Raw genomic sequence first — 144,179 nt, forward strand, 5'->3', positions numbered from 1 at the left:
TTAGGGGAACTTTAGTGCACTTTGCACTCACTTTTCAGGGTCTTGGGGAGGGTTATTTTTCTAACTCTCACTATTTTCTAATAGTCCCAGCGACCCTCTACAAGGTCACATAGGTTTGGGGTCCATTCGTGGTTCGCATTCCACTTCTGGAGTATATGGTTTGTGTTGCCCCTATCCCTATGTTTCCCCATTGCATCCTATTGTAACTATACATTGTTTGCACTGTTTTCTAAGACTATACTGCATATTTTTGCTATTGTGTATATATATCTTGTGTATATTTCCTATCCTCTCACTGAGGGAACACTCTAAGATACTTTGGCATATTGTCATAAAAATAAAGTACCTTTATTTTTAGTATAACTGTGTATTGTGTTTTCTTATGATATTGTGCATATGACACTAAGTGGTACTGTAGTAGCTTCACACGTCTCCTAGTTCAGCCTGAGCTGCTTTGCTAAGCTGCCATTATCTATCAGCCTAAGCTGCTAGACACCCTATACACTAATAAGGGATAACTGGGCCTGGTGCAAGGTGCAAGTACCCCTTGGTACTCACTACAAGCCAGTCCAGCCTCCTACAGACAGTGATCCTCTACCTGATCTCTTCTCTTCCACAGAACAAGATGCTCTAGTAGAAGGTGTAGTTTTGGTTGATTGTCTTACTGCTGAGCAAAAAGACCATTGCATAAATCTCCTGGGTCAGTTTTCTGAACTCTTCTCTACTGTGCCAGGTACCACTTCTTGGTGTGAGCACACTATAGATACTGGAGACAGCTTGCCTGTCAAAAGTAAGATCTATAGGCAGCCTGACCATGTCAGAGACTGCATAAAGCAAGAGGTGCAGAAAATGTTAGAACTGGGAGTGGTTGAGCAAACTGAAAGTCCATGGGCTTCTCCTGTGGTACTTGTACCAAAACCTCATTCCAAAGATGGAAAGAAGGAAATGCGGTTTTGTGTTGACTACAGAGGTCTCAACCAGGTAACCAAAACTGATGCTCACCCTATACCCAGGGCAGATGAGCTCATAGATACACTGGCATCTGCCAAGTATCTAAGCACTTTTGATTTGACTGCAAGGTATTGGCAGATCAAATTATCAGAAGATGCTAAAGTTAAAACTGCATTTTCAACCATTGGAGGACATTACCAATTCACAGTAATGCCTTTTGGATTGAAAAATGCACCTGCCACTTTTCAGAGGTTGGTGAATACAGTCCTGCAAGGGCTGGAAGCTTTCAGTGCAGCATATTTGGACGATATAGCTGTCTTTAGCTCCAGCTGGGATGATCACCTGGTCCACCTATGGAAAGTTTTGGAGGTCCTGCAAAAAGCAGGCCTCACTATCAAGGCTTCAAAGTGCCAGATAGGGCAGGGGAAGGTGGTTTATCTGGGACACCTGGGTGGTGGGGAACAGATTGCACCACTTCAGGGGAAAAACCAAACAATTATTGATTGGGTTCCCCCTACTACTCAGACTCAGGTGAGAGCCTTTTTAGGCCTCACTGGGTACTACAGGAGGTTCATTAAGAACTATGGCTCCATTGCAGCCCCTCTTAATGACCTCACATCCAAGAAAATGCCTAAGAAGGTATTATGGACAGCAAACTGTCAGAAAGCTTTTGAGGAGCTGAAGCAGGCCATGTGCTCTGCACCTGTCCTGAAAAGCCCTTGTTACTCTAAAAAATTCTATGTCCAAACTGATGCATCTGAATTAGGAGTAGGGGCAGTCCTATCACAACTTAATTCTGAGGGCCAGGATCAACCTGTTGCTTTTATTAGTAGGAGGTTGACCCCTAGAGAAAAGCGTTGGTCTGCCATTGAGAGGGAGGCCTTTGCTGTGGTCTGGGCACTGAAGAAGTTGAGGCCATACCTGTTTGGCACTCACTTCATTGTTCAGACAGACCACAAACCTCTACTTTGGCTAAAACAAATGAAAGGTGAAAATCCTAAATTGTTGAGGTGGTCCATATCCCTACAGGGAATGAACTATACAGTGGAACATAGACCTGGGAGTACCCACTCCAATGCAGATGGACTCCCCAGATATTTCCACTTAGACAATGAAGACCCATCAGGGAATGACTAGTCTTATTGTCCTTCGTTTGGGGGGGGGGTTGTGTAGGAAAGTACCATCTTGCCTGGCATGTTACCCCCATTTTTCACTGTATATATGTTGTTTTTGTTGTATGTGTCACTGGGACCCTGCAAGCCAGGGCCCCAGTGCTCATAAGTGTGCCTGAATGGGTTACCTGTGTTATGACTAACTGTCTCACTGAGGCTCTGCTATCCAGAACCTCAGTGGTTATGCTCTCTCATTTCTTTCAAATTGTCACTAACAGGCTAGTGACCAATTTTACCAATTCACATTGGCATACTGGAACACCCTTATAATTCCCTAGTATATGGTACTGAGGTACCCAGGGTATTGGGGTTCCAGGAGATCCCTATGGGCTGCAGCATTTCTTTTGCCACCCATAGGGAGCTCTGACAAATACTACACAGGCCTGCCACTGCAGCCTGAGTGAAATAACGTCCACGTTATTTCACAGCCATTTACCACTGCACTTAAGTAACTTATAAGTCACCTATATGTCTAACCTTTACCTGGTAAAGGTTAGGTGCAAAGTTACTTAGTGTGAGGGCACCCTGGCACTAGCCAAGGTGCCCCCACATTGTTCAGGGCAAATTCCCCAGACTTTGTGAGTGCGGGGACACCATTACACGCGTGCACTACACATAGGTCACTACCTATGTGTAGCTTCACAATGGTAACTCCGAATATGGCCATGTAACATATCTATGATCATGGAATTGCCCCCTCTATGCCATCCTGGCATAGTTGGCACAATCCCATGATCCCAGTGGTCTGTAGCACAGACCCTGGTACTGCCAAACTGCCTTTTCAGGGGTTTCACTGCAGCTGCTGCTGCTGCCAACCCCTCAGACAGGTTTCTGCCGTCCTGGGGTCCAGCCAGGCTTGTCCCAGGATGGCAGAACAAAGGACTTCCTCTGAGAGAGGGTGTTACACCCTCTACCTTTGGAAAATGGTGTGAAGGCAGGGGAGGAGTAGCCTCCCCCAGCCTCTGGAAATGCTTTCATGGGCACAGATGGTGCCCATTTCTGCATAAGCCAGTCTACACCGGTTCAGGGACCCCTCAGCCCTGCTCTGGCGCGAAACTGGACAAAGGAAAGGGGAGTGACCACTCCCCTGACCTGCACCTCCCCTGGGAGGTGCCCAGAGCTCCTCCAGTGTGCTCCAGACCTCTGCCATCTTGGAAACAGAGGTGCTGCTGGCACACTGGACTGCTCTGAGTGGCCAGGGCCAGCAGGTGACGTCAGAGACTCCTTCTGATAGGCTCCTTCAGGTGTTGCTAGCCTATCTTCTCTCCTAAGTAGCCAAACCCTCTTCTCTGGCTATTTAGGGTCTCTGCTTTGGGGATTTCCTGAGATAATGAATGCAAGAGCTCATCAGAGTTCCTCTGCATCTCTCTCTTCACCTTCTGCCAAGCAATCGACTGCTGACCGCGCTGGAAGCCTGCAAAACTGCAACAAAGTAGCAAAGACGACTACTGCAACTCTGTAACGCTGATCCTGCCGCCTTCTCCACTGTTTTCCTGGTGGTGCATGCTGTGGGGGTAGTCTGCCTCCTCTCTGCACTAGAAGCTCTGAAGAAATCTCCCGTGGGTCGACGGAATCTTCCCCCTGCTACCGCAGGCACCAAAGAACTGCATCACCGGTCCCCTGGGTCTCCTCTCAGCATGACGAGCGAGGTCCCTTGAATCCAGCAACTGTGTCCAAGTGACTCCCACAGTCCAGTGACTCTTCAGTCCAAGTTTGGTGGAGGTAAGTCCTTGCCTCCCCACGCCAGACTGCATTGCTGGGAACCGCGACTTTTGCAGCTACTCTGGCCTCTGTGCACTTCCGGCGGAAATCCTTTGTGCACAGCCAAGCCTGGGTCAACGGCACTCTAATCTGCATTGCACGACTTTCTAAGTTGTCCTCCGGCGGCGTGGGACTCCTTTGTGCAACTTTGGGTGAGCACCGTTTCACTCTTCTTCGTAGTGCCTTTACCGGCACTTCTGCGGGTGCTGCCTGCTTCTGAGAGGGCTCCTTGTCTTGCTGGGCGCCCCCTCTGTCCCCAGACGCAATTGGCGACATCCTGGTCCCTCCTTGGCCACAGCAGCATCCAAAAACCCTAACCGCACGATTTGCAGCTAGCAAGGCTTGTTGGCTGTCTTTCGGCGGGAAAACACTTCTGCACGACTCTTCACGACGTGGGACGTCCATCCTCCAAAGGGGAAGTTCCTAGCCCTTGTCGTTCCAGCAGAATCCTCAGCTTCTACTGTCCATTACCAGCTTCTTTGCACCCACAGCTGGCATTTCCTGGGCATCTGCCCATCTCCAACTTGCTTGTGACTTTTGGACTTGGTCCCCTTGTTCCACATGTACCCTCGTTTGGAAATCCATCGTTGTTTCATTGCTGGTTTGTGTCTTACCTGCAGAATTCCCCTATCACGACTTCTGTGCTCTTTGGGGAACTTTAGTGCACTTTGCACTCACTTTTCAGGGTCTTGGGGTGGGCTATTTTTCTAACCCTCACTGTTTTCTTACAGTCCCAGCGACCCTCTACAAGGTCACATCGGTTTGGGGTCCACTCGTGGTTCGCATTCCACTTTTGGAGTATATGGTTTGTGTTGCCCCTATCCCTATGTGCCCCCATTGCATCCTATTGTAACTATACATTGTTTGCACTGTTTTCTAAGACTATACTGTATATTTTTGGTATTGTGTACATGTATCTTGTGTATATTTGCTATCCTCATACTGAGGGTACACTCTGAGATACTTTGGCATATTGTCATAAAAATAAAGTACCTTTATTTTTAGTATATCTGTGTATTGTGTTTTCTTATGATATTGTGCAAGTGATACTAGTGGTACTGTAGGAGCTTCACTCGTCTCCTAGTTCAGCCTAAGCTGCTCTGCTAAGCTACCATTATCTATCAGCCTATGCTGCTAGACACCCTATACACTAATAAGGGATAACTGGGCCTGGTGCAAGGTGTAAGTACCCCTTGGTACTCACTACAAGCCAGTCCAGCCTCCTACACTTAGGTACCCACTATAAACCAGGCCAGCTTCCTACACTCCCTGGACCAGAAACAAGCATCCTGGGACCGGTTTCGGGGTATCACCCTTCATCAGCCAGGCTAGCTTGAATCCAGTGGCACAGTGAGCACAGGACCCATGTCTGGGGATACCCTTCCCACTTAGGGCAACTTTAGCAACACAAAAGGATGATGGACGGAGTGGTGAAACTTTTCTAACACTCGCCCCCAGTCACAGAAATGGGTTTAATCCATTGTTCTTTTGCTCATCATGCCACCCCAGTTTGGACCCAGCCATATGCCAATCAGTCTTGACCTTATTCCCCATGGGAACAGTCGAGCCCGAACTGCCACGCCAGGTCCTCCCTGGACCAGAAACAAGCATCCTAGGACAGGTTTCAGGGTATCACCCTTCTTCGGCCAGGCTAGCTTGAATCCAGAGGTACAGTGAACACCCTTCCCACTTAGGGCAACTTTAGCAACACAAAAAGATGATGGACAGAGTGCTGAAGCTAAAGCTAAAGGCGTTCTAATTGTGGCAATGCATCACAACAGTTTTAGGGAAAGAGCTCTGGCCCAGGTATCGTGGTTAGCAGGGGCACTGACCACTACAATTTCTAGGCTACATCATACATCAGGCACAAAGTGGGAGGTAACTGTAGGAGGCTGGACTGGCATGTAGTGAGTACCTAGGGGTACTTGCACCTTGCACCAGGCCCAGTTATCCCTTATTAGTGTATAGGGTGTCTAGCAGCTTAGGCTGATAGATAATGGTAGCTTAGCAGAGCAGCTTAGGCTGAACTAGGAGACGTGTGAAGCTACTACAGTACCACTTAGTGTCATATGCACAATATCATAAGAAAACACAATACACAGTTATACTAAAAATAAAGGTACTTTATTTTTATGACAATATGCCAAAGTATCTCAGAGTGTACCCTCAGTGAGAGGATAGGAAATATACACAAGATATATATACACAATACCAAAAATATGCAGTATAGTCTTAGAAAACAGTGCAAACAATGTATAGTTACAATAGGATGCAATGGGGACACATAGGGATAGGGGCAACACAAACCATATACTCCAAAAGTGGAATGCGAACCACGAATGGACCCCAAACCTATGTGACCTTGTAGAGGGTCGCTGGGACTATTAGAAAATAGTGAGGGTTAGAAAAATAGCCCACCCCAAGACCCTGAAAAGTAAGTGCAAAGTGCACTAAAGTTCCCCAAAGGACAAAGAAGTTGTGATAGGGGAATACTGCAGGAAAGACACAAACCAGCAATGCAACAACGATGGATTTCCAGTCGAGGGTACCTGTGGAACAAGGGGACCAAGTCCAAAAGTCACAAGCAAGTCGGAGATGGGCAGATGCCCAGGAAATGCCAGCTGTGGGTGCAAAGAAGCTTCTACTGGACAGAAGAAGCTTAGGTTTCTGCAGGAACGACAAGGGCTAGAGACTTCCCCTTTGGAGGACGGATCCCACACGCCGTGGAGAGTCGTGCAGAAGTGTTTTCCCGACGAAAGAACGACAACAAGCCTTGCTAGCTGCAAATCATGCGGTTAGCGTTTTTTGGTGCTGCTGTGGCCCAGGAGGGACTAGAATGTCGCAAATTGCGCCAGGAGCTAGAGGGGACATCGAGCAAGACAAGAAGCCCTCTCAGCAGCAGGTAGCACCCGGAGAAGTGCCAGAAACAGGCACTATGAGGATGCGTAAAACGGTGCTCACCCAAAGTTACACAAAGGAGTCCCACGTCGCCGGAGACCAACTTAGAAAGTCGTGCAATGCAGGTTAGAGTGCTGTGGACCCAGGCTTGGCTGTGCACAAAGGATTTCCGCCGGAAGTGCACAGGGGCCGGAGTAGCTGCAAAAGTCGCTGTTCCCAGCAATGCAGTCTGGCGTGGGGAGGCAAGGACTTACCTCCACCAAACTTGGACTGAAGAGTCACTGGACTGTGGGGGTCACTTGGACACAGTTGCTGGATTCGAGGGACCTCGCTCGTCGTGCTGAGAGGAGACCCAAGGGACCGGTAATGCAGCTCTTTGGTGCCTGCGGTTGCAGGGGGAAGATTCAGTCGACCCACGGGAGATTTCTTCGGAGCTTCTAGCGCAGAGAGGAGGCAGACTACCCCCACAGCATGCACCACCAGGAAAACAGTCGAGAAGGCGTCAGGATCAGCGTTACAGAGTTGCAGTAGTCGTCTTTGTTACTATGTTGCAGTTTTGCAGGCTTCCAGCGCGGTCAGCAGTCGATTCCTTGGCAGAAGGTGAAGAGAGAGATGCAGAGGAACTCGGATGAGCTCTTGCATTCGTTATCTAAGGAATCCCAAGAGACAGAGACCCTAAATAGCCAGAAAAGAGGGTTTGGCTACCTAGGAGAGAGGATAGGCTAGCAACACCTGAAGGAGCCTATCACAAGGAGTCTCTGACGTCACCTGGTGGCACTGGCCACTCAGAGCAGTCCAGTGTGCCAGCAGCACCTCTGTTTCCAAGATGGCAGAGGTCTGGAGCACACTGGAGGAGCTCTGGGCACCTCCCAGGGGAGGTACAGGTCAGGGGAGTGGTCACTCCCCTTTCCTTTATCCAGTTTCGCGCCAGAGCAGGGCTAAGGTAAAGGTTAGACATATAGGTGACTTATAAGTTACTTAAGTGCAGTGAAAAATGGCTGTGAAATAACATGGACGTTATTTCACTCAGGCTGCAGTGGCAGGCCTGTGTAAGATTTATCAGAGCTCCCTATGGGTGGCAAAAGAAATGCTGCAGCCCATAGGGATCTCCTGGAACCCCAATACCCTGGGTACCTCAGTACCATATACTAGGGAATTATAAGGGTGTTCCAGTATGCCAATGTAAATTGGTAAAATTGGTCACTAGCCTGTTAGTGACAATTTGTAAAGAGAGAGCATAACCACTGAGGTTCTGGTTAGCAGAGCCTCAGTGAGACAGTTAGGCATCACACAGGGAACACATACAATAGGCCACAACCTTATGAGCACTGGGGTCCTGGCTAGCAGGGTCCCAGTGACACATAACAAACATACTGAAAACATAGGGTTTTCACTATGAGCACTGGGCCCTGGTAAGCAGGATACCAGTGAGACAGTGAAAACACCCTGACATACACTCACAAACAGGCCCAAAGTGGGGGTAACAAGGCTAGAAAGAGGCTACTTTCTCACAGTAACCATGTCAAAAAGAGGCCTTTTCTCACAACTAGCCCTGTGAGGGGTTTTAACTAAATGAGGGAATCTGTGCACATCACGCTGTGTTTTACTTACATTGTAAGGAGTGCTAACATAAGAGGAAATCTCTGCACTGCACTGCTTTTTACTACCCTCTAAGGATGCATTGTACCTACATCAGGGTCATGTGGGTGTGGCCTGCTTCAGTTAGGAAACCCTGTTTTCTTCCCCAAGAGACTCCCTTCTTGTTTACGAGCAACAAATGAACAGAAAAAAACCTGTTGTTCTTGTGTTTAACAACTGTGGGTCCTTAGAATGATTCTGGGATTGCTCCCCACTCCTAAGAGAGTGGAAGAGGTAAGAGCATTTATTCTTTACCAAGAAGACTATCTATCTTGGCTTACTGGAGGCTGTGATGGGAAGACTGCAGCAGGCACTGAATATATCAGTAATGCAGATGCTAGTACTGTAGAAATATCATCATATCATTTCACTGGTTCCCAGGCAAAAAAAATCTCTTTACAATCCTCTGTTTTATTCATCAGGCCTTTTACGAAGCACAGAGGTAGTCCAACGTCCCTGTCAGACAAGTTGGTGGCCCACACTCTTACATGGCATCTGCGATTCAGCCAACAGGGCGTAAATCCTATTTCTTGTTTCTGGAGGACTAGATGTAGGCGGAGGACCTTCAGTGAGCAGGGTCGCCACCTTTGGAATGGGCTACCTTTGGCCCCTGGACTCATGTTTTCCCATTATGAAGTCGGAGCTGCTTCAGGAACAATCTGACAATGTACTTATTCTGTTGATGCACTGTCCTGTTGGCTTGTGCTTTCTCTGTCTGTTTTAAGTCCATGAGTCTGTTCTTGGTCCACTAGTGCCAGGACACCTGTGATCACAGCATGATCGACAGTTAAAGCTTTTCTACAGCTCAAGGGGTCTGGATGAAAAAATAGTGCAGTGCGCACAGATTTCTCATAGTGCACTAAGATGCACTGCAGCATGCACATATTTTTCGGAGTGCATTAGGATGCAGTGTGCACAGATTCCTCTTTGTGCAGTAAGATGCAGTGTAGTGTGCACTGAGTCCTCATAGTGCAGTAAGATGCAGTGCAGTGTGCACAGATTTCTCATAGTACAGTAAGATGTAGAGCAGTGACACAAGCTCACCATAGTGCAGTAAGATGCAGTGACGCATTGCAGATTCCTTATAGTGCAGTAAGATGCAGTGCACAGATTACTCACAGTGCAGTAAGATGCAGTGCAGTGCACAGATTCCTCACAGTGCACTAATATGCAGTGTACAGATTTCTCACAGTGCAGTAAGATGTAATGCAGTGCACAGATTCCTCACAGTGCAGCAAGACACAGTGGTGTGCACATATTCCTCACAGTGCACTAAGACGCAGTCTACAGATCCCTCACAGTGAAGTAAGATGCAGTGCAATGCACAGAATCCTCATAGTGCAGTAGGATGCAGTGCACAGATTCCTCACACTGCAGTAAGATGCAGTGTACAGATCCCTCACAGTGAAGTAAGATGCAGTGCAATGCACAGAATCTTCACAGTGCAGTAAGATGCAGTGCAGTGTGCACAGATTCCTCACAGTGCACTAAGATGCAGTGCAGTGCACAGATTCATCACAGTGCAGTAAGACCAGTGCAGTGCACAGAACCGTCACAGTGCAGTGTGCACAGACTCCTCACATTGTGGTAAGATGCAGTGTAGATTCCTCACAGTGCGGTAAGATATAGTGCATGCAGTGCACAGACTCCTCACAGCGCAGTAAGATGAAATGCAGTGTGCACAGATTCCTCACAGTGCAGTAAGATGCAGTGCAGTGCACATATTCCTCACAGTGCAGTAAGATGCAGTAAAGTGCACATATTCCTCAGTGCAGTCAGATTCAGTGCACAAAGCCTTCAGTGCAGTAAGAAGCAGTGTACCGCACAGATTCCTCACAGTACAGTTAGATGCAGTGCACTGCACAGATTCCTCACAGTGCAGTAAGATGCATTGCACAGATTCCTCACAGTGCAGTAAGATGCAATGTAATTCACAGATTCCGTACAGTGCAGTTACATGTAGTGCACAGATTCCTCGTAGTGCAGTAAGAAGCAGTGGGGTACACAGATTCCTCACAGTGCAGTAAGATGCAATGCAAAGATCCCTCATAGTGCAGTAAGATTCAGTGCACAGATTCCTCACAGTGCAGTGTGCACAGACTCTTCATTGTGCGGTAAAATTCACTGTACAGATTCCTCACAGTGCAGGAAGATACAGTGCATGCAGTGCACAGACTCCTCACAGAGCAGTAAGATGAAATGCAGTCTGCACAGATTCCTCACAGTGCAGTAAGATAGAGTGCAGTGCACAGATTCCTCACAGTGCAGTAAGATGCAGTGAAGTGCACATATTCCTAAGTGCAGTAAGATGCAGTGCACAGATCCTTCAGTGCAGTAAGATGCAGTGCACAGACCCCTCATAGTGCAGTAAGAAGCAGTACACAGATTCCTCACAGTGCACTACACAGATCACTCAGTGCAGTAAGATGCAGTGCACAGATTCCTCACAGTGCAGTAAGATGCAGCGCAGTGCACAGATTCCTCAGTGCAGTAAGATGCAGTGCACAGATTCCTCCCCGTGCAGTAAGATGCAATGCACAGACCCCTCACAGTGCAGTAAGATGCAGTATAGTGTGCACAGATTCCTCACAGTGCAGTAAGATGCAGTGCATAGATTCCTCACAGTGCAGTAAGATGCAGCGCACAGACTCCTCATAGTGCAGTAAGATGCAGTGCACAGACTCCTCACAGTGCAGTAAGATGCAGTGTGTACAGATTCCTCACAGTGCAGTAAGGTGCAGTGCAGCATAAACAGACACCTCACAGTGCAGTAAGATGCAGTGCACAGATTCCTTACAGTGCAGTAAGAAGCAGTGCACAGATTCCTCACAGTGCAGTAAGATGTAGTGCAGTGCACAGATTCCTCATAGTGCAGTAAGATGCAGTGCAGCATGCACATATTCCTCACAGTGCAGTAAGATGCAGTGCATAGATTCCTCACAGTGCAGTAAGATGCAGTGCACTGATTCCTTACAGTGCAGTAAGATGCAGTGCACAGATTCCTCACATAGCAGTAAGATGCAGTGCAGCATGCACAGATTCCTCAGTGCAGTAAGATGTAGTGCAGTGTGCACAGATCCTTCAGTGCAGTAAGATGCAGTGCACAGATTCCTCCAAGTGCATTAAGATGCAGTGCACTGATCCCTCACAGAGCAGTAAGATACAGCACAGTGCAGATTCCTCACAGTGCAGTAAGGTGCAGTGCACAAATCCTTCACAGTGCCGTAGGGTGCAGTGCACAGATTCCCCACAGTGCAGTGAGATGCAGTGCACAGATCCCCTCTTTAACACAAATGATTACCACAGTCCCCCAGAGGTCCCTGGATAGAAGAGCCCAGCTTAGCCCGGTTCCTGGCAGAGATTTCCTCACAGTGCAGTAAGATGCAGTGCACAGATTCCTCACAGTGCTGTAAGATGCAGTGCAGTGCACAGATACCCTCTTTAACACAAATGATGACCACAATCACCCCCGGGGCTGGAAGGAAAGCCCCCAGAGGTCCCCGGATAGAAGAGCCCAGCTCAGCCCGGCTCCTGGCAGAGATTTCCTCCAGGATTATTCAGTCTATTTCTACAAACACAGCAGAAGGTGCTGACAATCTCCTACCTGAGCAAAAACCTGTGCAGACATTTCCAGGCTCTCTTCTCCTCCTGGGGCTGTGGGGGCAGGGGCAGATTTGGGGTCTGAGATGGTGGGGCTGTGAGGATCTGAAGATTAACTGCACTGTGTGAGAAAGTAGCCTCTTTCTAGCCTTGTTACCCCCACTTTAGGCCTGTTTGTGAGTGTATGTCAGGGTGTTTTCACTGTCTCACTGGGATCCTGCCAGCCAGGGCCCAGTGCTCATAGTGAAAACCCTATGTTTTCAGTATGTTTGTTATGTGTCACTGGGACCCTGCTAGTCAGGACCCCAGTGCTCATAAGTTTGTGACCTATAGGTATGTGTTCTCTGTGTGATGCCTAACTGTCTCACTGAGGCTCTGCTAACCAGAACCTCATTGGTTATGCTCTCTCTTTACAAATTGTCACTAACAGGCTAGTGACCAATTTACCAATTTACATTGGCTTACTGGAACACCCTTATAATTCCCTAGTATATGGTACTGAGGTACCCAGGGTATTGGGGTTCCAGGAGATCCCTATGGGCTGCAGCATTTCTTTTGCCACCCATAGGGAGCTCTGACAATTCTTACACAGGCCTGCCACTGCAGCCTGTGTGAAATAACGTCCACGTTATTTCACAGCCATTTTACACTGCACTTAAGTAACTTATAAGTCACCTATATGTCTAACCTTTACCTGGTAAAGGTTAGGTGCAAAGTTACTTAGTGTGAGGGCACCCTGGCACTAGCCAAGGTGCCCCCACATTGTTCAGGGCCAATTCTCCGGACTTTGTGAGTGCGGGGACACCATTACACGCGTGCACTACATATAGGTCACTACCTATATGTAGCTTCACAATGGTAACTCCGAATATGGCCATGTAACATGTCTATGATCATGGAATTGCCCCCTCTATACCATCCTGGCATAGTTGGCACAATCCCATGATCCCAGTGGTCTGTAGCACAGACCCTGGTACTGACAAACTGCTTTTCCTGGGGTTTCACTGCAGCTGCTGCTGCTGCCAACCCCTCAGACAGGTGTCTGCCCTCCTGGGGTCAAGCCAGGCTTGTCCCAGGATGGCACAACAAAGGACTTCCTCTGAGAGAGGGTGTTACACCCTCTCCCTTTGGAAAATGGTGTGAAGGCAGGGGAGGAGTAGCCTCCCCCAGCCTCTGGAAATGCTTTCATGGGCACATTTGGTGCCCATTTCTGCATAAGCCAGTCTACACCGGTTCAGGGACCCCTTAGCCCTGCTCTGGCGCGAAACTGGACAAAGGAAAGGGGAGTGACCACTCCCCTGACCTGCACCTCCCCTGGGAGGTGTCCAGAGCTCCTCCAGTGTGCTCCAGACCTCTGCCATCTTGGAAACAGAGGTGCTGCTGGCACACTGGACTGCTCTGAGTGGCCAGTGCCACCAGGTGACGTCAGAGACTCCTTGTGATAGGCTCCTTCAGGTGTTGCTAGCCTATCCTCTCTCCTAAGTAGCCAAACCCTCTTTTCTGGCTATTTAGGGTCTCTGTCTCTTGGGATTCCTTAGATAACGAATGCAAGAGCTCATCCGAGTTCCTCTGCATCTCTCTCTTCACCTTCTGCCAAGGAATCGACTGCTGGCCGCGCTGGAAGCCAGCAAACCTGCAACATAGTAGCAAAGACGACTACTGCAACTCTGTAACGCTGATCCTGCCGCCTTCTCGACTGTTTTCCTGGTGGTGCATGCTGTGGGGGTAGTCTGCCTCCTCTCTGCACTAGAAGCTCCGAAGAAATCTCCCGTGGGTCGACGGAATCATCCCCCTGCAACCGCAGGCACCAAAAAGCTGCATTACCGGTCCCTTGGGTCTCCTCTCAGCACGACGAGCGAGGTCCCTTGAATCCAGCAACTCTGTCCAAGTGACTCCCACAGTCCAGTGACTCTTCAGTCCAAGTTTGGTAGAGGTAAGTCCTTGCCTCACCTCGCTAGACTGCATTGCTGGAAACCGCGACTTTTGCAGCTACTCCGGCCCCTGTGCACTTCCGGCGGAAATCCTTCGTGCAACAGCCAAGCCTGGGTCCACGGCACTCTAACCTGCATTGCACGACTTTCTAAGTTGGTCTCCGGCGACGTGGGACTCCTTTGTGTAACTTCGGGTGATCACCGTTTCACGCATCCTCGTAGTGCCTGTTTCTGGCACTTCTCTGGGTGCTACCTGCTGCTAAGAGGGCTCCTTGTCTTGCTCGACGTCCCCTCTACCTCCTGGTCCAATTTGCGACCTCCTGGTCCCTCCTGGGCCGCAGCAGCGTCCAAAAACGCTAACCGCACGATTTGCAGCTAGCAAGGCTTGTTGGCGTTCTTTCGGCGGTAAAACACTTCTGCACGACTCTACAAGGCGAGAGGGATCCGTCCTCCAAAGGGGAAGTCTCTAGCCCTTTGCGTTCCTGCAGAAACCGCAGCTTCTTCAGTCCAGTCGAAGCTTCTTTGCACCCGCAGCTGGCATTTCCTGGGCATCTGCCCATCTCAGACTTGCTTGTGACTTTTGGACTTGGTCCCCTTGTTCCACAGGTATCCCAGATTGGAAATCCAGCGTTGTTGCATTGTTGGTTTGTGTCTTTCCTGCCTTATTCCCCTATCACGACTTCTTTGTCCTTTGGGGAACTTTAGTGCACTTTGCACTCACTTTTCAGGGTCTTGGGGTGGGCTATTTTTCTAACCCTCACTATTTTCTAATAGTCCCAGCGACCCTCTACAAGGTCACATAGGTTTGGGGTCCATTCGTGGTTCACATTCCACTTCTGGAGTATATGGTTTGTGTTGCCCCTATCCCTATGTGTCTCCATTGCATCCTATTGTAACTATACATTGTTTGCACTGTTTTCTAAGACTATACTGCATATTTCTGGTATTGTGTATATATATCTTGTGTATATTTCCTATCCTCTCACTGAGGGTACACTCTGAGATACTTTGGCATATTGTCATAAAAATAAAGTACCTTTATTTTTAGTATAACTGTGTATTGTGTTTTCTTATGATATTGTGCATATGACACTAAGTGGTACTGTAGTAGCTTCACACGTCTCCTAGTTCAGCCTAAGCTGCTCTGCTAAGCTACCATTATCTATCAACCTAAGCTGCTAGACACCCTATACACTAATAAGGGATAACTGGGCCTGGTGCAAGGTGCAAGTACCCCTAGGTACTCACTACAAGCCAGTCCAGCCTCCTACATTGGTTGTGCAGCGGTGGGATAAGTGCTTTGAGACTACTTACCACTCTTGTCATTGTACTTTTCATAAGAGAAAAATATACAAAACAAGTTCAGTGTATATACACATAACCAAAAAGTTTTGCATTTCCTCTTTTCACTCTTTTCTAAGTGCTGAAAAGTACTTCTAACTTTCTAAAAAGTTCTAAAAAGTTTAAAACGTTTTTTTCTCTGTCTTTCTAAAAGCTCTGGCAAACTTTTTTCTCTTTTTCTATCACTTTAACTCTCTCTAAAAATGTCTGGCACAGGCCAAAATGTTGATCTGTCCAAACTTGCATATGATCACCTTAGCTGGAAAGGAGCAAGGAGTCTCTGCATAGAGAGAGGTTTGAGTGTAGGGAAGAATCCTTCCTTGGAATTGTTACTTAACATGCTTAGAGAACAAGATAAGGCAAGAAGTGCCCCATCTGTTGAAAAAGTAGCTAATGGTTCCCAATCTGATCCAGGGACTCCCCCAGGAAAAGATTCAGGAAAGAAACTTCCTAGCCTGCCCATTACTAGACAGTCTAGCATAGTTGGTAATGATGTTGAGTCACACCATACAAATAGTGTTGTCTCACATCATAGCAAAAGCATTTATTCTCACCACAGTGGTACTGATGTTTCTGTTAGCCAAGCTGTTAGGGTGCCCTCTGTAAGGGACAGGTCTCCTTCTGTCCATTCTCACCATACTTCTGTTTCAAGGCATGTCCCTCCCACCCACCCTGATGACAGATTGTTAGAAAGGGAGCTCAATAGATTGAGAGTGGAACAAACCAGACTGAAGCTCAAGAAGCAACAGCTGGATTTGGATAGACAGACTTTAGAAGTAGAGAAGGAGAGACAGAAACTGGGTTTAGAAACCCATGGTGGCAGCAGCAGTATTCCCCATAGTCATCCTGCAAAAGAGCATGATTCCAGGAATCTGCATAAGATAGTTCCCCCTTATAAGGAGGGGGATGACATTAACAAGTGGTTTGCTGCACTTGAGAGGGCCTGTGCTGTACAGGATGTCCCTCAAAGGCAGTGGGCTGCTATCCTATGGCTATCATTTAGTGGAAAAGGTAGGGATAGGCTCCTTACTGTGAAAGAAAGTGAAGCCAATGATTACAAAGTTCTTAAGAATGCACTCCTGGATGGTTATGGCTTAACCACTGAACAATACAGGATAAAGTTCAGAGAGACCAAAAAGGAGTCTTCACAAGACTGGGTTGATTTCATTGACCATTCAGTGAAGGCCTTGGAGGGGTGGTTACATGGCAGTAAAGTTACTGATTATGACAGCCTGTATAACTTGATCCTGAGAGAGCATATTCTTAATAATTGTGTGTCTGATTTGTTGCACCAGTACTTGGTGGACTCTGATCTGACCTCTCCCCAAGAATTGGGAAAGAAGGCAGACAAATGGGTCAGAACAAGGGTGAACAGAAAAGTTCATACAGGGGGTGACAAAGAGAACACTAAGAAGAAAGATGGTGAAAAATCTCAAGATAAGCATGGGGATAAGGGTAAAACCAAAGATCCCACTTCAAATCTTAAACACTCTTCAGAGGGTGGGGATAAAACTAATTCTTCCTCTTCTTCTCAACCTGCACACATTAAAAAGCCTTGGTGCTTTGTGTGTAAAAACAGAGGCCATAGGCCAGGGGATAAGTCCTGTCCAGGTAAACCCCCTGAGCCTACCACCACTAATACATCAAGCTCTAGTGCCCCTAGCAGTAGTGGTACTAGTGGTGGGACTGCTGGCAACAGTCAAGCAAAGGGTGTAGTTGGGTTCACTTATGGGTCCATCAGAACAGAACACCGCCACGGCGAATCACAGGACATGATTCGCTGGGCGGTGTTCTGTTGGCGTGGCGGTGGAGGTTGAGCAACCCCCACTTCTCCGCCGCCCGCAAGTATGGCTGTATAACGACGGAAAGCAGCCAACAGTCATAATATGCTGAGCGGCAAACCGCATGCACAGGCGGTCTTCCGCACGGCGGTCCCTCGGCGGTCTTGGAAAAAGACCGCTGAGGTCGTAATGACCCCCTATGCGAGTCACTGACATCCCCATTTTGCTATTTGACAGCTTGCTGTCTGAGACCCTCTAATGTGGGACAGGATTGCTGTGCCACACTCAGCTCCTCCCTGGCAGGCCCCCCTCCACCCAAAAGCTCAGCAGTGTCTGCTGCCAGCTCCTCTGGTGAAGGTTCTGCACAGGGTGGAAATTCTTCTTCCTCAGAAGTTGAATCATCTGTAGAGGGAGGGATAGTGGGTAGGGATTTACCCTTGCTACCCCTAGCTTTAGGGAGCACTTGGTCCATTGTTCCAGGATCCAAGTCACCCTGTCCTTTTTGCTTTTTGGCCTGAGCCCTGGTTAAAACAAAAATATGCCCAGGAATGCCCAGCATTGATGCATGAGCCTCAAACTCCACTTCTGCCCAAGCTGATGTCTCTAAATCATTTCCTAGTAGACCGTTTACAGGTAAATCTGAAACAACCACAACTTTCTTTGGACCAGTAACACCCCCCCAGTTGAGATTCACAACAGCCATGGGGTGGATAAGAGTGTTGTTATGAGCGTCTGTCACTTGGTACTGGTGACCAAGTAGGTGTTGTTCAGGGTGTACCAGTTTCTGTATTACCATGGTAACACTGGCACCTGTGTCCCTGTAGGCCTGAACCTCAACACTATTGATGAGGGGAAGTTGCTTGTACTTATCCATATTAAGGGGACAAGCAACCAAGGTGGCCAAATCAATGGCACCTTCAGAGACTAACACATCCTCTGTGGTCTCCCTAACAAGACCAACCCCAACTAAATTACCAAAAGTGAGCCCAGCTACTCCCTTGGATTGGCTATTAGTAGGTTTGCTCCCACCACCACTGCTATTACTAGGGGCACTAGAGGTTGCAGTAGGGGTTGTGGTAGTGGGAGGTTTGATGCTTTTCTTTGGACAACTGGCATCAGTTGTCCAAAGGCCTTTTACTTTACATAAATAGCACCAAGGTTTTTTTACTTGATTAGAAGAGGATTTGGACCCACCACCCCCACCAGAGTGTTTTTTTGGGCCTGATGAAGACTCATTTTTAGATTTGTCCCCACCCTTGTCTGAAGACTTACCATCCTTCTTCTTGCCATCCTTGTCACCCCCTGTATGAACTTTTCTGTTCACTCTTGTTCTGACTTCTTTCCCAATTCTTGGGGAGAGGTCAGATCTGAGTCCACTAGATATTGGTGAACAAATCAGACACACAGTTATTTAGAATATGCTCTCTCAGGATTAGATTGTACAGGCTTTCATAGTCAGAAACTTTACTGCCATGTAACCACCCCTCCAAGGCCTTCACTGAATAGTCAACAAAGTCTACCTAGTCTTGTGAGGACTCTTTTCTGGTTTCTCTGAACTTAATCCTGTATTGTTCAGTGGTTAAGCCAAATCCATCCAAGAGTGCATCCTTCAAAACTGCATAATTATTGGCATCACTTTCTCTAACAGTAAGGAACCTGTCCCTACCCTTTCCATTGAAAGATAGCCATAGGATAGCAGCCCACTGCCTTTGAGGGACCCCCTGTACCATACAGGCCCTCTCAAGTGCAGCAAACCACTTGTTAATGTCATCCCCCTCCTTGTAAGGGGGAACTATCTTGTGCAGATTCCTGGAATCATGCTCTCTCACAGGATTGCTATCAGGAATATTGCTGCTGCCACCGTGGGGTCCAAACCCCAACCTCTGTCTCTCCTTCTCCAGATCTAGGGATTCCCTGTCTAGAGCCAGCTGTTGCTGTTTAAGCTTCAGTCTGGTCTCTTCCACTCTCAACTTATTGAATTCCCTTTCTAACAATTTGTCTTGAAGGTCTGTGGGTTGGGAATGCTTGGACACAGAAGAAATATTGGATTCAACAGAGGGAGACGTGCCTCTAACAGATTGCACTCTTAACAACCTGGCCTTTAGGAACAAAAACATCCCTACTATGATGGGAGCTTCTATTACTACCAGCATTGCTAGGTGGTCTTCTAAGGGGCAGATTAGGAAGAGAACCCTGTACCACTTCCACAAGGGGCTTCCCTGAGTCTGAGTGTGAGCTATCTACTATCTTTTCTGATGAAGTGCCACCCTGGGCCTTATCATTCTCAATGAGCATGTTAGACAGAAATTCTCTAGAAGGGTTCTTTCCTTCCACTAAACCTCTATCAATGCAGAGACTCCTTAGGCTCTTAAAGTTAAGATTGTCATAAGTTCTATTGACCATTTTAAGAGAAGTTCCTACATCAGACATGATAGAAGAAGGTTTAGAGACAGTGAGAAGAGAGAAAAAGTTTCAGGACTTTTTAAAGAACAGAAAAAAAGAACTTTTTCAAACTTTTGAAACTTTTAGAAAGTTTAGGAGTACTTTTCAGCACTCAGCAGAAAGTGTTAGAGAAGAAAAGCAAACCTTTTTGGTTAGGTGTACATACACTGAACTTGTTTTGTATATTATTCTCTTATGAAAAGTACAAAATGACAAAGTGGTAAGTAGTTGCAAGTACTTATCCCACCGCTGCACGACCAATGTAGGAGGCTGGTCTGGCTTGTAGTGGGTACCAAGGGGTACTTACACTCTGTACCAGGTCCAGTTATCCCTTATTAGTGTAGAAGAGGTGTTTCTAGCAGCTTAGGCTGATAGAAGGTAGCTATAGCAGAGCAGCTTAGGCTGAACTAGGAGACATGCAAAGCTCCTACTATACCACTGGTGTCATATGCACAATATCATAAGAAAACACAATACACAGATATACTAAAAATAAAGGTACTTTATTTTTATGACAATATGCCAAAAGTATCTCAGTGAGTACCTCAGTATGAAGATGACAAATATACACAAGATATATGTACACAATACCAAAAATATGCAGTAATAGCAAAAGGAAGTAATGCAAGCAGTGTAAAGTTACAGTAGATTGCAATAGGAGCACATAGGTATAGGGGCAATACAAACCATATACTCCAAAAGTGGAATGTGAACCACGAATGGACCCCAAACCTATGTGAGCTTGTAGAGGGTCGCTGGGACTGTAAGAAAACAGTGAGGGTTAGAAAAATAGCCCACCCCAAGACCCTGTAAGGTAGGTGTAAAGTGCACCTACAACCCCCAGAGAGCACAGAAGTCGTGATAGGGGGATTCTGCAAGGAAGACCAACACCAGCAATGCAACAACAGTGGATTTCCGGACCTGAGCACCTGTTAGACAAGGGGACCAAGTCCAAGAGTCGCGACAGTGTCGAGAGTGGGCAGATGCCCAGGAAATGCCAGCTGAGGGTGCAAGGAAGCTGCCACCGGATGGAAGAAGCTTTGTGTTTTGCAAGAACAAAGAGGACTAGGAACTTCCCCTTTGGAGGATGGATGTCCCACGTTGTGAAGAAGCATGCAGAGGTATTCCCACGCAGAAAGACCGCAAACAAACCTTGCTAGCTGCAAGGGTCGCAGTTAGGGTTTTTGGATGCTGCTGTGGCCCAGGAGGGACCAGGATGTCGCCACTTGGATGAGGAGACAGAGGGGGCGCCCAGCAAGTCAAGGAGCCCAAACAGAAGCAGGCAGCACTCGCAGAAGTACCGGAACAGGCACTACAAAGAGGAGTGAACCAGAGCTCACCCGAAGACACAAAAGGGAGTCCCACGACGCCAGAGGACAACTCAGGAAGTTGTGCACTGCAGGTTAGAGTGTCGGTGACCCAGGCTTGGCTGTGCACGGAGGAAATCCTGGAAGAGTGCACAGGAGCCGGAGCAGCTGCAAATCACGCGGTACCCAGCAATGCAGTCTAGCGTGGGGAGGCAAGGACTTACCTCCACCAAACTTGGACTGAAGAGTCACTGGACTGTGGGAGTCACTTGGACAGAGTTGCTGAGTTCCAGGGACCACGCTCGTTGTGCTGAGAGGGGACCCGGAGGACCGGTGATGCAGTCTTTTGTTGCCTGCGGTTGCAGGGGGAAGATTCCGTCGACCCACGGGAGATTTCTTCAGAGCTCCTAGTGCAGAGAGGAGGCAGGCTACCCCCAGAGCATGCACCACCAGGAAACAGTCGAGAAGGCAGCAGGATCAGCGATACAAGGTTGCAGTAGTCGTCTTTGCTACTTTGTTGCTATTTTCCAGGCGTCCTGAGCAGTCAGCGGTCGATCCTTTGGCAGAAGGTGAAGAGAGAGATGCAGAGGAACTCTGATGAGCTCTTGCATTCGTTATCTAAAGAATTCCCCAAAGCAGAGACCCTAAATAGCCAGAAAAGGAGGTTTGGCTACTTAGGAAGGAGGATAGGCTAGCAACACAGGTAAGAGCCTATCAGGAGGAGTCTCTGACGTCACCTGCTGGCACTGGCCACTCAGAGTAGTCCAGTGTGCCAGCAGCACCTCTGTTTCCAAGATGGCAGAGGTCTGGAGCACACTGGAGGAGCTCTGGGCACCTCCCCTGGGAGGTGCAGGTCAGGGGAGTGGTCACTCCCCTTTCCTGTGTCCAGTTTCGCGCCAGAGCAGGGCTGGGGGATCCCTGAACCGGTGTAGACTGGCTTATGTAGAGATGGGCACCATTTGTGCCCATCAAAGCATTTCCAGAGGCTGGGGGAGGCTACTCCTCCCCAGCCCTGACACCTTTTTCCAAAGGGAGAGGGTGTAACACCCTCTCTCTGAGGAAGTCCTCTGTTCTGCCTTCCTGGGCCAGGCCTGGCTGGACCCCAGGAGGGCACTAGCCAAGGTGCCCCCACATCGTTCAGGGCAAAATCCCCGGACTTGTGAGTACGGGGACACCATTACAGACGTGCACTATACATAGGTCACTACCTATGTGTAGCGTCACAATGGTAACTCCGAACATGGCCATGTAACATGTCTAAGATCATGGAATTGTCTCCCCAATGCCATTCTGGCATTGGGGAGACAATTCCATCATCCCCTGAGTCTCTAGCACAGACCCGGGTACTGCCAAACTGCCTTTCCCGGGGTTTCACTGCAGCTGCTGCTGCTGCCAACCCCTCAGACAGGTTTCTGCCCTCCTGTGGTCCAGCCAGGACTGGCCCAGGAAGGCAGAACAAAGGACTTCCTCAGAGAGAGGGTGTTACGCCCTCTCCCTTTGGAAAAAGGTGTCAGGGCTGGGGAGGAGTAGCCTCCCCCAGCCTCTGGAAATGCTTTGATGGGCACAGATGGTGCCCATCTCTGCATAAGCCAGTCTGCACCGGTTCAGGAATCCCCAGCCCTGCTCTGGCGCGAAACTGGACAAAGGAAAGGGGAGTGACCACTCCCCTGACCTGCACCTCCCCTGGGAGGTGCCCAGAGCTCCTCCAGTGTGCTCCAGACCTCTGCCATCTTGGAAACAGAGGTGCTGCTGGCACACTGGACTGCTCTGAGTGGCCAGGGCCAGCAGGTGACGTCAGAGACTCCTTCTGATAGGCTCCTTCAGGTGTTGCTAGCCTATCTTCTCTCCTAAGTAGCCAAACCCTCTTCTCTGGCTATTTAGGGTCTCTGCTTTGGGGATTTCCTGAGATAATGAATGCAAGAGCTCATCAGAGTTCCTCTGCATCTCTCTCTTCACCTTCTGCCAAGCAATCGACTGCTGACCGCGCTGGAAGCCTGCAAAACTGCAACAAAGTAGCAAAGACGACTACTGCAACTCTGTAACGCTGATCCTGCCGCCTTCTCCACTGTTTTCCTGGTGGTGCATGCTGTGGGGGTAGTCTGCCTCCTCTCTGCACTAGAAGCTCTGAAGAAATCTCCCGTGGGTCGACGGAATCTTCCCCCTGCTACCGCAGGCACCAAAGAACTGCATCACCGGTCTCCTGGGTCTCCTCTCAGCATGACGAGCGAGGTCCCTTGAATCCAGCAACTGTGTCCAAGTGACTCCCACAGTCCAGTGACTCTTCAGTCCAAGTTTGGTGGAGGTAAGTCCTTGCCTCCCCACGCCAGACTGCATTGCTGGGAACCGCGACTTTTGCAGCTACTCCGGCCTCTGTGCACTTCCGGCGGAAATCCTTTGTGCACAGCCAAGCCTGGGTCAACGGCACTCTAATCTGCATTGCACGACTTTCTAAGTTGTCCTCCGGCGGCGTGGGACTCCTTTGTGCAACTTTGGGTGAGCACCGTTTCACTCTTCTTCGTAGTGCCTGTACCGGCACTTCTGCGGGTGCTGCCTGCTTCTGAGAGGGCTCCTTGTCTTGCTGGGCGCCCCCTCTGTCCCCAGACGCAATTGGCGACATCCTGGTCCCTCCTTGGCCACAGCAGCATCCAAAAACCCTAACCGCACGATTTGCAGCTAGCAAGGCTTGTTGGCTGTCTTTCAGCGGGAAAACACTTCTGCACGACTCTTCACGACGTGGGACGTCCATCCTCCAAAGGGGAAGTTCCTAGCCCTTGTCGTTCCAGCAGAATCCTCAGCTTCTACTGTCCATTACCAGCTTCTTTGCACCCACAGCTGGCATTTCCTGGGCATCTGCCCATCTCCAACTTGCTTGTGACTTTTGGACTTGGTCCCCTTGTTCCACATGTACCCTCGTTTGGAAATCCATCGTTGTTTCATTGCTGGTTTGTGTCTTACCTGCAGAATTCCCCTATCACGACTTCTGTGCTCTTTGGGGAACTTTAGTGCACTTTGCACTCACTTTTCAGGGTCTTGGGGTGGGCTATTTTTCTAACCCTCACTGTTTTCTTACAGTCCCAGCGACCCTCTACAAGGTCACATCGGTTTGGGGTCCACTCGTGGTTCGCATTCCACTTTTGGAGTATATGGTTTGTGTTGCCCCTATCCCTATGTGCCCCCATTGCATCCTATTGTAACTATACATTGTTTGCACTGTTTTCTAAGACTATACTGTATATTTTTGGTATTGTGTACATATATCTTGTGTATATTTGCTATCCTCATACTGAGGGTACACTCTGAGATACTTTGGCATATTGTCATAAAAATAAAGTACCTTTATTTTTAGTATATCTGTGTATTGTGTTTTCTTATGATATTGTGCAAGTGATACTAGTGGTACTGTAGGAGCTTCACTCGTCTCCTAGTTCAGCCTATGCTGCTCTGCTAAGCTACCATTATCTATCAGCCTATGCTGCTAGACACCCTATACACTAATAAGGGATAACTGGGCCTGGTGCAAGGTGTAAGTACCCCTTGGTACTCACTACAAGCCAGTCCAGCCTCCTACACTTAGGTACCCACTATAAACCAGGCCAGCTTCCTACACTCCCTGGACCAGAAACAAGCATCCTGGGACCGGTTTCGGGGTATCACCCTTCATCAGCCAGGCTAGCTTGAATCCAGTGGCACAGTGAGCACAGGACCCATGTCTGGGGATACCCTTCCCACTTAGGGCAACTTTAGCAACACAAAAGGATGATGGACGGAGTGGTGAAACTTTTCTAACACTCGCCCCCAGTCACAGAAATGGGTTTAATCCATTGTTCTTTTGCTCATCATGCCACCCCAGTTTGGACCCAGCCATATGCCAATCAGTCTTGACCTTATTCCCCATGGGAACAGTCGAGCCCGAACTGCCACGCCAGGTCCTCCCTGGACCAGAAACAAGCATCCTAGGACAGGTTTCAGGGTATCACCCTTCTTCGGCCAGGCTAGCTTGAATCCAGAGGTACAGTGAACACCCTTCCCACTTAGGGCAACTTTAGCAACACAAAAAGATGATGGACAGAGTGCTGAAGCTAAAGCTAAAGGCGTTCTAATTGTGGCAATGCATCACAACAGTTTTAGGGAAAGAGCTCTGGCCCAGGTATCGTGGTTAGCAGGGGCACTGACCACTACAATTTCTAGGCTACATCATACATCAGGCACAAAGTGGGAGGTAACTGTAGGAGGCTGGACTGGCATGTAGTGAGTACCTAGGGGTACTTGCACCTTGCACCAGGCCCAGTTATCCCTTATTAGTGTATAGGGTGTCTAGCAGCTTAGGCTGATAGATAATGGTAGCTTAGCAGAGCAGCTTAGGCTGAACTAGGAGACGTGTGAAGCTACTACAGTACCACTTAGTGTCATATGCACAATATCATAAGAAAACACAATACACAGTTATACTAAAAATAAAGGTACTTTATTTTTATGACAATATGCCAAAGTATCTCAGAGTGTACCCTCAGTGAGAGGATAGGAAATATACACAAGATATATATACACAATACCAAGAATATGCAGTATAGTCTTAGAAAACAGTGCAAACAATGTATAGTTACAATAGGATGCAATGGGGACACATAGGGATAGGGGCAACACAAACCATATACTCCAAAAGTGGAATGCGAACCACGAATGGACCCCAAACCTATGTGACCTTGTAGAGGGTCGCTGGGACTATTAGAAAATAGTGAGGGTTAGAAAAATAGCCCACCCCAAGACCCTGAAAAGTAAGTGCAAAGTGCACTAAAGTTCCCCAAAGGACAAAGAAGTTGTGATAGGGGAATACTGCAGGAAAGACACAAACCAGCAATGCAACAACGATGGATTTCCAGTCGAGGGTACCTGTGGAACAAGGGGACCAAGTCCAAAAGTCACAAGCAAGTCGGAGATGGGCAGATGCCCAGGAAATGCCAGCTGTGGGTGCAAAGAAGCTTCTACTGGACAGAAGAAGCTTAGGTTTCTGCAGGAACGACAAGGGCTAGAGACTTCCCCTTTGGAGGACGGATCCCACACGCCGTGGAGAGTCGTGCAGAAGTGTTTTCCCGCCGAAAGAACGACAACAAGCCTTGCTAGCTGCAAATCATGCGGTTAGCGTTTTTTGGTGCTGCTGTGGCCCAGGAGGGACTAGAATGTCGCAAATTGCGCCAGGAGCTAGAGGGGACATCGAGCAAGACAAGAAGCCCTCTCAGCAGCAGGTAGCACCCGGAGAAGTGCCAGAAACAGGCACTACGAGGATGCGTAAAACGGTGCTCACCCGAAGTTACACAAAGGAGTCCCACGTCGCCGGAGACCAACTTAGAAAGTCGTGCAATGCAGGTTAGAGTGCTGTGGACCCAGGCTTGGCTGTGCACAAAGGATTTCCGCCGGAAGTGCACAGGGGCCGGAGTAGCTGCAAAAGTCGCTGTTCCCAGCAATGCAGTCTGGCGTGGGGAGGCAAGGACTTACCTCCACCAAACTTGGACTGAAGAGTCACTGGACTGTGGGGGTCACTTGGACACAGTTGCTGGATTCGAGGGACCTCGCTCGTCGTGCTGAGAGGAGACCCAAGGGACCGGTAATGCAGCTCTTTGGTGCCTGCGGTTGCAGGGGGAAGATTCCGTCGACCCACGGGAGATTTCTTCGGAGCTTCTAGCGCAGAGAGGAGGCAGACTACCCCCACAGCATGCACCACCAGGAAAACAGTCGAGAAGGCGGCAGGATCAGCGTTACAGAGTTGCAGTAGTCGTCTTTGCTACTATGTTGCAGTTTTGCAGGCTTCCAGCGCGGTCAGCAGTCGATTCCTTGGCAGAAGGTGAAGAGAGAGATGCAGAGGAACTCGGATGAGCTCTTGCATTCGTTATCTAAGGAATCCCAAGAGACAGAGACCCTAAATAGCCAGAAAAGAGGGTTTGGCTACCTAGGAGAGAGGATAGGCTAGCAACACCTGAAGGAGCCTATCACAAGGAGTCTCTGACGTCACCTGGTGGCACTGGCCACTCAGAGCAGTCCAGTGTGCCAGCAGCACCTCTGTTTCCAAGATGGCAGAGGTCTGGAGCACACTGGAGGAGCTCTGGGCACCTCCCAGGGGAGGTACAGGTCAGGGGAGTGGTCACTCCCCTTTCCTTTATCCAGTTTCGCGCCAGAGCAGGGCTAAGGTAAAGGTTAGACATATAGGTGACTTATAAGTTACTTAAGTGCAGTGAAAAATGGCTGTGAAATAACATGGACGTTATTTCACTCAGGCTGCAGTGGCAGGCCTGTGTAAGATTTGTCAGAGCTCCCTATGGGTGGCAAAAGAAATGCTGCAGCCCATAGGGATCTCCTGGAACCCCAATACCCTGGGTACCTCAGTACCATATACTAGGGAATTATAAGGGTGTTCCAGTATGCCAATGTAAATTGGTAAAATTGGTCACTAGCCTGTTAGTGACAATTTGTAAAGAGAGAGCATAACCACTGAGGTTCTGGTTAGCAGAGCCTCAGTGAGACAGTTAGGCATCACACAGGGAACACATACAATAGGCCACAACCTTATGAGCACTGGGGTCCTGGCTAGCAGGGTCCCAGTGACACATAACAAACATACTGAAAACATAGGGTTTTCACTATGAGCACTGGGCCCTGGTAAGCAGGATACCAGTGAGACAGTGAAAACACCCTGACATACACTCACAAACAGGCCCAAAGTGGGGGTAACAAGGCTAGAAAGAGGCTACTTTCTCACAGTAACCATGTCAAAAAGAGGCCTTTTCTCACAACTAGCCCTGTGAGGGGTTTTAACTAAATGAGGGAATCTGTGCACATCACGCTGTGTTTTACTTACATTGTAAGGAGTGCTAACATAAGAGGAAATCTCTGCACTGCACTGCTTTTTACTACCCTCTAAGGATGCATTGTACCTACATCAGGGTCATGTGGGTGTGGCCTGCTTCAGTTAGGAAACCCTGTTTTCTTCCCCAAGAGACTCCCTTCTTGTTTACGAGCAACAAATGAACAGAAAAAAACCTGTTGTTCTTGTGTTTAACAACTGTGGGTCCTTAGAATGATTCTGGGATTGCTCCCCACTCCTAAGAGAGTGGAAGAGGTAAGAGCATTTATTCTTTACCAAGAAGACTATCTATCTTGGCTTACTGGAGGCTGTGATGGGAAGACTGCAGCAGGCACTGAATATATCAGTAATGCAGATGCTAGTGCTGTAGAAATATCATCATATCATTTCACTGGTTCCCAGGCAAAAAAAATCTCTTTACAATCCTCTGTTTTATTCATCAGGCCTTCTACGAAGCACAGAGGTAGTCCAACGTCCCTGTCAGACAAGTTGGTGGCCCACACTCTTACATGGCATCTGCGATTCAGCCAACAGGGCGTAAATCCTATTTCTTGTTTCTGGAGGACTAGATGTAGGCGGAGGACCTTCAGTGAGCAGGGTCGCCACCTTTGGAATGGGCTACCTTTGGCCCCTGGACTCATGTTTTCCCATTATGAAGTCGGAGCTGCTTCAGGAACAATCTGACAATGTACTTATTCTGTTGATGCACTGTCCTGTTGGCTTGTGCTTTCTCTGTCTGTTTTAAGTCCATGAGTCTGTTCTTGGTCCACTAGTGCCAGGACACCTGTGATCACAGCATGATCGACAGTTAAAGCTTTTCTACAGCTCAAGGGGTCTGGATGAAAAAATAGTGCAGTGCGCACAGATTTCTCATAGTGCACTAAGATGCACTGCAGCATGCACATATTTTTCGGAGTGCATTAGGATGCAGTGTGCACAGATTCCTCTTTGTGCAGTAAGATGCAGTGTAGTGTGCACTGAGTCCTCATAGTGCAGTAAGATGCAGTGCAGTGTGCACAGATTTCTCATAGTACAGTAAGATGTAGAGCAGTGACACAAGCTCACCATAGTGCAGTAAGATGGAGTGACGCATTGCAGATTCCTTATAGTGCAGTAAGATGCAGTGCACAGATTACTCACAGTGCAGTAAGATGCAGTGCAGTGCACAGATTCCTCACAGTGCACTAATATGCAGTGTACAGATTTCTCACAGTGCAGTAAGATGTAATGCAGTGCACAGATTCCTCACAGTGCAGCAAGACACAGTGGTGTGCACATATTCCTCACAGTGCACTAAGACGCAGTCTACAGATCCCTCACAGTGAAGTAAGATGCAGTGCAATGCACAGAATCCTCATAGTGCAGTAGGATGCAGTGCACAGATTCCTCACACTGCAGTAAGATGCAGTGTACAGATCCCTCACAGTGAAGTAAGATGCAGTGCAATGCACAGAATCTTCACAGTGCAGTAAGATGCAGTGCAGTGTGCACAGATTCCTCACAGTGCACTAAGATGCAGTGCAGTGCACAGATTCATCACAGTGCAGTAAGACCAGTGCAGTGCACAGAACCGTCACAGTGCAGTGTGCACAGACTCCTCACATTGTGGTAAGATGCAGTGTAGATTCCTCACAGTGCGGTAAGATATAGTGCATGCAGTGCACAGACTCCTCACAGCGCAGTAAGATGAAATGCAGTGTGCACAGATTCCTCACAGTGCAGTAAGATGCAGTGCAGTGCACATATTCCTCACAGTGCAGTAAGATGCAGTAAAGTGCACATATTCCTCAGTGCAGTCAGATTCAGTGCACAAAGCCTTCAGTGCAGTAAGAAGCAGTGTACCGCACAGATTCCTCACAGTACAGTTAGATGCAGTGCACTGCACAGATTCCTCACAGTGCAGTAAGATGCATTGCACAGATTCCTCACAGTGCAGTAAGATGCAATGTAATTCACAGATTCCGTACAGTGCAGTTACATGTAGTGCACAGATTCCTCGTAGTGCAGTAAGAAGCAGTGCGGTACACAGATTCCTCACAGTGCAGTAAGATGCAATGCAAAGATCCCTCATAGTGCAGTAAGATTCAGTGCACAGATTCCTCACAGTGCAGTGTGCACAGACTCTTCATTGTGCGGTAAAATTCACTGTACAGATTCCTCACAGTGCAGGAAGATACAGTGCATGCAGTGCACAGACTCCTCACAGAGCAGTAAGATGAAATGCAGTCTGCACAGATTCCTCACAGTGCAGTAAGATAGAGTGCAGTGCACAGATTCCTCACAGTGCAGTAAGATGCAGTGAAGTGCACATATTCCTAAGTGCAGTAAGATGCAGTGCACAGATCCTTCAGTGCAGTAAGATGCAGTGCACAGACCCCTCATAGTGCAGTAAGAAGCAGTACACAGATTCCTCACAGTGCACTACACAGATCACTCAGTGCAGTAAGATGCAGTGCACAGATTCCTCACAGTGCAGTAAGATGCAGCGCAGTGCACAGATTCCTCAGTGCAGTAAGATGCAGTGCACAGATTCCTCCCCGTGCAGTAAGATGCAATGCACAGACCCCTCACAGTGCAGTAAGATGCAGTATAGTGTGCACAGATTCCTCACAGTGCAGTAAGATGCAGTGCATAGATTCCTCACAGTGCAGTAAGATGCAGCGCACAGACTCCTCATAGTGCAGTAAGATGCAGTGCACAGACTCCTCACAGTGCAGTAAGATGCAGTGTGTACAGATTCCTCACAGTGCAGTAAGGTGCAGTGCAGCATAAACAGACACCTCACAGTGCAGTAAGATGCAGTGCACAGATTCCTTACAGTGCAGTAAGAAGCAGTGCACAGATTCCTCACAGTGCAGTAAGATGTAGTGCAGTGCACAGATTCCTCATAGTGCAGTAAGATGCAGTGCAGCATGCACATATTCCTCACAGTGCAGTAAGATGCAGTGCATAGATTCCTCACAGTGCAGTAAGATGCAGTGCACTGATTCCTTACAGTGCAGTAAGATGCAGTGCACTGATTCCTCACATAGCAGTAAGATGCAGTGCAGCATGAACAGATTCCTCAGTGCAGTAAGATGTAGTGCAGTGTGCACAGATCCTTCAGTGCAGTAAGATGCAGTGCACAGATTCCTCCAAGTGCATTAAGATGCAGTGCACTGATCCCTCACAGAGCAGTAAGATACAGCACAGTGCAGATTCCTCACAGTGCAGTAAGGTGCAGTGCACAAATCCTTCACAGTGCCGTAGGGTGCAGTGCACAGATTCCCCACAGTGCAGTGAGATGCAGTGCACAGATCCCCTCTTTAACACAAATGATTACCACAGTCCCCCAGAGGTCCCTGGATAGAAGAGCCCAGCTTAGCCCGGTTCCTGGCAGAGATTTCCTCACAGTGCAGTAAGATGCAGTGCACAGATTCCTCACAGTGCTGTAAGATGCAGTGCAGTGCACAGATACCCTCTTTAACACAAATGATGACCACAATCACCCCTGGGGCTGGAAGGAAAGCCCCCAGAGGTCCCCGGATAGAAGAGCCCAGCTCAGCCCGGCTCCTGGCAGAGATTTCCTCCAGGATTATTCAGTCTATTTCTACAAACACAGCAGAAGGTGCTGACAATCTCCTACCTGAGCAAAAACCTGTGCAGACATTTCCAGGCTCTCTTCTCCTCCTGGGGCTGTGGGGGCAGGGGCAGATTTGGGGTCTGAGATGGTGGGGCTGTGAGGGTCTGAAGATTAACTGCACTGTGTGAGAAAGTAGCCTCTTTCTAGCCTTGTTACCCCCACTTTAGGCCTGTTTGTGAGTGTATGTCAGGGTGTTTTCACTGTCTCACTGGGATCCTGCCAGCCAGGGCCCAGTGCTCATAGTGAAAACCCTATGTTTTCAGTATGTTTGTTATGTGTCACTGGGACCCTGCTAGTCAGGACCCCAGTGCTCATAAGTTTGTGACCTATAGGTATGTGTTCTCTGTGTGATGCCTAACTGTCTCACTGAGGCTCTGCTAACCAGAACCTCAGTGGTTATGCTCTCTCTTTACAAATTGTCACTAACAGGCTAGTGACCAATTTACCAATTTACATTGGCTTACTGGAACACCCTTATAATTCCCTAGTATATGGTACTGAGGTACCCAGGGTATTGGGGTTCCAGGAGATCCCTATGGGCTGCAGCATTTCTTTTGCCACCCATAGGGAGCTCTGACAATTCTTACACAGGCCTGCCACTGCAGCCTGTGTGAAATAACGTCCACGTTATTTCACAGCCATTTTACACTGCACTTAAGTAACTTATAAGTCACCTATATTTCTAACCTTTACCTGGTAAAGGTTAGGTGCAAAGTTACTTAGTGTGAGGGCACCCTGGCACTAGCCAAGGTGCCCCCACATTGTTCAGGGCCAATTCCCCGGACTTTGTGAGTGCGGGGACACCATTACACGCGTGCACTACATATAGGTCACTACCTATATGTAGCTTCACAATGGTAACTCCGAATATGGCCATGTAACATGTCTATGATCATGGAATTGCCCCCTCTATACCATCCTGGCATAGTTGGCACAATCCCATGATCCCAGTGGTCTGTAGCACAGACCCTGGTACTGACAAACTGCTTTTCCTGGGGTTTCACTGCAGCTGCTGCTGCTGCCAACCCCTCAGACAGGTGTCTGCCCTCCTGGGGTCAAGCCAGGCTTGTCCCAGGATGGCACAACAAAGGACTTCCTCTGAGAGAGGGTGTTACACCCTCTCCCTTTGGAAAATGGTGTGAAGGCAGGGGAGGAGTAGCCTCCCCCAGCCTCTGGAAATGCTTTCATGGGCACATTTGGTGCCCATTTCTGCATAAGCCAGTCTACACCGGTTCAGGGACCCCTTAGCCCTGCTCTGGCGCGAAACTGGACAAAGGAAAGGGGAGTGACCACTCCCCTGACCTGCACCTCCCCTGGGAGGTGTCCAGAGCTCCTCCAGTGTGCTCCAGACCTCTGCCATCTTGGAAACAGAGGTGCTGCTGGCACACTGGACTGCTCTGAGTGGCCAGTGCCACCAGGTGACGTCAGAGACTCCTTGTGATAGGCTCCTTCAGGTGTTGCTAGCCTATCCTCTCTCCTAAGTAGCCAAACCCTCTTTTCTGGCTATTTAGGGTCTCTGTCTCTTGGGATTCCTTAGATAACGAATGCAAGAGCTCATCCGAGTTCCTCTGCATCTCTCTCTTCACCTTCTGCCAAGGAATCGACTGCTGACCGCGCTGGAAGCCAGCAAACCTGCAACATAGTAGCAAAGACGACTACTGCAACTCTGTAACGCTGATCCTGCCGCCTTCTCGACTGTTTTCCTGGTGGTGCATGCTGTGGGGGTAGTCTGCCTCCTCTCTGCACTAGAAGCTCCGAAGAAATCTCCCGTGGGTCGACGGAATCGTCCCCCTGCAACCGCAGGCACCAAAAAGCTGCATTACCGGTCCCTTGGGTCTCCTCTCAGCACGACGAGCGAGGTCCCTTGAATCCAGCAACTCTGTCCAAGTGACTCCCACAGTCCAGTGACTCTTCAGTCCAAGTTTGGTAGAGGTAAGTCCTTGCCTCACCTCGCTAGACTGCATTGCTGGAAACCGCGACTTTTGCAGCTACTCCGGCCCCTGTGCACTTCCGGCGGAAATCCTTCGTGCAACAGCCAAGCCTGGGTCCACGGCACTCTAACCTGCATTGCACGACTTTCTAAGTTGGTCTCCGGCGACGTGGGACTCCTTTGTGTAACTTCGGGTGATCACCGTTTCACGCATCCTCGTAGTGCCTGTTTCTGGCACTTCTCTGGGTGCTACCTGCTGCTAAGAGGGCTCCTTGTCTTGCTCGACGTCCCCTCTACCTCCTGGTCCAATTTGCGACCTCCTGGTCCCTCCTGGGCCGCAGCAGCGTCCAAAAACGCTAACCGCACGATTTGCAGCTAGCAAGGCTTGTTGGCGTTCTTTCGGCGGTAAAACACTTCTGCACGACTCTACAAGGCGAGAGGGATCCGTCCTCCAAAGGGGAAGTCTCTAGCCCTTTGCGTTCCTGCAGAAACCGCAGCTTCTTCAGTCCAGTCGAAGCTTCTTTGCACCCGCAGCTGGCATTTCCTGGGCATCTGCCCATCTCAGACTTGCTTGTGACTTTTGGACTTGGTCCCCTTGTTCCACAGGTATCCCAGATTGGAAATCCAGCGTTGTTGCATTGTTGGTTTGTGTCTTTCCTGCCTTATTCCCCTATCACGACTTCTTTGTCCTTTGGGGAACTTTAGTGCACTTTGCACTCACTTTTCAGGGTCTTGGGGTGGGCTATTTTTCTAACCCTCACTATTTTCTAATAGTCCCAGCGACCCTCTACAAGGTCACATAGGTTTGGGGTCCATTCGTGGTTCACATTCCACTTCTGGAGTATATGGTTTGTGTTGCCCCTATCCCTATGTGTCTCCATTGCATCCTATTGTAACTATACATTGTTTGCACTGTTTTCTAAGACTATACTGCATATTTCTGGTATTGTGTATATATATCTTGTGTATATTTCCTATCCTCTCACTGAGGGTACACTCTGAGATACTTTGGCATATTGTCATAAAAATAAAGTACCTTTATTTTTAGTATAACTGTGTATTGTGTTTTCTTATGATATTGTGCATATGACACTAAGTGGTACTGTAGTAGCTTCACACGTCTCCTAGTTCAGCCTAAGCTGCTCTGCTAAGCTACCATTATCTATCAACCTAAGCTGCTAGACACCCTATACACTAATAAGGGATAACTGGGCCTGGTGCAAGGTGCAAGTACCCCTAGGTACTCACTACAAGCCAGTCCAGCCTCCTACATTGGTTGTGCAGCGGTGGGATAAGTGCTTTGAGACTACTTACCACTCTTGTCATTGTACTTTTCATAAGAGAAAAATATACAAAACAAGTTCAGTGTATATACACATAACCAAAAAGTTTTGCATTTCCTCTTTTCACTCTTTTCTAAGTGCTGAAAAGTACTTCTAACTTTCTAAAAAGTTCTAAAAAGTTTTAAACGTTTTTTTCTCTGTCTTTCTAAAAGCTCTGGCAAACTTTTTTCTCTTTTTCTATCACTTTAACTCTCTCTAAAAATGTCTGGCACAGGCCAAAATGTTGATCTGTCCAAACTTGCATATGATCACCTTAGCTGGAAAGGAGCAAGGAGTCTCTGCATAGAGAGAGGTTTGAGTGTAGGGAAGAATCCTTCCTTGGAATTGTTACTTAACATGCTTAGAGAACAAGATAAGGCAAGAAGTGCCCCATCTGTTGAAAAAGTAGCTAATGGTTCCCAATCTGATCCAGGGACTCCCCCAGGAAAAGATTCAGGAAAGAAACTTCCTAGCCTGCCCATTACTAGACAGTCTAGCATAGTTGGTAATGATGTTGAGTCACACCATACAAATAGTGTTGTCACACATCATAGCAAAAGCATTTATTCTCACCACAGTGGTACTGATGTTTCTGTTAGCCAAGCTGTTAGGGTGCCCTCTGTAAGGGACAGGTCTCCTTCTGTCCATTCTCACCATACTTCTGTTTCAAGGCATGTCCCTCCCACCCACCCTGATGACAGATTGTTAGAAAGGGAGCTCAATAGATTGAGAGTGGAACAAACCAGACTGAAGCTCAAGAAGCAACAGCTGGATTTGGATAGACAGACTTTAGAAGTAGAGAAGGAGAGACAGAAACTGGGTTTAGAAACCCATGGTGGCAGCAGCAGTATTCCCCATAGTCATCCTGCAAAAGAGCATGATTCCAGGAATCTGCATAAGATAGTTCCCCCTTATAAGGAGGGGGATGACATTAACAAGTGGTTTGCTGCACTTGAGAGGGCCTGTGCTGTACAGGATGTCCCTCAAAGGCAGTGGGCTGCTATCCTATGGCTATCATTTAGTGGAAAAGGTAGGGATAGGCTCCTTACTGTGAAAGAAAGTGAAGCCAATGATTACAAAGTTCTTAAGAATGCACTCCTGGATGGTTATGGCTTAACCACTGAACAATACAGGATAAAGTTCAGAGAGACCAAAAAGGAGTCTTCACAAGACTGGGTTGATTTCATTGACCATTCAGTGAAGGCCTTGGAGGGGTGGTTACATGGCAGTAAAGTTACTGATTATGACAGCCTGTATAACTTGATCCTGAGAGAGCATATTCTTAATAATTGTGTGTCTGATTTGTTGCACCAGTACTTGGTGGACTCTGATCTGACCTCTCCCCAAGAATTGGGAAAGAAGGCAGACAAATGGGTCAGAACAAGGGTGAACAGAAAAGTTCATACAGGGGGTGACAAAGAGAACACTAAGAAGAAAGATGGTGAAAAATCTCAAGATAAGCATGGGGATAAGGGTAAAACCAAAGATCCCACTTCAAATCTTAAACACTCTTCAGAGGGTGGGGATAAAACTAATTCTTCCTCTTCTTCTCAACCTGCACACATTAAAAAGCCTTGGTGCTTTGTGTGTAAAAACAGAGGCCATAGGCCAGGGGATAAGTCCTGTCCAGGTAAACCCCCTGAGCCTACCACCACTAATACATCAAGCTCTAGTGCCCCTAGCAGTAGTGGTACTAGTGGTGGGACTGCTGGCAACAGTCAAGCAAAGGGTGTAGTTGGGTTCACTTATGGGTCCATCAGAACAGAACACCGCCACGGCGAATCACAGGACATGATTCGCTGGGCGGTGTTCTGTTGGCGTGGCGGTGGAGGTTGAGCAACCCCCACTTCTCCGCCACCCGCAAGTATGGCTGTTGGCGTCTCTCCGTCGGAATAACGACGGAAAGCAGCCAACAGTCATAATATGCTGAGCGGCAAACCGCATGCACAGGCGGTCTTCCGCACGGCGGTCCCTCGGCGGTCTTGGAAAAAGACCGCTGAGGTCGTAATGACCCCCTATGCGAGTCACTGACATCCCCATTTTGCTATTTGACAGCTTGCTGTCTGAGACCCTCTAATGTGGGACAGGATTACTGTGCCACACTCAGCTCCTCCCTGGCAGGCCCCCCTCCACCCAAAAGCTCAGCAGTGTCTGCTGCCAGCTCCTCTGGTGAAGGTTCTGCACAGGGTGGAAATTCTTCTTCCTCAGAAGTTGAATCATCTGTAGAGGGAGGGATAGTGGGTAGGGATTTACCCTTGCTACCCCTAGCTTTAGGGAGCACTTGGTCCATTGTTCCAGGATCCAAGTCACCCTGTCATTTTTGCTTTTTGGCCTGAGCCCTGGTTAAAACAAAAATATGCCCAGGAATGCCCAGCATTGCTGCATGAGCCTCCAACTCCACTTCTGCCCAAGCTGATGTCTCTAAATCATTTCCTAGTAGACCGTTTACAGGTAAATCTGAAACAACCACAACTTTCTTTGGACCAGTAACACCCCCCCAGTTGAGATTCACAACAGCCATGGGGTGGATAAGAGTGTTGTTATGAGCGTCTGTCACTTGGTACTGGTGACCAAGTAGGTGTTGTTCAGGGTGTACCAGTTTCTGTATTACCATGGTAACACTGGCACCTGTGTCCCTGTAGGCCTGAACCTCAACACTATTGATGAGGGGAAGTTGCTTGTACTTATCCATATTAAGGGGACAAGCAACCAAGGTGGCCAAATCAATGGCACCTTCAGAGACTAACACATCCTCTGTGGTCTCCCTAACAAGACCAACCCCAACTAAATTACCAAAAGTGAGCCCAGCTACTCCCTTGGATTGGCTATTAGTAGGTTTGCTCCCACCACCACTGCTATTACTAGGGGCACTAGAGGTTGCAGTAGGGGTTGTGGTAGTGGGAGGTTTGATGCTTTTCTTTGGACAACTGGCATCAGTTGTCCAAAGGCCTTTTACTTTACATAAATAGCACCAAGGTTTTTTTACTTGATTAGAAGAGGATTTGGACCCACCACCCCCACCAGAGTGTTTTTGTGGGCCTGATGAAGACTCATTTTTAGATTTGTCCCCACCCTTGTCTGAAGACTTACCATCCTTCTTCTTGCCATCCTTGTCACCCCCTGTATGAACTTTTCTGTTCACTCTTGTTCTGACTTCTTTCCCAATTCTTGGGGAGAGGTCAGATCTGAGTCCACTAGATATTGGTGAACAAATCAGACACACAGTTATTTAGAATATGCTCTCTCAGGATTAGATTGTACAGGCTTTCATAGTCAGAAACTTTACTGCCATGTAACCACCCCTCCAAGGCCTTCACTGAATAGTCAACAAAGTCTACCTAGTCTTGTGAGGACTCTTTTCTGGTTTCTCTGAACTTAATCCTGTATTGTTCAGTGGTTAAGCCAAATCCATCCAAGAGTGCATCCATCAAAACTGCATAATTATTGGCATCACTTTCTCTAACAGTAAGGAACCTGTCCCTACCCTTTCCATTGAAAGATAGCCATAGGATAGCAGCCCACTGCCTTTGATGGACCCCCTGTACCATACAGGCCCTCTCAAGTGCAGCAAACCACTTGTTAATGTCATCCCCCTCCTTGTAAGGGGGAACTATCTTGTGCAGATTCCTGGAATCATGCTCTCTCACAGGATTGCTATGAGGAATATTGCTGCTGCCACCATGGGGTCCAAACCCCAACCTCTGTCTCTCCTTCTCCAGATCTAGGGATTCCCTGTCTAGAGCCAGCTGTTGCTGTTTAAGCTTCAGTCTGGTCTCTTCCACTCTCAACTTATTGAATTCCCTTTCTAACAATTTGTCTTGAAGGTCTGTGGGTTGGGAATGCTTGGACACAGAAGAAATATTGGATTCAACAGAGGGAGACGTGCCTCTAACAGATTGCACTCTTAACAACCTGGCCTTTAGGAACAAAAACATCCCTACTATGATGGGAGCTTCTATTACTACCAGCATTGCTAGGTGGTCTTCTAAGGGGCAGATTAGGAAGAGAACCCTGTACCACTTCCACAAGGGGCTTCCCTGAGTCTGAGTGTGAGCTATCTACTAACTTTTCTGATGAAGTGCCACCCTGGGCCTTATCATTCTCAATGAGCATGTTAGACAGAAATTCTCTAGAAGGGTTCTTTCCTTCCACTAAACCTCTATCAATGCAGAGACTCCTTAGGCTCTTAAAGTTAAGATTGTCATAAGTTCTATTGACCATTTTAAGAGAAGTTCCTACATCAGACATGATAGAAGAAGGTTTAGAGACAGTGAGAAGAGAGAAAAAGTTTCAGGACTTTTTAAAGAACAGAAAAAAAGAACTTTTTCAAACTTTTGAAACTTTTAGAAAGTTTAGGAGTACTTTTCAGCACTCAGCAGAAAGTGTTAGAGAAGAAAAGCAAACCTTTTTGGTTAGGTGTACATACACTGAACTTGTTTTGTATATTATTCTCTTATGAAAAGTACAAAATGACAAAGTGGTAAGTAGTTGCAAGTACTTATCCCACCGCTGCACGACCAATGTAGGAGGCTGGCCTGGCTTGTAGTGGGTACCAAGGGGTACTTACACTCTGTACCAGGTCCAGTTATCCCTTATTAGTGTAGAAGAGGTGTTTCTAGCAGCTTAGGCTGATAGAAGGTAGCTATAGCAGAGCAGCTTAGGCTGAACTAGGAGACATGCAAAGCTCCTACTATACCACTGGTGTCATATGCACAATATCATAAGAAAACACAATACACAGATATACTAAAAATAAAGGTACTTTATTTTTATGACAATATGCCAAAAGTATCTCAGTGAGTACCTCAGTATGAAGATGACAAATATACACAAGATATATGTACACAATACCAAAAATATGCAGTAATAGCAAAAGGAAGTAATGCAAGCAGTGTAAAGTTACAGTAGATTGCAATAGGAGCACATAGGTATAGGGGCAATACAAACCATATACTCCAAAAGTGGAATGTGAACCACGAATGGACCCCAAACCTATGTGAGCTTGTAGAGGGTCGCTGGGACTGTAAGAAAACAGTGAGGGTTAGAAAAATAGCCCACCCCAAGACCCTGTAAGGTAGGTGTAAAGTGCACCTACAACCCCCAGAGAGCACAGAAGTCGTGATAGGGGGATTCTGCAAGGAAGACCAACACCAGCAATGCAACAACAGTGGATTTCCGGACCTGAGCATCTGTTAGACAAGGGGACCAAGTCCAAGAGTCGCGACAGTGTCGAGAGTGGGCAGATGCCCAGGAAATGCCAGCTGAGGGTGCAAGGAAGCTGCCACCGGATGGAAGAAGCTTTGTGTTCTGCAAGAACAAAGAGGACTAGGAACTTCCCCTTTGGAGGATGGATGTCCCACGTTGTGAAGAAGCATGCAGAGGTATTCCCACGCAGAAAGACCGCAAACAAACCTTGCTAGCTGCAAGGGTCGCAGTTAGGGTTTTTGGATGCTGCTGTGGCCCAGGAGGGACCAGGATGTCGCCACTTGGATGAGGAGACAGAGGGGGCGCCCAGCAAGTCAAGGAGCCCAAACAGAAGCAGGCAGCACTCGCAGAAGTACCGGAACAGGCACTACAAAGAGGAGTGAACCAGAGCTCACCCGAAGACACAAAAGGGAGTCCCACGACGCCAGAGGACAACTCAGGAAGTTGTGCACTGCAGGTTAGAGTGTCGGTGACCCAGGCTTGGCTGTGCACGGAGGAAATCCTGGAAGAGTGCACAGGAGCCGGAGCAGCTGCAAATCACGCGGTACCCAGCAATGCAGTCTAGCGTGGGGAGGCAAGGACTTACCTCCACCAAACTTGGACTGAAGAGTCACTGGACTGTGGGAGTCACTTGGACAGAGTTGCTGAGTTCCAGGGACCACGCTCGTTGTGCTGAGAGGGGACCCGGAGGACCGGTGATGCAGTCTTTTGTTGCCTGCGGTTGCAGGGGGAAGATTCCGTCGACCCACGGGAGATTTCTTCAGAGCTCCTAGTGCAGAGAGGAGGCAGGCTACCCCCAGAGCATGCACCACCAGGAAACAGTCGAGAAGGCAGCAGGATCAGCGATACAAGGTTGCAGTAGTCGTCTTTGCTACTTTGTTGCTATTTTCCAGGCGTCCTGAGCAGTCAGCGGTCGATCCTTTGGCAGAAGGTGAAGAGAGAGATGCAGAGGAACTCTGATGAGCTCTTGCATTCGTTATCTAAAGAATTCCCCAAAGCAGAGACCCTAAATAGCCAGAAAAGGAGGTTTGGCTACTTAGGAAGGAGGATAGGCTGGCAACACAGGTAAGAGCCTATCAGGAGGAGTCTCTGACGTCACCTGCTGGCACTGGCCACTCAGAGTAGTCCAGTGTGCCAGCAGCACCTCTGTTTCCAAGATGGCAGAGGTCTGGAGCACACTGGAGGAGCTCTGGGCACCTCCCCTGGGAGGTGCAGGTCAGGGGAGTGGTCACTCCCCTTTCCTGTGTCCAGTTTCGCGCCAGAGCAGGGCTGGGGGATCCCTGAACCGGTGTAGACTGGCTTATGTAGAGATGGGCACCATTTGTGCCCATCAAAGCATTTCCAGAGGCTGGAGGAGGCTACTCCTCCCCAGCCCTGACACCTTTTTCCAAAGGGAGAGGGTGTAACACCCTCTCTCTGAGGAAGTCCTCTGTTCTGCCTTCCTGGGCCAGGCCTGGCTGGACCCCAGGAGGGCACTAGCCAAGGTGCCCCCACATCGTTCAGGGCAAAATCCCCGGACTTGTGAGTACGGGGACACCATTACAGACGTGCACTATACATAGGTCACTACCTATGTGTAGCGTCACAATGGTAACTCCGAACATGGCCATGTAACATGTCTAAGATCATGGAATTGTCTCCCCAATGCCATTCTGGCATTGGGGAGACAATTCCATCATCCCCTGAGTCTCTAGCACAGACCCGGGTACTGCCAAACTGCCTTTCCCGGGGTTTCACTGCAGCTGCTGCTGCTGCCAACCCCTCAGACAGGTTTCTGCCCTCCTGTGGTCCAGCCAGGACTGGCCCAGGAAGGCAGAACAAAGGACTTCCTCAGAGAGAGGGTGTTACGCCCTCTCCCTTTGGAAAAAGGTGTCAGGGCTGGGGAGGAGTAGCCTCCCCCAGCCTCTGGAAATGCTTTGATGGGCACAGATGGTGCCCATCTCTGCATAAGCCAGTCTGCACCGGTTCAGGAATCCCCAGCCCTGCTCTGGCATACCGAGACACAAGTACCGGTGATACTTCCATGAGCAGCAGGTGCAGTGCACCGGGGCACAAGTACTGGTGATACTTAGGAGTAGGTGCAGTGCACCGGGGCACAAGTACTGCTGATACTTACATGAGCAGCAGGTGCAGTGCACCAGGACACAAGTACTGGTGCTACTTATATGAGCAGCAGGTGCAGTGCACCGGGACACAAGTACTGGTGATACTTGCATGAGCAGTAGGTGCAGTGCACCAGGACACAAGTACTGGTGATACATGAGCAGCAGGTGAAGTGCACAGGGACACAAGTACTGGTGATGCTAACACGAGCAGTAGGTGCAGTGCACCGGGACACAAGTACTGGCGATGTTAACATGAGCAGCAGGTGCAGTGCACCGGGACACAAGTACTGGCGATGTTAACATGAGTAGCAGGTACAGTGCGCCGGGACACAAGTACTGTTGATACTTACATGAGCGTCAGGTGCAGCGCACCAGGACACAAGTACTGGTGATACATGAGCAACAGGTGCAGTACATCGGGACACAAGTACTGGTGGCACTTACCTGAGCAGCAGGTGGGTGCAGTGCACAGGGAAACAAGTACTGGTTATAGATGAGCAGCATGTGCAGTACACCGGGACACAAGTACTTGTGATACTTACATGAGCAGTAGGTGCAGTGCACAGGGACACAAGTACTGGTGATACTAAGACGAGCAGCAGGTGCAGCGCACCGAAACCAAGTACTGATGATACGTGAGCGGCAGGTGCAGTACACCGGGGCACAAGTACTGGTGCTACTTACATGAGGAGCAGGTGCAGTATACCGAGACACAAGTAACGTGATACTTCCATGAGCAGCAGGTGCACTGTGCACCGGGACACAAGTACTGGTGATACATGAGCAGCAGGTGCAGTGCACCAGGACACAAGTACTGGTGATACATGAGCAGCAGGTGCAGTGCACTGAGACACAAGTACTGGTGATACTTACATGAGCAGCAGGTGCAGTGCACCTGGACACAAGTACTGACAATGTTAACATGAGCAGCAGGTGCAGTGCATCGGGACACATGTGCTGGTGATAATTACATGAGCAGCAGGTGTAGTGCACCGGGACACAATACTGGTGATACATGAGCAGCATGTGCAGTGCACTGAGACACAAGTACTGGTGATACTTACATGAGCAGCAGGTGCAGTGCACCTGGACACAAGTACTGACAATGTTAACATGAGCAGCAGGTGCAGTGCACCGAGACACAAGTACTGGTGATACTTACATGAGCAGCAGGTGCAGTGCACCGGGACACAAGTACTGATGATGTTAACATGAGCAGCAGGTGCAGTGCACCGGGACACAAGTACTGGTGATACATGAGCAATAGGTGCAGTGCACCAGGACACAAGTACTGGGGATACATGAGCAGCAGGTGCAGTGCACTGGAACCAAGTACTTGTGATACCATGGAGGGGGCCTTGGCTGCTCCGGCAGCTACTGCGCACGCGCGGGAGAGAAGTGCCGTGCGCTACTGCGCGAGCCCGGGATAGCTCCTTCGTGCCTTACTGCACGTGCCCGGGAGGAAGGTGTCCTGTCTTCTCACGCATGTCAAGAAGTGTAGTGTCTTAACCGCGCACCCTCATGAGCTAAGTGCCGTGTCTATAGTACGCATGCCCATTAGATAAGTGGCGTCTCTACTGCGTAGGCCCATGATATTTGTGTCTTTGCAGCGCATGCGCGAGAGATAAGTGTACCTGCTGGTAAGATCTTGTGTGCCAGGAGAACGCCGTCGCGGATCCGAAGGTTCTCATAGACAAAACATAAACCTCACCGGAAGTGGCTGGACAGAACTGTTTGGCACATGCGCAGACTGCCCACAAGCATCCGACGTGATCAGGAACTACTTTCGCACATGCGCAGACTGCCCCAGTTACCGAGTGGAGACACTACTCTCCCGCACATGCGCAGACTGCCCGAGTCGCCGAGGACGAAAAGGAGTCTTTGTTTGGGCCTCGTCGGAAACTGAAAAGGTAACAAGGGGCCCGGAATTCTGTTATTTCACCTGCGTTTCGTGTCAGAGACACAAATACCAGCCCCCAGCCCCTTACGCAGCTTCAGGCCGAGACAGAGAGGACTGAAGGGAGCTCTGGGGGTGATGCAGCCGGGGCCCCCCAAAAGAGGCAGAAACTCATTAAAAGAGAAAGAAGCAACAACCTACACAAAACAATCTGCACTGCCTCTCACTCACTCCCCTCCGGCGCTGTCACTCACTCCCTGCACTTACTCTCACTCACTCACTGCACCTCCACTCACTCCCTCCACTCCCTCTCACTCACTCCCCTCCTGCGCTGTCACTCAATCCCTACACTCCCTCTCACTCACTCCCCTCCCGCACTGTCACTCACTCCCTGCACTGCCTCTCACTCACTCCCCTCCGGCACTGTCACTCACTCCCTGCACTCCCTCTCACTCACTCCCCTCCTGCACTGTCATTCACTCCCTGCACTCACTCTCACTCACTCCCCTCCTGCACTGTCACTCACTCCCTGCACTGCCTCTCACTCACTCCCCTCCTGCGCTGTCACTCACTCCCTACACTCCCTCTCACTCACTCCCCTCCCGCACTGTCACTCACTCCCTGCACCCCCTCTCACTCACCCCCTTCCTGCGCTGTCACTCACTCCCTACACTCCCTCTCACTCACTCCCCTCCGGCACTGTCACTCACTCCCTACACTCCCTCTCACTCACTCCCCTCCCGCACTGTCACTCACTCCCTGCACTCCCTCTTACTCCCTTCCTGCATTGTCACTCCCTCTTACTCACTGTTTGCACTGCCTCTCACTCCCTTCCTGTACTGTCAATCACTCACTGCACTGCCTCTCACTCACTCACTCCACCTCCATTCACTCCTTGCACTGCCTCTCACTCACTCCCCTCCTGCACTGCCACTCACTCCCTGCACTCCCTCTCACTCACTATTCCATTGCCCCTCACCCACTCCTTGCACCTCCACTCACCCTCTGCACTGCCTCACACTCACTGTTTGCACTTCCTCTCACTCCCTCCCTCTCACTCATTATTTCCATTGCGTCTCACTCCCTTCCTGCACTGTCATTCCCTCCCTCTCACTCACTGTTTGCACTGCCTCTCACTCACTTCCTTACTGCACCGTCACTCACTCCCTGCACTGCCTCTCACTCATTGTTTGCACTGTCTCTCACTCACTACCTGCACTGCCTCTGACTCACTCACTCCTGCACCTCCACTCACTCCCTTCACTGCCTCACACTCACTCCCCTCCTCCACTGTCCTTCACTCCCTGCACTGCCTGTTGCTCACTTCCTGCACTGTCACTGACTCCCTGCACTGCCTCTCACTCATTGTTTGCACTGCCTCTCACTCACTTCCTGCACTGCCTTACTCATTGTTTGCACTGCCTCTCACTCACTCCCTTCCTGCACTGTCACTCACTCCCCGCCTCTTAACCTTTTCCTGCAGTGCCACTGAAACCTCTTCCTTAGAGGAAGCATTTCTATTCTGTCCCCCATGATCTCCATGGATGCTTGTAGTGCTTTGTTTATCCCACTATGTTACTCATTTATGTACACAGTTTGATGTGCTCCCAAATTGATCTTCCCGTGTCGTTATCTTAGGTCTCCCTAGAGACAACTTGCTGTTCTTGTGAACTTTAGGTATAAGGTAAAACAGACAGTTTTGGTTAATATGTCTTCAGGAATCTGAGTTCATCATAGCTAATGTGTCCTTGATCTCTTCATTCCACTAAATCATTAGGGAAATCTTGTTTTTCCTTCAGATAATATGCCTTCGCATCTTTTTTATAGCACTCAGTATTTGAAAGTTGACTATATGATTCCTGCATATACAGCTCAGTTTTGCCACCTTTGTCATGCACCTATGACACAATCTTTGTTATCTCTCAATTTAGTGCTGGTCTGTTTATGATTACCCACGGCACTGTTGAGATGTGGCCAATCTCTTCCTGGTTGTTTTTATTTGCAAACTGCAAAGTTCTCTAATCACTGTTTCTTAAAACACATCTATGCTATCGGGTGAAATAATGAGTACAAAGAGTGGTCCAGTGTTTTGCTTTTCACTAATGACCGAGCTGACAGAAATCGCTGAAATGCACTTCTCCGTTCAAAGAAGACATTTATTATTTCACCATGAGGTTCCTAAAAGGAGATTAGCATGTTGAAAGCACACGTTTAAAAGTAGTCACAGCAATGAAAGGAAAATATACCAAAATGATTCTCCACTGCAATATACATAGCAAATATATGTAATGCAAAGCAAATAATGAATTAAAAATGCATCACCGTAGGGCCTGCCAGATTATTCATCTTTCTCATGCCATTAAGACAATGACCCCGTTTGACTGAGAAAGAGATCTGTACCCTCCCGGGAAAGATATCAGGTATCTGACATTTAGAATCCTGATTGAGGCTACTCACACTCTCACTATCGCATTGGGTCTTTTTATATCTTAAAAAACAAAAGGAGCTTTCTGGAAAACCCCCTCATTTCGCAATCGAAACATGCTGGCTCGTTTAGGTCAGAGTTTAAAGAAACAGGTTAGAACTGGCCAGTTTCCCAAGGTGTCTCTCCCAAGCCAAAGCCGTTCCCTACTGTACCATAAACACCAGTCTAGTACATCCTTAGCATGCTGACTGACTAACTCCTCCTTATTATGTACTAGCTCTTCGGTGAGAAAGAGCACGAAAACAAGACAGATTGCACAGTTTACAATGTGGAAAATCACGGGCAGCTTTAACATGGCAGTGTCTAATGCTACGATAAAGTCAATAGGCAGAATGAATCTAAAGCTAAACTGAATACAGAATGTAGTCTGTAACTGGTGAACACTGGACAGCTAATCCAGGTGCAAAGTGGTGCAACACAAGGTCAGTGGTCAAAACACACATTTCACTACATCCAGGTCTAAATGTGGTACCTCCTTCTTCAGTAATTTATATAGTCTCACTCTGACTATAATTTTTTCAGTAATACTCCCAGTGCTGCTTGCACTTTTATTCTCCAGTTCCAATAATTCTTTCATTAAGTCTAAATCTGATTTCAGCAAATTCTGTATCCAGTATTGGTGGAGTCTCAGTATTTTACACAAATTACTAACATTGTTTTTATAAACTTTCATTAGCTCGAGTTCCTAATATATTTATACAGATCTATTTTAGTCTGAATATAAGAAAATTCTGACTTTTCACAAAATGATAGTCCCAGAGTTAGTACCTTTATTTCTGAGCGTTCATCATCAATTATAAATGATGGAACTCTTGTTCTATTTCTGTGGATGCAGGGTGTGTGCCAGTGAGAATGATGTTGAGCGAAGTTGTCTGTTGCGTTGGTGGCTGAGCGAAGTTGTATGGTGGGATGGTGAAAGTAGAGCTGTTGATTAAGGTATACAGGTGCCATGTTGTGTAGTGACTTCAGTGCATCTGTGAGAAGTTTGAACTGGCATCACTTCTGGATGGGAAGCCAGTGGAACTGTCTGAGGTGGCGTGGTGTGGGTTCGGTGCAGGAGGTCGAGTATGAGTCTGGTGGTGGCATTTTGGATGGTTTGAAGTCTGTGTAGAAGATGGGATGGGATACTAGCGTAGAGTGTGTTGCCATAGTCCAATCTGCTTGTGATTAGTGCAAACATGATGGTATGTCTGGTGCCCAGTGGGAGCCACTTGAAGTTTTTACATAACATGAAGAGGATGTGGAAACATGAGGAGATGACGGTGTTGATAAGGGACTTCATGGTGGGGTTGGTGTCGAAGATGAGGCCTAGGTTCCTAGCTTAGTCAGTTGGGGTGTGTGGGGTCCACGTTCAGGGGGAGTCACCAGGTGGAGTCCTAGGGTGAGCTTTTATTCCTGAGGATCAGCACTTCACTTTTGTTGCTGTTAAACTTGATGCAGTTTTGTTTCATCCAATTGGCCATGTTGATCATGCATTGTTTGAAGATTGTCTTGGTGCTGATGGTGTCATCTGAAAGATGAAAGGGAAATAATGAGCTGGGTGTCATCAGCATAGGAGATTATATTGATTCCATGGGATCTGATGATGTTAGCCAGAGGAGTCTCGTACCTGTTGAAAAGTGCCGGGCTGAGTGATGACCCCTGTGGGACTCTGCAGATGAGGTCTTTGGGTTCTGATGTGAACAGTGTGATCTTGACTTATTGAGTTCTTATAGAGAGGAAGGAGGCTATCGATTTCAGAGTTGGTCTGTGTATTCCTGCTGCATGTAGTGTGGTGATGAGTGTGTGGTGGTAGTTTGTTTTAAGGATGACAGAGAGTTCAAAGAGGATAAAGGCGGCTAGGGTTAGTGAATTCCTTGGCAATGGTAAAAAGTTCCTTCTGGTTATTTGAGCTGTATTCGATTCTCAGGGTCAGAGTCTTTTCTTGGTCTATATCAATTGATGTTTTTAGCGTCTAAGAGCAGCCTTGTAGGTGTTTCTATTTATGGTACCTTGTGTAGTTCTCCTTTTCCTTTCAAGTCAGCATTGTACCAGCTAGCCTTTTACTTGGATCATTTGGATTTGGGTTTTTCAGGGGCACTTTGGGTACTGGCGCAGGCGGTTATCCAGTGGATGAAGTTGTTTGTGTTGTTGGTGGAGTCTGGGTAGTTTAGTTGGAGGTTGGTGAGCCATTCCATTACTGTAACTTTATTTCAGCTGCACTGTAGGGTACTGTAGGGGTGGTTGGTTGCCCTGCCATGTGGTAGTGGACGATGGAGTGATCCGTCCATGTGAGTGGAGTGATGTGGCTGACTTTAACCTTGTCGCTGGAGAAGAAGTAGGGGTCCAGGGTGTGTCTGGAGTACATTAGGGCCATCGCAATGAAACTTAATTTTCTTTAACCATTTTTATTCGTTTTTAACAAGAAGAGCTGGCAAAAACCCTAAAACATGCAAGTTAGTAGGTTTGCAGACTCAAAGGCCATTCCCAAAGGGCATTGCCTAACACTATTTCCATCCCCAGTTTGTAGATCTGCAGAAAGGTGTGCAAAATAAGGGAATTGCTGGAATTCAAGCTCTACTATAGTAGGAACCCTGGCATAACCATAGAGGAAAATATCATTATTTTAAGAGATTGCTGCCAAAATGTGTCACTGGACTACATGGCACTAAAGGGACATGTGGCTCTGTCTACAGGATAAGTAGATTTATGAAGCAACCTGTCCCATGGACAAGTAAATATTTCATTAAATTCCACACCCCTACCACATCTATTCTATCAATAAACACACTAACCCAAGGAATAGCTGAAACACAGCTGGGTATCAACACAGCCTTTCAAGACTTCTATAAAATGCTGTACACCAGAGGTCTTCAAACTGGGGGGTGGGCCCCCCTTGGGGGGCCCCAAGTGATCTCAGGGGGTGCGCCAAACTCTGGCCGAAAGAAATATTATACAGATAACATGCCTTTGTTTTAAGCAGAAGCATGTTATTGCAGTTTTAAAAAGGTAACAGTACTTAACTGCAATGTTTAAATAGGTTTAAACCTATTTAAACATTGCCATCTTCCTACAATAATAGTGAAAAATTCTGAGGGGGGGGCCCAATGATTTTTATTTTTCAACTGGGGGGGGCGCAGCATTAAAAAGTTTGAAGACCACTGCTGTAAACCCTTCGATGCCTCCTGACCCAGCAGATTTTGCCTCTTTTATCCACCAGGTGGCATTGCCTTGGGTGCCTGCAGATGATCCAGAGGCCCTTAGCGCCCCTATCTCAGCAACCCATGGAGCTCACTTTGTAATGACCATTGTCACTGCTAAACACTAAATATAAAATCCTAAGTAAAATCCTAGTGCGTAGGCTGCTCCCATTGCTCCTGAGGTTATTGTAAACCGATCCATGTGGCGGCATTCCCTGACGTAACACCTTCCTACATATCTATAGTTTATTTCATATAATGGATGTCGCTCAAGAACACTACCTATTTGCTGGCTGACTGTCCCTGGATATCCGTCAGGCTTTTGATACCCTGGGATGGGACTTCAAGATAGTTGAGCTGGCCAGATATGCAATACACCAGCTCACTGTAGGAAAGTACCATCTTGCCTGGCATGTTACCCCCATATTTCACTGTATATATGTTATTTTAGTCTATGTGTCACTGGGACCCTGACAGGCAGGGCCCCAGTGCTCATAAGTATGTTCCCTGTATGTGTTCCGTGTGTGATGCCTAACTGTCTCACTGAGGCTCTGCTAACCAGAACCTCAGTGGTTATGCTCTCTCTGCTTTCCAGATTTGTCACTGACAGGCTAGTGACTAAATTTACCAATTCACATTGGCATACTGGTACACCCATATATGGTACTGAGGTACCCAGGGTATTGGGGTTCCAGGAGATCCCTATGGGCTGCAGCATTTCTTTTGCCACCCATAGGGAGCTCTGACAATTCTTACATAGGCCTGCTCCTGCAGCCTGCGTGAAATAACGTCCACGTTATTTCACAGCCATTTACCACTGCACATAAGTAACTTATAAGTCACCTATCTGTCTATCCTTCACCTGGTGAAGGTTGGGTGGCAGGTTACTTAGTGTGTGGGCACCCTGGCAATAGCCAAGGGGCCCCCACATCGTTCAGGGCAAATTCCCTGGACTTTCTGAGTGCGGGGACACAATTACACGCGTGCACTATACATAGGTCACTACCTATGTATAGCGTCACAATGGTAACTCTGAACATGGCCATGTAACATGTGTAAGATCATGGAATTGTCACCACAATATCCTTCTGGTATTAGGGTGACAATTCCATGATCCCCCGGGTCTCTAGCACAGAACCCGGGTACTGCCAAACTGCCTTTCCGGGATCTCCACTGCAGCTGCTGCCAACCCCTCAGACAGGTTTCTGCCCTCCTGGGGTCCAGGCAGCCCTGGCCCAGGAAGGCAGAACAAAGGATTTCCTCTGAGAGAGGGTGTTACACCCTTTCCCTTTGAAAATAGGTGTGAAGGGCTGGGGAGGAGCAGCCTCCCCCAGCCTCTATAAATGCTTTGATGGGCACAGATGGTGCCCATCTCTGCATAAGCCAGTCTACACCGGTTCAGGGATCCCCCAGCCCTGCTCTGGTGCGGAACTGGACAAAGGAAAGGGGAGGGACCACTCCCCTGACCACTACCTCCCAGGGGAGGTCCCCAGAGCTCCTCCAGTGTGTCCCAGACCTCTGCCATCTTGGAAACAGAGGTGTCTGTGGCACACTGGACTGCTCTGAGTGGCCTGTGCCAGCAGGTGACGTCAGAGGCTCCTTCTCATAGGCTCTTACCTCTCTTGGTAGCCAATCCTCCTTCCTTGGTAGCCAAACCTCCTTTTCTGGCTATTTAGGGTCTCTGCTTTGGGGAATTCTTCAGATAACGAATGCAAGAGCTCACCAGAGTTCCTCTGCATCTCCCTCTTCACCTTCTACCAAGGATCGACCGCTGACTGCTCCAGGACGCCTGCAAAACCGCAACAAAGTAGCAAGATGACTACCAGCAACACTGTAGCGCCTAATCCTGCCGGCTTTCTCGACTGTTTCCTGGTGGTGCATGCTCTGGGGGTAGCCTGCCTTCACCCTGCACCAGAAGCTCTGAAGAAATCTCCCGTGGGTTGACGGAATCTCCCCCCTGCTAACGCAGGCACCAAAAGACTGCATCACTGGTCCTCTGGGTCCCCTCTCATCCTGACGAGCGTGGTCCCTGGAACACAGCAACTTTGTCCAAGTGACTCCCACAGTCCAGTGACTCTTCAGTCCAAGTTTGGTGGAGGTAAGTCCTTGCCTCCCCACGCTAGACTGCAAAGCTATGTACTCTGTGATTTGCAGCTGCTCCAGCTCCTGTGCACTCTTCCAGGATTTCCTTTGTGCACAGCCTAGCCTGGGTCCCCAGCACTCCGTCCTGCAGTGCACAACCTTCTGAGTTGTCCTCCGACATCTTGGGACTCCCTTTTGTAACTTCACGTGGACTCTGGTTCACTCTTCTTCCAAGTGCCTGTTGGGGTACTTCTGCGGGTGCTGCCTGCTTCTGTGAGGGCTCTCTGAGTTGCTGAGCGTCCCCTCTGTCTCCTCCTCCAAAAGGTGACATCCTGGTCCTTCCTGGCCCTCAGCAGCACCCAAAAACCTCTACCGCGACCCTTGCAGCTAGCAAGGTTTGTTTGCGGTCTTTCTGCGTGGGAACACCTCTGCAAGCTTCATCACGACGTGGGACATCCGTCTTCCAAAGGAGAAGTCCCCTAGTCCTCTTCTTTCTGGCAGAACCCCAAGTTTCTTCCAACCGGAGGCAGCTTCATTGCACCTTCATCCGGGGTTTCCTGGGCTCCTGCCCCCCCGGACACTGTTGCGACTATTAGACTTGGTCCCCTTGCCTTGCAGGTCCTCAGGTCCGGAAATCTGTTGTCAGTGCACTGCTGGTGTTTGTTCTTCCTGCAGAATCCCCCTATCACGACTATTGTGCTCTCTGGGGGTAGTAGGTGCACTTTACTCCTACTTTTCAGGGTCTTGGGGTGGGGAATTTTTCTAACCCTCACTGTTTTCTTACAGTCCCAGCGACCCTCTACAAGCTCACATAGGTCTGGAGTCCATTTGTGGTCCGCATTCCACTTTTGGAGTATATGGTTTGTGTTGCCCCTATACCTATGTTCTCCTATTGCCACCTATTGTAATTCTACACTGTTTGCATTACTTTCCTTGCTCTTACTTACCTGATTTGGGTTTGTGTACATATAACTTGTGTATATTACTTACCTTCTTACTTAGGGTACTCACCGAGATACTTGTGGCATAGTGTCATAAAAATAAAGTACCTTTATTTTTAGTAACTCTGTGCATTGTGTTTTCTTATGATATTTTGCATATGATATAAGTGGTATAGTAGGAGCTTTGCATGTCTCCTAGTTCAGCCTAAGCTGCTTTGCCATAGCTACCTTCTATCATTCTAAGCTGCCAGAAACACCTCTTCTACACTAATAAGGGATAACTGGACCTGGCACAAGGTGTAAGTACCTTTGGTACCCACTACAAGCCAGGCCAGCCTCCTACATTGGTTGTGCAGCAGTGGGATAAGTACTTGTAACTACTTACCACTTTGTCATTTTGTACTTTTCATAAGAGAATCATATACCAAACAGTTCAGTGTACGTACACTTAACCAAAAAAGTTTGCTTTTCTTCTCTAAAACTTTTTACAAAGTTCTGAAAAGTTTCTTAAAACTTCTAAAAGTTAGAAGAAGTTTTCTAAAGTTCTGAAACTTTTTCTCTCTTCTCACTATCTCTAAACCTTTTGCTATCATGTCTGTGGTAGATTCTGCTCCCAAAACTGTCAATGCTATTTATGACATTTTGAATTACAAGAGCTTAAGGAGTCTCTGCCTAGATAGAGGTTTAGTTATAGGAAAGAACCCTACAAAAGAGTTTCTGTTCAACATGCATATTGTAGATTATGAGAACCAAGCTGGTCCATCAAATGAGAGTTTAGAACATGTAGAAACTTCCCAGTCTGATTCAGGAGAGTTCCCTGAGAAGGGTGGAGAGGGTTCTGAACAGGATCTGCCCCCCAGCAGGACACCCAGTAATGTTGGTAGTAATGGAGGTTCCGATCACAGTAGGGCATCCTTTATTCCTAGAGGCCAAGTTACCAGGGTCCAGAAGGTTAGGGACAGGTCCCCCTCTGAAGTTTCCCATTTGTCATCTGTGTCAAAGCATTACCAACCCACCCACCCTGAGGATAACTTGTTAGAAAGGGAACTCAAAAAGTTGAGGGTTGAAGAGACCAGACTGAAGCTTAAGCAGCAACAGCTGGCCTTAGATAGGTAATCCCTAGACATTGAGAAGGAAAGACAGAGGTTGGGGTTAGGACCCGATGGTGGCAGCAGCAGTATTCCTGAAAGTAATCCTGTTAGAGAGCATGATTCCAGGAATCTGCACAAGATAGTCCCCCCTTACAAGGAGGGGGATGACATCAACAAGTGGTTTGCTGCACTTGAGAGGGCCTGTGTGGTACAGGGGGTCCCTCAAAGGCAGTGGGCTGTTATTTTGTGGCTATCTTTCACTGGAAAGGGTAGGGATAGGCTCCTTACTATTAGGGAAAGTGAAGCTAACAATTTCACTGTATTGAAGGATGCACTCTTGGATGGATTTGGCTTAACCACTGAACAATACAGGATTAAGTTCAGAGGCACCAGAAAAGAGTCCTCTCAAGACTGGACAGATTTTGTGGACTGTTCAGTGAAGGACTTGGAAGGGTGCTTACATGGCAGTAAGGTATCTGACTATGAAAGCCTGTATAATCTTATTCTGAGAGAGCATATTCTGAATAACTGTGTGTCTGACTTGTTGCACCAATACCTAGTGGACTCGGATCTGACCTCTCCCCAAGAATTGAAAAAGAAGGCAGACAAGTGGGTCAGAACAAGGTTGAACAGAAAAGTTCATACAGGGGGTGACAAAGATGGCAAGAAGGATGATAAGTCTTCTGACAAGGATGGGGACAAAAGTAAGCATACTGAGTCTTCATCAGGCCCACAAAAATCCTCTGGTGGGGGTGGTGGGTCCAAATCCTCTTCCAATAATCAACCTAAAAAGCCTTGGTGTTATTTGTGTAAAGTCAAAGGCCATTGGGCAACTGATTCCAGTTGTTCAAAGAAAAACTCCAAACCTCCCACTACCACAACCCCTGCTGCAAATTCTAGTGCCCCTAGTAATAGCAGTGGTTGTGGGAAACCTACTAATAGCCAATCCAAGGGTGTAGCTGGGCTCACTATTGGCAATGTAGTTGGGGTTGGTCTTGTTAGGGAGACTACAGAGGCTGTTTTAGTCTCTGAAGGTGCCATTGATTTGGTCACCTTGGTTGCTTGTCCCCTGAACATGGATAAGTACCAGCAACTTCCCCTAATAAATGGTGTTGAGGTTCAGGCCTACAGGGACACAGGTGCCAGTGTTACTAGGGTCATAGAGAAACTGGTCCACCCTGAACAAAACTTATTTGGTCAGCAGTACCAAGTGACAGACGCTCATAACAACACTCTTAGCCACCCCGATGGCCTTTGACTTTACACAAATAACACCACAGCTTTTTAACTTGATTTGAAGAAGATTTGGACCCACCATCCCCACCAGAGGATTGTTGTGGGCCTGATGAAGACTCAGTGTTAGTTTTGTCCACACCCTTGTCAGAAGACTTACCATCTTTCTTCTTGCCATCCTTGTCACCCCCTGTATGAACGTTTCTGTTCACTCCTGTTCTGACCCATTTTTCTGCCTTCTTTCCCAGTTCTTGGGGAGAGGTCAGATCTGAGTCCACTAGATATTGGTGTAACAAATCAGACACCCAGTTATTCAGAATATGCTCTCTCAGAATAAGATTATACAGGCTTTCATAGTCAGAAACTTTACTGCCATGTAACCACCCCTCCAAGGCCTTCACTGAACAGTCAACAAAATCTATCCAGTCTTGTGAGGTCTCTTTTCCGGTGTCTCTGAACTTAATCCGGTATTTTTCAGTGGTTTAGCCAAATCCATCCAAGAGTGCATCCTTCAAAACTGCAAAATTGTTCGCATCACTTTCTCTAACAGTAAGGAGCCTATCCCTACCCTTTCCATTGAAAGATAGCCACAATATAGCAGCCCACTGTCTTTGAGGGACCCCCTGTACCATACAGGCCCTCTCAAGTGCAGCAAACCACTTGTTGATGTCATCCCCCTCCTTGTAAGGGGGAACTATCTTGTGCAGATTCCTGGAATCATGCTCTCTAACAGGATTACTATCAGGAATACTGCTGCTGCCACCATGGGGTCCTAACCCCAATCTCTGTCTCTCCTTCTCCAGGTCTAGGGATTCCCTGTCTAGAGCCAGCTGTTGCTGTTTAAGCTTCAGTCTGGTCTCTTCCACTCTCAACTTTTGAGTTCTCTTTCTAACATGTTGTCTTCAGAGTGGGTGGGTTGGGAATGCTTGGACACAGAGGATAAATTGGAAACAACAGAGGGAGATCTGTCCCTAACTGCTTGGAGTCTAAGAACCTGGCCTCTAGGAATAAAAACATCCCTACTATGATGGGAGCTCCTATTACTACCAGCATTGCTAGGTGGTCTGCTAAGGGGCAGATTTGGAACAGAATCCTCCCCACCTCCCTCAAGGAGTTCCCCTGAGTCAGAATGGGAGCCATCTATTAACTTCTCATTTGAAGTGCCTGCTTGGGACTCATCATTCACAATGAGCATGTTATATAGAAACTCTCTTGTAGGGTTCTTTCCTATCATTAAACCTCTATCTAAGCAGAGACTCCATAGGCTCTTGAAATTTAAATTGTCATAGGTAGTATTGACCATTTTAAGAGCAGCCCCTACATCAGACATGATAGAAGAAGGTTTAGAGACAGTGAGAAGAAAGAAAAAGTTTCAGGACTTTTTAAAGAACAGAGAAACAAAAACTTTTTCAAACTTTTTGGAAACTTTTAGAAGTTTTAGAGTACTTTTCAGCACTTAGTAGAAAGTGGAATAGGAGAAAAGCAAAACTTTTTGGTTAAGTGTACATACACTGAACTTGTTTTGTATATTATTCTCTCATGAAAAGTACACAATGACAAAGTGGTAAGTACTTACAAGTACTTATCCTACCGCTGCACAACCAATATAGGAGGCTGGCCTGGCTTGTAGTGGGTACCAGAGGTACTTACACCTTGTGCCAGGTCCAGTTATCCCTTATTAGTGTAGAAGAGGTGTTTCTAGCAGCTTAGGCTGATAGAAGGTAGTTATGGCAAAGTAGCTTACGCTGAACTAGGAGACATGTAAAGCTCCTACTATACCACTGGTGTCATATGCACAATATCGTAAGAAAACACGATACACAGATATACTAAAAATAAAGGTACTTTATTTTTATGACAATATGCCAAAAGTATCTCAGTAAGTACCCTCAGTATGAGGATAAGTTATATACACAAGATATATGTACACAAACCAAAATTATGCAGGTAATAGCAAGAAAAGTAATGCAAGCAGTGTAAAGTTACAATAGATTGCAATAGGAGAACATAGGTATAGGGGCAACACAAACCATATACTCCAAAAGTGGAATGCGAACCACGAATGGACCCCAAACCTATGTGAGCTTGTAGAGGGTCGCTGGGACTGTAAGAAAACAGTGAGGGTTAGAAAAATAGCCCACCCCAAGACCCTGAAAGGTAGGTGTAAAGTGCACCTACTACCCCCAGAGAGCAGAGAAGTAGTGATAGGGGGATTCTGCAGGAAGAACAAACACCAGCAATGCAACAACAGTGGATTTCCGGACCTGAGTACCTGTAAGACAAGGGGACCAAGTCCAAGAGTCGCGACAGTGTCGAGAGTGGGCAGGAGCCCAAGAAGTGCCAGCTGAGGGTGCAAGGAAGCTGCCACCTGTTGGAAGAAGCTTGGTGTTCTGCAAGAACGAAGAGGACAAGGAACTTCCCCTTTGGAGGATGGATGTCCCACCTCGTGAAGAATTTTGCAGAGGTGTTCCCACGCAGAAAGACCGCAAACAAGCCTTTCTAGCTGCAAGGGTCGCGGTTAGGGTTTTTGGAGGCTGCTGTGGCCCAGGAGGGACCAGGATGTCGCCACTTGGATGAGGAGACAGAGGGGGCGCCCAGCAAGACAGGGAGCCCTCACAGAAGCAGGCAGCACCCGCAGAAGTACCTGAACAGGCACTTACAAGAAAAGTGAACTGGAGTCCACCCGAAGTCACAAAAGGGAGTCCCACAACGCCGGAGGACAACTCAGAATTTTGTGCACTGCAGGTTAGAGTGTCGGGGACCCAGGCTTGGGTGTGCACGAAGGAAATCCTGGAAGAGTGCACAGGAGCCGGAGCAGCTGCACATCACGCGGTACCCAGCAATGCAGTCTAGAGTGGGGAGGCAAGGACTTACCTCCACCAAACTTGGACTGAAGAGTCACTGGACTGTAGAAGTCACTTGGACAGAGTTGCTGAGTTCCAGGGACCACGCTCGTCGTGCTGAGAGGGGACCAAGAGGACCAGTGATGCAGTCTTTTGTTGTCTGCGGTTGCAGGGGGAAGAGTCCGTCGAGTGGAAGCGTCCTGAGCAGTCAGCAGTCGATCATTTGGCAGAAGGTGAAGAGGGAGATGCAGAGGAACTCTGGTGAGCTCTTGCATTCGTTATCTGAAGAATTCCCCAAAGCAGAGACCCTAAATAGCCAGAAAAGGAGGTTTGGCTACCTAGGAAGGAATATTGGCTACCCAGAGAGGTAAGAGCCTATCAGAAGGAGCCTCTGACATCACCTACTTGCACTGGCCACGCAGAGCAGTCCAGTGTGCCACAGACACCTCTGTTTCCAAGATGGCAGAGGTCTGGGACACACTGGAGGAGCTCTGGGCACCTCCACTGGGAGGTGCAGGTCAGGGGAGTAGTCACTCCCCTTTCCTTTGTCCAGTTTCGTGCCAGAGCAGGGCTGGGGGATCCCTGAACCGGTGTAGACTGGCTTATGCAGAGATGGGCAGCATCTGTGCCCATCAAAGCATTTCCGGAGGCTGGGGGAGGCTACTCCTCCCCAGCCTTCACACCTATTTCCAAAGAGAGAGGGTGTTACACCCTCTCTCAGAGGAAATCCTTTGTTCTGCCGTCCTGGGCCAGGGCTGCCTGGACCCCAGGAGGGCAGAAACCTGTCTGAGGGGTTGGCAGCAGCTGCAGTGGAGACCCCGGAAAGGCAGTTTGGCAGTACCCGGGTTCTGTGCTAGAGACCCGGGGGATCATGGAATTTTCCCCCCAATGCCAGAATGGCATTGGGGTGACAATTCCATGATCTTAGACATGTTACATGGCCATGGTCGGAGTTACCATTGTGACACTGTACATAGGTAACCTGTGTACAGTGCACGCGTGTAATGGTGTCCCCGCACTCACAAATTCCGGGGAATTGACCCTGAACGATGTGGGGGCACCTTGGCTAGTGCCAAGGTGCCCACACACTAAGTAACATTGCACCCAACCTTCACCAGGTGAAGGTTAGACATATAGGTGACTTATAAGTTACTTAAGTGCAGTGGTAAATGGCTGTGAAATAACGTGGACGTTATTTCACTCAGGCTGCACTGGCAGGCCTGTGTAAGAATTGTCAGAGCTCCCTATGGGTGGCAAAAGAAATGCTGCAGCCCATAGGAATCTCCTGGAACCCCAACACCCTGGGTACCTCAGTACCATATACTAGGGAATTATATGGGTGTACCAGTATGCCAGTGTGAATTGGTAAATTTAGTCTCTGGCCTGTTAGTGACAAATTTGTAAAGCAGAGAGAGCATTACCACTGAGGTTCTGGTTAGCAGAGCCTCAGTGAGACAGTTAGGCATCACACAGGGAACACATACAGGGCACATACTTATGAGCACTGGGGCCCTGCCTGGCAGGGTCCCAGTGACACATAGACTAAAACAACATATATACAGTGAAATATGGGGGTAACATGCCAGGCAAGATGGTACTTTCCTACAATAAGAGCCACAGATAGTTCCAAGGAAAAACAAAATATGTATCTTTAAGCCAACACATCAGCTTACGTGGACCTGGGTCAGTAGTTGAAGAGGCAAACGAGTCCGATAGACCATCGTTGTTGTTGGCAAAGTTCCCAGAGGCAGTTAGTGCAAAAGGTGTCGCCGTATTCAAATGGAGGAGTTGGTGTTTCTCGCAGTGGTACACTGTAGATAGCACCATCCTCCACGTCAGTAATCATGGTGACTCGATAACATTTTTCTAAGTTATTTGTTGTCAGTGGAACTAATGCAAGATCATCATCCACCCTCCCCAAGATCAGAGAGGCAACAGTGTTGGTATAGATAACTTGAAGCGGAACATCTTCCCCAGTAGTGAGAGGGATTCAGGAACTACTGGACGTTCCTCTTGGTCTGCTGTGCAGAATCGGCCACATGTTGTAACTTGACATTGTCAATGGAGACAAAGCGATTTTCTTTGGCACCTGGCAACGGTGGTAAAATAACAGTTCTCGTTCCGTGTATCCCCAACACAGGGACTGGTGCTCGATAAGAGGGGCCAACTTCTTTTTTCACTGCGACCTTTTCACGCACAAGAGCCCCAACTCTGGGAATCCAGCCAGTAGGTGTTACTGGCACATCCTTAATTCCTGTGGAGGCAGCACTTTTAGAAGAGTTACCTTCACGGAACTGTTGTAATTCCTGCAAAACAGTGACACGATCATTTATGTCAAAAGGCGTTTCCGCTGCCTCCACACCAGGACTATCAAGATCCGGAACAAACATTCGTGTTCCGAACAGGCACTCATATGAAGTACGACCCCCCAGGGACCTTCTAGGCAGGTTATTCAGTGTTCTCTGAACTCCATACAGGTGGGTTAGCCAACTACGACCTTACCTAAGACTCTGGCTGTTAAGGAGTGCTTTAAATCGCGGTTTAATCGCTCAACGACAGAATTTCCCTCAGGATGAAATGGAGACGAGAACTGGAGCTGGACCCCAAGAAAGCCATGGTGGGCCTGAATGCCCTTGAGGCAAAAACAGGGCCCTGGTCCGAATGGAATGCTGCAACTGTATATGTACCGACAAAGACACACAAATCTTTAATAACAGTTCGAGCGTCAGCCGAGCGATGTGGCCACACCCACCCAAATCTGGAGCAAGAATCAACAGCGACTAGTATATATTTGTATGCACTATCCGATGTAAGTGGTCCGCAATGATCCAAGTACACACATTGTAATGGTCTGTTGGATATTAAGAGGGGTGTCTGCGGCGGGCGCTTAGCTGTTGAAACTTTAATTTGTTGAAAGATGTCACAACAAAGGACATACTGCTTAGTCTCTTTATAGAGACCAGGCCACCAGTAACGGGCCTGTAATAGTGAAATTGTGGCGGCCACGCCAGCATGTGCAGATGCCACTCCCTCATGTGCTGCATTAATCAATTGTGGTCTTACAACTTTATTGGGGATCTCGCGTATGCCTACACTAGGTATTTTAACCTCAGCGTTGAGAATACTTCCCATGAAGTATTGATATTTATTAGGAAATCCTTTAGGATAGGGCATGCCATCAACCGTAGCTTTTATGGCAGCCAGAATCTCTGTGTCTGGTTTGGAACTCGAGTCACTGCGGCCACAGTGGCAACTGCCACTGCCAACTTTGTGGCTTCATCAGCCAAAGTATTCCCAGCAACGTGTATTCCAACACGCTGGTGTCCAAGAGCATGTACAACATGGGCTTTGGGCAGCGTCTCCTTCAGGTCTGCTACCTTCCCCCACAGTAGTCTCTGTTTTATGGTGTTGCCTTTTGAATCTCTGAACCCCTTCAAGCGCCAGTAATGTAGGTATTCATTAAAAGACTGGACACAATACGAATCACAAACAATCAGTGTGAACTTTGTCGGATCTGTATGTTCTAATGCCATCAATAGAGCTTTCAGCTCAGCCAATTGTGCCGTACAATCCCCTAAGGATTGTGTATAAGTATGTTGGGGCAGAATTTCTCCCCCTCCATATGGCCGCTCACTACTGCACATGCAGCAGAATATTGGTGTTTTGTTCCCACCGCCGGTTGCGCAGAGCCATCGGTGTACATGACTACTTGATATTGATCAATAGGCAACGTGTCAGAGGGAACAGGATATTCAACTTCATATTGCAGAAATTCTTGAGTTTGTAATTTTGGGTCGAAAATGTAATCTACATCAGTGGCTATCAAAGACGTAGCCCACTGTATCCATCGCGGGCGCAGTGCTTTTTCACTCGGAACGCTAGCTTTTGTAACAGCCTCCAGGCCTGGAATTGGGGAAACGACAATAATGCGTTTACCCTGGGCAAGAGGTCGTTCTTTAATAACAGCCATCTGTACAGCAGTGAGTATTTTCTCTATGGGTGCAAATCGTTGTTCAGCAGCCGAATACAAGTGGGACTTGTATCCAATTGGGACTGTCTCACCTTCATTAAATGTTACATACGTAAACCCAATGGCCCCAGCTATCACCCTGATGACCAAATGCGTCTTGTTCTCCCATGTATGTAAATGTTTTGCAGCTAGGAGATCTGCTTGTAACGCCCGAAGAGTATGTGTATGTTCAATTGTCCCGAATTTGCTTGAAAAATCAGGACGGATTAATTTGTATAAAGGTTTTATGCGTGTAGCATAATCAGGAATGTATGTTGTGCCAAAATTTAGAAAGCCCAACAATGATTGGAGTTTCTTAATCGTATTAGGTGGTTGCAATTGTGCACACTTTTCAAAAAATTGTGGCACTAGGCTCTTACCTTAATTTGAAAGCTCATATCCCAGGAATATGCCGCTGAGGAAGGCAATTTTAGATTTTTTGCAGTTAAATTTGTAGCCAATTTTGGCAAACCCCACAACAATGCGGGCTACCAGTGTCAAATGTTGTAGTAACTCGTCATCTGTGAGATATATATCATCTACATATGACAATGCTTCAGGGTCCAACTCGTGTAAAATTGCCGTCACACGAGCCACAAACAGACCCGGGCTATTCTTATACCCCTGAGGCAAACAACAGAATTTTTTCTGGGAGCCTAATGCGCTAAAGCTTGTGATATCCCTGCTTTCGGGTGCTATATTCTGGCAGAAGAATCCATTCGAGATTTCTAAAGTCGTTTTATATTTTTTCCGCACAATGTTATACACCAGTGCGGCGCTATGTGAATTTTGTATAGCGTATGTACGTGTACGTCCGTTCAGATGTCTGTAGTCTAACACTATTCTATATGAATGGTCCGGTTTAGCTACAGGGAATAAGGGATTATTCATCGGTGAGACACAGGTTTCAATTACCCCCTGGTATTCCAGTTGTGTAAGTATTTCTCTCACCGGTGCCCTTGCTTCATGTTTTATGGGATACTGCAGTTGTGGCTGAGGTTCGCCTTTAATCGGAATTACATGATATGGAGAATCCCTATCCCACCCTACGTGATTTCTATATAAGGCAGGTGCTTGTGCTAGAGCCCATTTGATGCAATAGGACTCTGCAAGTTCCCCTGGAACACGTGGTGAATAACCTTCTCCCCAACTGGGCAGGTGCGGACAAAGTCAGGCGGCCATTCCTGTTCAGCCTGAAAAATTTCATATATCTTGACTACACAATCCCAAAATATTGCTTGTATCGTGCGTTCAATGTCTCCTTCCAATAGTAAAGTCATTGTATACACCCTATCGGGTTCAGAGACACGCATATCTGCTGTTTCAACTTGTATGAAGTCATCAATTGCTTTCACCTCCAGATGCTCTAGAAGATTCCGGCGAACTATTGTGACCTCTGCCGCGCTGTCTAGCAGTGCTAGTGCCCATGTCTTGTTCTTCAAGAGAACTCTCTTCCTGTGTGGCATGTCTAACTGAGACTGCCGCCACCTTTTTCTTTTTAAACTGTTGTTTTTGTTGTATCGGTTTCTCTTCCTTCTTGACAGAAACCTCCGAAGAGCGTTACGATTCCTGTCTTGGTTTCACGTACTCTGTTCTCCGCTCTGACCGCCCACCTCTCTCATTTCTCTTTTCCAATGAGTCCTGAAAGGAACGAGATTGCCGTATATCAGTGAATTGATATCTATCAGGCGTTTTCAGGTTATCTCTATTTCTGAGATTATACCTATTCTGCGGGGTCTCCGTACGTGGAGATTCTCCCCTTTCTTTTTTAGGTGCCTGTTGTTTTTTCTCCCAGCGCTTCTTATTACCCTCAGGTTGCTGTTTAGCATTGTCTTTACAAATTTTTCCTTGAAACTGTGGTTTTTGCGGTCTAGCCCCTAAGCTATATCGACCGATACTGGAATATGTTTCCGCTATTATTTTTGGCAATTCCCGCTCTTGATCTAGTTGCGGGACGTCACGAAGACGCATACGCACTGCAAGTGCAACTGCCTCCCCTTTAAGATTACTTAGTATTATTGAAGAAACCGTGACAAAGTTGCCCATCAGTTGCATTCCTAAATCTAAGGCTGGGGCAGCCCCGTATTCATCCGAAATTTGTTTAAGCACTTCCGGTAGGTTGGCCAAGGTCGGTGTACCGTGTGCCGTTGTATAGAGCACGGCAAACACTGTGCCTCATGTATTACAATGTTCCACTGTGGGAACCATGCCAAATGGTAAACACATAGGTAATATTCTAGGTCTGGCCTGAGGTCCCATATGGGGAAATACCGCCTCCAGCGTATTAATTTTCTGTGCCAGCCAAAATTGAGTTCCTCCCGTTTTGCTGGAACTTTACCCATGATAGAGTGTACAGTCACCGGGTTTATACCTGGTGTAACTGCATGTGGTTGTGCTGGAGCAGCATGCGCTCGGTTTGTATTTAGTGTCTGCATCACAAATTGTACTATCTATATGTAGCCGTTAAGTCTGTATATAAACGACGAACTTCAGCCACCGGCATATTTGCAACCGCAGGATGTGGTGTATATGTGGCCAATAAAGGCCAGGTCGGACCATCATTACTCAGTGGACCTAACCTTACTGGCAATATTGTATGGGGTAGGGTGCCATCAAGCCAATTATTATGTTCTTGATAAGAAAGAGGTATCTCTATGTATACGTACGCCCTGTACTGGCCAGGCGCGTTCGCAACCGTATATGTGTGAAATGTATTTGTATTCCCATCAGCTGCTGGAAATGTGACCCAAGAGTAGAAAAGTTCTGTCCTATAGGCTGCGTGGGCGGCCACCACAAACGTGACTGGACCACCCTGGATCGTAAGACCATGTGCAAGCAAATGTGCTGTGAGAGGCTGTCTCATATTAAGATCTATTTGTATTACCTGGGGATTCGCCATTAGAAAAACAACAATGGTTCAGAGAAGGCACACCAAGATGGGGTCTTTCCTTTTAAGGCTCAAGCTTGAACAACCATCCGCTATAATTAGGGTTACCTATATCGCGGTGGTGGAAGTCCTCAGTGCCACGGACGTCTCCGTTAAAGGAACTGAGGGATCATTATAATATATGAGACCGAGAGAGACTGGTGGACCCGAAAATTAGAGCCAGACCAATCGTTGGCGGCGCCATATCGCGTAGGCTCTCATTATCCAAATGAGACTATTGGATTTTTGGGCGGGAAGATCGTTCACAGTGTGGGGGACTAAGTCTAACCTATGGCGAAGGACCTTTGTCACCCCAAATCTGGGTTGAGCTCCGGCTAACTAGCAGTGCCTTATCTCTCCCAAAGGGAAGAGACAATTGGGCAGCCGAGCGCATGACATCTTAGTGCTTCCCAGGGAAGTCGTGGTCACTCAGGTCCCAACCAGTTCTCTCATACACAGTGTGGTCTCATATATAAATGACAAAGGCAGTTTAAGTTTTAAAGATTGGTTTATTAAAACTACTGCATTTTAGATAACAAGGCGTGAGCCCCAATAACCAGAACCATACAACACAGTAGGATTGAAATAGTAACGAGGAGAGTGAAACATAAGAATAATGCTATCATAGTGCAACTAGATTACGTTCTCTCTCTAAGTTCTATTTTGAGCACAGCATGTTAAGCTCTAAGCCTGCCTTTCAGGTTCCCCCGGGAGGACATCGACCCTCATACCTGAGCAAAGGCCTGTGATCGGGATCAGCATCTGCAGCAGGGCAGTCAGCATCTAGTTGTGGGTTCCTGGTCGGAATCTCCCTCTTACGTGTACCAGGACTAGGAAGTGTTTTTATAACTAACACGCCAGTGTTCTAAGAAACGTCCCTACGTAACAATGTGTACTTTCTACGAACCCTAAAGACTTCGGGCCAGATGTAGCAAGCAATTTTGCCCATTCTTTATCTATGGGAAAATGTGTTCATACATATGACCCTAAACTTCTACCACGTCTATCGGCAATGTACCAGACTGTATCCTTGACTGAAGCACAGAGCGAGCAAGAATGTATTTTTTGAGAACTTCAGTGCTGAAGTAAGCTAAACAGTGTGATAGAAGAAAATAAAACAAGACCGAGAAACTGGTTATTGTAAAATAACAGTGTGAGGCTAAATAAAATGCATCTAGGGCAAAGTGCACAGATGCCTAATACTTTAAGCAAACGCGCAGAAAGCTACATTAAAAATGGCTACACTACAGTGCTTGTACCAAAGCCTCACACAAAAGATGGAAAAAGGGAGATGAGGTTTTCTGTAGACTACAGAGGTCTCAATCAGGTAACAAAAACTGATACTCACCCTATACCCAGGGCAGATGAGATCATTAATACACTGGCATCTGCCAAGTATCTTAGCACTTTTGATTTGATTGCAGGGTATTGGCAGATCAAATTGGCAGAAGATGCTAAACCTAAGATGCATTTTCAACTATAGGAGGGCACTAACAATTTACAGTGATTCCCTTTGGTTTGAAAAATGCACCTGCCACTTTTCAGAGGTTGGTGAACACAGTCCTGCAAGGGTTGGAGGCTTTCAGTGCAGCATATCTTGATGATATTGCTGTCTTTAGCTCAACCTGGGATGAGCACCTGGTCCACCTTTGGAAAGTTTTGGAGGCCCTGCAAAAGGCAGGCCTCACTATCAAGGCCTCAAAGTGCCAGATAGGGCAGGGTAAGGTGGTTTATCTGGGACACCTGGTAGGTGGAGAACAGATTGCACCACTACAGGGGAAAATCCAGACAATCATGGATTGGGTTCCCCCTACAACTCATACCCAGGTGAGAGCCTTCTTAGGCCTCACAGGGTATTTCAGGAGGTTCATTAAAAACTATGGCTCCATAGCAGCCCCTCTTAATGATCTCACAAGTAAGAAAATGCCTAAAAAGGTATTATGGACAGCTAGCTGTCAGAAAGCTTTTGAGGAGCTCAAACAGGCCATGTGCTCTGCACCTGTCCTAAAAAGCCCATGTTACTCCAAGAAATTCATTGTTCAAACTGATGCATCTGAATTAGGGGTAGGGGCAGTCTTATCACAACTGAATTCTGAGGGCCAGGATCAACCAGTTGCTTTTATCAGTAGAAGGTTGACCCCTAGAGAAAAGCGTTGGTCTGCCATACAGAGGCAGACCTTTGCTGCGGTCTGGTCACTAAAAAAGTTGAGGCCATACCTGTTTGGCACTCACTTCATTGTTCAGACAGACCACAAACCTCTACTTCGGCTAAAACAAATGTAAGGTGAAAACCCTAAATTGTTGAGGTGGTCCATATCTCTACAGGAAATTGACTATACAGTGGAACATAGACCTGGGAGTACCCACTCCAATGCAGATGGACTCTCCAGATATTTCCACTTAAACAATGAAGACTCATCAGGTCATGGCTAGTCTTATTGTCCTTCGTTTGGGGGGGGGTTGTGTAAGAAAGTACCATCTTGTCTGGCATGTTACCCCCATATTTCATTTTATATATGTTGTTTTAGTCTATTTGGCACTGGGACCCTGCCAGCCAGGGCCCCAGTGCTCATAAGTATGTGCCCTGTATGTGTTTCCTGTGTGATGCCTAACTGTCTCACTGAGGCTCTGCTAACCAGAACCTCAGTGGTTATGCTCTCTCTGCTTTACAAATTTGTCACTAACAGGCTAGTGATTAAATTTACCAATTCACATTGGCATACTGGTACACCCATATAATTCCCTTGTAAATGGTACTGAGGTACCAGGGTATTGGGGTTCCAGGAGATCCCTATGGGCTGCAGCATTTCTTTTGCCACCCATAGGGAGCTCTGACAATTCTTACACAGGCCTGCCACTGCAGCCTGCGTGAAATAACGTCCATGTTATTTCGCAGCCATTTACCACTGCACATAAGTAACTTATAAGTCACGTATAGGTCTAATCTTCACCTGGTGAAGGTTGGGTGCCATGTTACTTAGTGTGTGGGCACCCTGGCACTAGCCAAGGTGCCCCCACATCGTTCAGGGCAAATTCCCCGGACTTTGTGAGTGCGGGGACACCAATTCATGCGTGCACTATACATATGTCACTACATATGTATAGCGTCACAATGGTAACTCCGAACATGGCCATGTAACATGTCTAAGATCAGGCATGAAACTGGACAAAGGAAAGGGGAGTGACCACTCCCCTGACCAGTACCTCCTAGGGGAGGTGCCCAGAGCTCCTCCAGTGTGTCCCAGACCTCTGCCATCTTGGAAACAGAAGTGTTGGGGGCACACTGGACTGCTCTGAGTGGCCAGTGTCAGCAGGTGACGTCAGAGGCTCCTTCCGATAGGCCCTTACCTCTCTTGGTAGCCAATCCTCCTTCCTTGGTAGCCAAACCTCTTTTTCTGGCTATTTAGGGTCTCTGCTTTGGGGAAGTCTTCAGATAACGAATGCAAGAGCTCACCAGAGTTCCTCTGCATCTCTCTCTTCACCTTCTACCAAGGATCGACCGCTAACTGCTCCAGGACACCTGCAAAACCGCAACAAAGTAGCAAGACGACTACCAGCAACATTATAGCGCCTCGTCCTGCCGGCTTTCTCGACTGTTTCCTGGTGGTGCATGCTCTGGGCGTAGCCTGTCTTCACCCTGCACCAGAAGCTCTGAAGGAATCTCCCGTGGGTCGACGGAATCTTCCCCCTGCTAACGCAGGCACCAAAAGACTGCATCACCGGCCCTCTGGGTCCCCTCTCATACTGACGAGCGTGGTCCCTGGAACACAGCAACTCTGTCTAAGTGACTCCCACAGCCCAGTGACTCTTCAGTCCAAGTTTGGTGGAGGTAAGTCCTTGCCTCCCCACGCTAGACTGCAAAGCTGTGTACTACGTGATTTGAAGCTGCTCCGGCACCTGTGCACTCTTCCAGGATTTCCTTTGTGCACAGCCTAGCCAGGGTCTCCAGCACTCCGTCCTGCAGTGCACAACCTTCTGAGTTGTCCTCCGACGTCGTGGGACTCCCTTTTGTAATTTCGCGTGGACTCTGGTTCACTCTTCTTCCAAGTGCCTGTTGGGGTACTTCTGCTAGTGCTGCCTGCTTCTGTGAGGGCTCTCTGAGTTGCTGTGCACCCCCTCTCTCTCCTCCTCCAAAAGGCGGCATCCTGGTCCTTCAGCAGCACCCAAAAACACCACCCAAAAACATCTACGGCGACCCTTAAGGCTAGCAAGGTTTGTTTGCGGTCTTTCTGCATGGGAACACTTCTGCAAGCTTCATCGCGAAGTGGGACATCAGTCTTCCTAAGGAGAAGTCCCTAGTCCTCTTCTTTCTTGCAGAACTCCAAGCTTCTTCCAACCGGAGGCAGCTTCCTTGCACCTTCATCCGGAGTTTCCTGGGCTCCTGCCCCCCGGACACTGTCGTGACTATTGAACTTGGTCCCCTTGCCTTGCAGGTCCTCAGGTCCGGAAATCCATTGGCGACATCATGGTCCCTACTGGGCAACAGCAGCACACAAAAACCTCTACTGCAACCCTTGCAGCTAGCAAGGCTTGTTTGCGGTCTTTCTGCGTGGGAACACCTGTGCAAGCTTCATCGCTACGTGGGACATGCACCCACCAAAGGAGAACTTCCTAGACCTCTTTTTTCTTGCAGAACTCCAAGCTTCTTCCAACAGGTTGCAGCTTCCTTGCACCCTCAGCTGGCATTTCCTGGGCTCCTGCCCACTCTCGACACTGTCGCGACTATTGGACTTGGTCCCCTTATCTTACAGGTACTCAGGTCCAGAAATCCACTGTTGTTGCACTGCTGGTGTTTGTTCTTCCTGCAGAATCCCCCTATCACAACTGTTGTGCTCTCTGGGGGTAGTAGGTGCACTTTACTCCTACTTTTCAGGGTCTTGGGGTGGGGAATTGTTTTAACCCTCACTGTTTTCTCACAGTCCCAGCAACCCTCTACAAACTCACATAGGTCTGGGGTCCATTCATGGTTCACATTCCACTTTTGGAGTATATGGTTTGTGTTGCCCCTATACCTATGTTCTCCTATTGCAACCTATTGTAATTCTACACTGTTTGCATTACTTTTCTTGCTCTTACTTACCTGATTTGGGTTTGTGTACATATAACTTGTGTATATTACTTATCTTCTTACTGAGGGTACTCACTGAGATACTTGTGGCATATTGTCATAAAAATAAAGTACCTTTATTTTTAGTAACTCTGTGTATTGTGTTTTCTTATGATATTGTGCATATGATATTAGTGGTGTAGTAGAAGCTTTGCATGTCTCCTAGTTCAGCCTAAGCTGCTTTGCCATAGCTACCTTCTATCAGTCTAAGCTGCTAGAAACACCTCTTCTACACTAATAAGGGATAACTGGACCTTGCACAAGGTGTAAGTACCTTTGGTACCCACTACAAGCCAGGCCAGCCTCCTACACTTACCTACAGTGGGTGCAACTGTTATACACAGCACCCAAGGCCAGGGCTTGGACAGGGCCTTATATCTCTGACTCGCGGGTATCCCCCTTATCCTGACTAGAATAAGGGTCCCTACAGGGTGAAAACCGACTGCCAACTAGAGACCCCATTTCTAACATTGGCTGTCAGGGGTGATGATAGGACTTGCACTTGGCTTACAGTGATTGGTGTACACTACCACCATCTCGCAGACCACTATGTGCCGCATACAGATTTTTTGGTTTTCAAATTTATTTCTTTGATCTGTTTTTGATGTTGAGTTCAAGCGAACCCCAACAACATTATGTCTCAATCAAGAGCATCTTCAGTTCCATCCCAGGATATGATTTTTGAGGAGGATAGGTTGGAAACCTATACTGTAGAAGAGCTGAAAGCAGTTTGTAAAAACCTCAAAGTTCAGGTCAGAGGCCTCACCAAAAAGTAGGAGCCACAAAAGACGCTGAGGGCATGGGCAGCCACCAGAGCTGCCAGTGGGCAGTCTGAGGATCCAAATGGAGATTTTTCTGACACAAATTCTAGTTAAGATGTACTGAGGGTGCAGGAGCTGCCAGGGGGAAGGTACCCCCTGTGCCAAGCAGCATTGGTGGATCAAAAGGCCTGACTCCAGAGGAGTTGCAGGACAGCAGAGAAGCCAGGAGGCACCAGATTGAGTTGGAGAGATTAAACATGGAGGCTCAGAGGGAGCAGTGAACCATGGAGGAAAGAAAGATGCTTTTGGACCATGAGCTCAGAGTGAAAGAGCTGGGTGTGAGGAGCAGGTCCAGTCAGAATGGTGGCAGCAGTTCATCAGTGCAGTCAGACAGAATTGTGCACATTCCTAAAAACGTAGTGAGAGAGTACAAGAAGGGAGATTACATTCAGAGGTGGTTTGCTAGCTTTTGGTAAGGGGGTACAACCTCACCTACGCTGACATGAAGGAGGCCCTTCTCACTCGGTATGGTCTCACTCCTGACAAGTACAGGGATCAGTTTAGGCAGAGTAAGAAAACCGAAGCTGAATCCCAGACCTGGTTAGAATGTGTATATTTGTTTTGCAGAGCACTGGATGGTTGGAGGAAGGGCAGTAATGTGACAGATTTTCAGGGGCTGTATAACTTAATTGCGTGGGAGCATTTGTCTAGTCTGTGTTTTGCAGAGCTGCGCCAACACTTGACTGATATTAAGCGGACTGACCCCAGGAAGCTTGCTATGGAGGCGGACTGCTGTGTGAGTACCAGAGTCCACAAAAAGATATATGGGGAAGATTCTGAAAAAGGTGGGCAGGGTTCCCAGCAACAGAGTAGGGGGGAACAAGGTAAACAAAAGGAGTTTCCCAAAGGGCCACAATCTACTAACCCGGGTAGGAAATCTCACCCCCAAGGAGATAAGAAACCATGGGCCTCTTCAGGCAAGCCTGCAGAGGCAGCGCTTTGCTTATGACCAGGAGGGTCACATGAAGAGAGATCCCAAATGTCCCAAGTGGACACCACCACCCAGTGGTGGGCAGACCAAGGGGTTGACTAGTGTAGCGCTTGGAGAGGAGGTGGTCCCAGGTGGTGTGGGGATCCCACAAGGGACGGCGAGATGGTCCAAACAAACCTAATACCTGATAACACTAAGAAATACAGGCAGTGGGTGACCATCAATGGGCAGAGAGTAGAAGCTCTCAGAGACACTTGAGCCAATGTGACCATGGTCCAGTGTCACCTGGTGTCTGAAGAGCACATGGTTCCTGGTGTATTCCACCAAGTTGTTGCAGTGGACAAGTCGGAGCGCCAATGTAAGGTGGCGCAGGTTCCCTTTGAGTGGGGCAGGATCTCAGGTTCCTTGAGGGTGGCTGTGAGTCCTACCATGCCAGTTGACTGTCTGCTAGGCAACGGCCTGGAGGCTTCCACCTGCAAGGAGGTGGAGCTCAGGTTGCACTTGGGGATGTTGGGGTTGCCAGAGTGGGCATGCCTGACCACTCTGTCCATGGCAGCCAGTCAGTGTGATCAGACAGACCTGGAGCCTGAAACAGTGCCCCAGGTGACCACCAAGAGAAAGGGCAAGGGGCATGGGAAACCCACCCCAGAAGGTCCCACGGTCTGGGAGGAGGCTGACCTCGAGGGGGAAGCCCCAGCACCTACAGGGGAGCAAGTGGCTGAACTGGGAGACCTAGCTGAGCTGACCCACTGGCAGCAAGCGCGGGGTCCCATTAGAAAGGAGTTCTGCACAGAGCAGAAGGTGTGCCCTACTCTCATGGGTCTTAGGCAGCAGGCCAAAGACCAGGACCCTGGTGCTGAGCCCAAGGATCACCTGATATACAGGGAGAATAATCTTCTGTATAGCCATCCTAAGATTGCTGAACTTGGGCAGCCCGTGTGCTGGTGGTACCCCAGCTCTTCAGAGCCTTCTTACCGGGTTTGGCTCATGATATGCCTTTGGCAGTACATTTGGGGCAAGGCAAGACCTTTGCCAGGCTTGTTACCCACTTTCATTGGCCTCAAATGTGAAAACATTGAGATGTGTTCTGTGGATCCTGCCAGACTTGCCAAGCGAGTGGCAAAAGTGGAGGGAAATGTAAGCCCCCTCCAACCATTTCCTGTTGTGAGCACCCCTTTTGCTTTGACATAGTGGGGCCTCTGGACCCCAAGACAGCCCTAGGCAACAGGTTTATCCTGGTCTTGGTGGACCATGGTACCCAGTACCCGGAACCTATCCCTCTGAGAACAGTGACAGTGCCCGTTGTGGCCAAGGCACTGATGGGGATATTTAGCTGCGTGAGTTTCCCCAAGGAGGTGGTATCTGAGCGGGGTACCAACTTTATGTCCCTGAACATAAAGACCATGTGAAAGGAATGTGGAGTGAACTACAAATTCACCGCTCCTTAACGCCCCCAAAGTAACAGGTTGGTTGAAAGATTCAAACACACCCTGAAAGGCATGATTGGGGGTCTGTAAGACTCCATGAGGCGTAAGTGGGACTTCCTCTTACCATGCCTTCTCTTTGCCTACCAGGATGTACCAAAGAAGGGGGTTGGCTGTTGTATGGGCACCCGGTCAAGGGACCTCTGAGTCTGGTGAAAGAGGGCTGGAAGCAAGCTCCTAGGAAGCCACCCCAGGATGTATTTAGTTACATGCTAGCCTTCCGAAACCAGACCGCCCGCTTCAGGAAGCTCGCACAAGAAAACCGCGAGGCAAGCCAGGACGACATGAAACACTGGTATGACCAGAATACCACTCTCGTTGAGTTTCAGCCTGGCCAAAAAGTGTGGGTCAGGGCCCCCGTAGAGTCTTGTGCTCTGCAGGACAGGTGGTCAGGGCCATTTGAGGTGAAGGAGTGCAAGAGTGACGTCACCTACTTGGTGGACTTGCAGGCTCCTAGGAACCCCTTGAGGGTTCTACATGTGAACCGCCTCAAACCTCACTTTGAGAAGTCCAAGTTAACCATGCTTCTGGCTACAGATGATGGGGCAGAAGAGGATAGTGAACCTCTCCCTGACCTCCTGTCTGCCAAGGAGCAAGATGGGTCAGTAGAAGGCGTAGTCCTCTCCCCTTCTCTGACTCTAGAACAGCAGAGTGAGTGTCGCCAGTTACTGAAACACTTTGCCACTCTATTCACACTCACTCCTGGTGTCATCCTTCTATGCTTGTATGATGTGGACACTGGGGACAGCCTGCCTGTGAAAAACAAAGTTTACAGGTTGGCTCATAGAGTGAAGGCCAGCATCAAGGAAGATGATGAATTTAGGGGTGATTGAGCCCTTGGTCCAGCCCATTGGTCTTGGTACCCAAGCCTGCTGCACCTGGTGCCACACCAGAACTTCAGTTCTGTGTGGACTACCAGGTGCTCAATGCTGTCACCAAAACAGACGCCCACCCCTTCCCCAGAGCTGATGAGCTCATAGATCGGTTGAGGGCAGCCAAGTTCCTCAGCACATTTGATTTAACGTCTGGGTACTGGCAGATTGCCTTAACCGAGGGGGCCAAGAAGAGGTCAGCATTCTCTACAACAGAGGGGTACTTCCAGTTCTGGGTCATGCCCTTTCAGAGGACGGCCAATCAGGTCCTGGCTGGGCTTGAAAACTTCAGTGCCACCTACCTTGACGACATTGCTGTTTTCAGCTCCAGTTGGGAGGACCACCTGCACCACCTCTGGGAAGTGTTGAAGGCGCTGCAAGCTGCAGGCCTCACTATCAAGGTCAGTTAGCGCCAGATAGGGCAGGGGTCGGTGGTGTTCTTAGGACACCAGGTAGAAGGTGTCCGGGTGGCACCCCTACAACCCAAAATTGATGCCATTCGGGCTTTGACACCCCCCAAGAACCAGATAGAGGTGAGAGACTTCTTAGGCCTCACCGTAGGTTTGCCAAGGAATATGGCACCAGTGTTGCCCCCTTGACAGAGCTGACGTCTAAGCAGCTGCCTAGACAGGTGATCTGGACTGAGGCGTGCCAGACCCCATTTGACACCCTGAAGGATGCCATGTGAACAGCGCCCGTCCTCCAGCCTCTAACGTCTCTAACGTCTCCAAGGAGTTTGTGGTACAGACAGATGCTTCTGAGCATGGTGTGGGAGCAGTGACCAGCCTGTAGTCTTCCTTAGCAGGAGACTACTCCCCAGGGAACAGAAGTGGCGTGCAATTGAAAGGGAAGCTGTGGTCTGGACACTGAAGAAGCTAAGATCCTACTTGTTTGGGTTTCACTTCCGCGTTCAGACCGACCACAGGTCCACAGATCCCTCAGATGGATAATGCAGATAAGGGGTGAGAACCCAAAACTGCTGAGGTGGTCCATTTCCCTACAGGGGATGGACTTTACGGTGGAACACCACCCTGGCACAGAACACGCCAACACTGATAGTCTGTCCATATTCTTCTGCCTTAGTGAGGAGGACTCCCTAGAGGTTGAGTAGTTCCCCCTACTCTCAGCTGGAGGGACATGTGTTTGACCTGGCAGCTTTTTGGCGGTCTCCTCTGTCTTTTTGCCTTCTGACCTGGTTTTATGGTGTACTGGACTCTGTTTTTGCTGGTTTATTGTCTCTGCGCACTGTACCACTGCTAATCAGTGGTAAAGTGCATGTGCTCCCCATATAAGTTGTACTGTGGATTTGGTACTAATAAGTCCCTAGTGAAGTGCACTAGAGGTGCCCAGGGCCTGTAAATCAAATGCTACTAGTGGGCCTGCAGCACTGGTTGTGCCACCCACTTTGGTTGCCCTGTAAACATGTCTCAGACCTGCCACTGCAGTGTCTGTGTTTGCAGTTTTCAGGTGCTAATTCGACTTGGCAAGTGTACACCGGTGGCAACCTAGTGGTGTCAGTGGTCCGACCGTGGCGGCTCTGCCACGGTTGTAATGTGACTGCCGGACTGGTACGAGCGTGGAGGTCTGACCACCACTGCGGGCCTGGCAATCCTAGGACCACAATCAATCAGGAATTTGTAAAGTACACTACTCACCCGTAAGGGTCTCAAGGCGCTGATGAGGGTGGGGGAGAAGGGGGGGGGAGGTGCTGCTACTCCTCGAACAGCCAGGTCTTGAGAAGTTTCCTGAAGGTAAGGAGGTCTTTGGTCTGGCGCAGGTGGGTAGTAAGTGTTTCACGTTTTGGGGGCGAGGTGCGAGAATGATCTACCGCCGGTTGTAGTTCTGCTGACGCCTGGGACGGTTGTGAGGGCAAGGTCAGCAGAGCAGAGATGTCGGTCGGGTTATGACCGCTAGGGTCATAATAAAGGCCATTGTGTGTAATAAAAAAACTGAAGGGGCCTAACAATTAGTTAACCTTGTTGAGCTTTAACTATCACAGTTACCCTATTTTTCCAGTTTGTAAGAAAAATTATTTGATGTACTCCTTGGAGAGAACCATAGGCCTGATTTTTGATTCCTGAGCCTCTGAATGTACTGTATGATCTTCACACTCTCATTAAACTTTGATACAATCATCACTTATTACATGAAATTACCAAAACCCTTTTAAAACATGTTAACATTCTAAAGAAACCACAATCAAAGCATCAATGTAAAAACAAAGTAGAGCGTAAGAAGGAAAGTATATAATCTGCCCATCTTGGAAGTCGTTAGACTCCGTCTGGAATGAATGTAAATGGCTGGAACTCTTCATCATTACATAGCAAAGAAACAAGAAAAGGCTTTAGGAGACAGTAAATACTAGAGATTGAAATATTTAAACTATAAAAACCTTTCATGTAAAACCACATACTTGGGTAAACTGATTGTCAAAGGTTTTCAATTCGCATTGTTTAGATGTTAATTTCCCTTCACGTGTACATGCGCTGGATGTAGAAACTCTTGCACATGCGCACATAGATACTGCTGAAGTCAGAACGGCTCCTGCCCTTACTAGCCATCCGGTAGATCGGTTTCAAGCTTGCCCCAAGGTTTTAGACAAAAGTTTAATTATGTTCCTCAAAAATACTTTCTCTTCAGAACTTATCCTAGATTCTTGGTGTGACCCTTTGATAGATCGATATTTAAAAAGGAAGATCAAAAAGAGATGAAAAACTATGGCCTCGTAGCCCGTCTTGGTAGTGATGCTCAAATCTTTACTAAAATTGTATGAACCTAAAGAATGGTTAAAGCCACTTGGATTCTCCCCTTTTCGCAATGACGCACCCGCCACTGACAATATATTGACTTTTGCAGTGCTGCAATGTAAATACACAAAACTCATTAAGGATGAGAAACTGTATACATGCTTTAAAGACTATTTGGCTGTATTCAATAAGGTGCTTGAGTTAAGCTTTGACAGAAACTACACAGCTGAGATATTTCTCGTTCATTGTTAATACTTCTTACAGATCACAATATTGACACCTGGCAACGGGTACGAGTAGGCCTGAACGATTAACTGACCAAACATATTTACTCTATTTGTGGTGCAAAGCAGCAATTTATTCTTGCTTCATGTTTCGACCTCTATTCTTCTGATTTGTCCAACACTCTGAAAAAAGTTGCACATTCTCTCCGTAGGTGAAGGACAAAGACATAAGAAGGTTAATGTACTGTTTGATAGGTCTTGTGAGTAAGATCAACTGGAAGAGTGTAACAAACTGAATGATTTGACAGATAATTTAACCAAAACTAATACTTTTGTGTTTGGTTCTTGATTTTCTTTTACATTCAAGTGTTTTCTGCAAACTTCATCTTTCATACATACCAGCTCTGATACTTACCCAGCAGTGCCTCGAGCAGGGTGGATCCCTCCAGCCTGACCTCGAGTAGGGTGGATGCCTCCAGCCTGACCTCGAGTAGGGTAGATTTCTTCAGCCTGACCTCAAGTAGGGTGGATCCCTCCAGCCTGACCTCGAGTAGGGTGGATGCTCCAGCCTGAACTTGAGGAGCGTGGATCCTTCCCAGCTCTTGACATGTGCTAGTTATTTTGTTGTAGTGACCAGTGTTTTAAGCTGGTAGTTGAACTATTGCTGAGAGAGCTCCTAGAGCTGGGGTGGGAGGTTGGTGGGAGGTAAACGGGACTGGTACAGTGAGTTCTGCACACAAATAATGTAGAGCATTAATTCAGTGTGATGATCTGAGTGTACTATATAATAGGTCTAGGTAGCTGTATTGTGAAGTACACTCCCAGGGAGCTTTGGGAAAGAACAGTTTTGTTTACTTCACCTCTAGTTCAACCCTGGGCAGCTGTGGCAGGGAGCAGTAAGGCACAGTAAACAAACTAAGTGTAAAGCATTTAACCACATGTTATATAGCGAAATAAGAAAATCACACACCAATAGACACAGCAACAATTTATAACAATAGAGTGTATTTTTATTAATTTTTTGAGTCTTTGATCATTAAAATCATCCAGAATGTTCTGGAGTTAGAGATTTTAGAATGTTTAAATACTTTTAAGTGCAACCACAAACAAGCATTGGCAAACATAAAGTAGGAAAACTTTTGGGAGGTCTGGAAAACTTAGAGTGTTCTGGCCCGGCTTGGGTGACCAAATCCGACAGGGACGAGCACCAGATGGCTAGAAAGGATACTTTGCACAGTTGGCTGCCCTCCAGGGCAATTTTTAAAGCAAGTTTCCAACTTTGAACACGACCGCCATAGGAAACAACCGAGTATTCCTGATGCTAGGTACAGCCAAGATGCTCACAAGGATGCTCAATTTGTGGTCCGGTCAGTTGGGGTGTCTCTGTGGTTCTTCAGTCCATGGGTGATGTGGGGGCAAACCTGGTCACGTTGATCAACGTCCCTCGAAGTCCTTTCTTTTGCAGTAATTGCACAGGTGCTGCTGTACTACTGGGGCAATACACCGTAGTTGGAGGCAAAACATTTGGCGGGGGCTTGTCCCCTTGTAATCCAACAAATCTGGTCACTGATAGCTCTCCTGGGTCTAGCAGTCTTTGTTCTATCTCTGATTCCTTTGTTGGTGCGCCCGGGGACAGGTAGTAGGGAAACTTCCACAGAGGCTACCAATTTGTCAATTTGGGCCCTTCCAATTCTTGTGTCCCTGATGTCAGTTTAAGGACCAGCCACCTGATCCTTGGAGTCACTGGAGTTGGTGAAGTTTGGAAATCAAGTTTTCCAGAGGTCAAGAGCCACAGGCAGGATCCCAGCTCACTAGGTTAAAAGTGCAGCAGATGCAGTCCTTTCAGCTGTGCAGCTTCTCTTTGCACAATCGAAAGCCAGCAGGATAAGCCTTCTCCTGTCCTTTCTTCTTTTCCAGTGGTGAACTAAGGGTAAGGATGCCAGGGTTGCCCATTTTATCTCAGAAACATGCCTTTAGAGGACCACGCGATTACTGGCCAATGGGCTATTGGGTCCCCTCCTCTCTGTTGATGCAGTTCCTGTGATGTGTGGCACCATGCTATCCCAGAAGTGCCCCTTCTTTCCCCTTCCAAAATGGCATGACCATTCCTTGGTTTTGAGGAGCAGGTTACCCATCCTCTGGGTGTGGCTACCGGTGGGCTACATGCCCATATCAAACCTGGTTCTAACAATGGTATCCCCCTCTTGGCCCTGTCTCCTAAATATCTGCAGAAATAAAAGGCATACTGCTCAGGAGTGTTGTTCCCAGCAACTCTTCAAAGGTGCTTCGCCTGAAGCTCAACTTTTACGCTAACACCCTTTGCACCCTTCCTGGGGAGGAGGTCACACCTCGCTCCATGGCTAAATCCCTTTGTTCCCAGGTAAGGGAGTCATTCACACATCTCCCCAGGCGGCCAGTTTAAATGGCCGTTTTGAGGCCACTATACTAGCTGCAGTGCAAGGTAGCAACTTTTTAAAAGTTGCATAAAATTAATAGTGACATTAAATCTGATCTGACCATCAATCGGATTTAATTTCACCATTAATTTGATGCCTTACTTGACCTGGTTAGGTGGCTCCCTTCAGGAATTAGACGTGTTTAAGGGTAAACCATTTAACCCTGTGTTAGCTAATGGGGCTTCTAATTTTCCCCAGCAAAATGACAATTTGGAAGTGTTGCTGGAAAGATATATAAAAACATATGCTTCATTCACAAATATATTGCTCCCTGCCATATGACTTTGTAGCCCTGCTTTAAAAGAGTCTGACACTGCCCTTTCAAGTATTCAGTGGCACCCCGAAGTGTCTCTCACGATTTGTGCACGCAGTCTGGCACAAACCGTGCTGCGGTCCTGTGTGGACACTCTGCCTTTTATGTCTTGGGTACCATATATTAGGGACTTATAAGTAAGGCAGTGCTTGTCAATTGGGGGGTAGCCAAAGAAACATACTTTTGTATAGGGTTAATCACTGGCCCTGAGGTATGGTAAGCAGGCCTCAGTGAACTTTTAAAGTAAAAAAACAAGCAGCATCAGTTCCAAAAAGTGGTGGTGAACATGCAAAAGGATGCATTTCCTTACATTTAGATTTTAGTAATCTGAAAAGGGTGGCATATAGCATTACAAATAATGAATCATATGTTTACTTAAAGCTGAAACTGAGAACACAGGGGCTTGGCAAGACAGGATGGAGTATTTTGACTTAATTATCATGTGATGATGTGTTTTTCTGTTCTCTCTTCTTCCTTTCACAGGCACTTGAATATCAGAATGGGGAGAAGACCAGCTCCAGGAAAAAAAAGAAAAGTACAGTGTTCACCTGAACCCGTAAGAGTCACACTTCCATCTTCTCCTGTCCATAATGTTTCAGCTTCAAGATCCAAAAATAATGCTGAGAGGAACCATCAGCTGGAGCCGCTATCTGGGAACCTTCCCAATGTGATCCTTTTATCTATGCTAGAGAAGTTGGATGCCAAATTGGATAACTTTCAGAATACCCTAGAGGATTTACCGTCTAGGGTCGCTGGGCTTATGGAGCAAATATGGATAGCACGGGATCAATATCACCTTGACAATGGTAGTGTGTCTTTGGAGGTGGTCAGTCCGGTGACGATTGGAGAATATTCTTTCAGTAGGTCCCCTCCGGTCCCTCTTTCAGTCAGGGCAAGGGAGCAGAACCAATACCTTCAACCTACACCCCCATACGGGTGTGAACCACAGCAAAGCCAGCTCCTCAAACCCATGTCTCCGGATGGCCGTGAACCACAGCAGAACTGTACTGTCTCCAGGTGGCCTCCCGATATTCCAGTCATCCCAGGTGAGCCAAGCCTTGGTCTTCTGCCAGTGACTGATGATGAACAGGAATCACAGCAGGACCAGTACATACAACTAGTGATCCCAGATGTACACAAACCAGAGGAACACTTGAAGAAGGAACCATTGTATGCAGACAGTTGGGACCCACAACAGAACTTCTTCATTCAGCCATCAATTCACGAAGAGCATGGGCCACAGCAAAACAACTGCAGACAGCCAGTGCTCCCAGATGAGAAGGAACCTGATGAACAAGAGCTGTTGTGGTTTGATCGCGAGGGTCCACAGCAAAACCACTGCATACATCCAGCATTTCAAGAGGACCAGAGTCTACAGCACAACGCATCCCTGCAGCAGGTGCTCTCTGCACATGAACAACATCAGAGCTGCAAGACGGAGCCAATGCACCCTGAAAACCCCGATCAGCAGTATGACCTACAACAACCATGTACTGATGCGCATGGCCTGTCTGTACGCTCATCATTCTTGGCAGAGAATACTGCTGATAGGGGTGAAGCTATCACCACAGATCCATCAGAGAGAGGACATATGGAATCAGATGTATTGCTGTCCAAAGACATTCCAGGTATTTGTTTTGTTACAAGTGGGTACTAAACTGTGTAGTTCTGAAGGAATTTAACATAAAATTCTACCAAGTGGATGTTTCCAGATTTTTAGTAACACCTGAAGTGGGCTGAATCTGAGTTGTGTGGAGTGGTATCTTTGGGGGGCTGTGATTTGGGTGGACCCTCACAATTTATGAATACACCTGAAGTGGTTCTGTACCTGGTATCTCCTCTATTTCCACAATGGAGCTGTTCCATACTCTTCAGAACTAGGCGGAGAATTGGGACTCTGCATATGAAAAACAATGAGCATTCTGGTCTATGCATAATAGTCCACATTCTGGTCTCAGGAGCTCTGAGGAATTAGTGGCAGAATCTGGGATTTCACCCCAAGCACCTTCGTACTCCTCGTCCTTTAAGTGTTAGATGCAAGTGAGATGTTAATCACTGAGAGTAAAAGACAGCGTCCTTTTTTCTTGCTAGTGCATACTAAACATATTAAAGATGGCTCAGGAGGGGAGGGGAGGAAGACCGTGTGTAGAGGAGAAGGTGATGTGTAGGTCAGGCTTGGTCTGTAGTGATGGAATGGATAGGGCAAGGGCCATGGCATCTACAGTTTTTTCTTAAACATTGACTGTTTTACTGTACTTTGTAAGGACATGTGTGTAGAACTGGTGGACCTGCAGGTCAGAGAGGGCCGGTTTTGTACTGTTTCATGTAGAACAACATATCAGTTCAAGGGGGTTTGAAGATTAATTAGTGTCTGTGATGCTGTAGTCTGTAGGCTTATGCACAAAGTATAAGGTGGTCTGAAGGTCCAGCTTGTTTAGTTGTATTGTAGTATACAGGCATTTGCTAACATTTATTATATCTGAAATGGGCACCATTATAATGCCCCTGCTGTGCCTGCAGGTATATATCCCTTTACATTTCTGTCACTTTTTCCCACCACTAAGTCCCCAATATCAGCAATACCAGTAACTCTGCTGCGGGGTGGTTGAAGGTAATGGTGATTTTTCTGAGATATGTGGAATTACTGGGGAAATATGACATCTGCTTCCCCCGATAATTCTAGAGTAGGATGATTTCTGAAGAAATTGTTCGCTCTATGACCATGTCTGTGCGAACAATAGCTTTGCAAATTCACATGCATTTCTTAGAGTCGATTCATATTTTCGCCATCTTTAGATGGCTAATGTATCTTGGCGCCTGTGTAGACTATCCAATGTACATTACGTTGAATGCACTAAATGGTGCAGTACCATGTGTTAGGATAATCCCAAAGCATAGTCCTCCACTTTGATATCTGCCACCAAAGAACCTCAGATACACTCACTGACTACTCTGTTCATCCTCTCTGCTTGCCCATTACTCTGTGGGTGATAAAGACTAGTACATTTATGGCTGATAACAGTTCCACCAAAAAACAAAAAAACTCCATCTCCCTCAAGACAAATTGTATAACTTTTTCCAGTACCAATTCACCGAAAACCCACTTTGGCACATACAAACCTCACTTCCAACCACCTTGGCATGTAGTCCACAAGCACAATGGCAAATTTCTGATGCACATGAAGCATCTGAAACAGATCCCAAAAATCAGTGCAATTATCTTGGACTGGCTGCTTGCAACCAACCCAAGTGCTGTTAATTAGATACAAATCAAAAAGGACGCTCAGTGAGGGGCAACACATACGTATCTGATGCATTATGAATTTAATATAACACTAGCACAAGCACATATATTGGCAATGATAGTTAAACAGTATATATTTATATATATATTTATACATAGAGTGTTTTTTATTCAATGATGGTTATAGTTAGAGGTAGATCATAAGCTGGCTACAATAAGTCATGATGCAGTGAATTGAAGTAATTCTGTCACTGAGACTAACAAAGGAGAATCCAGCCTTTCAACCTAGATACTGACCCCAATGGCCAAAATAGTCTCAGAATAATATATAAGCACTAAGTACACCACTAGCACAATAGTAGTGAAACACACAGAGGGTCATTATGAGTTTGATGGATTGAACATACTCTGCAAGAAAGTTTAGAGATCTTTGTAGCCTGACCTTATTGCAGCTGAACAGTACCAGATTGTCTGCGTAAAGTAGGTGTGTCAATGAGCACCCTCCCAGGTGGGGGGGGGTGAATGTTTCCGGCATCCAGAGCAGGTGTTGGGTCTGCCATAAATATATTGGACAGATGAGAGCGAGTACACAGCTTTGTTTCAGGCCAAGGGTTGTAGAGATTTTCCTTGAAAGCCTTGTGCCATCGCCCATCTTTATCCATACCCATGTGTCTAAGTATAGAGCAATTATTGCGTTGAGAAGGGGGGCCTGAAGGCCCCATTGCATAAGCTTGCTTCAGAGCAGATATCTGTTCACTCGATTAAAGGCGGCTTTGAAATCAATGAAGCCAAGATCTAGTTTCCTATGCCGCCCTTTACTCTGCTCTACCAGGAGGGAAGTTATTAAGATATTCGTCGTAGTACCCACTCCTTTCCTGAAGCCTGTTTGTTTGATGGGGATGATTTTATATTTTTGAGACCATGTTGTTAGTGCAGCAAGGAGCAGGTAGGCGTAGGTCTTTGCCTCAATGTTAATAAGGGCGATTAACCTGTAGTCCCCCGGATTAGCTCTATTGCCACCCTTGAAGATTGTATTGATTATAGAGCCTCACCAGCTCTCAGGGATGCCTCCTCCTAAACTTGCTTCTAGGTATTAAGGAGGTTAGCACTTCTGAAAAGAAGACTGTTTCTTCCCTAAAAATGACTTGTGGAAGGCCATTTGGGCCCCGGGGCTCCTTCCCAGTTGGCCTTAAGGAGTGCTCGGTAAGTCCTATCACACGACTGGGTGAGTTTGATCATCTCCCCGCTGTCCAGTGAGATGTTTTCTGTGTCGGGTGTCCATGCTGGCAGTTGCGGGGTGTTTCTCCTGGGGTTGTGCTTTGCTGTAAAGATTGTCTTAACGTGACTTACCCAGGCCTTTTCCGGGATGTTTGAGTTGTTAATTGAGTTTCCTCTCATATTTAGATTATTGATAATACTCCAGAATTCCCTGTGATTTTTCCCTTTAGCGGCATGTGTTATTTTTAGTCAAAAGGAGCTCGTGACTTTGTCCTTGTCTTTATGTATTTGTCTTTTGTGCGCTTTCTTTGAGTTCTTCAGTTGTTCCCAGAGTAGCAGGTTGCCTAGGCATGCCTTCAGAAGTCTTGCAAGCTTCCTTTGAGCTTTTTTGAGGAGTTGAGCTTGTTTTGAGAGGTGGGCCGGAGTGACTCGACAAGTTGGCTGTGATGGGTTGTGATGGGAATAATGGTCCTGTATTTTCACGTGGAAGTCCTTCCAGGCATCCATTATGTGTTCGTGGGTTTTAAGGTTCTCCAGCATCTTCAATTTTGCGGATAAAGATAAGGCTTCTATTGTGGCAGATGACCAGTGTAGTCTCTTCAAGCTCGTTGACTTTATTGGCCCCATTTGTGGTAGGGCAGGTTCGTGAACAGACAAGGAGGACCTTAGGGTCAGGATTTGATACGAATGGTTACTGGAAATGGTATATTTTATTTGAAATTGCTGTACTAATGGGATCAGGGGTAGCGTGACTAGGGTGTAGTCTAGAATAGACCGTGAATTAGGGCCGTGGAAGGTGTGGTTCGGGGGGGGGGGGTCACCAGTGAGCTTCTCGTTTAATACCCATAATTTGAGGTATTCCAGTTGTGAGAAAGTAGCCTCTTTCTAGCCTTGTTACCCCCACTTTTGGCCTGTTTGTGAGTATATGTCAGGGTTTTTTCACTGTCTCACTGGGATCCTGCTAGCCAGGGCCCAGTGCTCATAGTGAACACCCTATGTTGTCAGTATGTTTGATATGTGTCACTGGGACCCTGCTAGCCAGGACCACAGTGCTCATAAGTTTGTGGCCTATATGTGTTCCCTGTGTGATGCCTAACTGTCTCACTGAGGCTCTGCTAACCAGAACCTCAGTGGTTATGCTCTCTCTGCTTTACAAATTTGTCACTAACAGGCTGGTGACTAAATTTACCAATTCACATTGGCATACTGGTACACCCATATAATTCCCTAGTATATGGTACTGAGGTACCCAGGGTATTGGGGTTCCAGGAGATCCCTATGGGCTGCAGCATTTCTTTTGCCACCCATAGGGAGCTCTGACAATTCTTACACAGGCCTGCCACTGTAGCCTGCGTGAAATAACGTCCACGTTATTTCACAGCCATTTACCACTGCACTTAAGTAACTTATAAGTCACCTATATGTCTAACCTTCACCTGGTGAAGGTTGGGTGCAAAGTTACTTAGTGTGTGGGCACCCTGGCACTAGCCAAGTTGCCCCCACATTGTTCAGGGCAAATTCCCCGGACTTTGTGAGAGCGTGGACACCAATACACGCGTGCACTGTACATAGGTCACTTCCTATGTACAGCGTCACAATGGTAACTCCGAACATGGCCATGTAACATGTCTAAGATCATGGAATTGTCACCCCAATGCCATTCTGGCATTGGCGGGACAATTCTATGATCCCCCAGGTCTCCAGCACAGCACCTGGGTACTGCCAAACTGCCTTTCTGGGGTCTCCACTGCAGCTGCTGCTGCTGCCAACCCCTCAGACAGGTTTCTGCCCTCCTGGGGTCCAGGCAGCCCTGGCCAAGGAAGGCAGAACAAAGGACTTCCTCTGAGAGAGGGTGTAACACCCTCTCCCTTTGGAAATAGGTGTGAGGGCTGGGGGAGGAGTAGCCTCCCCCAGCCTCTGGAAATGCTTTGATTGGCACAGATGGTGCCCATCTCTGCATAAGCCAGTCTACACCGGTTCAGGGATCCCCCAGCCCTGCTCTGGCGCGAAACTGGACAAAGGAAAGGGGAGTGACCACTCCCCTGACCTGCACCTCCCAGGGGAGGTGCCCAGAGCTCCTCCAGTGTGTCCCAGACCTCTGCCATCTTGGAAACAGGGGTGTTTGTGGCACACTGGACTGCTCTGAGTGGCCAGTGCCAGCAGGTGACATCAGAGGCTCCTTCTGATAGGCTCTTACCTCTCTTGGTAGCCAATCCTCCTTCCTAGGTAGACAAACCTCCTTTTCTGGCTATTTAGGGTCTCTGCTTTGGGGAATTCTTCAGATAACGAATGCAAGAGCTCATCAGAGTTACCCTGCATCTCCCTCTTCACCTTCTACCAAAGGATCGACCGCTGACTGCTCAAGACGCCTGCAAAACTGCAACAAAGTAGCAAGACGATTACTAGCAACCTTGTATCGCTTCATCCTGCCGGCTTTCTCGACTGTTTCCAGGTGGTGCATGCTCTGGGGGTAGCATGCCTCCTCCCTGCACCAGGAGCTCTGAAGAAATCTCCAGTGGGTGGACGGAATCTTCCCCCTGCAACCGCAGGCACCAAAAGACAGCATCACTGGTCCTCTGGGTCCCCCTCAGCATGACGAGCGTGGTCCCTGTAACTCAGCAACTCTGTCCAAGTGACTCCCACAGTCCAGTGACTCTTCAGTCCCAGTTTGGTGGAGGTAAGTCCTTGCCTCCCCACGCTAGACTGCATTGCTGGGTACCGCGTGATTTGCAGCTGCTCCGGCTCCTGTGCACTCTTTCAGGATTTCCTTCGTGCACAGCCAAGCCTGGGTACCCGATACTCTAACCTGCAGTGCACAACCTTCTGAGTTGTCCTCCAGCGTCGTGGGACTCCCTTTTGTGACTTTGCGTGGTCTCCGGTTCACTCTTATTCCAAGGGCCTGTTCAGGTACTTCTGTGGGTGCTGCCTGCTTCTTTGAGGGCTCCCTGACTTGCTGGGCGCCCCCTCTATCTCCTCCTCCAAGTGGCGACATCCTGGTCCCTCCTGGGCCACAGCAGCACCCAAAAACCTCTACTGCGACCCTTGCAGCTAGCAAGGCTTGTTTGCGGTCTTTCTGCGTGGGAACACCTCTGCAAGCTTCATCGCGACGTGGGACATCCGTCTTCCAATGGAGAAGTCACTAGCTCTCTTCTTTCTTGCAGAACTCCATGCTTCTTCCATCCGGTGGCAGCTTTCTTGCACCTTCAGCTGGCACTTCCTGGGCTCCTGCCCACTCTCAACACTCTTGCGACTATTGGACTTGGTCCCCTTGTCTAACAGGTACTCGGGTCCGGAAATCCACTGTTGTTGCATTGCTGGTGTTTGTTTTACCTGCAGAATCTCCCTATCACGACTTCTGTGCTCTCTGGGGGTAGTAGGTGCACTTTACACCTACATTTCAGGGTCTTGGGGTGGTCTTTTTTTCTAACCCTCGCTGTTTTCTTACAGCCCCAGCGACCCTCTACAAGCTCACATAGGTTTGGGGTCCATTCGTGGTTCGCATTCCACTTTTGGAGTATATGGTTTGTTTTGCCCCTATACCTATGTGCTCCTATTGCAATCTACTGTAATTTTACACTGCTTGCATTACTTTTCTTGCTATTACCTGCATAATTTTGGTTTGTGTACATATATCTTGTGTATATAACTTATCCTCATACTGAGGGTACTCACTGAGATACTTTTTGGCATATTGTCATAAAAATAAAGTACCTTTATTTTAAGTACTACTGTGTATTGTGTTTTCGTATGACATTGTGCATATGACACCAGTGGTATAGTAGGAGCTTTACATGTCTCCTAGTTCAGCCTAAGCTGCTTTGCCATAGCTACCATCTATCAGCCTAAACTGCTAGAAACACCTCTTCTACACTAATAAGGGATCACAGTTTCTGTCACACCTAGTGGCATTTGCCTTGCCACACTGGCTGCTTGTCCCCTTACAATGGATAAGTACAGGTAGACAGTTTAAATAAATGGTGTTGAGGCCCAGGCCTACAGGGACACAGGTGCCAGTATCACTTTGGTGACTGAAAACCTCGTGCCTCCTGAACAACACATCATTGGACAACAGTACAAGTTAATTGATGTCCATAACTCCACTAAGTTTCTTCCCTTAGCTATAGTTCAGCTTAGTTGGGGTGGAGTTACTGGTCCTAAGCAGGTGGTAGTGTCATCTAGCTTACCTGTAGACTGTCTCTTAGGTAATGACCTAGAGACCTCAGGTTGGGCTGAGGTAGAGTTTTATACCCATGCAGCCATGCTGGCTATCCCTGAGGAATTGCTCCCTCTAATTTCTACTGAAATGAAAAAGCAAAGGAGAGAAATAGGCCTGAAAACTCAGGATCCCTCTCCAACAACAGGTAAAAAGGGTATCAAAGTATCCCCTACCCACTCTGCCATTCAGGATAGCATTCCTGTGGTTGGAGAAACCTCTCCTGGGGTGGCACCTGTACCAAGGGAACCATCAGCTGGCACAGCTGTACTCCCTGAGGTAGCAATACCTCTCTGTGGGATCACTAATATTGGTGAGAAAAAGTCCACCATTGTAGTTAACATGGAGCATCCTTCCAACCCTCCCAGAGAAACTTTAGTGCAGCAACCCTGCACTACCTCAAAACACTTAGGACAGCACCCCTGCCCTAGTGTGGATCTCATACGACAGCATACCTGCCCTGCTCCAAAACAGGAGAAACAGCATCCCTGTTCTCTGTTACTGCCATATGGACATCGTTTTTGCCCAGCTATGGCTTTACTGAGACAGAATCCCTGTTTGGCATTCTCATCACTAGAAATAGGTGCAGTGGACAATTCCCACTGTTCGAAACTAAAACTTACTGATAGGAACTCTGAAAATATATCTTCACATTGTTGGTTAGCTAAAAAACTTCAAACAGGGTGGTTTATATCCCCACAGGGAAGTAACCATATAGTGGATGATAAAGGGAGTAACCAGTCTATTGCAGAGCTACTCTCCACTTATCACCACTTAGACAATAAAGACTCAACTGGCCAAGGTTAGCCTTATTGTCCTTCAATTGGGGGGGGGGGTTAGAAAGTAGCCTCTTTTTAGCCTTGTTACCCCCACTTTTGGCCCGTTTGTGATTATATGTCAGGGTGTTTTCACTGTCTCACTGGGATCCCGCTAGCCAGTGCCCAGTGCTCATAGTGAAGACCCTATGTTGTCAGTATGTGTGTTATGTGTCACTGGGACCCTGCTAGCCAGGACCGCAGTGCTCATAAGTTTGTGGCCTATATGTGTTCCCTGTGTGATGCCTAACTGTCTCACTGAGGCTCTGCTAACCAGAACCTCAGTGGTTATGCTCTCTCTGCTTTCCAAATTTGTCACTAACAGGCTAGTGACTAACTTTACCAATTCACTTTGGCATACTGTGTAGGAGGCTGGGCTGGCTTGTAGTGGGTACCAAGGGGTACTTACACTTTTCACCAGGCCCAGGTATCCCTTATTAGTGTAGAGGGGTGTCTAGCAGCTTAGGCTGATAGAAAAGGTAGCTTAGCAGAGCAGCTTAGGCTGAACTAGGAGACGAGTGAAGCTCCTACAGTACCACTAGTGTCATATGCACAATATCATAAGAAAGCACAATACACAGATATACTAAAAATAAAGGTACTTTATTTTTATGACAATATGCCAAAGTATCTCAGTGAGTACCCTCAGTATGAGGATAGCAAATATACACAAGATATATGTACACAATACCAAAATATGCAGTAATAGCAATAGAAAACAGTGCAAACAATGTATAGTCACAATAGAATGCAATGGGGGCACATAGGGATAGGGGCAACACAAACCATATACTCTAGAAGTGGAATGCGAACCACGAATGGACCCCAAACCTATGTGACCTTGTAGAGGGTCGCTGGGACTGTAAGAAAACAGTGAGGGTTAGAAAAATAGCCCACCCCAAGACCCTGAAAAGTGGGTGCAAAGTGCACCTAAGTTCCCCAAAGAGCACAGAAGTCGTGATACTTCTAGCTCTCTTCTTTCTTGCAGAACTCCAAGCTTCTTCCATCCGGTGGCAGCTTCCTTGCACCCTCAGCTGGCATTACACTGTCGCGACTATTGGACTTGGTCCCCTTCTCTAACAGGTACTCAAGTCCGGAAATCCACTGTTGTTGCATTGCTGGTGTTTGTTCTTCCTGCAGAATCCCCCTATCACGACTTCTGTGCTCTCTGTGGGTAGTAGGTGCACTTTACACCTACCTTTCAGGGTCTTGGGTGGGCTATTTTTCTAACCCTCACTGTTTTCTTACAGTCCCAGCGACCCTCTACAAGCTCACATAGGTTTGGGGTCCATTAGTGGTTCGCACTCCACTTTTGGAGTATATGGTTTGTGTTGCCCCTATACCTATGTGCTCCTATGGCAATCTACTGTAATTTTACACTGCTTGCATTACTTTTCTTGCTATTACCTGCATAATTTTGGTTTGTGTACATATATCTTGTGTATATAACTTATCCTCATACTAAGGGTACTCACTGAGATACTTTTGGCATATTGTCATAAAAATAAAGTACCTTTATTTTTAGTACTTCTGTGTATTGTGTTTTCGTATGACATTGTGCATATGACACCAGTGCAGGGATGTGGAATTCCTATCGCCCGACGCCCGGGACATCTTGTTTGGGGTCAAGGGCAACAAGTTTTTATGTTTACCTTGTCCTTGGGACAAGTAGGTCCAACCCTCTGCAGCACAAACCTTTTGGCTGCCTGTTTACAGAGAGTGGAACTCTCTGCAGTTGAGGTAATGTGTTTCCAAAAGATAATGCTGTTCGAACTTGTATTTATGGTTCATTATTTGAAAGCCTTGATTATTAGGGTGAGTGCTGTAAATAAATGTTTTAAGGTCACATTTCACTACTGACGTTGGTTCCAGTACAAAAAAAAACAGCTGTGTATACACATGTTTGAAAACTTTAGGCTATGAGGCTAAGTATAATGCTCCCAGAATGCTCTCTGATTAGATGCAAATGAAGTGTCATTTAGTAAAATGTGTTGATGCATGCTAGTATTTCCCAAAAATATTTCTAATGGAAAATCAGTGTAACCATTTTCAACACGAATATGGGAAGCATGAAAATAAACAAACACTGACAAAGCCAACTGATCTGACATATTTTTATAAGTCTTTTAGTTTCATCAATGCGTGTCTTGTTTTGACCTGGCTTTTGTAACACTTTATTGTTGTGGGAGCTACCAGGCCCTCAACATTGTAACAAACACTGCCAAAAGAAAACCCCAAATTTTTTTAACTCTAAAAGCACACGTTGCCACCAGTGGCATAACAAAGGCCCTGCAGCCGCCCTCCAGGGGGCCCCTTTAGCACAGCACAAGCCCTGAGTGAGTCTGGAGAGGGGGCTCCTCCATGTTCTTTGCAAAGGGGCACCCTCCAGTTTCGTTACGTCACTGATTGCCACTGTAGTTCCTGACACTGAACAAAACTACTTTGTGTGCCAATATGCTCCTTGTGGAAGAGCAGAATGCAATCACTCACAGTAAAGCCAGCCAAAAGAGAGAGAAATAGAAGTTTTTATTAAACAAAATGTCTTTGTTAACACCAGACCTAATTAGGGACCAAGACCCACATGTAGGTAGCTTTTTGCATGTCACAAACAGCGACTTTCGCTGTTTGCGACGTGCAAAAAGCACATTGCGATGCACAAACCCAGTTTTGCGATTCAGTAACCTGGTTACCGAATCGCAAAACGGGTTTGCGAGTCGCAATTAGGAAGGGGTGTTCCCTTCCTAATTGCGACTCGCAGTGCAATGTAGGATTGTTTTGTGACCGCGAACGCGGGCGCAAACCAATCGCAGTTTGCACCCATTTCAAATGGGTGCTAACACTTTCGCAAAAGGGAAGGGGTCCCCATGGGACCCCTTCCCCATTGTGAATGTCACTGTAAACATTTTTTCAGAGCAGGCAGTGGTCCTGCGGACCACTGCCTGCTCTGAAAAAATGAAACAAAAACGTTTCATTTTTCGTTTTTGTAATGCATCTCGTTTTCCTTTAAGGAAGCAGTCACAGACATGGTGGTCTGCTGTCTCCAGCAGGCCACCATCCCTGTGAGGGCCGCTATTTGCAAGGGGGTCGCAAATTGCGACCCACCTCATGATTATTCACTAGGTGGGCATTTGCGAAGCCCTTGCGAATCACAGATGTTGTCAGGGACACCATCCTACATTCGGATTTGCGACTCGCAATTTGCGGGTCGCAAATCTGAACCTACCTACATGTGGCCCCAAATTCTTAAAGAAAGTCACAAAAGTGCACCCATGGTATACGTCGTACCCCTATAAAATATTTGTGAACTGTATTTTAGCATGGGTAAATACGCATGTGTAGATTTGCTCATGTGAAAATCTTTTGAGCATCTGCAAGTTCATTTTCCCTCCGGCCACTTTCTTCCCAACCCTGGAAGAAGTTCTAATTCTGCCATTGTCAGGAGTAATTGTCCAACCTTTCTTATTATGGGAAAATATTAGAGAGAAGCTGGTGAAAATCTTTAAAACATGCAGGTTAGTAGGTTTGCAGACTCAAAGGCATTCCAGCCCTGGAACTATTGCTTACTGCTTCCTCCAGCCCCAGTATGCAGAAAGGTGGCAAAATAAGGAAATTGCTACAGTAGGGATTGAAACTGCAAGTATTCAAGCCCTATTATGGTAGTAGCCTGGCATAATCAGAGAGGCTATTATCAGAGCTCTTACATAATGAGATTGCTGCCATAATTTGTCGCCACACTACATGGCACCAAAGGGACAAGTAGATCTTTTTACAGGACAAGTAGATTTGAGAAGCAACCTGTCCCCTGGACAAGTAGATATTTTAATAAATTCCACACCCCTGTTGTTTAGGTTTTCCCTTGACACCAGCTAGTGCTGAAAACACATAGAGACTACGGAACTGCCCAGTTGTATCTGGAGTTAATTGTGAGCAACAAAGGCAAACTGTGGAGTCGGTAATAAAAAGACAGTGAATGTTAGAGGGGTGGCTCAGCCCAGCCTCCACTGGGCTCTGACGGGCGTGGACGGCCTGTCCTTGTCCCAGGCTTCGGCTGCGTGCCTCCAACGCTGCAGGACAGTGAAAAGTGCTGTTTATAGCTCAGGCTCTTCTTGTCTTAGTCATCTGGGGCAGCGTTTAGGATCCTGGGATAGGTAGTCCCTGATGCTGGCGTTGGTCTGTGTGATCTCATGAGTGAATGTTAGGTTCAGATCATGTTTAGTCAGTCTCTGGATGACGCTTTCAGCTATTTCCTACGTTCTTCCCACATTATTTTGTGATGTCAAGCAGCAAACGATTGGTTACAGGTAGTAGGTTTCCCCTTCTTTCCTAGATATTAGTCCACCTTTCACGTATTATAGCAGTGTATTTGTTTCAAGAAATATTTCTCGTGTGTAACTTTCAGTGTTGATTTCACTCCACAGCACCGCAGTCTCAGAGAGAAAGTCTGAATGGTAAAGAGATACAGCACGCTTCTGCTGGAAGGAAGAACTTTGCTCACAAAATGAATGAAAAGAAACACCAAAGGTCACACAAGAGTGAGAGTTCTAACAATGATGCACTTCTAGGGCCCAAAAGAAAACAGAGCGGCCTAGGAGCGTATCCGTGTGCTGAGTGTACGAAGACATTTACTGGAAAGACGCATCTTTTACTGCACGAAAAAACACACACAGGACTAATACAGTGTCCCTACCCTGAGCAGGAAACCAGGTCTGCTGACGAGGCAACTCTTATACACCATGAAATAACTCACAAAGGAGTGAGGCCCTTTCAATGCTATATCTGTGAGAAAAGCTTTACTCAGAAGGGAAATCTTAAAATACATCACAGAACACATACAGGAGAGAAGCCTTATCAGTGCAGTCTGTGTTTTATGAGGTTTGCTCATGAGAGAAGCCTTGTATACCATCACACTATACACACAAGGGTGAAGCCTTATCACTGCCCTGTGTGTGGCAAGGGCTTTGACCGCAAGGAACGCCTTGCAGGGCATCAAAGAACACACCCAGGAGAGAAGCCTTATCAGTGCAGTGTGTGTGCAAAGAGGTTTAATCATAAGAGAACCCTTGCACACCATCAAATCACACACAGAAGGCCTTTTCACTGCAGTGTGTGTCGCAAGAGCTTTGATTGTAAAGAACGACTTTTAGGACATCAGAGAATACACACAGGAAAACGCTATGTTGCTGCACAGGGTATGAAAAAAGGTTTTAAAAAAAGGCGGCTCCTCAGCAACATCAAGTAACACATAAAAGACAGAAGCCTTTCCAAAGCACGGCCAAAACAGCATCATTTAAAAAAAGAAAGCTGATCTTTTACGTTATCTAAGAATGTATAGATGAAATTAGGCCATCTACAGCATCTAAGGATCCATCAGGGCTGGGGTTCTCACTTTCTCAGAGTAGAGACTGTGCAGTCCCTCCGATGTGAGGCAATCAAGTGTGTAGATAGTACCTTCACTGTGTTTTTAGAGTAGTCCAACTGTTACAAGTACAGTTTGCACCATTGATGTTTCCGAAGACAACTTATGGAGTTTAATAGAGTAATTGTTTTGGACGCACATTCGTCGCTTGGATTTTGGTATTCACTGAGCTTATTGTTTGGATTAATATAGACTGATTACTCTGGGCCCTATGCCATCAGTGAGTGAACAAGGCTTTCCTTCAAACCTTTAGGTTTAAGCAACTGTTCTAGTGTATGGAGTCATGAAGCATACTGGTAAAGGTTGTCTCCTCTCCCATTCCCCCTCTGCCACCCACAAAAAAGATCCAGCCACATTCATCTGTGGCCTTGAAGCATGGAACCTACAGATACCCGGTATTAGGCCTTGTGTGAGGCTGCTCTGGAGTCACGCAGACACCGGTGTCCAGCTCACCACCCACAGCTGGGCGTGTGTGAGGCTGCTCTGGAGTCACGCAGACACCGGTGTCCAACTCACCACCCACAGCTGGGCGTGTGTGGGGCTGCTCTGGAGTCACGCAGACACCGGTGTCCAGCTCACCACCCACAGCTGGACGTGTGTGGGGCTGCTCTGGAGTCACGCAGACACCGGTGTCCAGCTCACCACCCACAGCTGGGCGTGTGTGGGGCTGCTCTGGAGTCACGCAGACACCGGTGTCCAGCTCACCACCCACAGCTGGGCGTGTGTGAGGCTGCTCTGGAGTCACGCAGACAACGGTGTCCAGCTCACCACCCACAGCTGGGCGTGTGTGAGGCTGCTCTGGAGTCACGCAGACAACGGTGTCCAGCTCACCACCCACAGCTGGGCGTGTGTGAGGCTGCTCTGGAGTCACGCAGACACCGGTGTCCAGCTCACCACCCACAGCTGGTCGTGTGTGGGGCTGCTCTGGAGTCACGCAGACACCGGTGTCCAGCTCACCACCCACAGCTGGGCGTGTGTGGGGCTGCTCTGGAGTCACGCAGACACCGGTGTCCAGCTCACCACCCACAGCTGGGCGTGTGTGGGGCTGCTCTGGAGTCACGCAGACACCGGTGTCCAGCTCACCACCCACAGCTGGGCGTGTGTGGGGCTGCTCTGGAGTCACGCAGACACCGGTGTCCAGCTCACCACCCACAGCTGGGCGTGTGTGAGGCTGCTCTGGAGTCACGCAGACACCAGTGTCCAGCTCACCACCCACAGCTGGGCGTGTGTGGGGAGGGGCTGTTGCTTGTAGCAAGACCTGGATCTGAAGCTGTAGTGGATCCTATTAGTTTTTATCGGGAATCAGGAGTTCAGTTTAGCCTTTAGGCTTGCAGGTCTGTGTCCTGTCACCTAGTGACTTTTAACCTACGTGGGCTGCTCTGTTTTAGCACCTTTATTTAATTATTTCTTCAAACATGGCTGCCATGTTTATAGTGAGGACGATGTTTATAGTACACATTATCAGTGCTACTTTGTAAAGACGTCCTTATCAGTGTCAGAAGAAGTTACGTAGGTATTCACATTAGGTACTTTCCTACTTATGTGTGACAGTCACCAGAATGTGCTTTTCAAGGAATTGTTTATAGAATTGCCATCCACGTATTCCTTCTTATCTGTTGTTTGAGAACACACCTGCGTCAGGGGTCACACCAGATCTGTATAAATACATCTCACACAGACAAGGCCATCAGAGGGATTCCTACCGATGCCATCAACGCTATCTATGCTACACGTTGCTTTGATGCAGACCCAGCCTTCGTGTCCTCACGGAGTCTGATCTAGAAACCTCATTCCAAGGTAATGAGGGTTGGGGGCGCTTTCCATGGACATGGCAGTGGCAGGTTAGGTTTATCATACCTAGCTCTCTTCTAGGTTAGGGGTTAGGTTTTCCATGCTAGGGTACTAGGCCTATTTCACAACTATTCATACTTCATGTAATTGCAAGATGGTGGGGATTTTGTGTTCATAACTCTCGTTTTTACCATTCTGTTCCTTGCATTGTTCATTATCCTAATTATTGCATCTCATGCACTCTATAGCAGTTCGCAGTATTGTTGAAATAAAACCTATTGTAAACTTCACTACATCTCCTTCATTGCCTGTGTGTGAATGAGACTTATTGCTCATATCAGAAAACAATAATCTCCATTTAACCACAACCTCCCTGAGATGTCGTCTTATTGAGTCCAAGCGTAAAGGTTGGTGCAAATCACCTTTTACTGTCATGTGTTTGGTGAGGTAATGCTTGTGAGCTGGGAGGGTTGGGACGACAGTTGTGACTTGTTGTAGGATAGGCATGGTCGCCTACAAACAAAAAAGTGCTGTCAACCTTAAACCAGCAGTCTTGCCTAGAGCAAGAGGCAAACTACGACACAGAAAAGTCAAAGAAAAAGGATGTAAGAGTAACAGGAAAAAACATGTGAAATGTGGCCATTGGAATGAGTCATAAGGAAGCAGCCCCATAAGTGAAACAAAAGAAACAAATAACGGGGGAAGAGCACATGCTTCTTGTGTGTAGGACAGAGGCCGTAGCCTAGGACATTTCACCAGTTTCCTTGTCTGGCCAGTCACTGGTGTCACTCAGTCCACTCTATAGAAACAATGTAGTTTTAAGATGGCAAACTTGAACTGGGTGCGCACACAGAATACCATAGACATAGGGCTGATCTTGGTATGTATCTGCTTAGGTTGCAATTATCACGCAGAAACCTAGGTGGAAACAGATACAGAGTAAGGGAAGAAGCTAAGATACCAACCTCCAGCCAAGGGCTAAGATACCAAGCTACAGACTGGTTACAATATGGTCCGAGCTATAGGTTCTAAAGACCTTCTGGCAGCACAGATCGAGGCAACATGCTAAAATAACAATAGAGAACTAGGTGAACAGTAAACCACAAAGCCCCTTTATTTCCTTTAGGGTGCCATTCTGATTTTCTGAAATACATGAAGTAGTTGTCCACAAAACCATGCTTGGTGCCCTTGATAGCCCAACAGGAGTTCTAAGTTGCAATAAGATTCATAATTAGTAGGTAAAGCAGCGCTCTGTATGTACAAACATTTTCTGTGTTTGGGTCTACAGGACTGAAGTGTAGACATGAGTGACACATATAGTCTCCTCCTATGTTGAGGGCACCCCTCGCCATAAGGTTTGTGTTACTGGTGCTCTAAAGTTTACTGCTAAAGGGATATGTTGTGCCGTTACAGATCTAATTGAACCAGACAATGGACTAGGGAATAACTTTTACTATTCAAGTGCCTGGCAAACCCAAAGTGAAGGAGCTTCTAGCTGAACTGAGGGAGGAAACCAATCAATCATTGGTAAAATATTTTGTGGGTGTCATCCAAGATTACTAAAAGACCTGGGCACGGAGAGTCTGGTATCCCGAACTTTTGAGCATGAACATCTGTCCTCCAGACAGGCTGACTTTTTGGGAGGATCTTCTGATGCAACATCAGAGAAGGATCCCGCACCCAAACCTGTGCACCCTCCACCTTCATGTGTGGAGATTGAATGGCAACAGTTGACAGCTTTCGATCTTCCTCCTGAAGCTTGTGATGTTATTCTGGCAGCCAGTTGTCCCTCCACTAAAACTGTATACACCTTTCAGTGGGATAAGTTTATAGTGTGGTGATCATCCAGACATATTGACACTCTGTCTGCACCTCTCTCCCAGGTTCTACTTTTTGTTCTTTCTTTGGCCCACCAGGGCTCCTCTCCCAGCACAGTTACGGTTACCTCTCAGCCACTTCTGCATTCTTGCAGTTGGCAGACCAATCTTTTGTGTTTGTCACCCATTGCGGCTTGGGTCATAAAAGGTATGCAACACGTTTCCTCCTCAATCAATCAGCAGACTTGCAGAGTGCTTCTTATCACCCATGAGGGTATGTGGGCACTGGCAGGATCCAGTTGATTAGCCAGAAAGTCAGGTCTTCAGGGACTTTCTGGTAGAGATGGTGAGATCTGGAGATAAAAGGGTAGCTTGTTGCATTTCTTCACTGCTAGGTAGGAGAAGGAGGGACCTCTGCATCTGCTACATTGGATGCTGGTGGTGAGGGCCAGAGAAGGGTAAGCAGAGTGAAAGTGTCAAGTAGGCTCATGGACGTTCAGCTGGTGGCTCAAATAGGCTTGTCCGAGTTCTATGGGGCAATATATGTGTGGATCAGGAGCTTGAACTGGTATCTTTTGTGTACAGGGAGCCGTTGGTAATGAGTGATGTGGGTTCTTTTATGCAGATCCAGGAATACTCTGGCTGCAGTGTTCTGTAAGGTCTGTTGTCACCGGAGGTGAGCTGCGATCCCTGCATTAAGAGTGTTGCCGTAGTCCAATTGGCTGGAGATGAGAGCCTGGGGGATGGTGTGTCTTGACCTTTGTGGTAGCCATTGAATATTGTACAAAGCAGGAGGAGGAAGAAGAAGCAGAAGGCGAGACTGAGTTGACCTGAGTTGTCGTGGTTAGCTTGTCCAGAATGGAGCTAGTTTCTTAGTGTCGGGGTAGGAGTAGGTTCGAGTTTTGAGGTCCACAAAGATGTGTCCTATAGGGAGCATTTGTTTCAGAAAATCAGTACCTTTGTCTTTTCCATATTGAACTTCGAGCAGTTGTCCTTCATCCAGCTGGTGACATCTGTCATACAGTTGTGGAACTTGGTCTTGGTGTTGGTGGTGGCTTCGGAGAGGGATCCATATGAGAGTGACTCCTTTGATGCCTATGTTGTGTAGCCTTGTGATGAGTATGTGGTGAGAGACCAAATCAAAGGCAGCCGAGAGGTCTAGGACAATCAGAGCCGCAGTCTCTCCTCCGGCGAGTAGGGCTCGGATCTCATCTATAGCCGCAAAGGCTGCCTCAGTGCTGTGGTTGCTGCGGAACCCAAATTGGGAGAAGTCATGTAGGAGGTTCTGGTCCAGATGTGAGGCCACTAGTCATGCCTCAATGGGCTTTGAACACTGTACTCACATTTCTGATGTGCATGCCCATTGAGATGCTGCACAACTGCCCTCTCAGGCTGATAACCATCAAGACCGGCCAGGCGTAAGTAATACCTTATTTGTTATAATTAGTTAAAATTGTTACAAAAGTCATGATATGTGAGAGTACAGATAAAACAACATTCATCGGCCAATAGAACAGTAGAATGCTATGCAGTGTTATTTGTCAGTTTGGAGGGGCTCTAAAAGAACAATGAGGAATAAAAGAAAAAATGTGTCTATTCAGCCTAATCCCAGACCGTTAAACCGTCAGCAATAAGCAGAACAACACTGAAGTGCAATGTGCTGGCAGGGCAATCAGAGGTGCTAGTGTGTCAAGAGTGGCAGGCAAGGACGAAAATGACAAAGGAGCCTGCCAGACGGAGCATGTGCTCATAACAGTTTTGAGCATCTGAAAGGGATGACAAGTCAAAGGTGCCAATTGTGGAGCCATTAACTTTGTATTTGGATCTTACAAACAAGCAGCACGGGTGCACAGACACTGCAGTGCTTAGTGCTAATTGTAGACATAGGCCCTCACTATGAATATGGTGGTCTTCGGAATGCCACACTCGTGGTGGTGGTCTTACCACCGCGGGCCTGGTGGTGGAGACCGCCATATTACGAGTGTGGCGGTTTGGCTCCTGCCAAAATGCCACAATGCCTTCGGTACTGCCAGGGCGGTCCGACCACCGGGGCCAGAGGTGAGCAGTGTTTTCACAGCGGTAACACCGCCAGAAAAAACCCTGGCGGAAACGCTGCCGGAGACAGGAAAATCCTTTCCTGTCGCCAGCACACGCACCCTCGCTGAATCCCCTCCCGTTCCAGGGCACCACCCCCCGCTTCCAGTACTCACTCCCTGCACCCCACCTTCCCGTACTCACTTTCCTCACCCCGCCTTCCTGCATACACACGCACCCCCTTCACATTGCATACACTCCCTCTTCACATACACTCCCCCTTCACCTCGCATACACGTCCCCCTCCACACCTACATGCACGCACACTACTTACACACGCACTCACACCTACATTCACGCACCCCCCTCACACACGCACAAACATACATGCACTTACACATGCACACACACAACACCCCCATCCTCCTCCCCTGTCAGCCGATCACTTACCTCGTCCGTTAAGGGGGTCATGTGGGAGGAGATTGGTCCTGGCACTTCCACTGCCGGCAGGACACCGCCATGCGTATTATTGGTTGGAATACGGCGGGCGGCATCCTTTTGGCAGGCGGTGCCAGCGGTGAAACCGCCAGCACGACTGCTGATGGATTTCTGCCATTGTTTTGGGAGGCTGTAAACGTGCTCATTGCAAGTCTTCCTGTTTTTTTATACTGCCATGCACACCGTTGTGTAATTTTCTGGCTATTACGCTTTTATGGCGAAGCTCCTCAGTCCCAATTCCTTTGTAGGGGCGAGTGGCCTACCTCAAAGTTCTTTTGCTCTCTTTCACCTTTAGGGTTGTCGCATGCAGCACTCCTTTTCCTTGAGAGCCGGATGCGAGCTGGTTGATCTTCTTTGAAGCGGTTGATACAATGCTGCTGCTATTGATGGCCAGTGTGAGAATATGTCCGCACCAGAACGATTGGTGTTTTCTGACTGCCAGTTGCTTTTCCATTCTGCCAAGTGCGAGGTGTCTATTTTGTTCCATTACACTCTTCATGAGAGTGTGCACATTCCTTTTGCGGTAGGAAGGGTACTGGGGCTGAGTGACTGCAGAGATATCACAGTTATTTGTGAAAAATGAGCAGTTCCAAGGCCAGCTCTGACCTGCTGCCGCACTGCTCCCTCCTGTTTGCTGCCTCGTTCTCACTGCCTTCTCCTCCTCTCCCACAGTTTTTTCTTTGTGCTTCCTCCTGCTTTCTGCCTTGTTTTCACTTCTTTCTCGCTCCTTTTCCACCTGTTTGCTCTGAGTGTTTTCTCCTGCTTTCTGTCTCATTTTCACTGCTTTCGCCCCCGTTTTTCTGAGTCCTTTCTCCTGCTATCTGACTTGTTATCACTGTTTTTCTGAGTGCTTTCTCATTGTTTTTGCCTTGTTTTCACTTCCCCCTCCTTTCCACTGTTTTTCTGAGTACTTTCTCCCCCTTCTCCCTCCTTTCTTTCTCCGTTCATTCCCTTTTTCCCCCATTGTCGCCCATTGTTGCCCATTTTCACGCCTCCCACTGCCTCCCTGAGCCTCTCCCTTCTCCCAGGACCTGCCGAATGGAGGCTGCAGCGTGGCCATGCATTGTATGCACTCAGCTAGGGCGTCAAATGCAAGCCAATTGGTGCCCTTCCACACCTGGACCACACCCAGTGCCACAAAGATACACCGCCACTAACCTGTGATCCCTGGATATGTTGAACAAGTGGATACATACACCCCCAGTGACACTGCATCTGTTGCTTCAGAGTAGACCTGCGCCCCTACTGTGCCTACAGCCTTCCATTGCAGTGGTTTGAAAGGAGGGATGAGGCGCAGTGATGAGTAGGGCCTGTGTGCGTTGAACAGGTCACCACGGAAACAGCTGCCGTGCTGCAGCATGGAATTTGCTTGATGCATTAGCTGAAAGAGGTCCCCAGCGGTTCAGGCTGTGCCATGACGTGGACATTTTGTTCCAGGAGTAGATCCTGGGTTAGTACTACTAGGTTGGCCTCTTCATCCGATATAATTGATATTTGTTGATTCTTCTGGGTTCCCATGGTGCGTTCCCTGTCTGATGTAGGTGCTTTCATAAAGTATGCTTATGGAGATGGGGCTGGGGCTAAGGCAGTCCCAGGGTCATTTAACTTTTGAATATAGTTGGCAGGTCTTCTTACGGCTGAGCTCTTAGAGGGACTTCTATTAGGCCCGACTCTCTTTTTGATCCTTGCGTTGCCTGTCTCAGACTGCTCAGACTGTACAGGTTGTGCACCAAGTAGGGTAGCTCGTAGTGTAGCTTCCATCTGACTTGAAGGTGCCTGCTTGCCTTACATTGAATATTTGGGTCTTCTCTGGGCCCTCTGAGAGTGTTGGGTGTTGTGCCGGTGGTAGTTAGCATTGAGTTAGGTACCATTGACTGTGGGAGGGGAGACTACGGTGCCTCACTTCCTCCACTCTTTTCCTCACTTGGGCCTTAGCTTTGCCCTGGAACTGAGGTGAAGAGCCGGGTTGAGGGGAATCCACACAGTTTCCTTTTACTCAGGCCGCTCCCTGCAGTGTACTGAGTGTTGCTTATGATGTGCTCCCCCATGGCAAATAACCTGACGTTCGTCTCTCTGGGGTAGAGGTGGTAGTTGCAGGGATGAAAAGGCTGTGGTGGAGCAAAGCAAGTACTCGGTATGAGGTTATAGGGTGCAAATATAGCGTCCCTTAGGTGCTTCTGGGGTGGGTAGTCTGTGCCGGCTGACAGGTCGGCCAAGGCAGGGGAGCAGACCCGAGCCTCATGCTGCACCAAAACCTAGTTGGGCCACCTCCACGAGCCGGGGCTGTACCCGTGCTCCAGCATCTATTCCCTCATGTGGTCCTTACTGAGGTCCTGATCCTGGTGTTGGTTTGTCCTGCAATGTGTTACAGCACCACACTGCTCCACTCTGGGCTCTCTGCCTAGCCCTGATCTCACAATTGATGTAACAGGGATGGTGTCCGGTGTGGTGGGAGCAGTGCACAGGCAAGTACTCCGTGATGATTGTCCCACTCAGGGGCACCTGAGCCACACCACCAGATACTGCCAGGCCACTTAGCACTCACTCCCTGGCTCAGGCGGATGATTGTCGGGCACAGGGGCTCTGGGGAATGAGTGGCAGCCTGAGTGTCAGGGAAAGCCTGGCCGCCACCCCGCCAAACACAGTGAGCCGCGAGACACTTTCATCCAGCACCACCTAGTTGGTCTGCTTCTCCTAGCCACATGCGTGCTGCATCTGCTCCCTTCCTCAGAACATCCGGCAGAAGGGATTGCGAACTGTGATCTCTCTCTCCACCTTTCTAATACCACCTTTTATCCAGACAAGCCCTTTCTTCAAACATGTGCCTCCTTCCTTCTGAAGGTTGTGGCAACCTTCCACATAGGCCAGAGCATCACCCTGTCTACCTTCTGCCTCACCCTTCCAAACAAGAAGGAAGAATCCATCCCCTCAGCCTGAAAAAGAGCATTGTTGTTCTACCATGTTCACACAAAAGGGTGGACGATCAACTCTTTGTAGGGTATGTTGGGTGCCAAGAAAGGGAAGGTTGTGCATAAACAGACCATCTCAAGATGGATAGTGCTCTGTATTAAGATCTGCTGTGCATCAGCTAGTAGCAACGACTTGAGGGTCTATGTGCTCATTCCGCCAGAGCCAAGGCTGTGACCACCTCATCAGCACGCGAAGTCCTCCCCTGTACAGCAATGAAGCAGCAACATGGACATCTTTTGCACATGTGTATGAAGCACTTCTGCCTGGATAGCCCGGACCGTCGCAATGGGCATTTCACCTGTTCGGTCCTACAGGACTTTTTGGTCTAAGCATTCTGTTCCGTGGGCCATTCTCCAGGAAGGATCTTTTCTAAGGTAAGGAGTCCACGACTAGAAGTCTCTATCACATGAACACGTTACTTACATTCGGTAACACCTTTTCTGGTAAAGACTCTATCAAGCTGCATATTTTTTATAGACCCTCCCATCCTCCGTGCTCTGCAAACTGATTTAAGTGTATGGGCCAATCTTCCCTGGGCCTTAGACATGCAAACTAGTCTGTGTTCATCGTGGCTCCACAATTATGACATGGAATGCTGCAACAAGAAACCGATCTCAGCACGCCGGTGTGGCACCTATATAGGTACAGTGCACATCGCTTCCGGCACAAACTACGCCTATGGGGAGCTGAATGATGCCAACTACTGGCGCGCAGGGGTACTGCTAAAAATGGCCAGTTACAGTCTGACGCCTGGGGAAAAAATAGCACATCCAAATCTGTACCCTATTGTCAATTTGATGTACTTTCTGTACTAAACCAGCTACTGAGACAGAGAAAACTTAAAAGCAAACAACAGGGCACACCCAAAATGTGTGTTAATCAGTTAGAAAGTTAATTATTATACATATAGTCATAGTTTTTTCTTAATTTCTCTTTATTCGGTTCCAAAAACATCTTATAAAATTGATACACCCATCCAATGTGTTTCATTCTTTTGAACTTCTTTAGGCTATGACTAATATCACAGAATCTGTGTTTCTCAAGATCTTGGAACCAAAGGTTAAAAGGATGTTATAGGAGTTAGCTGCGATATTGGGGACTCGAATACCAGAGGACCCCAAGTATATCCTGCTTGGAATCTCCAATGATATAGACTTACCCTGCCACAAGCTGATATTCTGCAATCTAGGACTAATATTGGCCACAAGAGACTTAGGGCCTTATTTAAACTTTTTGGGGCAAAACTGCACTAACGCAGTTTTGCACCAGAAATTTTTGCACTGGCTTGCACCATTTTTTAGCACCAGCTGGGCACCATATTTATGGAATGGTGCAAGACAGTGCAAAGGTTAGGCTAGTGTAAAAAAAAGGGCATTAGGCAGGTTAGAGTCAAAATAAATGACTCTAACCAGATTAGCGTCATTTTTTGATGCTAAGGGGCATATTTATACTCTGTTTGCACTGAATTAGCATCACTTTTTTTTTAACTCTAATTCGGTGCAAAACTAACTCCATATTCATACTTTGGTGCTAGACCCGTTTAGGCCAAATTTATGGAGTTAAAGTAATTTTTTGGAAGTGGAAACCTACCTTGCATTAATGAGATGCAAGGTAGGCGTTCTAGTGCAAAAAAATGACTGTATGGCCTTAACTCCATATTTATACTCCCATGTAAAAATGGTGCAAGGGAGGGAGGAGGGGTCAAAAAGAAAGCTTTGCCCCATTTTTTAAAGCCTGTGTCAGGGCAGGCGTTAGGGGACCTGTGGGCCTATTTCCATGGTGGAACACCATAGAATAAGCCCACAGGTGCCCTCCCCAGTCCCCAGGGGCACCCCAACCCACACCAGAGGGACTACGGAGGATGGGGGAGCCCATCCCAGGTAAGTACAGGTAAGATTGCATTTTATTTTTGAAAGTGCCATATGGGGCCCTGAAATGGGCCCCCATACATGGCACAGGTTGCAATGGCCATGCCCAGGGGACCCTTGTCCTCTGTGCTGGCCATTGGGGTGGTGGGCGTGACTCCTGCCTTTTCTAAGGCAGGAGTCATGTGGCATGCTAGGGTTAGCACCATAAAATGATGCTAATCTGGTTAGAGTCACTTGTTTTACTCAAACCTGCCTAAAGTCATTTTTTGGTGCTAAACCCTCTTCTTCTATACTGCCAGCCCCACCGGACTAAAGTCATTTCTTTTTTACTCTAGCCTACCCTTTGCACCGGCTTGCACCATTCCATAAATATGGTGCCCGGCTGGTGCACAGAAATGGTGCAAGCCGGTGCTAAACTTTTTGGTGCAAAACTGAGTTAGTGCAGTTTTGCAGCAAAAAGTATAAATAAGTGCCAATATTTCATAAGTTTGCACCAATTTTGCGTCAAAAAATGACGTTAATGCGGCGCAAAAAAAGTATAAATCAGGGCCTTGGTGCTAGACGGGTCTAGCACCAAAGTATAAATATGGAGTTAGTTTTGCACCGAATTAGAGTTAAAAAAAATGACGCTAATTCGGTGCAAACAGAGTATAAATATGCCTCTTAGCGAAGCATTGGATTGCCCCGGAAACACCGACACTGCTGGAATGGGAAAGGGGTATGGACCTTTATATGACAGCGGAGAGGGTCATATATAAGATTAGAAGCTGCACACGCAAATGAAAAAAATATGGGGCACCTGGACGGAATATTATGGCCTAGACACGCAAGATGGAACTCAAGAAGAGGGTCTGATTGGGACACTTGATCGACTGGGTTGGACCCCACACCCGTTCAACCCTCACGACGATGTCAAGTGATTATTGTCAACAGTGTGTAAGACCTCTGATGGTACAAATGTTCTACCGCTGTTTCCGAAATTGTATTATGAACACCTGTTGGTGCACTGTCTGTTACAACTTAAAAAATGCAATAACATATTTAAAAAAAAAGGATGTTATAGGATTCGCGCCCCTGCCAGGCACAGAATTGTTATCAATGATGCCGTTTCATATGTTGCAGTGATGTTATCAATGATGTCATAGAACATGGCAAAGGGGCGGATTACAGTTCCTTTAGGACACAAGTTAGTGTTAATTGTGCTAACGGAAGTCGTGGATTTCAGTGGCTTTCTTAATATAAAGCAGTATGTCTTAACTGACAATTTTTCCTAAACTATAATGTCCCTTTAACCCTTGGGTTTTTACAGTGAATTATTTCTAATAGTTTTTTTTTAATGTAAAGCAGAGCACTGTAAGATATTATTACAATTCCTAACTATAACGTCTATTTGTTTTGCAGTAAATATCAACTTTGTATTTTTACATAGAGTAAGATGTCGATCGCCGTTAGCCAGACCCTGGCCTCACCCCCGGGGTGCACCAAGGGCGCCGAATCCTCAGCCAAGCAAAGCTGACTGTGTCACAGAACTAACAAAAAGTGTAATTTTAAGTCGGGCAGACATACGGGCTTTGTCAAAGGGTCAGCACACCCAAAAAATATAAAGCGGCAGGCCTATTGGCTTTCTCAATAAGATACCAGTCACTATAATGAAATGGATATTTTATAAATCCAACCATTGCAGTGTTTAGTGATTGTATTTTCAATAAAGCATTGAATGAATGTGTCTTTAAGCCTTTTTAAAACATTTTTCAGGCCACAAAGTTTAGGCGTAGAACTAACCACAAGGGGTCCCCACACTCCGGCTGAGGACCACGCAGCTTCAAGTCAGAGTGCTTTAAAAATATGGCATGCTGTCCTGGGGGTCGTGGATTCAATGACCCAAGAGACCTGCTGTGTGTTTTTCTTAATGTTACTGGAGTTTGGTGGGGCTGCTTGTGTCCTGCAGCCCTCCAGGACATTACAAACAATGCTTCATGGTGCACTGCCAGGGTCCAGCAATAGCTGTTGCCGGGCATTATGGTGTGCCTCTTGCCTGGGGCAGTGAGTTATAAAATGGTGCCTCCTGCTCCTAAATTATATTTTTTTCGAGGGGGAGGTGCCACGGTCCCACCCAAGACACAAATACTTTATTTTAACTTTGAGGCCGTGGAGCGCGCCCCAAAGCCCCAAACTCTCTACTGACTCTCCAGCCAGCACTTATACAGGCATCCCCCCCTTATTGTACCGCAGGTGCCCATCCGGTGCCCCCTCACCATTAGTGGGTATTGGGGGCCCCAGCGAGTGCCCCATGACTCCTGTGGCCCTGCTGATTCCCCATCCTGGGTACCGATAGGAGACAGACATTTTTCTTTTTCCTGGGTGCCTTTGTGTTGAGGGGGGGCACGCACACCTTTTTTTTTTTTACTTGGGGACGGGTTGGGCCCCCAGGTTGGAGGCTTGCAGAGGAGTGAGCGCAAGGTCTGGCCACAGGCCATCCTTTACATAAGCCAACCCGCCGGAAGAGCGTCACACATGCTACATACAGAATATTATCAAACCTTTTTTGTGAACTTTATCATTTTTGAGTGGGCCCATAGTTGGATATGGTAGGAAGATCCTAACTTACGTTAAAATAAAACTGAGACATTCACTAAAAAGGAGCGACGGGTAAAGTAATGTCCTAGGTGCTGAACTGTGACAAGAACTAGTGTTTAAAAACCTCAAAGCCACTGAAATGTGCGAGTCATGGTTGAATGAACTCTACACTGCACCTGCTAGTGCACTACTTATAACCTCACATATTACATCACTCATGATATTCCATCAATGTGGCATTTTTGTCCATCTCAGCAAACGCTGAGGTTATGAAAGAGAATCCTAGAGGGTAATGCCAGCTCCAGACGTCGATGCCCCATTCCTGAAGCAGATGAGCACCTTGGCAGAGGCGGATGGAAGAGGGGTCTGGAGAGGAAGGGGGCAGAGATGAGCAGTGGTCTTCTCTGAGTCTGGCCAGGTTGATTGTTACGAGGGTCTCGTCCAGGAGGGTGATTGGTCAGAGGATGGGCAGATAGTAGATGAGAGGCTGTAACAATGTGCACGGGTCCGGCTCACTCCTGGGCTGGCTGCGTCCTGTTCTCTGGGTGCTGAGCCGGCGCAGCCATCGTTATATTCTCCAAGTAGCTGAAGTCGGCGGTATGCAGGTGATGGGCCTCATTGGACGGACATACTCACCAACGTAGTACAGAGTCTGGAAAACGTAATCTACCTGACGTGTGCATTTCTCGCTGCTTTCACGTCCCACGAACACGTTCAGACAGAAATCCTAAGCAGACCACAGTGGACAGGACGGGAGCCCCGGAGGACCCTTCCGGCAGGACGGTCCTGAGGCTTCATCTGCTCGGAGCATTGTCACATGTGTGTGACTTGTTACCAGAGGCAGCAGTGTGCAGTGGTGAGAAGGCAGCTCACACCTGGTTTGTGCACTCACTGCAGGGTGAGGCAGCAGCTCTCTGGTCTTCATGCTCAGTGCGCAGGAAGCTGTCACTCACTGCAGGGTGAGGCAGCAGCTCTGGTCTTTATGCTCAGTGCGCAGGAAGGTGACTGTCCCCATGTGGTCCAGACCCTGGTTACGTGGAGTGGTGTTCTGTGGGTTGCGCAGAGCACCTTGTTTGAGAGGCAGCAGTCGGGACATGGAAGGTTGCATAGGAAGAAGGATGTTAAGGTGTGTGCATTGGTGAGATGCATGTTCAAAGACCACCTTCTCTCTGAAGATATAGTTGCAGCTAGCCTTATACATACCCCTTCCCAAGATGGTGCCTTTTCCAGGATACATCTCACTTGCCATGATTTCTGTCCCTCATGTTTTTCTCTGCTCTGCAAGTAATTTCATAATACTCTGATCCTGGGAATATACTCTCCTGAATATTAATTATTTGGAGAGTCTGGAACACTGACTCAATCTTATGAAGACCTGAAACCTTTTCATGTATATAAAATATACTGGATCGAGAAAGTCAGGAAGAAACCAAGGAAAAAGCAGCTGTGATAGAAATGGAAAGGAGAATGAAAACCTGAAGTGGACCAGCTCTGCAGCAGGTTTGAAAGGCGGCTGCTGACCCTTGGGTGGGTGATTGCTATTTTGAAGCAGGAGGGGCGAGGAGCAGCTGCCAGGAGCCCAGACGCTGTCGAGAAAGCAGCCCCAGGTGAGAGTGACTCACAGCTTGCACCTGCGGACCCTTCGCATGGTCTTCTGAAAGCCATGAAATGTGGAACCGCAGACACCTCACACTGTTGTCTTCACACCAGCGATGTCTCCTCCTCCCTGTAAGCTGGTATGCTTACAGGGAAATACACTCTGCTCAGCTCCCCCATCCTGCTCGAGGTGGCCCATCATCCCAACTCCTAGTCCCTCTACTGTGTAGCCGTCTGGGAGGAACACACAAAGGCCAACTGCCAGCTATCATGTCACCCAGGAAACAAGCGGCAGGCACCAAATGGTTAGAACATGAAAATTACTTTCTAAGCGTGTCATTTTCAGAATGGTAACTTAAAATCTAACTTTGCCATTAAAGAGGATTTTAAATTACAACTTCTTAGACACCAAAGATAACATTTCTACCCACTCACAAGCAAAAGTACCACTTATTAAATGTAATAAGGTAACCCTGTATTATCCTACGGGAGAAGAAAGCTCACAAGAGTGAAAAACAAATTTGTGAGTTTTCCACTACCTGGACATGTAAAATTTAAACATACATGCCAAATTCTGAAATACAATGAACCTGCCATATGGGCTGTTTAGGCCATATCCTAGGGGTGATGTTATATCAAATGCATTTTAAGCTTGGAAAAGGGGTTATTTTGCCAAGTTGAATTGGCAGCCCTTTAAATCATCTCTCAGACTTGCAATGGTAGGCCTGAGAGATGTTTTAAAGGGCTACTTTAGTGAGTGGCATAACAAGTGCTACAGGCCCACTAGTACAATTTAATTTACAGGCTCTGAGTACATATAGCACCACTTTAATTGGGACTTATAAGTAAATAAGATGTGCTATTTTGGTATAATCCCCAAAACTGCACAAGCAGTTTGGCACTGGTTAGCCATAGTAAATTGCACAGAGACCTAAGGCCAATAAAAACAAATTCAGAAAACTAGGTGAGATGAAGGCAAAACATTTGCCTTCCATTTTGCCTATCCTGTCCTCCCACTTCACCTTCAGTGTTATGTTGCTTGCCCGGGCCCCATCTGCATTGATGCTTGCTGCATCGTTGTGGCCTGTCATGTTATTGTTGTTTGCCCCTTCCCCCTGCCCTCCTCCTGCATTGTGTTGCTTACCTTGGTATTGCTGTTCGCCTTGTGGTGGCTGCTTGCCCCATAATTGTTGCGTGCCCCATTGTTATTGGTTGCTCCATCATTGTTGCTTGCCCCATGATTGTTGCTTGCCCTGTTGTTTGACCTGCCCCCTGCTCACCTTCCGTGTTTTGTTGGTTGGCCTGTCCCCCCACTTTGTACTGCTTGCCCAGTCTTCTCACCCTATCTTCTGCATTGTTGTTGCACGCCCCATTGTTGATGTTTGGCCTGTTGCTTTTGCTTGACCCGTTGTTGTGCGTCTATTTGTTGTTGTTTGCCTTGTTCCTCCTGCTCCCGGGTTGTGTTGCTTGCGTCGTCCCCCTGCCCACTCCCTGCATTGCATAGTTTACCCGCTTCACCTCCTGGCACCTTCCCACCCCCACCCGCGCTGTTGATGTTTGCCCTGCCCACCTGCATTGTGTTGCTTGCCTGTGTTGTGTCCTTCACGATTTCCCCCTTCCTGTGTTGGGCTGCTTACCTCTCGTTCCCCCGCCAGAAAAAAAGCATGCAGTGTCATGCCACTTTTTCCTTACTTTTAGGTGTGCTGTGCGGCAGCTGTCTGCTGTACAACATAGCTCAAAGATGTTGACAAAGTCAATGGATCTTGCATAGAAAGACCTGTTAGCTTTGCCAGTGCTTGTTGACTATTAAGGCTAAAGCCTCATACTTTGCCTAGTTCATTTATTTTGTTAGTTGGCTCAAAACACCAAGATGTTGTCCGCGTATGGGGCACATTTGTGGTTATTCCTGATAAATGTTATTCCTGTAAAGTGAGTGTGGCACCTCACTCTGTCTGCCTTCGGCGCTATATACAGTGTGAAAATGATAGTAGAGAGGGGGCCGTCCTGCTTTACGCCCCGGAGTATGTTTAGTGGTGGCGGCATTGCTCCATCTATGCTCAGTACTGTTTGTGGATTGGCGTAGCTGTTAAAGACCCATCTAACCAAGGTTCGGCCAAATTCAATCAAGTTTTTCTCATGGGCTAGTATGTTTGTGAATATATTGCCATCCACATTCAGGAGATTGCCATTGACAGAAATGCACCATATTTACAAGATACAGCGCAGTTTTGCCCTTTTCCCCTGTGCTGGTGCACAAATTGCTGCCTAGCACCAGCGCAGCAGGCCTCGAATCATAAAAATTTTACTAGACCAGCAGGTCGAGTAAATTGAATAATCTACTTGATGTAACTGTAATGTACTTGACCTATAAACAGGTCTCAAATTGTGTGATCCTAGGCAAATAGTTTACAGAATTGCCTTTATCTTCATTCTCACACATGGTTGCACCTTCACATATGTGAGCTCAGCATTCCTGCAGTACAGAAAAACCTCTTTTGTTTGATTAAGTAGACTAAAGTTTGCTTCATATTTCACAAGAATCTAGCCCACATATAGGGGACACATGATCCATGATTTGCTTTTAGTTTACTTATAGCATTACCATCAGGGCAGGAGTGTTTCCCAGTTTGTTTAAACACTCACTTAAAAAAAAATATTACTAAACCATGATGTGGTAGCATACTGTCATCTAGTGTTTTGAACCCCTCACAGGTGAGTAGTTGCGCTCTACAAAAACTGACTGACTAACCTACACATAGTGAATTACCAAGAAATGTCCAAAAAACTTTCCACTAACTTGCAGATTTACTGATAAAACTACATACTGTATTAACAATCTGTGAAAATTGGGTTTCAGAAAATATACCCCTTGCACATCAACACTTAAAGTATTCTGATTTGTTTTCATCCTATTACAATATTTTTTCATCATGCAGAAATACAAAAAAAAATTCCATTCACAACTACTGATATATTTTTTTAAATGTTTGTACAGTTGACTTAGTCATTTAAATGTTGTGTGTTAAGAAAAACCTGGCACCCCGTAGCCTGTTATTTCACACCCTAAACAGCAGGTCAGACAGATCACCTTACAAAATCCTGCTACTCTGCAGTCAGAAAGAAAATTAATTGCAAGACAAACTGACTCTTGACCTCTGTCTGTGAACAAAGAGCAGATGTGACACGCAAGAACATGATTTAAAAGCTTCTTTTATTGCACCTCTACTGTCCGAAGGAACAGAACACTTGTTCTTTGTCAACTTGCCAGAAGGGGCGAGTAAATCCTAAAAATAGCTCGACCTGATCAAATATGACTCGCCATAGCGAGTGGTCAAGTAGATTTTTTGAGCCCTGTGCAGTACACTTGAAAAGAGGAAACAACGTGGATAATTAAAATAAAAATAAGAGTTATTTCTCCTTGTTGCGCCTGCTGCGCACTGGGAAGTACAGTTTTGACGCATTCCCAGGTTTAGATTCTTGTCAATTTCAGAATGCGTCAATACCCATGAGTCATCAATCAATCAATTCCCTTTTTGTATTGGGCTGCACTGTCACCCCTAGGGGTATCTGGGCACTGAACACTCACGGCACCACCCATGGTACACCTCCCTTACACAGTGTTAGGCAACGCAGCAACTTGTGCTGCACTGCCTTACACAATACCTACAAGGCAATGAGAAGCCACGCAAAGTGGCTTTGCGTGGCCTTGTAGATATGGGTCTGCGCTATGTGCCGCTGGTGCGTCACCAAAAGTGATGTACCAGCGGCATACGGGGCTTGTAAATAAGCCCCTTGGTGTCCAAACTTTGGAACTTCCCTTTCCATTCATCTTAGGAGAAATGGAAACTTATCAAGTTGTAGGAAGCAGCTGAAAACGTATCTCTTCAGTTAAACAGTGTATTTCCTGACCAATTCTGTCAGTGCTGGATTGCCCGACTTGGGTAGCCAAGTGCTCTACAAAACCCTGTTAATAATAATAATTCACGACACATCAATGATCATAGTTTGCGATAACCCGGAGCCTGGTATTGCAATAAAGAACTGAGAGCATTTACATGCCCCAGATCTCGTGGAGACGTACAGATAGTCACAGTGTGAAAATAATTAAGACCTAAGGAATGATACATAAAGGCAGAGCATCAGACAGGAGAACATGAGACTGCGTCTGTCAAGCGGTGAGCAGGGATAATCCTTGGGTAAATAATGCTGTTATTGTGTTAATTGTTTTGAAGTGCAATTTTTAAGAAACTGAACCATAACATTGGGGCTGTAGGGCGATAAAGTGTTCTGTATAACCGTATGGAGGAGCTATCCGAGCCTGGTGCATTATTTATTTATTTGGAGCTTGGCTATACTTGCTATGACTTCCTCTGTCCGTATAGAGCAGTCAGGCTCTTCTGCATGTGACACACTGAGTGATGTTAAATTGGTTGATGCTCAACAGTTGTGTATAAGTTCCAGGGGCTTGGCCTCAGCTGTATACAGCATATGATAGCTCCTGAATGCATTTGAGATGCCCAACCCATCTGTTATTTTGAGTCCTCTCGTCTCCTTCCCCCTAGATTTGCAAGGTATAATCTTGCCTGCTTTATTCCCACCCATTCTTTGGTGCTTCATAATTCGTAGTGTGGTTTGTTTGTGTCTATCATTTCCATATGGGCTCTGATGACTAGAACTGTATGCCATTTTTTTAAGCTGCTGGTTCTCTTATGAATTACCTGTAATTCTTCCATTTTTTGTTTCAGTTTGTCTCTTTTGTTGTTGTATAATCTTATTTTGCCTGGTTTCTATCGCAGCCAAGTTGTCCTTTATAACCTCACCTCATGGGTTTTCCAGAAAGTGAAGATGTCCTGGGAGTCGCTGTCCCTGATATAAAGGCTGTCTGTTCTTGGATCTCTTCTCTTATAGGTTTGCTTTGTACCCTGTTATCCCGTAGTCGCTACTGTTCTTGAATGCAGTTATGTAGTGGGATGTTGACGTTATGGGTACTTGCTCTGCCAGAGACATTGGGCCTATCTCTAAGAAGGCCTATGGTGCTGATGTAATAGTCTAGTCATGAGTAGGTTGGATGTAACGCAGAGAAGAAAGTATAATCTCTCTTGGCAGGTGTAATGCTTGATGTAAGTCCACTTCAACGAACCATTGTGCCCCTTCTCGTGTAAATGTGTGTTGGAAACTGACTTCTTTGCAGATGTCTTCCCACTTTTTGCACCCATTTGAAATGCTGATGTTGGTTTTCGACTCTGACAGTGCACTGAAGCCTGCTAAACCAGCTCCTGTGCCAGCGTTCTTTGCCCTAAAACCAACCTACTCAATTATGAAACAATTGGCAGGACTTTAGTACTCCTGTAAGTCCCTAGTAAATGGTGCCCCTGGTACCTAGGGCATGGGTACTAAAGAGGGTCCCTAAGGGCTGCAGCATGTATTGTGCCACCCTAAGCGGCCTCCATAAAAATTACACACAGCCAGCTATTGCCAACGGCGTGTCATGGTGCAAGCCAAGAGTGCAAACACAGCATGGCACGCTCATTGTGTGCCATGCCAAGCGTCACTGCATTTTTATATGTAAGTCACCCCTACAGCAGGCCTTAGGAGCCCTAGGGCAGGGTGCATTATAATACATGTGAAGGCCTGTCTGTGTGAGCAGATCTGACCCTGTGATGTCCAGTTCAATCGCTAGATATTTCAAGTGAACAAGGAAGCCATCGTAAGGTATCTACTGAGCATTGGTCATAATGAGTTACCCAACTATATAATGGCTTCACCGAAACCTATGGTGTTTGGTATCAAACACCTCATCTTAATAAATCCTGACTGATGCCAGTATTGGATTTATTATGACATGCACCCAGAGGCACTTTAGAAGTGCCCCCTGAAACCTTCTGGTCCTCTAGTGTGCTGGTTTCAATCAGCCTGCCACCACTGATGACGTTCTGACCCCCCTGGAGGTGAGAGCCCACATTCTCAGAGGCCAGAAACAATGCCTGCTCCATAGGAAGGTGCTATCACCTCCTCCAGCAGGATGGCTGTTAAAGCTGCATACCAAGGCCAGGGACTTCAAAGTACCTGCCGCCATTGCTATGCGATCCCGGCTTCCTGCAGACCTGGGAGAGGGAACCCTCTTCTGTGAAGCCCATTTGGCACCAGAGGCCCATTTGGCACCAGGACAGGCAGTAAATTAGCTCTGCAGGTAGGCTTGTTGCACTACCAGGCTAGTCACACCCCTAGGTGAGCTGCCTGATGTGGTCCACGAAGGAAGGGTTCCACCAACTTGTTTTTGGTAGAGCTAGGAATTCTAGAACAGTTCTGTAGTGTAGGGAATACCCACACACAGTTCCATAATTAGTGGTAGACATAAATTTAGTTGTTGGTAGGGAACCAGATCATTGTTTTCTGTACTTCCCCCTTTTTATTCTAACTTTGGTAGGGGTGCCATGTTGTATTAAAGATAGTTTTCTTGGGCACCTTGAGACACTTTTAGCAGTTTTGCCTGCCCCGCTCACATCCGCTTAAAAAAAGATCTCTGGCAAAGAGCCCTCTAGTAGGGACCGTCAGTCATTGCAGTGCCACCTGGACGAGGAGCATGGTCCGATAATGAAGCATGTCACCCAGTGGTGATTGAGGGCTACTGTTCCTGTAAGACTAATGCATGTGGTCCCTGAAAAGAACCCCTACCCTAATTGGCGGAATGGAGTCCATTCTTTTGGAACACTGTACCTCATAAGCACCACCTATGCACTGCCTCTGTTTGTACCTCATAAGCACCTACCTGTGCACCGCCTCTGTTTGTACCTTTCAGGCGAGCTTCTAAAAATAAAGCTTGTGATCCCCGATCTGCCAGCCATGGCCATTTGATTATCAGGCTGTTACCTGTTTTCTGCTATGTACATGTTCCAGTTGCTCCCCATGTTTTGACTAACAATGAGCTCTGTAGAGTGAGTATGCAGATATAGGGGCGTGGGAGGCAGGTGATGAAAAGGAAATGAAGTAAACCTAGCAATAAGAAATTCCCAAAGGTAGAAATGCTCCATTGACCTGCGGCCAACAGACGCCTCCTCCAGCTCAGCCAAAGGCCCATCTGGCTGCAAAGTAGCCTCCTCGGCACCACACAGACAACACTGAGTCAGATACCCTTGAAAGGAACAAAAAGCAACAGTAGTTTAATATGAACACATCTGTTGGTTGCAGGGACATGTCAGGTCAATTACTGATTGTGATGGATTCACTCTATTAACAGCTAAATGACTGATATTGCTGCTGTTTGTGTGCCTTGTCTGCGCGTATGATGTCTAGGTAGGTATTCCAATGAATCCCTCATTCTGTTTTACAAAAATCCCTGGAAGAAGCTGAAAGTGCAACAGAATCTGAACTTTATCTGCTTTAGGAGGAACTAAAGAAACTCTTGTTTGTGTAAAGTGTCAGGGCCAGAACAAGGTTGTGTCAGCTGCACTAGTTTCAGGGAGATGGAGGGATATTATGGTGATAGAAAATCCACCTCAACTCACGATAATGCTTTAATCTTCCAGGTTTGAAGAAACCAGAAATGCTTGATCCACCCCCAGGGGGCTATGGAAGTGGCAAAGATAACTTAACAAACAACAAGGTAAAGACCGAATTTGGCAACCTAAAACGACATCAGCGCAAACACACAGGGGAAAAACCAACATTAAGGAAACTTCAAAGAACACACACGGGAAAAACCATTCAAATGTAGCGAATGTGTGTTGCGGTATTGTTCTTTATCGAGCCTAAAACAACATCAGCGAAGGCATATAGGGGAAAAACCTTTCAAGTGCAGTGAATGTATGAAGAGCTTCAGTTTTTTATCAAAACTAAAATGGCATCAGTGCAAACACACAGGGGAAAAACCATTCAAGTGCAGTGAACAGGGGAAGCGCTTTAGTTTTTTATCAAAACTAAAACAACATCAAAGCAAACACATAGGAGAAAAACCATTCAAGTGCAGTGAATGTATCAAGAGCTTTTGTCAATCATCAGAGCTCCAAAAACATCTGCGAAAACACACAGGGGAAAAACTGTACCATTGCAGTGAATGCACAAGTAGTTTTAATTGTTCCTCAACATTAAGGAAACTTCAAAGAACACACACATGGGAAAAACCATTCAAATGTAGCGAATGTGTGTTGCGGTATAGTTCTTTATCGAGCCTAAAACAACATCAGCGAAGGCATACAGGGGAAAAACCTTTCAAGTGCAGTGAATGTATGAAGAGCTTCAGTTTTTTATCAAAACTAAAACGACATCAACACAAACACATAGAAGAAAAACCATTCAAGTGCAGTGAATGTATCAAGAGCTTTTGTCAATCATCAGAGCTCCAAAGACATCAGCGAACACACACAGGGGAAAAACCATACCATTGTAGTGAATGTGTGAAGAGCTTCAGTCAGTTATCAAACCTCCAAAAACATCTGCGAACACACACAGGGGGAAAAACCATTTAGCTGCAGTGAATGTGTGAAGAGCTTTAGTCAGTTACCAGCCCTAAAAACACATCAGCGATCACACACAGGAAAAAAAACATTCAAATGTAGTGCAATTCTCCAACCTACAAACAGCAGCTAACACACACCATCACTAAACAAACAGAAATAATTATAGAAATGCAGCACATTTGGCAGTAATGTAAGTATTACAACAATACTAACCCATCTGTGAACACACACAGGTGCAAAAAAGTGCAGTTACTGTGAGATGAAGGAATTACCGAAAAAGATACAATTACAAATATGTGGAACTTTCAAATACCAGATGATAAAAAGCAGATGATGGAAACCCTGACTAGTCTGAGTGAAGAAAAGAAGAGATATTTGTAGGATTATAAAAGTGTCTGTATGAAACTGGATTATTGGTTGAAGGGAGTGAGAACCCTGTTCGAATATTAATCACAGTCCTTGTCAGGGTGAACTACAAATGTCACTAAATAAACTTGAGATTAACCCTCTGGTTAAGCAGTCAGGCTTAACGTATGGGCAATGTGTAAAGTATTCCAGTAGCACTCTATAAGTAATAAAGTGAAACACAACACAAAAAGAATAAGAGTCCCAAACCAATTAGAAAAATAGAAGATATTTCAATAAATAAAGTGGAACCATGACAACAAAAATCCAATCAGTAGAATCGGTTTTATGTTTTTACAGTTTTAGTAAAAATAGCATCAAATGGCGCGAAGCACCAATTATGGGTATCGGATTGCACAGGAACAGGACACCCTCAGGGTGACCGCAGTGAAGCACGGGTGGATCATGGACCAGGTTTAATTAGTGCCTTTGGTGCGAAGACGCTGTGTTGGACCTGGTGAAGCCACCGTTAAAGGGTTGTGTGGTGCTGTCATGTGAGATTGCATCACCCCGCACCGGGTCTGGTGAAGCGCCGATCGGGAGTGGCGTAGTGCTGCTATGTGAAGCGCTGCGTCTGGCCCGGTGGAGCTGAAGATTGGGAGCTGCAGGGTTCTGCGATGCAAGTCTCTGCGTCAGGTCCGATAAATCTGCTGACCAGGAGCTGGGTGGTGCTGTTCTGTGAGGCGCTGTGCCATTGTGCGCTGCGTTCAGTGAAACCTTCAGTTGAGCAGTTAGAAGTACACTCTGGCTCTAGCCAAGGGTCCATGATGTGGAGGACAACACTTGGGGGAGGTCAGGACTCGGTCCCACAGAGGGCAGCAGTGTTTAATCTATGGCCAGTGGGGCTATTGCTTCTTTTCCACTTTTGATACTTGATCCTTCCCCCATGAGTCTGAACACAATCAAATCCCATCTAATGTAAAAACTTGCTAAACGTGCCACTTTCAAAATAGTAAGCTGAAATATAATTTTACTATTAAAGAAGATTTTAAATTACAATTCAAATGAGTGGAAGAAGTATTTCTCTATCTGTTCTCAAACTGAAGTTATCACTTATTAAATGTAATAATGTAACCCAATGTTAATATAGAGAAGGCGAGCCTTGCCACAGCGGAAAATGACTTTGGGGGGTTTCGCTGCCAAGACATGGAAGCCATAAGTACCCATATCCTACTTTTTACATATCATGCTCCCAGCCCTATGAAACGTTATTTTGCCAGGTTGAAATGGCCGTTTAAAACTGCATTACAGGCTGCAGTGTCGGGCCAGAGACAGGTTTATTGGCCTACTTTAGAGAATGTCACAATGAGTGCTCCTGCCCGCTAGTAGTATTTCATTTACAAGCCCTGGGGATATGCAGCACCATTTACTAGGAACCTATAAGTAATTTACATTTGCTAATTAGGTATATACCAATTTTACCATGTTTGTAAGGAAGAGCATAAGCACTTTATCACTAGGTAGAAGGAGTAAAGTCCTAAGGCCTCCAAAATGGGTTCAGAAAAAATCCCAGGGATGCCTTGCAAAAGATGGACATTTCCAACAGTGTCTTCTTCCACATTGCAGGAAGAAACGCGAAAACCAGGACAATACGTTTCGCCAATGCAATTTCTAATGACTTTGTCAATGTTTTTTTTTACATATTGCAGAACATTTGAGCTGCTGTGCAATATCGCTTAAAGCTAAGAAAAGCGCTGTGACACAGACAGTGCTGGCTGCTTCACAGTGCTTTTTTTATTTTAAGCCTTGTTGCACAGCAGCTCAACTGCTGTGAGACATGTAAAAAAACATTGACAAAGCCAATAGATTTTCCATAGGTGAAACTTATTGACTTTGCAAATGCTTGTTCTATTCTTTAATGAGCTTTTGGTTTGCCTGGCAATAGTTGGTTTGTTGGAATGTTGGTAGCATAATTATATACATGCGACAAGATATAGATAGTTTAGAAGTATCCATTTCTTGTCTTAAATGACCATAGTTTATAAAGAGTTGATTTGTATTTCTGATGTCCTTGGCCCCTTCTGATATCTAATGAAGATCCCTCTCTGCTGGGGTACAGGGGTTGGGAAAGAAGGTTGGTAAAATAATGGTCTGAAAGATGTGAAATCCTGAGACAACTTTGGTCAGGAATAAAGGGAGCGTTCCTAAAACCACCTTATTCAATTGAAAAACAATTAATGTTTTATTGAAGATAAAACATGGAACTCATTGACTCTTCTAGCTGAAGTAACAGATATTCAAAGGCAGTTTTCCATTAAAGATGCTACAAAGTAGCTCTATGAATATGTTCAAAAGTAGAAGCCATTAATTCTGACAGTACCAGATTTAGCTCCCAAGTTGGAGATGCAATTTTATTAGGAGGGAACACTTTTTTAAGTGCCTAGAAAAAGGTTTATGATGGGTTAATTTAAAGACTGAAGTTTGTTGAAGTTTGTTGTGTGATTTTCTGTATGCGGTTATAGTTGAAGGATGCACTTTTATGGAAGAGATTTGTAACTTGGCTTTCGGTCAATGAAGTGGATAAGGAATCAAAACTTTGTCCTGACATGAAATGGGGTTATGTCCTTTAGTGTGGCACCGTACCCAAACTCTTTTCCATTTTAGAGCATAATAAGATCTTGTGAATGGGCATTTCACATACTTTAGTATGTCCATACAAACCTGAGGTGGGTTAAGGTATCCATATGGTCGGGCCTCAGGAGCCAGACGGCCAAATTCAAGGATTGGAGTTTTGACTGTTGGACTTGCCCTTGGAGTCTGGTCAGCAGGTCTGGTCTGCAGTAGAGTCTATTGTGCCATCCTAGTGATATGTTTGTGAGGTCCAGGAACCACCATTGGCTCAGCCAAAACGGTGCAATTAGAATCATCTTGATATTCGATTTGCTAAGTTTCACAATCACTGTTGGGATTGGTAGCATTAAAGGAAATGCATAAACAAATGCTGTTGACTGATTGATCAATAGGGCATTGCCCACTGTGTTCTGGTGCCCAGAACATAGTACATGTTGCTATGGCGATCAAATATAACATTTGGGATCCCTAATTTCAAAAGATGTTTCTTATTACTTCATTGTCTAGGTCCCATTTGTGATTTTCCTTGTGGTGTAAACTGAGGAAATCCGCTTATAGGTTCTGATTTCCTGGAGTGTGATTTGCTGATAGAGGGATCTCTCTGGTTAGATCCCAGCACTACATCGCATGAGCCTGCCTTTATCTTGTTTTTTCTTGCTTGTTCGTGTAATGCATGCCGGTGGGGTTGTCTGTCTGAATCATGGTTGTGTCTGATTTTAGAAAAGGTAGGAAAGCTTTTAGGGTTAGAAGAACAAAATTCAATTGTGAATGATTGATATGGAGCATTTGTTTCTCAAGCTCCAAACATTCCTTTGATCAGATGTGATTTTTTTCTTCCAAATGGTAAATTTTTTCTTTTTACTTCGGTCTATTCTCACTCCCAACTAAGTTAGACTTTAGACTGGTTTTGGAACCAATTACTCTGGGTTAATACTTAGGCCTAGTTTTTGCAGGAGATTTACTGTGAACTGAAAATCACGTGCTGTGTGTTTTGGAGAGAAAAGCCAATCGTCTATATATGGGTAAACATAAATCTTGCTTTTTCTGAGATGGGCTGCAATGACTGTCATGCATTTTGAGAATGTTCTTGGGACAGATTTTAGTCTTAAGAGCCAAGACGACACACTGATAGGTATTTTTCCTATGGGGAATAACAGGTATTTCCAATCGTGTTTTGCTGTGGGAATGTGACTATACACATCTTCAAGGTCTATAGAACAGACCAGTGGTTTCTTTTGTGATGTGGACAAAATTGGTGAAGTGCAACATTCTGAATGTTTTCTTTTTTAATGTATTTGTTGAGAAAATACAGATCTAATACTGGAAGATGTTGAGTTGTTCAGCCATTTTTGAGGACTAGGAAACACCGGAAGTAAACTCCTTTGTTTCGTTGATGTAGTGGGTCTATTGTGACTGATTTATTTGGTCCATAGAGTATGGTATTGTTGCTTTAAGAGTAAAAAATTGAGTAGGAGTGTGGACTATCGGTGGCGGTGTTAGAGGATCATTGGTGACTTCCAGATGAGCTTCTCCCTCTAGAATGTGAGTTTCTGGGAGGTGGTGGTTTCTTCTTTTGATACCGACGTTGGTATTGCTGTTCCTGTCCTTGTTTTTGTTGCTAAGGCCATTTTTGATGTTGCACTCTGCTGGAAAAACCAACGTTATTTTCGACTGTACTGTTTACAGAATGTTTTGTGTTCTTTCAGCCCGACAGACTTTAGAGATTCCACTTCATGTTTCACACAAAGCATCTTTTTGTCCCTATGTTGGCTACTGAAAAAGGGGAGGTTAGGGAACTTGAGTTGCACCTCTGAATTCAGGGCTCTATGTTGCAGCACTAATTACAAATCACCCAATCATCTCTCTAAGGTTTTTCCCAAGAAGGGTTGTGACACTTGTGTTTTTCCAATGTGTTGATGCTGTTCCTCACATTTGTTTCCTAGTGATACCAATTCTCTTGCTGGCCCTCTCAGGAGCAGCAGTTGATTCAGGGTATGAAGGATGTTTTCGTCTCACAGCTCTGACAATGACTGAATCAGGCTTTGGGACTATTTTTAGTTTTTCTGGATCTTTTTGCTGTGGTTTGTATTTCTTCAGTAGGTGTGGAATTGAGTGAGAAACTTGTCCTCTGGTGTTTCCAAAAGTCATGACACTAATTGTAAGAGAGGGTAGGGTACTGCTCTAGATTGTAATGTTTCCAAAATTACAGATATCGATGACTGAGGTGCCTTGCGGCATATGTTAAACTTAGCTGCTCTTCTGCCTGTACCTCATGGAAGGTAATAATGTAATCTATTGGTGACACACTGGAAGGCGATTGAGCTGGCGATGTACGAGTGTATTAAGACAAATCAGATATGTACATGGCGATCTGGAGCAGGTGTGAGATCTTGAACTTTTTGAAGGGGAGGCTCTTGGAGATGTACTTTTAGGTGTTTGTGGAGAAGGTGGTTTCCACTTGTGTATCAGTGTCATTAAAGTGGCCTTTGGCATATTTCTTGTAGGTGATAAGCCCAAAGGTCTATGACTAGATTGTATTGGATCCTCAAATGGTATTATTGGGGTGATTGAGCTGTACGGCAAGGGTGCTGGGTCCAGAGACAGTGTGTCTGCATCTAGGACAGACAGACAGACAGATGTTGTTTCTTCCCTATATCTCTTTCGTATTGTGGAGTGCCTCCTACAGGTGAAGAGATTGTTACTTGAGAAGCTGAAGAATATATAGATTGTACCATTGATGGTGATATGGCTCAGACCTTAGACACTTGAGAGCATTAGGTGGACAATTTTCAGCTCTTCTATGTTGAAAGTGATCCTGTAGATGGTGAGTGGTGGTCTTTCAACATTGACATTGGTCTCATCGACGGTGGGTGATGACACTTCGATGTCAACAGTGTTCTTTCTGATGTTGACGGTGACTTAGCTGGTGTATGACTTTGAACCAAGGGTGATCTTTGCGCTCTTGACATCAATGGCGGTGTATGGTGTTGTCGTCTAAATATTGAATATGGTCAGTGTCTGGGCGGCAAACAGGTCGGTCCTGATGGGATTGATGTCTCTGTTGGTGATCTTGACATCGATCTATGGTGACCGACCACTGTGCCTTTTGAGAATGTTATGCAGATTGTGGAGCTGATCTGTCTAGTTCATTCTTTTCTTTCTGTCTTCCTCAACCCTCATATCTTGTAACATGCCTCTCAGTCTTATTCCTTCTCTGTCCTTTGGTTTTCTTTTTGACATCTTTTTACAGGTATCACATTCTGGGACAGAATGAGAGGCAAGCAAACTACACACATTTAAGTGCATCAGTTACAGCCTTCTGCCTTCCACATGAAGGCCACTTTGATAAAAGAGAAGTCATTATGACTGGGAAACAAGTTAGAATCTCAGAAAAATGAGTTCACAAATCAGTAGATGATAAAAGACGTTGATTGAATCTTAGAAAATTGAATTCCTGACAGGAAAATATCTGGTTTGATAAGCAAAATAGACTCGGAGATGTGCTGGGATCCTACTCTCATAAGCTGGAAAAACGAACGTGTCAGAAAGGCAGCTGCCAGTAGAGTGTATTGTGGGAAGGGGCGCCTCCAAGGCTCTTAAAGAGACAGGCTTGTTTTTTCAGCTTTGCTATCTGTGGTTAATGTAGGCCAAAGAGACTGCATTTTACCGGCATGTTTTGTTTTTAAAAAACATGCTTTGCTTCAAACGTGCAGAAGAACAAAGATGTTTTATGAATATGGATTAAAAAGATTTATCAGGATTTATCAGAACATTCAGGACAAATGGAGTCTCTGATGGTCTCCATCCCAATGATATCTGTATAAGACTCATGGACAAAAGAATTTCTTCAGATGCAGTTTTATTCCATGGAAGTAACATATAAAAAGATTTTCTGGGATCTGTGCACACGGTGGGAAATTAGTCTAGTTCTTATGTGCTTATGACTATCAGTAAAGAACCTACGATGCAAAAGGGTATTTTCTGATAACTTCGGGGACAGTGATAAAGCCCATAAACTCAACACACTCTGGCTGAAGCAGGAAGCCTGTCATGGTCGTCACCAAAAATACACCTGACTTTGAGACAGTTACTCTGCAAGAAGAACACGTTTAACAATTTCACACTGGAGAATATTCACAGCTGATTGTGGTGTTTGGTCATTTTGTGCAGCACTGATGATTCAGTGACAGCGGCCAGAGACCAGTTTCCAAAAGCATGAGAAGTGACAGCAGGAAAATGTGACCTGTAATTCTGGGTTAATGCTTGTAGTGCACAACAGTTACCCCTCCAAGCACTGATATGGGAGAAGTGATGCTCAATTCCATCATCACATGCATCTGTAAATGCACTCACCAAAGTGGCACTTCCTCAGAGGCATCCAACATCAAGCTGGATTGTTGTGGGATTTGCTGTCTCACCACTGATTACGTAAGTGATTCACAGTTAGATTAATTGTATGTAAATATATTAAATGAGTTTTTAATTTACAGATCATCATTCAACTAAATCCTAACTAGTGAAAAGATAGAATCAGTACATGATGGCAAAATTATTGGTAGGAGAAAAAGGTGTAGAAAATGTTAGTTCACATTAGGTTTCTGAAAGCTTGACAGTTAAGTAAAGATTGAATCTTCAGCAGTAAAGAATTCCAGCTCTTAGAAGGTAGAATCCTGAACTGTCGACTCCCTGCTATACATTTCTGGAACCTTGGCACTGGAAGCGAAATCTGGCTTCAGAAGAGAAGGAACACAAATGATATTGAGGTTTGTGTTTACAAGCAAAAAGGAACCCTCATTTTATAAACTTTGCTGGAGAAGGCAAGGACCTAGAAGCATGTGCTGCCTCGCGAGTGAATAGTGAAACTTAGTGATCCCGTTGTGACTTCTCAGACCACAAATAATATCAACCACAGCATTCTGATGAACTAAAATGTGCTTTGTGTTGCTGGAGCCGCCATATATACAGTGCTCTTATAGTCCAGGCTTTTGTAGAGGAAGGAGCTCATTAATAAAACATGTAAGTCAGAAGAAAGGAAAGGACACATCTTCAGTAGCCAGAGATGGCAGAAACTAAAGCCTTTCACTGAGTTTGTTTTAACAAAGTGCTGAGTCCCTGCTGCTGACCATCATCGCCACCACCTAGTAGTGGAAGTGCATTCACTGGATTCATTTTAACAAAGTGCTGAGTCCCTGCTGCTGACCATCATCGCCACCACCTAGTAGTGGAAGTGCATTCACTGGATTCATTTTAACAAAGTGCTGAGTCCCTGCTGCTGTCCATCATCGCCACCACCTGGTAGTGGAAGTGCATTCACTGGATTCATTTTGACAAAGTGCTGAGTCCCTGCTGCTGTCCATCATCACCACCACCTGGTAGTGGAAGTGCATTCACTGGATTCATTTTAACAAAGTGCTGAGTCCCTGCTGCTGTCCATCATCGCCACCACCTAGTAGTGGAAGTGCATTCACTGGATTCATTTTAACAAAGTGCTGAGTCCCTGCTGCTGACCATCATCGCCACCACCTAGTAGTGGAAGTGCATTCACTGGATTCATTTTAACAAAGTGCTGAGTCCCTGCTGCTGTCCATCATCGCCACCACCTGGTAGTGGAAGTGCATTCACTGGATTCATTTTGACAAAGTGCTGAGTCCCTGCACCTGACCATCACCACCACCACCTGGTAGTGGAAGTGCATTCACTGGATTCATTTTAACAAAGTGCTGAGTCCCTGCTGCTGTCCATCATCACCACCACCTGGTAGTGGAAGTGCATTCACTGGATTCATTTTGACAAAGTGCTGAGTCCCTGCACCTGACCATCACCACCACCACCTGGTAGTGGAAGTGCATTCACTGGATTCATTTTAACAAAGTGCTGAGTCCCTGCTGCTGTCCATCATCACCACCACCTGGTAGTGGAAGTGCATTCACTGAATGCATTTTAACCTGGTGCAGAATCCGTGGCATTGGAGGGGTCGAGCCTCGATAGCGCAAGCGCTCTCAGAAGGGCGGCTCGTTGCTTGTCTTTAGGAATGAAAAGAGGGTCTTTGATTGAGATGGTTACAGCTCTCCTTCCGTGATGATGGAGAGAGAGGTGCAGCCAGTAATGTTGAGATCAGAGCTTCACTCCTGTTTTGGTAATTTAATTCATCCATTTTACCCAATCAATACCAGATTTATTTAGGAAAACTAAAAATATGGCTGTGTCCTGGTTCTCCTATTATTAATAACCCATATAAATGCCACAGAATGTAGAGTACTTGAATCATTCTGTCACAAGACTGACTTAAATATAGATTTGTCAGATTCTAAAGTATTTTTATATTTTTTTCATTCTTTTAAGGTTCTTATGTAGTGATACTTTTTCTGCTAGGTGTTAGATCGTGTTACATCTGTAACAACAGTGCCTGTGATGGGTGTGGGATTGTAGGAGGCTGGACTGGCTTGTAGTGAGTACCAAGGGGTACTTGCACCTTGCACCAGGCCCAGTTATCCCTTATTAGTGTATAGGGTGTCTAGCAGCTTAGGCTGATAGATAATGGTAGCTTAGCAGAGCAGCTTAGGCTGAACTAGGAGACGTGTGAAGCTACTACAGTACCACTTAGTGTCATATGCACAATATCATAAGAAAACACAATACACAGTTATACTAAAAATAAAGGTACTTTATTTTTATGACAATATGCCAAAGTATCTTAGAGTGTACCCTCAGTGAGAGGATAGCAAATATACACAAGATATATATACACAATAGCAAAAATATGCAGTATAGTCTTAGAAAACAGTGCAACCAATGTATAGTTACAATAGGATGCAATGGGGAAACATAGGGATAGGGGCAACACAAACCATATACTCCAAAAGTGGAATGCGAACCACGAATGGACCCCAAACCTATGTGACCTTGTAGAGGGTCGCTGGGACTATTAGAAAATAGTGAGAGTTAGAAAAATAACCCTCCCCAAGACCCTGAAAAGTGAGTGCAAAGTGCACTAAAGTTCCCCTAAGGACAAAGAAGTCGTGTTAGAGGAATAATGCAGGAAAGACACAAACCAACAATGCAACAACTGTGGATTTCCAATCTAGGGTACCTGTGGAACAAGGGGACCAAGTCCAAAAGTCACAAGCAAGTCGGAGATGGGCATATGCCCAGGAAATGCCAGCTGTGGATGCAAAGAAGCTTCTACTGGAAAGAAGAAGCTGAGGTTTCTGCAGGAACGAAAAGGGCTAGAGACTTCCCCTTTGGTGGACGGATCCCTCTCGCCGTGGAGAGTCGTGCAGAAGTGTTTTCCCGCTGAAAGAACGCCAACAAGCCTTGCTAGCTGCAAATCGTGCGGTTAGCGTTTTTGGACGCGGCTGTGGCCCTGGAGGGACCAGGAGGTCGCAAATTGGACCAGGAGAGAGAGGGGACGTCGAGCAAGACAAGGAGCCCTCTCAGCAGCAGGTAGCACCCGGAGAAGTGCCAGAAACAGGCACTACAAGGATGCGTGAAACAGTGCATACCAGAAGTCGCACAAAGGAATCCCACGTCGCCGGAAACCAACTTAGAAAGTCGTGCAATGCAGGTTAGAGTGCTGTGGACCCAGGCTTGGCTGTGCACAAAGGATTTCCGCCGGAAGTGCACAGGGGCCGGAGTAGCTGCAAAAGTTGTGGTTCCCAGCAATGCAGCCCAGCGAGGTGAGGCAAGGACTTACCTCCACCAAACTTGGACTGAAGAGCATGCATTTTGAGAATGTTCTTGGGACAGATTTTAGTCTTAAGAGCCAAGACGACACACTGATAGGTATTTTTCCTATGGGGAATAACAGGTATTTCCAATCGTGTTTTGCTGTGGGAATGTGACTATACACATCTTCAAGGTCTATAGAACAGACCAGTGGTTTCTTTTGTGATGTGGACAAAATTGGTGAAGTGCAACATTCTGAATGTTTTCTTTTTTAATGTATTTGTTGAGAAAATACAGATCTAATACTGGAAGATGTTGAGTTGTTCAGCCATTTTTGAGGACTAGGAAACACCGGAAGTAAACTCCTTTGTTTCTTTGATGTAGTGGGTCTATTGTGACTGATTTATTTGGTCCATAGAGTATGGTATTGTTGCTTTAAGAGTAAAAAATTGAGTAGGAGTGTGGACTATCGGTGGCGGTGTTAGAGGATCATTGGTGACTTCCAGATGAGCTTCTCCCTCTAGAATGTGAGTTTCTGGGAGGTGGTGGTTTCTTCTTTTGATACCGACGTTGGTATTGCTGTTCCTGTCCTTGTTTTTGTTGCTAAGGCCATTTTTGATGTTGCACTCTGCTGGAAAAACCAACGTTATTTTCGACTGTACTGTTTACAGAATGTTTTGTGTTCTTTCAGCCCGACAGACTTTAGAGATTCCACTTCATGTTTCACACAAAGCATCTTTTTGTCCCTATGTTGGCTACTGAAAAAGGGGAGGTTAGGGAACTTGAGTTGCACCTCTGAATTCAGGGCTCTATGTTGCAGCACTAATTACAAATCACCCAATCATCTCTCTAAGGTTTTTCCCAAGAAGTGTTGTGACACTTGTGTTTTTCCAATGTGTTGATGCTGTTCCTCACATTTGTTTCCTAGTGATACCAATTCTCTTGCTGGCCCTCTCAGGAGCAGCAGTTGATTCAGGGTATGAAGGATGTTTTCGTCTCACAGCTCTGACAATGACTGAATCAGGCTTTGGGACTATTTTTAGTTTTTCTGGATCTTTTTGCCGTGGTTTGTATTTCTTCAGTAGGTGTGGAATTGAGTGAGAAACTTGTCCTCTGGTGTTTCCAAAAGTCATGACACTAATTGTAAGAGAGGGTAGGGTACTGCTCTAGATTGTAATGTTTCCAAAATTACAGATATCGATGACTGAGGTGCCTTGCGGCATATGTTAAACTTAGCTGCTCTTCTGCCTGTACCTCATGGAAGGTAATAATGTAATCTATTGGTGACACACTGGAAGGCGATTGAGCTGGCGATGTACGAGTGTATTAAGACAAATCAGATATGTACATGGCGATCTGGAGCAGGTGTGAGATCTTGAACTTTTTGAAGGGGAGGCTCTTGGAGATGTACTTTTAGGTGTTTGTGGAGAAGGTGGTTTCCACTTGTGTATCAGTGTCATTAAAGTGGCCTTTGGCATATTTCTTGTAGGTGATAAGCCCAAAGGTCTATGACTAGATTGTATTGGATCCTCAAATGGTATTATTGGGGTGATTGAGCTGTACGGCAAGGGTCCTGGGTCCAGAGACAGTGTGTCTGCATCTAGGACAGACAGACAGACAGATGTTGTTTCTTCCCTATATCTCTTTCGTATTGTGGAGTGCCTCCTACAGGTGAAGAGATTGTTACTTGAGAAGCTGAAGAATATATAGATTGTACCATTGATGGTGATATGGCTCAGACCTTAGACACTTGAGAGCATTAGGTGGACAATTTTCAGCTCTTCTATGTTGAAAGTGATCCTGTAGATGGTGAGTGGTGGTCTTTCAACATTGACATTGGTCTCATCGACGGTGGGTGATGACACTTCGATGTCAACAGTGTTCTTTCTGATGTTGACGGTGACTTAGCTGGTGTATGACTTTGAACCAAGGGTGATCTTTGCGCTCTTGACATCAATGGCGGTGTATGGTGTTGTCGTCTAAATATTGAATATGGTCAGTGTCTGGGCGGCAAACAGGTCGGTCCTGATGGGATTGATGTCTCTGTTGGTGATCTTGACATCGATCTATGGTGACCGACCACTGTGCCTTTTGAGAATGTTATGCAGATTGTGGAGCTGATCTGTCTAGTTCATTCTTTTCTTTCTGTCTTCCTCAACCCTCATATCTTGTAACATGCCTCTCAGTCTTATTCCTTCTCTGTCCTTTGGTTTTCTTTTTGACATCTTTTTACAGGTATCACATTCTGGGACAGAATGAGAGGCAAGCAAACTACACACATTTAAGTGCATCAGTTACAGCCTTCTGCCTTCCACATGAAGGCCACTTTGATAAAAGAGAAGTCATTATGACTGGGAAACAAGTTAGAATCTCAGAAAAATGAGTTCACAAATCAGTAGATGATAAAAGACGTTGATTGAATCTTAGAAAATTGAATTCCTGACAGGAAAATATCTGGTTTGATAAGCAAAATAGACTCGGAGATGTGCTGGGATCATACTCTCATAAGCTGGAAAAACGAACGTGTCAGAAAGGCAGCTGCCAGTAGAGTGTATTGTGGGAAGGGGCGCCTCCAAGGCTCTTAAAGAGACAGGCTTGTTTTTTCAGCTTTGCTATCTGTGGTTAATGTAGGCCAAAGAGACTGCATTTTACCGGCATGTTTTGTTTTTAAAAAACATGCTTTGCTTCAAACGTGCAGAAGAACAAAGATGTTTTATGAATATGGATTAAAAAGATTTATCAGGATTTATCAGAACATTCAGGACAAATGGAGTCTCTGATGGTCTCCATCCCAATGATATCTGTATAAGACTCATGGACAAAAGAATTTCTTCAGATGCAGTTTTATTCCATGGAATTAACATATAAAAAGATTTTCTGGGATCTGTGCACACGGTGGGAAATTAGTCTAGTTCTTATGTGCTTATGACTATCAGTAAAGAACCTACGATGCAAAAGGGTATTTTCTGATACCTTCGGGGACAGTGATAAAGCCCATAAACTCAACACACTCTGGCTGAAGCAGGAAGCCTGTCATGGTCGTCACCAAAAATACACCTGACTTTGAGACAGTTACTCTGCAAGAAGAACAAGTTTAACAATTTCACACTGGAGAATATTCACAGCTGATTGTGGTGTTTGGTCATTTTGTGCAGCACTGATGATTCAGTGACAGCGGCCAGAGACCAGTTTCCAAAAGCATGAGAAGTGACAGCAGGAAAATGTGACCTGTAATTCTGGGTTAATGCTTGCAGTGCACAACAGTTACCCCTCCAAGCACTGATATGGGAGAAGTGATGCTCAATTCCATCATCACATGCATCTGTAAATGCACTCACCAAAGTGGCACTTCCTCAGAAGCATCCAACATCAAGCTGGATTGTTGTGGGATTTGCTGTCTCACCACTGATTACGTAAGTGATTCACAGTTAGATTAATTGTATGTAAATATATTAAATGAGTTTTTAATTTACAGATCATCATTCAACTAAATCATAACTAGTGAAAAGATAGAATCAGTACATGATGGCAAAATTATTGGTAGGAGAAAAAGGTGTAGAAAATGTTAGTTCACATTAGGTTTCTGAAAGCTTGACAGTTAAGTAAAGATTGAATCTTCAGCAGTAAAGAATTCCAGCTCTTAGAAGGTAGAATCCTGAACTGTCGACTCCCTGCTATACATTTCTGGAACCTTGGCACTGGAAGCGAAATCTGGCTTCAGAAGAGAAGGAACACAAATGATATTGAGGTTTGTGTTTACAAGCAAAAAGGAACCCTCATTTTATAAACTTTGCTGGAGAAGGCAAGGACCTAGAAGCATGTGCTGCCTCGCGAGTGAATAGTGAAACTTAGTGATCCCGTTGTGACTTCTCAGACCACAAATAATATCAACCACAGCATTCTGATGAACTAAAATGTGCTTTGTGTTGCTGGAGCCGCCATATATACAGTGCTCTTATAGTCCAGGCTTTTGTAGAGGAAGGAGCTCATTAATAAAACATGTAAGTCAGAAGAAAGGAAAGGAAACATCTTCAGTAGCCAGAGATGGCAGAAACTAAAGCCTTTCACTGAGTTTGTTTTAACAAAGTGCTGAGTCCCTGCTGCTGACCATCATCGCCACCACCTAGTAGTGGAAGTGCATTCACTGGATTCATTTTAACAAAGTGCTGAGTCCCTGCTGCTGACCATCATCGCCACCACCTAGTAGTGGAAGTGCATTCACTGGATTCATTTTAACAAAGTGCTGAGTCCCTGCTGCTGTCCATCATCGCCACCACCTGGTAGTGGAAGTGCATTCACTGGATTCATTTTGACAAAGTGCTGAGTCCCTGCTGCTGTCCATCATCACCACCACCTGGTAGTGGAAGTGCATTCACTGGATTCATTTTAACAAAGTGCTGAGTCCCTGCTGCTGTCCATCATCGCCACCACCTAGTAGTGGAAGTGCATTCACTGGATTCATTTTAACAAAGTGCTGAGTCCCTGCTGCTGACCATCATCGCCACCACCTAGTAGTGGAAGTGCATTCACTGGATTCATTTTAACAAAGTGCTGAGTCCCTGCTGCTGTCCATCATCGCCACCACCTGGTAGTGGAAGTGCACTCACTGGATTCATTTTGACAAAGTGCTGAGTCCCTGCACCTGACCATCACCACCACCACCTGGTAGTGGAAGTGCATTCACTGGATTCATTTTAACAAAGTGCTGAGTCCCTGCTGCTGTCCATCATCACCACCACCTGGTAGTGGAAGTGCATTCACTGAATGCATTTTAACCTGGTGCAGAATCCGTGGCATTGGAGGGGTCGAGCCTCGATAGCGCAAGCGCTCTCAGAAGGGCGGCTCGTTGCTTGTCTTTAGGAATGAAAAGAGGGTCTTTGATTGAGATGGTTACAGCTCTCCTTCCGTGATGATGGAGAGAGAGGTGCAGCCAGTAATGTTGAGATCAGAGCTTCACTCCTGTTTTGGTAATTTAATTCATCCATTTTACCCAATCAATACCAGATTTATTTAGGAAAACTAAAAATATGGCTGTGTCCTGGTTCTCCTATTATTAATAACCCATATAAATGCCACAGAATGTAGAGTACTTGAATCATTCTGTCACAAGACTGACTTAAATATAGATTTGTCAGATTCTAAAGTATTTTTATATTTTTTTCATTCTTTTAAGGTTCTTATGTAGTGATACTTTTTCTGCTAGGTGTTAGATCGTGTTACATCTGTAACAACAGTACCTGTGATGGGTGTGGGATTGTAGGAGGCTGGACTGGCTTGTAGTGAGTACCAAGTGCTACTTGCACCTTGCACCAGGCCCAGTTATCCCTTATTAGTGTATAGGGTGTCTAGCAGCTTAGGCTGATAGATAATGGTAGCTTAGCAGAGCAGCTTAGGCTGAACTAGGAGACGTGTGAAGCTACTACAGTACCACTTAGTGTCATATGCACAATATCATAAGAAAACACAATACACAGTTATACTAAAAATAAAGGTACTTTATTTTTATGACAATATGCCAAAGTATCTTAGAGTGTACCCTCAGTGAGAGGATAGCAAATATACACAAGATATATATACACAATAGCAAAAATATGCAGTATAGTCTTAGAAAACAGTGCAAACAATGTATAGTTACAATAGGATGCAATGGGGAAACATAGGGATAGGGGCAACACAAACCATATACTCCAAAAGTGGAATGCGAACCACGAATGGACCCCAAACCTATGTGACCTTGTAGAGGGTCGCTGGGACTATTAGAAAATAGTGAGAGTTAGAAAAATAACCCTCCCCAAGACCCTGAAAAGTGAGTGCAAAGTGCACTAAAGTTCCCCTAAGGACAAAGAAGTCGTGTTAGAGGAATAATGCAGGAAAGACACAAACCAACAATGCAACAACTGTGGATTTCCAATCTAGGGTACCTGTGGAACAAGGGGACCAAGTCCAAAAGTCACAAGCAAGTCGGAGATGGGCATATGCCCAGGAAATGCCAGCTGTGGATGCAAAGAAGCTTCTACTGGAAAGAAGAAGCTGAGGTTTCTGCAGGAACGAAAAGGGCTAGAGACTTCCCCTTTGGTGGACGGATCCCTCTCGCCGTGGAGAGTCGTGCAGAAGTGTTTTCCCGCTGAAAGAACGCCAACAAGCCTTGCTAGCTGCAAATCGTGCGGTTAGCGTTTTTGGACGCGGCTGTGGCCCTGGAGGGACCAGGAGGTCGCAAATTGGACCAGGAGAGAGAGGGGACGTCGAGCAAGACAAGGAGCCCTCTCAGCAGCAGGTAGCACCCGGAGAAGTGCCAGAAACAGGCACTACAAGGATGCATGAAACAGTGCATACCAGAAGTCGCACAAAGGAGTCCCACGTCGCCGGAAACCAACTTAGAAAGTCGTGCAATGCAGGTTAGAGTGCTGTGGACCCAGGCTTGGCTGTGCACAAAGGATTTCCGCCGGAAGTGCACAGGGGCCGGAGTAGCTGCAAAAGTTGTGGTTCCCAGCAATGCAGCCCAGCGAGGTGAGGCAAGGACTTACCTCCACCAAACTTGGACTGAAGAGTCACTGGACTGTGGGGGTCACTTGGACAGAGTCGCTGGATTCGAGGGACCTCGCTCGTCGTGCTGAGAGGAGACCCAAGGGACCGGTAATGCAGCTTTTTGGTGCCTGCGGTTGCAGGGGGAAGATTCCATCGACCCACGGGAGATTTCTTCGGAGCTTCTGGTGCAGAGAGGAGGCAGACTACCCCCACAGCATGCACAAGCAGGAAAACAGTTGAGAAGGCGGCAGGATCAGCGTTACAGAGTTGCAGTAGTCGTCTTTGCTACTATGTTGCAGGTTTGCAGGCTTCCAGCGCGGTCAGCAGTCGATTCCTTGGCAGAAGGTGAAGAGAGAGATGCAGAGGAACTCGGATGAGCTCTTGCATTCGTTATCTAAAGTTTCCCCAGAGACAGAGACCCTAAATAGCCAGAAAATAGGGTTTGGCTACCTAGGAGAGAGGATAGGCTAGCAGCACCTGAAGGAGCCTATCAGAAGGAGTCTCTGACGTCACCTGGTGGCACTGGCCACTCAGAGCAGTCCAGTGTGCCAGCAGCACCTCTGTTTCCAAGATGGCAGAGGTCTGGAGCACACTGGAGGAGCTCTGGACACCTCCCAGGGGAGGTGCAGGTCAGGGGAGTGGTCACTCCCCTTTCCTTTGTCCAGTTTCGCGCCAGAGCAGGGCTAAGGGGTCCCCTCAACCGGTGTAGACTGGCTTATGCAGAATTGGGCACATCTGTGCCCAACAAAGCATTTCCAGAGGCTGGGGGAGGCTACTCCTCCCCTGCCTTCACACCATTTTCCAAAGGGAGAGGGTGTAACACCCTCTCTCAGAGGAAGTTCTTTGTTCTGCCATCCTGGGCCAGGCCTGGCTGGACCCCAGGAGGGCAGATGCCTGTCTGAGGGGTTGGCAGCAGCTGCAGTGAGACCCCAGGAAGGGCAGTTTGGCAGTACCAGGGTCTGTGCTACAGACCACTGGGATCATGGGATTGTGCCAACTATGCCAGGATGGCATAGAGGGGGCAATTCCATGATCGTAGACATGTTACATGGCCATATTCGGAGTTACCATTGTGAAGCTACATATAGGTGACCTATATGTAGTGTACGCGTGTAATGGTGTCCCCGCACTCACAAAGTTCAGGGAATTGGCTCTGAACAATGTGGGGGCATCTTGGCTAGTGCCAAGGTGCCCTCACACTAAGTAACTTTGCACCTAACCTTCACCAGGTAAAGGTTAGACATATAGGTGACTTATAAGTTACTTAAGTGCAGTGTAAAATGGCTGTGAAATAACATGGACGTTATTTCACTCAGGCTGCAGTGGCAGGCCTGTGTAAGAATTGTCAGAGCTCCCTATGGGTGGCAAAAGAAATGCTGCAGCCCATAGGGATCTCCTGGAACCCCAATACCCTGGGTACCTCAGTACCATATGCTAGGGAATTATAAGGGTGTTCCAGTAAGCCAATGTAAATTGGTAAAAATGGTCACTAGCCTGTTAGTGACAATTTGGAAAGAAATGAGAGAGCATAACCACTGAGGTTCTGATTAGCAGAGCCTCAGTGAGACAGTTAGTCACTACACAGGTAACACATTCAGGCACACTTATGAGCACTGGGGCCCTGGTGAACAGGGTCCCAGTGACACATACAACTAAAACAACATATATACAGTGAAAAATGGGGGTAACATGCCAGGCAAGATGGTACTTTCCTACACAACCCCCCCCCCCCCCAAACGAAGGACAATAAGACTAGCCATGACCTGATGAGTCTTCATTGTCTAAGTGGAAATATCTGGAGAGTCCATCTGCATTGGAGTGGCTACTCCCAGGTCTATGTTCCACTGTATAGTCCATTCCCTGTAGGGATATGGACCACCTCAACAATTTAGGATTTTCACCTTTCATTTGTTTTAGCCAAAGTAGAGGTTTGTGGTCTGTCTGAACAATGAAGTGAGTGCCAAACAGGTATGGCCTCAACTTCTTCAGTGCCCAGACCACAGCAAAGGCCTCCCTCTCAATGGCAGACCAACGCTTTTCTCTAGGGGTCAACCTCCTACTAATAAAAGCAACAGGTTGATCCTGGCCCTCAGAATTAAGTTGTGATAGGACTGCCCCTACTCCTAATTCAGGTGCATCAGTTTGGACATAGAATTTTTTAGAGTAACAAGGGCTTTTCAGGACAGGTGCAGAGCACATGGCCTGCTTCAGCTCCTCAAAAGCTTTCTGACAGTTTGCTGTCCATAATACCTTTTTAGGCATCTTTTTGGAAGTGAGGTCATTAAGAGGAGCTGCAATGGAGCCATAGTTCTTAATGAACCTCCTGTAATACCCAGTGAGGCCTAGGAAGGCTCTCACCTGAGTCTGAGTGGTAGGGGGAACCCAATCAATAATTGTTTGGATTTTCCCCTGAAGTGGTGCAATCTGTTCCCCACCAACAAGGTGTCCCAGATAAACCACCTTACCCTGCCCTATCTGGCACTTTGAAGCCTTGATAGTGAGGCCTGCCTTTTGCAGGGCCTCCAAAACTTTCCATAGGTGGACCAGGTGATCATCCCAGCTGGAGCTAAAGACAGCTATATCGTCCAAATATGCTGCACTGAAAGCTTCCAGCCCTTGCAGGACTGTGTTCACCAACCTCTGAAAAGTGGCAGGTGCATTTTTCAAACCAAAAGGCATTACAGTAAACTGGTAATGTCCTCCAATGGTTGAAAATGCAGTCTTAGGTTTAGCATCTTCTGACAATTTGATCTGCCAATACCCTGCAGTCAAATCAAAAGTGCTTAGATACTTGGCAGAGGCCAGTGTATCTATGAGCTCATCTGCCCTGGGTATAGGGTGAGCATCAGTTTTGGTTACCAAGTTGAGACCTCTATAGTCTACACAAAACCGCATTTCCTTCTTTCCATCTTTGGAATGGGGTTTTGGTACAAGTACCACAGGAGAAGCCCATGGACTGTCAGAGTGCTCAACCACTCCTAGTTCTAACATTTTCTGGACCTCTTGCTTTATGCAGTCCCTGACATGGTCAGGCTGCCTATAGATCTTACTTTTGACAGGCAAGCTGTCTCCAGTATCTATAGTGTGCTCACACCAAGAAGTGGTACCTGGCACAGTAGAGAAGAGTTCAGAGAATTGATCTAGGAGATTTATGCAATTGTCTTTCTGCTCAGCAGTAAGACAATCAGCCAAAACTACACCTTCCACCAGAGCATCTTGTTCTGTGGAAGAGAAGAGATCAGGTAGAGGATCACTGTCTTCTTCCTGTCCCTCATCTGTTGCCATGAGCAGGGTGAGATCAGCCCTGTCATAGTAGGGTTTCAGGCGGTTTACATGGAGTACCCTAAGGGGACTCCTTGCAGTGCCTAAGTCAACTAAATAGGTGACTTCTCCCTTTTTCTCAACAATTGTGTGGGGTCCACTCCATTTATCTTGGAGTGCTCTTGGGGCCACAGGCTCCAAGACCCACACTTTCTGCCCTGGTTGGTACTGAACCAAAACAGCCTTCTGATCATGCCATTGCTTCTGGAGCTCTTGGCTGGCCTGAAGTTTTTTACTGGCCTTTTTCATGTACTCAGCCATTCTTGATCTGAGGCCAAGTACATAATCCACAATGTCCTGCTTAGGAGCTTTTAAAGGTTGTTCCCAACCCTCCTTTACAAGTGTGAGTGGACCCCTAACAGGGTGTCCAAAAAGAAGTTCAAAGGGGCTGAAGCCCACTCCTTTCTGGGGTACCTCCCTGTAGGCAAAAAGGAGGCATGGTAGAAGGATATCCCATCTCCTGCGGAGTTTTTCAGGGAGACCCATAATCATGCCTTTGAGAGTTTTATTAAATCTCTCCACCAGTCCATTTGTTTGTGGATGATAGGGTGTTGTGAACTTGTACGTTACACCACACTCCTTCCACATGGCCTTTAAGTATGCAGACATGAAATTGCTTCCCCTGTCTGATACCATTTCCTTTGGGAAGCCCACCCTGGAAAATATTCCCAGGAGGGCCTTTGCCACTGCAGGTGCTGTAGTGGTCCTTAAAGGAATAGCTTCAGGATATCTTGTGGCATGGTCCACTACCACCAAGATAAATCTATTGCCTGAAGCAGTAGGAGGGTCAAGGGGGCCAACTATGTCAACCCCTACCCTTTCAAAGGGAACCCCAACCACAGGCAGTGGGATAAGGGGTGCCTTTGGGGTGCCACCTGTCTTGCCACTGGCTTGACAGGTTTCACAGGACTTACAAAATTCCTTTGTGTCCTCAGACATTCTAGGCCAATGAAACAGGGGAACAAGCCTGTCCCAAGTTTTCATTTGTCCTAGATGCCCAGCTAGGGGAATGTCATGTGCCAGGGTTAGGAGGAACTTTCTGTACTCCTGAGGAATCACTAATCTCCTGGCAGCTCCAGGTTTAGGATCCCTATGCTCAGTGTACAAGAGGTTGTCCTCCCAGTAAACTCTGTGAGAGTCACTGACATCCCCATTAGCCTGTTTGACAGCTTGCTGTCTGAGACCCTCTAATGTGGGACAGGTTTGCTGTGCCACACTCAGCTCCTCTCTGGCAGGCCCCCCTTCACCCAAAAGCTCAGCAGTGTCTGCTTCCAGCTCCTCTGGTGTAGGTTCTGCACAGGGAGGGAATTCTTCTTCCTCAGAAGTTGAATCCACTGTAGAGGGAGGGATAGTAGGAAGTGGTTTGCTTCTACTAGCCCTAGCTTTAGGGAGCACTTGGTCCATTGTTCCAGGATCCAAGCTTCCCTGTCCTTTTTGCTTTTTGGCCTGAGCCCTTGTCAAAGCAAAAATATGCCCTGGGATGCCCAGCATTGCTGCATGGGCCTCCAACTCCACATCTGACCAAGCTGATGTCTCCAAATCATTTCCTAGTAGACAGTCTACAGGTAAATCTGTGGCTACCACAACTTTCTTTGGACCAGTAACCCCCCCCCCCTGTTGAGATTAACAACAGCCATGGGGTGGCTAAGTGTGTTGTTGTGAGCATCGGTTACTTGGTACTGGTGACCAAGTAGGTGTTGTTCAGGGTGGACCAGTTTCTCTATGACCATAGTCACACTGGCACCAGTGTCCCTGTAGGCTTGAACCTCAACACCATTTATTAGGGGTAGCTGCTTGTACTGATCCATATTAAGGGGACAAGCAACTAAGGTGGCTAAATCAATAGCCCCCTCAGAGACTAACACAGCCTCTGTGGCCTCCCTAACAAGGCCAACCCCAACTAAGTTACCAATAGTGAGCCCAGCTACTCCCTTGGATTGGCTATTAGTAGGTTTGCTCCCACCACCACTGCTATTAGTAGGGACACTAGGGGTAGCAGTAGGGGTTGTAGTGGTAGGAGCATTGGTGCTTTTCTTTGGACAACTGGGATCTGTTGTCCAATGGCCTTTTATTTTACATAAATAGCACCATGGTTTCTTTTCCTTGTTCTGATTAAAAGAGGATTTGGGCCCACCACCCCCACCAGAGTGTTTTTGTGGGCCTGATGAAGACTCATTTTTAGATTTGTCCCCACCCTTGTCAGAAGACTTACCATCCTTCTTTTTGTTGCCATCTTTGTCACCCCCTGTATGAACTTTTCTGTTCACCCTTGTTCTGACCCATTTGTCTGCCTTCTTTCCCAATTCTTGGGGAGAGGTCAGATCCGAGTCCACCAAGTACTGGTGTAACAAATCAGACACACAACTATTAAGAATATGCTCTCTCAGGATCAAGTTATACAGGCTGTCATAATCAGTAACTTTACTGCCATGTAACCACCCCTCCAAGGCCTTCACTGAATGGTCAATGAAATCAACCCAGTCTTGTGAAGACTCCTTTTTGGTCTCTCTGAACTTTATCCTGTATTGTTCAGTGGTTAAGCCATAACCATCCAGGAGTGCATTCTTAAGAACTTGGAAATTATTAGCATCGTTTTCTTTCACAGTAAGGAGCCTATCCCTACCTTTTCCACTAAATGATAGCCATAGGATAGCAGCCCACTGCCTTTGAGGGACATCCTGTACAACACAGGCCCTCTCAAGTGCAGCAAACCACTTGTTAATGTCATCCCCCTCCTTATAAGGGGGAACTATCTTGTGCAGATTCCTGGAATCATGCTCTTTTGCAGGATGACTATGGGGAATACTGCTGCTGCCACCATGGGTTTCTAAACCCAACTTCTGTCTTTCCTTCTCTAGTTCAAAAGACTGTCTATCCAAATCCAGCTGTTGCTTTTTAAGCTTCAGTCTGGTTTGTTCCACCCTCAACTTATTGAGTTCCCTCTCTAACATTCTGTCATCAGGGTTGGTGGGAGGGACATTCCTAGATACAGAGGTATGATGGGAATGAACAGAAGGAGACCTGTCCCTTACAGAAGCCACCCTAACAGCTTGGCTAACAGAAACATTACTACCAGTATGGTGAGAATAAATGCTTTTGCTATGATGTGAGACAACACTATTTGTATGGTGTGGCTCATCATCATTACCAACTATGCTAGACTGTCTAGTAATGGGCAGGCTAGGAAGTTTCTTTCCTGAATCTTTTCCTGGGGGAGTCCCTGAATCAGATTGGGAACTATTAGGTACTTTTTCAACAGATGGGGCACTTATAGCCTTATCTTGTTCTCTAAGCATCTTAATTAACAATTCCAAGGAAGGATTCTTCCCTACACTCAAACCTCTCTCTATGCAGAGACTCCTTGCTCCTTTCCAGCTAAGGTGATCATATGCAAGTTTGGACAGTTCAACATTTTGGCCTGTGCCAGACATTTTTAGAGAGAGTTAAAGTGATAGAAAAAGAGAAAAAAGTTTGTCAGAGCTTTTTAGAAAGACAGAGAAAAAAAACTTTTAAAACTTTTTAGTACTTTTTAGAAAGTTTAGAAGTACTTTTCAGCACTTAGAAAAGAGTGAAAAGAGGAAATGCAAAACTTTTTGGCTATGTGTTGTGAGAAAGTAGCCTCTTTCTAGCCTTGTTACCCCCACTTTTGGCCTGTTTGTGAGTGTATGTCAGGATGTTTGTCACTGTTTTCACTGTCTCACTGGGATCCTGATGGCTAGGCCCCAGTGCTCATAGTGAAAACACTATGGCCCGTATTTATACTCCGTTTGCGCCGAATTTGCGTCGTTTTTTTCGACGCAAATTCGGCGCAAAACTAACGCCATATTTATACTTTGGCGTTAGACGCGTCTAGCGCCAAAGTATGAAGAAAGAGCGTCATTTTTTTGCGTGAACGCCTTCCTTGCGTTAATGAGATGCAAGGAAGGCGTTCCCGTCTAAAAAAATGACGGCGACGCAAATGCGTCGTATTTATACTCCCGGGCAAAAATCACGCCCGGGAGGTGGCGGGTCAAAAAAACCCGCATTTGCGCCTGAATTTAACGCCTGGGTCAGGGTAGGCGTTAAGGGATCTGTGGGCTCAGAATGAGCCCACAGGTGCCCTCCCCTGCCCCCAGGGACATCCCCTGCCACCCCTGCCCACCCCAGGAGGACACCCAAGGATGGAGGGACCCATCCCAGTGAAGTACAGGTAAGTTCAGGTAAGTATAATTTTTTTCATTTTTTTATTTTTTTTGTGGCATAGGGGGGCCTTATTTGTGACCCCCTACATGCCACTATGCCCAATGACCATGCCCAGGGGACACAAGTCCCCTGGGCATGGCCATTGGGCAAGGGGGCATGACTCCTGTCTTTACTAAGACAGGAGTCATGAAATGGCGTCTGGGCGTCGAAAAAATGGTGCAAATCGGGTTAAGACGATTTTTTTGCGTCAACCTGACTTGCGCCATTTTAAGACGCCCTAACGTCATTTTTTCCCAACGCCGGCGCTGCCTGGTCTACGTGGTTTTTTTCCACGCACACCAGGCAGCGCCGGTCTGATTGCGCCGTCTAACGCCATTCCATAAATACGGCGCCCGCATGGCGCTTCAGAATGGCGTTAGACGGCGCAAAATTTTTTGACGCTAAACTGCGTTAGCGCAGTTTAGCGTCAAAAAGTATAAATATGGGCCTATGTTTTCAGTATGTTTGTTATGTGTCACTGGGACCCTGCTAGTCAGGACACCAGTGCTCATAAGGTTGTGGCCTATATGTATGTGTCACTGGGACCCTGTCACACAGGGCCCCAGTGCTCATAGGTGTGCATGTATATGTTCCCTGTGTGGTGCCTAACTGTCTCACTGAGGCTCTGCTAACCAGAACCTCAGTGGTTATGCTCTCTCATTACTTTCAAATTGTCACTAACAGGCTAGTGACCAATTTTACCAATTTACATTGGCTTACTGGAACACCCTTATAATTCCCTAGTATATGGTACTGAGGTACCCAGGGTATTGGGGTTCCAGGAGATCCCTATGGGCTGCAGCATTTCTTTTGCCACCCATAGGGAGCTCTGACAATTCTTACACAGGCCTGCCACTGCAGCCTGAGTGAAATAACGTCCACGTTATTCCACAGCCATTTTACACTGCACTTAAGTAACTTATAAGTCACCTATATGTCTAACCTTTACCTGGTAAAGGTTAGGTGCAAAGTTACTTAGTGTGAGGGCACCCTGGCACTAGCCAAGGTGCCCCCACATTGTTCAGAGCCAATTCCCTGAACTTTGTGAGTGCGGGGACACCATTACACGCGTGCACTACATATAGGTCACTACCTATATGTAGCTTCACAATGGTAACTCCGAATATGGCCATGTAACATGTCTATGATCATGGAATTGCCCCCTCTATGCTATCCTGGCATAGTTGGCACAATTCCATGATCCCAGTGGTCTGTAGCACAGACCCTGGTACTGCCAAACTGCCCTTCCTGGGGTTTCACTGCAGCTGCTGCTGCTGCCAACCCCTCAGACAGGCATCTGCCCTCCTGGGGTCCAGCCAGGCCTGGCCCAGGATGGCAGAACAAAGGACTTCCTCTGAGAGAGGGTGTGACACCCTCTCCCTTTGGAAAATGGTGTGAAGGCAGGGGAGGAGTAGCCTCCCCCAGCCTCTGGAAATGCTTTCTTGGGCACAGATG

At 46.9% G+C, this 144,179-nt stretch overlaps 1 protein-coding gene across 1 annotated transcript; it reads left to right on the forward strand.

Annotated features, from left to right (window-relative positions):
* The first annotated feature begins 43,637 nt into the window (after positions 1 to 43,637).
* LOC138276102 (zinc finger protein interacting with ribonucleoprotein K-like) lies at positions 43,638 to 96,490 on the forward strand. The gene is made up of 3 exons (XM_069219155.1): positions 43,638 to 43,772; positions 79,987 to 81,131; positions 93,412 to 96,490. The coding sequence occupies exons 2-3, from the start codon at positions 80,003 to 80,005 to the stop codon at positions 94,230 to 94,232; spliced, it is 1,950 nt and encodes a 649-aa protein (XP_069075256.1). The 5' UTR covers positions 43,638 to 43,772; positions 79,987 to 80,002; the 3' UTR covers positions 94,233 to 96,490.
* The last annotated feature ends 47,689 nt before the right edge of the window (positions 96,491 to 144,179 follow it).

The sequence above is a fragment of the Pleurodeles waltl genome, unplaced genomic scaffold (genome assembly GCF_031143425.1).
Source record: "Pleurodeles waltl isolate 20211129_DDA unplaced genomic scaffold, aPleWal1.hap1.20221129 scaffold_37, whole genome shotgun sequence".
Lineage (NCBI taxonomy): Eukaryota > Metazoa > Chordata > Amphibia > Caudata > Salamandridae > Pleurodeles > Pleurodeles waltl.

Bases quoted from the DNA above. Each gene is read 5' to 3' on its own strand.
- LOC138276102 (XM_069219155.1), top strand. From the start codon at position 80,003: ATGGGGAGAAGACCAGCTCCAGGAAAAAAAAGAAAAGTACAGTGTTCA. The intron at 81,132-93,411 runs GTATTTGTTTTG...TTCACTCCACAG, and splicing joins GCTGTCCAAAGACATTCCAG to CACCGCAGTCTCAGAGAGAA.